At 40.4% G+C, this 144179-nt stretch overlaps 2 protein-coding genes across 3 annotated transcripts; one reads left to right on the forward strand and one right to left on the reverse strand.

Moving 5' to 3' along the window:
• Positions 1–3260: 3260 nt before the first annotated feature.
• On the forward strand, positions 3261–81776 carry PDE8B (phosphodiesterase 8B). Of its 2 annotated transcripts, none has more exons than XM_083883066.1 (22): positions 3261–3277; positions 40999–41055; positions 45821–46011; positions 47372–47431; positions 49327–49384; positions 53272–53360; positions 56034–56112; positions 56589–56729; positions 58071–58159; positions 58571–58631; positions 64905–64956; positions 67813–67890; positions 68754–68830; positions 70175–70339; positions 71098–71143; positions 71576–71711; positions 72881–73079; positions 74013–74230; positions 75172–75307; positions 77469–77636; positions 79120–79249; positions 79755–81776. In XM_083883066.1, the coding sequence occupies exons 2-22, from the start codon at positions 41029–41031 to the stop codon at positions 79868–79870; spliced, it is 2316 nt and encodes a 771-aa protein (XP_083739192.1). In that variant the 5' UTR covers positions 3261–3277; positions 40999–41028; the 3' UTR covers positions 79871–81776. The 2 variants fall into 2 exon arrangements, with proteins under 2 accessions (XP_083739192.1, XP_083739191.1); XM_083883065.1 differs by lacking the exon at positions 3261–3277 and adding an exon at positions 9457–9525.
• A 140-nt stretch (positions 81777–81916) lies between these two features.
• Positions 81917–106774, reverse strand: WDR41 (WD repeat domain 41). Its single transcript, XM_083883067.1, has 13 exons — positions 106681–106774; positions 102609–102724; positions 99336–99384; positions 97386–97517; positions 96954–97016; positions 96434–96545; positions 95731–95793; positions 93884–93994; positions 92430–92614; positions 89617–89738; positions 88531–88619; positions 86781–86914; positions 81917–84951 (listed from the first exon to the last, which is right to left on the reverse strand). Exons 1-13 carry the CDS (start codon positions 106729–106731, stop codon positions 84799–84801), a joined length of 1380 nt encoding a protein of 459 aa, XP_083739193.1. The 5' UTR covers positions 106732–106774; the 3' UTR covers positions 81917–84798.
• Between the last annotated feature and the right edge of the window lie 37405 nt (positions 106775–144179).

Raw genomic sequence — 144179 nt, forward strand, 5'->3', positions numbered from 1 at the left:
CTCAACAGCAAATTCCCAAAGCTATTAGTTACTGTTCATTTCTGGGACACATCAAAAAGTACAGAGAACTTTGCTTGAGCTAGAGAAGACTTTTATTTTACATTACTTTTCATATGAGTTTGCTCTGCAATTCCTTATTTTTTTTGAAAAATGCAGTGGAAGTGAGGAATTACTGAGTTCCTTTAAACTCTTTCCCAATTACAGAATGTCTCCTTCCTCTGATTCTATTAGTGGCGCAGCGTACTACAGAACCAGGAGTGCACCATATGATCCACCAATGATACATAATGATAGAACAAAACATTATCTTCATGCTGACCAAAGGACCTGTCCTTAGGTATCCTAAATATAGTTGAGAATGAGAAAATATCATCTGAAATATGTGGTGAAATGTATGCTCCCTATTCTAGACAAAAATATCTTAGAACACTTAATTCTCCTAGTCTGGCTCCTTGAACTGGGCATTTCTCTATCTGTAGTTCTTCTTCAATGTTGTGCAGCATTCTCTCCTGATTTGTACTAAATCTAAAGAGAAGTAATATCCCACATTAATATTTGCCTTTTGTGATGTTTGTGGCTTTCTAGGTTGGCGTTTACAAATTTTGATGTGCTACTTCTATACTATTTTTATATTTAATTACATTTTTTTTACTTCATAAGAACACAAAATAGTTCCATCCAACCACATGTACAACAATAAATAGATTGTCTATCAACAAATGAACAAGTCCAAGGCAAGACAAGAAGCCAGTTTATATATCAATTGATGCCATTTTCACATCAGCTGATATGTACTTAAAATATTATGGCATTGACTGCATACAAAGATTAGACTGTGAAAGTTTAACTATGGCAAATTAAATAATTGATACATTCTGAAGCCTATAGATAAGAGAATTAGTGAAGTGTCCTTCAGCCTATCACTCATATTACCAGTCCTATCAAAGTCAAATGCTATCAGGACAGTCTGAAGTCTGCTGGAAACTCTTTAAACTGACACCCCTCACTCTCAGGTGGCCAGCAATTCCATTTCATCCCCTCTGCTTCTGAAGTCCAGGCTCAAGAAGAGGGACTGAGAATGCCCAAAAGCAGGCCCCTAAAAAGCAGCATAAAGCCTATAGCTTTGTCACCTTTACCTTTTATATAAAATGGGAGTGAATTGTCCAGGAATGCAAATCTGTAATTATATTACTAGTTATTAATATTAGTATTATTACTATTACTGAATGACATTTGCTCTCTGAAAAAAAATGGTTCTTTCTTAGCCACAAGCAATACTTTTCTGAGTACACATAACAGGATAAATCTCTGTCAGGCAGTGTCCTGTTCATCCAGCTGTGCTCTACTAGACAATATTGTTAGATACTTGTTTATTTCAGCTCCTAACATCAACCCTTAAGGATTTTTTTTTCTTGTTTGTTCCTGTGATGGTCTGAAAATCTCAGGAGAGATTAAATTCAAGTTGGTATATAAGGACTGCATAAAAAAAAAATGAAGGAGAAATGCAGGGAAAGGACTGAGAGGAAAATGCAAAAAGTCTATGTTGCTGTATCCAAAACTTAGTGTTGGGGACACTTTTGAGCCCCCCATGTCCAGATGAGCACCCTGCCCTTATTGTGATTGCATGGTTGGGTAAGAAACTTCTGTTTTTTAATTGCAAAGACAGCATGGCTGCAGAGTAATTAATCAGTCCCTAATTTGTCCACCTGGAGAAGCAGGGTATCAGGGCAGACTGTGATGCTTTCTTCTCTGACAACTATTGGAAGTAACTGGGCAAAGCTGATCCTGAGATTTCCGGTTGGCTGACTGAGACCTGGCACTTGTGCAGAGGTCCTGAAGAATAAGGGTTGTACTTCCTCTGAGACCACATCAGGGCTGCAGTCCCAGATATCCAAGAAAATGGCTGTGTGCAGCTGAGGCTGTAGCTGACCTCCCACCCAGCTCATCCATGCAGGACCAGGGCCTTTGAGAGAGTGTCAAGGTCACTGCGTCACAGGAACTCCCAGGTAACAGCTCTTGCACATGAATGGTGACAAAAATGGGGATGTTCTGACCTGCTTTTGAGGACATTTCAATATGTGCACTGTCCAACATTTTGGGGGAGCTCGAGGATTGTATTTGCTGACTGTGTGTCTTTTCCCCTAGAAATAGGGCAGATCTTAGACTTAATCTGACATAACTTGCTGATTAATGCTTCTCTTGTCTAGGCCTAATTCTCTGTACAAGGTTTAGTGCATTTGGTTTATTTTGTGTAGTAAAATAGTAGTTGGTGGGGGTTTTGGTGGTTTTGTTTATACAGTTGCTGTGACTTGACCACTACTTGTCCCAAAGCTCCCAGTCATCTTTAATGTTGTTCTGCTTTTGTGACATTCACATGATCTCCACTGCCTTGTGTGGAAGCCTTTGATTTTTTTTGGGGGGGTAAGGATTGGTTTTTTATGGTGTTGTCTGAGTATCCTATAGAGTTCCCCCATTGAGGCCTTGTGTACCTTTAAAAGCATTCACAATATTAATGAACTTTGCAGAAATAGCAATGCTCCAAAAAGAAAAATAGACATTAGCTGTTTTTAAGGCATGGAGGGAAGAGTAACAAAGTGAGAGAGTCAAGTCAAGCCCAAAGATGTCATTCCCAAGATGATGCTTTCCACTTACCTCATACTTGCTCTATACTGGAACATCTCAAGATATGAGTCTATAAAGATTAAAATAAGCTGTTTGAAGGAGGTTTCCAGTCCCACCTCTGCCAGTTTAGATTTGATCATGGTTATGCTACTCTTTCTCAACTCCAGGCAATTTGTGTCACTTCTCCTCGACTGTGAGGGTGGGTTTTACTGGAGAATCCTGAAAATCATGGAGCTATCAGCTCTGCATGTGGATTTACATCAACTCTCTCTCGAAGGCTGTGTAACTCTTACCATATGAACCATTCCAGGCTCGGATCACTTGTTTTGTCTTACTTTCCTGGGGCGCTTCACCCCATTATTAAACATTCCAGACCAGGGCAAACAATGATCAGTCAGTACAGCGCAGGGGGCAGAGGGGAAGCCCGCGGGATGGGGTAACTGGGGGAAGCCTTTTTGCGCTCCTTCCCCGCGGGAGGCTCGGAAATTCCTCATTCTGGAGCGCTTCCAGCCGAGCGGGGCCGGGCGCGGGAGGGCGGCGGGAGCTGCGGGGGAGGGCCGGCCCCGGGGAAGGTGGTGCCCGCCCTGCTCACCTGGGCAGCGCTCCGCCGCCGCTCCCTTCCGCTCCTCGGAGGATGAACGGGCCGGGGAGGAAGGTAAGGGGAAGCCGGGAGGGTCAGGGGGTGGCGGGGCCATCCCAGGGGCTGTTCCCTCCTCCAGGGCGCTCGAAGCGGGGACGCGACGGTGTCGGATGCGGACACTTCTTTCCTGGAGTTCTCCCGCTCCGGTGGCGGGGCTGGAGATGTGTCCCCCCGCGTCTGTCCGGCCCCGCAGTGCCAGGAGCCCCAAAGCCAAGGGAGTCAACCTTTCCCGTGGTGCCGTGACCACCCGAGAGGGATTTTCTGTGCAGATATTCCGGGAGAGGAGTAAGACAAGGGAGAAGGGTTCTGTTTGTTGGAGTAATAACGATCAAAGAACAAGCTGCTTGTGAGGAAACGACCACCGAAGTGCTGCTTGCGGAGGGGGGACTGTTCAGTGGTGTCAGGAGAGATGCAGTTGATTTTCTTAAGTTTGATTTGCATTTGGGTTGGCTTCACAGCACTCTAAAGGGTTTGCTCGAGAGCAGCAGCCTAAGCCTTTGAAACGTGGTGTGATCAGTGTTGTTCTAGAGAATTTGCTCGTACCTAGAAATATGTGGCCACTGTCCTGACAGAAGTTAAGCTCCTCGGGTAAATGTTAACACCTTTTGCTACTGCTAGGGGCTGGAGACTGTTGTTGCTAAGTGTTTCTGTATGTCACTCTTCTTCTTCAAAGCGGTGTAGTAAAGGTTCGTTATTTCTCTCAGGATTAAGCTGATAGTAAGGACAGTGCTGTTTTGGCCCGTTCTAGGGAAAATGACTGCAGGTGTCCATCCCCAGGAGGGAATCTGCATCCCTCGGGCAGCTCATCACCTCTCAGCAGTGAGGAGCAAAATGCCAGGGCTGCACCTTCTCCTACAGCCAGGGAGGGACAGACAACTGCGGGCAGAGAGGGGCAGGAGCTGATGCACTTCCTTGCTCAGACAAAAAGTAGCTGAGAAGGGAGAGAGTGAAGGAAGGCCACCTGCCCCTCTGTGCACTCTCAGAGCAGTTTGTGCCAAGGGTTACCAGTGGAAAGGAAACCAGACTGAGTTTCCTCTTCAGCTTTGCTCCCTTGGAACAGTCTTCCTTCCCCATTTGCAATAAAAAGTATTTAATAGTATGCAATAAAATAGTATGCAATAAAAAGTATTAATAAATGTAAAGTATTGTATGAACTTCTGGGCAAAAGGGAACTAAGTGGTGTTGTTCAACCCCGTCAAAATCTGACTGCTAAAGAAAGATCAAAGTAAAGTTCTTGCTGAGATTAACAAGCAATTCCAGGAACCTCATTCTACTGAACAATACCTACCGGAGGGTATCATTTTTGTAGGATTTTGCAACTAGGAGACTGTTATTCACAGCAGTCACGGAGACAGTGTAACAAAACCCAGGTAAATTAAAACACAGTTTTGCTGCAATGAGTGATTTTTCAAAGTTATGAAATTAAAGGCATTTGGGGCAGGATTCTTTTTTTAATTATTATTTTGCTTTTTGGTTGAGTTTGAGAGAGGTCATTGCTGTCAGTGATGCTCCTCTTTTATTTCTTTGTTGAGTGAGTCACTGGATTTGTGGATTGAAAATCACACTTTGGTCTTTCTCAAGCAAAAGTAAGATTCACCTCCTGTATTTAATATCTTTTTGATTTCCAAGAGCCATGATTTCTTGTGTTGTTGATGAATAAAAGCATGAAGTTAGCATTTGATAATATGAGTACCATATTATCATATGGTACCATAAAGATGAGGGGTTTTTTAACAAAACAGAAGTACACAGAGAAAAGTTCTAGTCTAGCTGTCATGATTATTTTTCTTATATCCAGTTCAAGTTAAAAACAGTGCATGTATTCTGGATAATTTAAATAATTTTTAGGTATTGACTGTGCTCTAATCTGGGTGTACAGGATGTTATTTTTTTACTTTAGTTAAGAAATTTGTTGGACCAATATGAAAGGACTGAGAAACTGTTGAGCTTCCTAAGAGCCTAGTATTTTTTTTTTTTTTTTTTTTTTTTTTGTACAGGCTTATTTATACATTCTTAAACTGGTTTTACAGTAAATGAACCATGAATAGAGGTAACTGTCTTCAATAGCGGGTTGTCAAGTACCAGATTTTCAAGTCTCTGTAAAATACAACCTCTGAGGTAGTATATTCTTACTGCAATGAACTGGGATTTACAGATAATTCTTCCAATAATACCAACATAAACTTAGCAATCTACTCATAGCATAAAGCCTTAATATTGAGGTCAGAGGGAAGCCTATGACTAGCTTTGGAGGGGATATAAAGTTTTGAGGAGTGTATTTTCCTCATTCTAGAGGGATTTGCAGGTGTAAACGCCATAGAGAATGTATATCCACTGCTTTCTACTGGAAAAAACCAAAAATACAAAATGCTTCATGGTTCCACTACTGGCTTCCAAAATCACTCATATGCTTAAATTCATCATGCTGAAATTAGTCATGTGTAAAAAATTGGTTTCCTGTGAGCATAAAATTTGTTAGGATTTATAAAGTTGCAGTTAAAGCCAGCAAAGGCTCTTTAGTAGTGGAAAAACTGATACATGTGAATATTTTCCAGTGCCTGGATGCACTGACTTAATTCTGGGCCATACTAAATATGCATTTCTGAAGACAGATTCTACTTCAATGTAGCTGTCCCTTCTGTACATCCTTGGTTGGTGTGTGCTGCTCTCAGTAAACCCTTCTGCTTTCATGCTCATCAGTCAGGGCATAGTGCAACAAGATGACTTCAGGAGCAGGACTGGAGCCTGCTACAAGAGGTGGTGCAAGAGTGCACCCTCTTCAAATATTCCCTCTTTCACCTTGCTCAGTAGATCCATGGTTGTCTTCTCACAGGCAAGATGCAGGAAGAGCACTGATGGTAGGAAGAGGAGTCTTTAACTTTCCTTCAGCTCCTAATTCAGTGACAGACACACTTCCCCTCTGCAGCCACTCACTCAGCTCCACTCCAGCTTCCCCTCACACTGATCATCACTTACTTGTTCTCTTTAAGTTCTTCCTGAGCACTGTGCTTCTGAGGAGAGGCTGAGAGGTGAGACTGTTGAGTCTGGAGAAGAGCAGACTCAGGGCATATCTCATCAATGTAAAACTGAAGGGAGGGTGCAAGGACAGGCTCTTTCAGTCGTGCACAGTGACAGGCCCAGAGGCAATGGACATGAAAGAAACTGTAAAATGGGAGAACCTCTCTGAGTATCAGCAGGGAACTGTAAGGGTGACCGAGCACTGGAATGAATGGGTAGTCCAGAGGTGTCATCTTTATACTTGGAGATACTAAAAACTACATCCAGATATGCCCATCCCAAGCAACCAGCTATAGACAGCCCTTCTTGGCTGTGTGGGGGATTTGAAACTCAACCATCCTTGGATTCTTTGATTTTTTGAATCTTCTGTCAGGCAAGGCATTGTTACTCTTCACACTTTCCTGATGGTTTCAGCAGTCCACATAGCTCCCCATCCTGCAGCCTCACTCCTCCCAAGCACTCTGGCACATTGCACAGAGAGGCTCATCCTCTTTAGTTGTGCTCTTTCACCATTAGCCTAAAGTAAACAGAGTGGGGGTTGTGGCTTGAGGGCTGCATTTAGCAATGCTTCTCCAGAATTGTGACTTCCTATTCCTACAGATTATTCTTTGGCATCAGTTCAAATGTATACCTAAGCAAGGGAAATCCATGTGAGAATGGGCAGATTCCTGCAATGATGTCTTAAATCAATAGCAAAGTTGTCACTGAATTCAGTGGGAACAGGGCAGAAGCTGGAATCCTAGAATGTTAAGGAAACCTGACTAACTGACTAACAAAATAATTAATCTGATAATTTATATCAATTCATAAAAGGGGACTGTGAATAGCAAGCAACACAATTTAGGGTATGACATAATGTTTTCACCAAGCTCAGTCTGCAAGTCAAAATATGGTTTATGTTCACATCCTTTATTAAAATTCTAAATGCCATTGATACCTGGGGTGGGTAAATTCCCATGAAAAAAGTCTCAAACTTTTTTCAAGTCAACAAATCTTAAGGGTCTTTTGGGTAGCATTGTTTACCCAAAAGCAATAGGTTTTGGGTGCACCCCACAAGTGTATGGGTTATGAGTGGCATTACTGAGCTCCTGTCTCTCTTCCAAATCTCAGTTGTGGTGTATGACAGGCAGCTCAAATCCCCAACTTAAATTTCCCAACCGTTAATAGAAAGGAAGAGACTACAGCAATGAATGCATGAAACTGGCTGCTCTTGTTATTAAGTGAGGATTTAGGACACATTCATCTGCAACTAGGTGTGTTATGCTGTGAGAGCCAGGGAGGTTTCATCCAGAACTGCAGCCTAAGCAGCAAGAAAGGCTGCATGGTTGGGTGATGAAACACAGTCTGCTTCATTTTACTTATGCTGAGCCTATCTTCAAGGTTGTCCTCAAAGATAGCCACCAGCAGAGCACTGTGGCAGTGGGCAAACATGCAAATATGTAGTGCATGCAGGATGTAAGCCACAACTTGATTTGTGAACAGTGACAACTAGTGGGGAAAACATTTACCTAGGAAATTGTTATTACCAGGGCCAACACGGGCTCACTGTGGTAACTGGAAAACTGAAAATACTTTGTCAAACAGATTGAGGATCTCAGTCCAGTTTCTTGATGGATTAGTGCCTGTCTATATTGCCATAATTGCAATGACCCATGAACTGCATCAAGAGAAACAGAGGCTAAAGGCTCAAAGTCTCTCCAAACTGAGGCATTTTGGCTGTGAAACCATCACTTATGAATAAACTGAAATCTAATTCACAAAAGTGCTTCAAAAGCACAAAGAACCAAAAAAAAAATCATTCAGACCATTTTGTCATACAACATCACAATCCTTGCACCAACCATGCTTCATATTTCTAGTATTTTTACATCACTCACTAAAACTAGGTGGAGGAACAGTGGTCAAACATCAGGTAATATTCCGAGAGGTAGAAAAGGTATATACACAAGTGTTCCTTGGTGACTGGGTTTCAGATAAATGCTTTATTAGGCAGGAAGCATACTGCTTGGATGACATTACCAATTCTTGAAGGATTTATTATGTGCCATTTAAAACAGAGAGATTTAAACTAAAATCTTGCAAAGACTTTAAACCCCCATATTTAGCTTTACACCTCCTACACAGTTTTACTGAGGTCAATGAAACTATTCACCATGGAAAGCTAAGAAGGTGTGTAAATCTCTGTAGCATTAAACATTTTTCTTGATTATCTCCCCAGGGACTGGAAACAGGGATTGGCAGCTATCAGACACCTAGGGTAAAATGGCAACTTGTGCCATTGAATATTGGCTTAATTGAAAAGCAGCATTAAGAATTGTGAAAGAATTCTGCTCTTTCCCCCCTTAACTTGCAGTGGGTGCTGTGTGGCTCTAAACTGCTCTGCTCAGTACCCCCGAAAAACTGAGAATTGCCCACCCATGACTAGGGCACATTTGGTCAAAATAAGTATTAGTAACTTTTTTTAAAAGAAGTATTTAGCACAACTGGGGTTTCTTTGTGTACGTGTGTGTGTTATGTTGCCCGTACGGGAGGCTGCCTGGGTCGCGAGGAGGCTGAAACACCGATAATGGTCCTTCTCCTCATCCTCCTTCTCATCCTTCTCATCCTCATCCTCCTCTTCCCTCCCACCCCAGGTGGATACATCCCGGTGGTCGCAGGTGCTTCCTAAGACGCTGCCGAGGAGGGGAAGGGTGTTAACCGGTCCGGGGACCCCGGAGGCAGCGCGGGGAGCCGGCGGGGTGACGGGGAGGCGCCGCAGGGGCGGGAGTGGCCGGGGCAGCGCCAGCGGCGGGGGGAGGCGCCGGTGCCGGCGGCGGGCGCGGGGAGCGCAGCGCAGGGGCGGCGGCCCCGCAGCCCGGGCGGGCAGGTGGGAGCGGAGCGGAGCGGGAGCCGAGCGGCGGTGCAGCCGGGAGGGTGGCCGGGAAGGGAAAGGGATGGGCTGCGCACCCAGCATCCATGTCTCGCATAGCGGTGTGATATACTGCCGGGACTCGGAGGAGTCCAACTCCCCCCACCAGACCACCACCATCTCGCAGGGCACCACCACCCTGCACGGCCTCTTCGTTAAGACAGACGCGGCCGACTCCATCCCCTCCGTGCTCGCCTACCAGAACCGGCAGCCGCCGCCCTCCGCCGGCCCCCGCCGCAGGGAGCGCAGGGAGTCCGGCGGCGCCTCCGCCCGGTCCAGGACGCCCCACTGCTGCAGCGTCGAGGCGGAGACCCAGACCAGCAGCTCCAGCGCCAAGGTAAGCGCTGCCGCTCCGGAGGGACCCCCGGCCGTGCCGCTGCGGGTCCCCGGAGGGAGAGGGAGGACGGTGCGCGGAGGCAGCGCCTCCCCCGCCGGAGGATGCTCGGCGGGCGGGATGCAGCTGGCGGGAGCGGTGCCCTGGTGCCCACTGACTCACCGCAGCTGCGGCGGCCGGGCCGGGCCGGGCTGGCACTGCTGCTGCGGGGGGGCCGCCTCGCCTGCAGCTCTCCGGGGGGGAGCAGCAGCCGCCGCCGGGCCCCTCGGGCTCTGTCCGGCTCTGTCCGCCCCGAGCCCCCAGCCCTGGTGCGGCTCCGGAGCGCCCTGCGCCGGGATCGGTCACACACACCCAGCGAGGAAAGGGGGAAAGGGGGGGTTGTTCGAGCTCTGTGACTGATGGCAGAGAGTGGGCGCCTCTGGGAGAGCTGGAATAGAATCTCCCCCCGGAGTAATTCTCAACTGCAACAAGCCCGTACTTAGTGCTGGCTTTACTTCACCCCTTTTTCTTCCCGCCGTATCTGGTTAAAAATGTGCTGTTGCTGCCTAGGCGTGGATGTTGGGCTGAGAACCGAACCACGATGATGTGCAGTCGTATTCTGGTGCACCTTGCTGGAGCAGGGCTGTGAGATGCTCCTGGAGGAGCGGGCGGGGGCTGTGTCTGTAGGTACCTGGAAGGGTTGGGTCCCTCTCTCAGTGGCTGAGACAGGCACTGCTGCAACCTGCTGTCAACGCCTTCACTCAAGTTTAGCGCTTGGAAAGAGATCATTGCGCTGGATTTTTTTTTTCTTCCATGGGCTTTGTTCAGTTTCTTGGGTTTGGGTTGGGAGTTTTTTTGGGTTTTGTTCCTTTTCTTTTCTTTTTTTTTTTTTTTTTTTTTTTTTTTTTTTTTTTTTTTTTTTTTTTTGGGTGGGGGGGGAAGGTTGAGTGGTTTGGTTTGGTTTGGTTTTTTTTGTTTTATATCAGAGCAGGTTTTTCATTAACTTCCCCGAAAGCCTTTTAGAAATTTAATTTTGCTTTGTTGCCCCCTTCTAAAGTTTATTGATGAAAAGAAACAAACCGGTATGATGATCCTAGCTGGACCTTTGGTCACTTTTCTGATTTACTAAGGAAGCAGGATATTGTGTCACAAAGTAATCCTAGTATTTTTTTAGAATATCAGTAAGAAATTCCAAAGTTATAAAACATTCCTTAATGATTTAAAAAATTCAGAAGTCATCTTAAGGAAAATGTAACCTGGAGAAATCACACAAAAAACCCCAAACACCCTCACAGCCCATTGTCAGTTTGTTACTTCAGGTGCTGAGAAACTTGTGGAATTGTCTGCAGTCACTTTGACTGTTTTACTCACTCAATTGAAGAACCTGCATCATCAACAACTGGGACAAAATTCAAGCATTGAATACAATTTTTGTATTTCTTGGATTTTGTAGATTGGTGGTTTTTTACTTGTCAGGGTGCAATACCTTAGACAAAATATGATTTCTTTTTTTAAGGTAGAGGAGAGCAAAATTAAAATACTTTCCCAATTGTTTTAAGTTGAGAATTGAAAAAAAAAATTGAAATAATTGAAAAAAAGGTTTTGTAGAGTCAGAACTTGGTTCTCAATAGTTGTTTATTATATGTTATTATGTTATGTGCTGTTATAAACAAACATATTTCTCAACTTTCTAGTTATTTAAACTGAATGTACTTCAGATACTTTTGAACTTTCTGATTGGTATTATAATGTTGTGAGTTCAACAAGGCCCAGGGCTGGGTCCTGCCCTTGGCAGCTCCACAGGCTGGGGCAGAGTGGCTGGAAAGGCCCTGGGGGTGCTGGTGACAGTGACTGAACATGAGGCAGGGTGTGCCCAGGGGCCAAGAAGGCCAAGGGCATCCTGGCCTGGATCAGCAATGGTGTGGGCAGCAGGAGCAGGGCAGGGATTGTCCCCCTGTGCTGGGCACTGGGGGGGCCACACCTCAAATCCTGTGTCCAGTTTCGGACTCTTCACTACAGGTCATTGAGGTGCTGGAGTGAGTCCAGGGAAGGGAAGAAGAGCTGGTGAAGGGTCTGGAACACAAGTTCTATGAGGAAACACCTGAGGGAGATGAAGGTGTCTAGCCTGTAGAAAAGGAAGCTCGGGGGGATCTGAAAAGTGCCTGAAAGGAGGGTGTAGGCAGGTGGGATTGGGTATCTTCTCCCAGGCAACAAGAGACAGGATGAGAGGAAACCGCCTCAAACTGCTCCAGAGGAGGTTCAGGTGGGACATCAGGAAGAATTTCTTCACATAAAGGATTGTCAAGTGTTGGAAGGGACTGCCCAGGAAAGTGAAAAAATTCATCATCCCTGGAACTGTTCAAGAAATTACTGGATGTGGCACTTAGTGCTATGGTCTAGTTTATACAGTGGTGGACTTCTGATCTCAAAAGTCTTTTCCAACCTAGTTAATTCTGTGATTCTCTGGAAAGACTTCCAAAATCAAATCCAATCTTTGACCAATCACCACTGTATCAACTAGACCATGGCACTAAGTGCCACATCCAGTCTTTTCCAATCTATATTATTCTGTGGTTCAGTGATTATTTTTGATAGCTTCACTTCTTTTTACAAATTACGAGTTTGTTAGGTTTCTGGAATTTTTAACGTTATTTAACAACCATTTCAATTATATAGTAGAAATATTTCTATTCTTATAAGAATTAAGATCTGTAAATTTATTTTTTTTTAATAGAGTTAGGGCTCCCATTCTTATTGCCAGTCCTGGAATGATTTTGTACATCACACTAAAGTATTGACTAAAACAGGGCTGGATTATTACAGAACATTAAGGCAAAATAGTATACTATATGTGACAGATTATAAGTGAAAAAGTGTGGAAACATGTTTCTGTGGTAGTACATGATACCAATATTTATTTCCATAAATCCTCAAAAGTGAAGAAAAATATTCTTTATTTTGGAATGGAAAGCCTGTCTAGCAATACCAAGTGGTTTTAGCTGCTGTAATGCTTGGTTGCATGTATTAGCTATATTGGATATTCCATACCATATGGCATCACACTCTGGAAAAGGAGGAGGAAGGTGGGACATTGGGAGGGATGGTGTTTGTCTTCCCAAGTAGCCACTGCACATGATGGGCCCTGCTCTCCTGGGAAAGGCTTTACACCTTCCTGCCCATGGGAAGTGGTGACTGTTAATTCCTTGTTTTGCTTTGCTCACATGTGCACCTCTTACTTTACCTATTAAAGTGTCAAAATTCATGAGTTATTTCACTTTTATCCTTCAGATTCTCTCCCCGTCCTGTGGGTGGTGGAGTGAGTGAGCAGCTGCCTGGGGCTTAGTTGCCATCTGGGGTTAAACCACTACAAAATCTCATCTAAGTGTATTAGGGGACAAAACCAATATACTGGTCAAATGGCTGTTAGCACTATTGTGCATTAAAATTCTTTACAGTTGTGTCACTGCTTAAACCACTTAAACCATATTGCTTGGTGTGTCCTCATTTTATGTCCTGAACTCTTCTTTAGTTGTTTACACAATCAAGTGTTGCATTATGTACATTTGATCCTGCTTTTATACAATGTTTTAAAACTCATCCACACCATTGTATGAAACTAGCACTAAAATAAATCAACCTGTAATAGTTTCAACCCTATTCAGTTCAAATAAAAAATAAAATGAAAGCCAACCAAACAAAAAATCATCCCAAGTAACTTAAAATATGTTGCTTATCTAAATCTTACTTTCAAAGTCTATTTGATCTGTATTCATTTGGTGTGAGATCAGTGTTACAAAAGACGAATTTTTTTTGTTTTCTTTTCTTCTCCTTTCCTTATTGAAAAGTTCTGAACTGTTCAGAGCATTGAGATGTGTTGGTCCCATCCCACTCACACTGTTCATGAGTAACTGTTCAGCAGTTTTGGTGGGTGGGTGTGTTTGTTTCGACCTTGAAAGCTTGGTAAACAATTACCTACAGGTGGCCTGACAGAAATCTCAAGTAGACTTGTTAAGGGTTGGAAGATGCATCTGTGCCTTGATTTGGGAGAGGACTCACAGTTTCTGGTGCCCAGCCATACACTCTGTTATTGAGGTACTTAGGCAGAAGCGCTCAACTGAAAAAAAAACAGATATTCCTTCCCCTTGTACCCTCCTTAACAAAGCCAAACAATATCATGAAAAGAAAGAGTATAAATATCTCAAACTCTCCTTCAGCTTTGTGTAAAGATACAAGGCATTTACCTTCCATCACAGATGCAGAACAATGAACTGAGAAGATGCTGATTGTATAATGGCTGCTTCACCCATTGCTTAGTTATTGCTGGTTCTGAAGTGCAATAGTACCACCTGGTTAACAAGAAGTAAACAGTTTTTTTGACACTTCCTTGGGGATTTGAAAATATAAAAAATGCTTACCTTATATATATGCTTACTGCATCTTTTAATTATGGCCAGATCTTAAGCAGAAGTTGTGACTACTTCTGCTTTTCTTTAATATCTTGAGACTTCAGCATTAATGAAACTTTACAGCAACAGACAAGTTTCAAAGCTCATGTTGCTAATGTATTAGCTAGATTGGAAAAAAAGTCCAAACAATTTGCAGTCTTCCATTGATTGCTTTATCATATTTTTCTTCTTGAAGTTATAAGAACAGCAGATGTAATGATTTGGTTCTTCTTATGCTGTGTTCTTTGTGGAAGAGAAAAACCTGTTTATGAACCTCTCAATCAGTCACAGTAGGCATAGGTTTTGCCAGTTTTCAGGCTTCTCTGTAGCAAAGTAATTGCTACAAGCAAAGCTCAGAATTAAGCAAAAAATAGGGTGGGACAGTATCTCTTACCAGCATTCATCTGTTCCAAGGTGTTGGGACATATCCTCCTCTTCAAAACGTCAAGGACTTAGCTTTTAGATTTATTTTTTTTTCATGTGGGGGAATAAATCAAGGACTGCAGCTGCCAAATACAAAGTGGAGAACATGGAGAAATCCAGCCAGTGAGAGAGTTGTATCAGGTGCACAGGTCCTATAGAAATGCAAGCATAAGTATTGCTTATATAATTTGATTTCAAATACAGTTGTTTTTCAAGCAGAGCCATGTATAAGAAAACTCAGTGCTCTTGCACTTATGGTTTTGTTTGAAGTGTATTATGGTTTAACTGGCTGCTAGTAAGCTCTGTGGCATCGTGGAACATGCCAGATGTAGTGTAAACTTGGAAAATAAACCTCCCAGCTCTGTAACTTAGTGTGATGAAGGTCCATTTCACAACTCAATAGGACATCTGAGACAAAAGACACCTCTTGAACATAGCTGAGGTCTGCAGAGTTGGCATTAAAAAATTCAACAGGCCAAAAAGTGTTCAAATACGTTACAGTGCAAGACCTTGTTAATTTAGGCTAGCTGTTCTCTGGGAGATTCTGGCCTGAATAGCTCTAACCATAAAGAAAATTGCTGGTATAGAAGTGCTCTTTTGTGACTAAGCCCAGACAACTTAAATGAATACAGTAAAAGAACTTTTGCTGCTCTGTATCTGACCTTTCCATTCCTCCTTCAAATGATGCAGGTAAACTTTGGCAAACACTGTAGTGATGCTCTTTAGCAATGCTAGACATAGGAACTGTTACGGAACAGATAAAACCATTTCTTCAGAGAATATTAAACCACTGGCAAAGAGAAGCCTGAGGAATGACTCCACATTGAGTCACTCAACATTCTGGACTTCCAGAACTGCTCTAGATGATATGCATTTGTATCATTAAATACAAAATGAGCATGTATGCTTGCACACAGACGTGTATAAGAAAAGAGAATTGCTGAAGGCATATAATGCCTCAGTTGATTCATCATTAGCACTCAACGAGTCCAGGACCCCTCTAAGTCCTTCAGTAAAGATTTATTTTGGAACTTTGTCTTTATGTGCCCAAAATACCAAGTGGTTTTAAACTGACCACTAGCAGCATCTGTTTTCCACATTTTACTGTTTGTTATGCACAAAAAGAGTCTGAGGTTTTATCTTCTGAGGAGCTTGGTGTGACTCTTTCAACATTTTCTCTATTGTACATGTAACTTTTCTAAAAGTGCCATTAGGGAACACTGGATGTACCTGTGTGGCTGCCAGAAAATAGCATATGAAGTGTTTTATGATGCAGCAGAGTTTACCTCTTTTTGGTGAGTCTTGTCAAACCTAGGATTATAGCTTAAAGGAAATCAACAATCACATTTACTCCTGTAAAGATAAAAGTACAGAACATTGTGAAAAGCAGCCTGTGTGTTTGAAGTGGTTGGGAGCATGAGCTTATAGGAACAACTGCCACCTGATGATCTCTTGTGTAGTACTGTCTCCCTCTGGCACACATCAGCAGGTGCATTTCTAGCCCAGAAAGTCACCAGCCTTGCAGGGCAGCAACACAACACCTGGCTGTCCCCTTGCTTCTCTGAGGGCATCTTCTCTGGGACAAACTCAGAGGCCATAAAGTAGAATGAGCTCATTCTGCAGGAGCTCCCACAGCTCTCCCAAAACACCAGTGCTTTTGGCTTATGAAGCTTGAGTCACCTTTCCCTCTATGGGAGGAAGAAGTGCTGTCCAAAGGTACATTTTTAATTCTGAGTTAAGGTGACATTCTGTACAGCTGTTTGGTGGCAGTGTCTACTCTAAATTTCTTCACTTCAGAGGACCATTAGTCCATTTGCTGGTGAACTTTATTTTTCCCTTTCAGTTCAGCCGTTTGTGTCAACCACAGCCCCATCCTTCACCGTCCAATTATTTATAAATGTCTTTCTCACCCATGTTGTCAGCTGTAAAAGAACAAAATGCATTAGAGACATGCTGTTCCTTTATATTACCTCTGACTCTTTGAATAGTGAGGTACTCTGGAGAACAGTTTTTAAAAATCCCTGTACATCTCTGACTTGGCTATCCAATGTCCAATATCATATCCTGGATATAGAAAGGGTAGAGTGTAGATTTATGCTGAGAAGCCCTTCAGCTAAATGGTGCTACTTCAGAAAGTGTCTCAGTATTAAGCTCTTAATAATGTGAGTTATTCACTTTGAAAATGCATATCTAATTTTGATGTAGATTTACAATTCGTTGACCTTTTGGCCTGGATTCAGACTACATCTGAAGAGACAGCTTTTGTTCCAAAAGGATGGGAAAACTGGACCAACACGGTTGGTTTCATAGCATGGAAGAATGGAGCAGGAATAGGGTCTGGACCACAGAATTCACAGACAGTGCAGCCAAATGTGAACAGGTGTATAGATATTATTAAACCACATTTAAGTAAGAATTCCAAAAGACCAATGGATGGTTGAGACACTGCAACAGTAGGGTCAGTAACATCCACTGATGAAATGGGCAGAATGGAGTTTTGAAGCAATATAGGTAATAAAAGTCAAGCTATTCTACATCTGTTTGTAAGCCTAGGAGAAACTGCTCACAGCCAGTTTGCATATAGAGCTGCAGCCTGTCAGATTTAATTGCAATTTGTTTGTGTATATTTGGAGGAGTGAGGTCTGATTCCTATCTTGTTATATGCATGTTTTCATCAAATAGTGATATAGTTACAGGTAATATACCTGTCAATGCAGAAAAAATAAACCTGTGTAATTGAATGTGGAATTGGGCATGAGGTCTCTGGTGTTAGCCTGGGAGATTGTTCCAGCAGTCAATTTTCCCTTTGCTCTTAGGTTAGCTGTTTTGCCTCAAGGACAGTGAGAGAGGCTTTCCTCTTCCCCTGTCACAGATTTTCAAGGCTGTATGAGGGCACTGTGGGCTTGGATGTTGTCAATGGTTATTGCTCTCCTGCAGTTACCGTGTCCATTATGAAATTCAGTTTATCAAATCATTGTGCTAGTCAGAAACCAGTAAACCTCTTTTAGAAGAGGAGAGAGAAAATGAGGCTTTAGCTTTTTGTGTGTGTTGTTTTCCAAAGTTAATCAAATTTCTTCTGAGACCCCAGAATAGGTGTTAATGTGATGACTCAGGTGTTTTCTGGAGAGAAACCTAAGTTCAAATCTCGGTTTTGAAAGAGTCTGAAAAGGTTCTCCCATGTGAGTACTCTTCTTCCTGGACTGTTGGCTATTGTAGGTTTCTCTTTCTCTTGCTTTTAAGATTGCTTCCCTGAAATCCATGCATTCCAAGGAGTTCTGCCTGATTAATTACTACTTCCTCCTTGTCACAAAGACAAATCATTCTTGAACAGCTGTTTAATTATATTGTGAAAAAACACAAGTTTTCAGTAAGAGATGGTTGTAATACATTGTAGAATAAATCCATTCACATGTATTAAATGTTTAGGGCTGTATTCATGTTCCAAGCAGTGTTGTGGCTTGTGGAAGAAGTCAGTAGCTGCAGGGTCAAACACCTTGCTTTAGGCTGCTTCAATTTTATCTCAGATTGCACTGTGAAGGAGACTAGGAGAGCAAGACAAAAAAGTTAAGGTTTCTTACATTATCATGGTCATGGTGTTCTGGTCTGCAGCTCCTGGACAGCGCTCCTTCCCCTTGGAGCTCTGGATGGCAGCCACAGTATGCTGCTGGAAACCTGGGAAATCTTTGGCTGCTTTTGTTCTAAAGACATCAGAAAGGTCAGCTGGAGTACTACGGTGGTGTGGTGGATGGTTAGAGAAGAGATGGGTAAAGTGAAGGTCTGAGATGGGCTAAGCTGGTGAGATACCATTGCTCAAGTAGGAGAAAAGTGCTCAATCTCACCAAAGCTGGAGTAGTTGTGGTCCTGTGTTATGGGCAGGAAGAGGTCAAGGCAGAGACATGCCAAAGCAAATAGGGCTTAAGGGACATGTGGGTAGAGAGGTGTTTTGGGGGAAAATAAAAGTCTTTTCGTGGTAGCACAAGATGTTTTTGACAGTTGGGAATTTGAGAAGATGAGATGTCCAAATCTAGAGATTTCTGTCCAAATACTAGAGCTGCACAACAGAAATGTATCTTACCTCTCAGTGCTGCTGCAACAGGAACTGCCTAGATGATGTTCTGTGTACAAAACTGTAGTAATGTATCCACTGCTGCCTGAAGTCACTTGATAGTCTGTGCTTGTCTGTTTTACAAATGAACCCACCACAGTTGCAGAGGATTCCTTCTACATCTTATAATTAAACATTTGAAAGCAAGAGAGAAGTATCTAATATTTGTCTAGACAAACTGAAGATCACTAGCCACCTGTTTTCTGAAGAAAGCTTTGACAAAAGGGAGGCAAAGGTATTCTCCAGAAAACCAAAATTGCAACAACAAAATAACACCAAAGCAAAATGAGTAAACACTAAGAATCAAAATTATTCTAATGTGGTGATACTACTGTTATAACTGGTTGTGGTATAACTTCTGTGATAATTTTGTTAAATGGCAGCATGTACTCCTGTATTGCCATCCCAATTAGGAGAGAATTCACACAGCATGTCAGCTCTATGAGTCTGGTGAATGGGAATCATTTAACCTTAATGGTAATATTTTTCTTTCAAATGTGCGTTTGTGTAAATGTTGTCACTTTGTTTGGTACAACAGTTCCTTTGACACACTCTGGGATTTTTTTCATTTCAATGTGACAGAGCTTTTACTACTCTAGTCCTTCAGATGAGGTTGGACTGAGCAACAGGAATGGATTTTTTTTTTTTCTCACACCATTAATGGGTTAAAAACTACCTGTCTGATAGATGTATTTAAGGCTCACACTCAAGACAAGAGTTGTGCAATTCTTAAAAACAATGTATTTTAAATGTCATAATTTTAATCTAGATTCTGTACATCCTGGTGGTAGAGATGTCAGACTTTTTCTTTTGGGTTTATGAAAGAGAAATATAAAATTATCGAGAACAGAAGAACTAGTGGGACTGATGAGTATTACACTCAACCAAAATGGGTGTCTGTTTGCAGATACACGTTAACAATAAAAACTGATGCACATACAGGTCTCTCTTGGCCCTTTGGCATTTTAGTGGCTTAGAGACTATCCATACAGTTCAAAGAGTTCAGTAATGAACTGTCTTCAAAGAAGGGAATCTTTTTCATGGGTTCCACTGCATTTGTACTAGAGGCTATTTTTAGATAAAGGATTTTTTCGCCCCTTTGGAGCTATAAGACATCTACGACCTCACCTTAGATTTGAAAAATCTGCTGTGCTGGAGTAACTCCTTTAAGGCCATCCTTTCATGTTAGCTTTATTGTTATTTTTTCATTTAGTTGCAAGTATCTGCAGATCTGTATAGATAGTTGAAAACTGAAAAGGGCTCTGTATTTCTGTAGCTCACATGTGAAGTCTTGTCAGAGAATACTATTCTCCTGCATGGTTGATGCACATGATTGCCTGTCAAAGGATGACCCTTAATCATCTCAGTTTTTTCTGTATCATTTCCTGTCACTGAAGAAAGAGAGGCTGTACAAAACAGTGTTCATTGATACAACATAAAAACTTGGTATCATTTCACACTTCCAGTCCTGGTGCAGAATTGTGAAATGCACACATATAGTCCAGTAGTACAAATTCAAAAGTCACCATTCCATATGTTAGAATGCAAATCTTGCATCTGGAAAGACTCCACTGACATCAGTGAGGTGAAGATCTGGCTTTTTTTAGGTAGGCACTGGGAAAAAGGCTATCCAAATTTTCTGGAAGTTTTCCCTCATTTTATTTTTAGTTCAGTAGAAATAAATGACTGTGCCGTGATACATTTTCTTGTGGCTAAGGGGCTAACAGGGATCAAAACAGCTGGCATTATACCTCCTACACAGCCCTTAGCTATTTTAGCTGTAGTTGGGCAGTGCTGCTCCTGCAAATGGCTTGCTCCTAACTCTCCCTGGTAACTGTTCAACATTTCTTGGTGGGTGAAGGAGGTAGTGGCAGGGCATCAAGTGGCATCATACAAGATTTGCATCATTTGGACATGTCAGCAGTGCTTCCTTTGCTTGATCTGACACTCTCCCTGTCACAGGGTTTTTATTTTTCACCTGTTCTTTCAGCATAGGATCACTGAGGAAGTGATCACATAGCAAGAGGATAGTCTGTCTTCTGTGAACAATGGGAGATTCTTTTGTATGTTTGTACATATACTTACTGTTTTCTTATCTGGAGGTTGGGCGAGCCATCTGCTGGCATCTTTCCTACAGTTTTGGTTGATTTTATTTCAAAAATACTTTTTTTTTTTTTTAATTGCCCCTCTCCTTGCCCTTTTGAACAGTTGCAGAGGTATTACCATTACTGAAAATGGGATCAAAGCAGGATACATTTACATGTGTGGATTTCTTTTTGGTCACAGTTCACAGCCTGCTTCTACCAGCTGCCAAGTAACTTCAGTCATTCTTCCTCACTCCGAAGGAGTCTTTGTCTATTCTAAGTTTATCTAAACTGATTAGTATCTGACAATGTAGGTATATCTTCATTTTTACTATCAATATGCATGCCATGGACAGGAAAAAATAATGGCATAAATGTGTGACAGAGAAAAGTACCTTCATGCTGCCGGTCACAGGATTAAGTGTAAAACAGGGAGAAGCCTTCTGTGCATCTTCTCTAACCTCCTTTCAAACTTTTGCTGCTTGCCTGCTTAAAGGTGCATGGGGTAACTGACTTGTATGCTAATGGGAAGTTAGTGAGAATTGGATTTTCTCTTCATTTGAAAATTTCCCTTCAACAAGAGAAATATTTCAAGGGCAAAATTCTGGAAAAATGTTTCATACAAATTAGAACTTACTACAGTAAATATGAGGTTCTGGTTATACTTGGGTAAAAATGTTCACCTGATTTACTGCTTCTTCAAAAGGCTTTATTTCTAATCCATTAATATCTTCCATTAGCTGGGAGGATCCAGCTGAAAAAATTTCTCACTGCCTGGTACTGCTAACTTCACTTCATGCTGCAGTGCGGAGGTCCAAAGGCATGTTACCATAGAGATATCCACAGTAGTTTTAAACCAACTTTAGGTTACTCAAGCTTGAGTGCTAATGATTGCTGCAACATCAGCTGCAGAATGCACACTTGTCAGGCTGGATGTATGCTTCAGCAGCTGGCTGAACTGACTGCACCTAGCCACAGCCCAGTGATGATCCTCTTTGAGGTTGGGAGCACAGGACTGAGATCTTACAGTTCCTGCTGAGACACAGCAACTCTTGTACTAAGGGGCCTGCCCATGTCCATAAGCACCTCAGTTGTGCCACTGTTATAAGGGAGTACTGCACCTAATATAGGTGGCCTTGAACAACTAGATCAGATCTAAAAAGGCCCAGTGTCTGCCTAAATGGAATTGCAGTGATTGCTGCTCTTCCTCCTTGTTTGGTAGCTGACATGGGTTTTTTAACTTTTTGTGATGATGTATGTCATCATCACAAAATTTGTGACGTCTTGGGTAAAGGCTGCACTGTTAGATAAATATTCAGGGTGAAAAATAAAATGAGTGATTATTTGCTCATCCCACCATCAGCCGTAACAGGTCCCGTGTAGTTACAGATTTTGCTCCACTGCATGTTTAATGCTTGCAGATGTGTTCAGTGAGCACGTACGGAAATAGAAGTTCATTCCCTTTTGAAGGAGAAGATACAGTGGAGCACTAAGGTGAAGAATTTAGCAATCAATCTTTAGATAAATATGGTTTCTTATTTGGTTTGCTTCTGATCCCAAATCAGTCAAAAGAAACTAAGCAAGGTGGATGAACAGGCTGTTGCTGGCTCTGTTGTCATTGCGTTTCTTACCATGGAGAACTTAGTCAAATGAGGCAGCACATGAATGAAATGTTTTCCTGATATTGCTGGCAAGAACAGAGGGGTAAAGTGTGTGACAGAAGGTCATGTATATTCTACTGTACATATAAATTCATGAAGCCTACTGTGCTGCTTCATGCTGTAAACATTGCAGTAAGAAGTAATAAACTCAGGCAGAAACACCTGAAAGTCTACTTGTCAGGAGCAACATAGACAATCATCAAACCAAGCCATCTTAATTAAGATGGGCACTCTTACAGCCGTTTCATTTTCTGAGAATCAGTCTTTAAAGTAGTGGTAAATCATGCTTATAAATCCTTTTGAATTACAGTGTATTTATCCTACTTGTACAGTCACAGCCTCTTCACTGGTCTTCCAAGGACAATAGAAAAATTTGTGGTGGGTACCAGTGAAATTACTGTGTTCATAGTACAATCCAGTTGCTTGAGCCTGTATAAAGACTGTGCAAATTTGTGTCTAAACCTCTGTAAATTATGTACTTTTTGGTGTCTTATGCAACCAAGAGAACTCAAAGTAACTGTCATGAATGAGAAATGCAGGAATAGTTTTTATTTGCTGTGAATATAGGTAAGGCTTCTTCATTTTCCTAATGTGGTAACATGAGCAACAACTACAAAATTATTGCATTTCATTACATGCAGAAGTAGGGTAAACTCTTTTTTGATCTGATATAGGAAGAGTTTGAAATTTCAGTGTCCCAAGCTCTGAGACGGCCCAATGCTTTCATGCTGTGGCTTTTGCCTCCCCAGAGAACACTGGCTGCAGAGACAGTTCCTGCTTTGGGGTGAGGACTCCTGCAACACCCCAGAGGTTGTCTCAGTGTGACCAAGTGAGGGCAAACTCCCTTGGCTGGAAGGGTGGTTTCCAGTGCACAGATGTAGATCTTACTCCCAAAAAACCCAAGGGAACTGTGATTAGACTTGCTTTTAGCTTGCCTTTGTAAACTTCCAAGTATATATTTCTTAGCTTACTCATGGTAAGAAGTGTTTTGAGACAATCAGATTTTGAATGTGGTAAAAGTTACTGAATAATTTAAAAACGCTTCTGCATACATCATGGTTGAAATTAAAATATAAGATTGGGGGATGACTTTTCTTTTAATTTTTATTTTTAATGGCAAAGTATATTTTGGGGGGCTGTTTTCATGAAGTGAAATATAAAAAGGCCAGTTAATACAACAGCATTTCATTGAAACTTTTATGGGACAAACTGTATCTGCAAATATGTGTCTCTGCTGGAAGCTCCAAGAGGAATTGAAACACAAGGAACTTCCATAACATGAAGTAGTAAGCATAAGCCAGCACTTCAGACTTCTATGGGGAGATTGCATTTTCTCAGCATTTTGTTTGTATTCAGTACACATTTTTTAAAAAATTGATGCTGAGTGGGGTCAGCAGTGCATGCTTCTATAAACTCCTCATAGTTTTCATCACTAGCAAAATTACTTCTCACCTTCTTTCTCATCTTTCTGCTGACTTTAGTGGGGGCTCTTTTCCTGAGATCTCCACCTGTCTTCTGGAGTACACAAGGCAAATCCCCATCTCAGAGCAGATCTCTCTGCATGGTCAGTACACCATGCTGGCTGTAAAATTGCCTTTAAGTCTGTCAGAGCTGTTGTCTCTGACCTACTGCAGATTCATACCTGCTGCAGTGGAGTGTCAAGGCAACTTGTTTTTTAGAGTACACAAGGCAAATTCCCATTTCAGAACAGATCTCTCTGCATGGTAAGAACACCATGCTGACTGTAAAATTGCCTTCAAGATTATCAGAGCTGTTGTCTCAGACCTACTGTGGATTCAGGGTGTGTTGATTCTCACCCCATTTGAAAATATGACTATATCTACCTAGAGGACTTAAAAAATTTCTTTGCTTCATTTTTAATGAAAGTTTTCTGAATAATTTGTGTCTGTTGCATGGTGGTCTCTATGAAAAACACAATGACTGCAAATTACAGAATGTGTCAGACTGTGCTGTGCTTCTCAGCTGTATATGAAAAAGGAGGTAGTGTTCCATGGTGCATGTAGCATGAGTTCCCAGCAACAGCACAAAAATAAGTAAAAGAGCGGTTTTGGGAGGATTAATAAGTGAAAAAACTACTCCTGTGTATTTTGGAAATGCCCAAGGCCTTCAGTAGGAAATGGATGTGGAAGGTTTCACACATGCTTACACTGGTCTGGTAGAAATTATTCTGTGTTGACCATTCTCAGAGATACAATGTTAGTTGGTGGCTTGATATGACCCTCTGCAGCTATTAAGTCTTTGCAATCTTGATCTTCATTGAAGCCTGACTTAGCAAAATATTTAAGGGCACAAGTAGAACCATCCAGCTTGACTGGAAAAACCAGAGCACCCGTTTGACTTAACATTTTCCAGGGTCATTGCACCCAGAAGAAGTCTGAAACAGCCTTGGGGTGGTCATGACCTGTGTCTGGCAGCAAAATTTGGAGCAATTGGTTAGTTCTATGCCATTGAGGTCTACAAGGGAAAAGTGGGATTCCCCCAAGAACTGTGTATGTGAAAATTCATTGTCTGAGTAATTTTATATGGATCTGACTTGAGGTCCAAATTCTGTAGTAGTGATATATTTGCAATGCCATAACTGAAAGGGTATGGGGTGCTCTTTTGCTAGTTAGTGTGAGGATCCAGCAATCTGCATTAGCACTTCATCACAGGGTTTCTACAGGTGTGACTAGTGAGTATGTCAGACTGTTCTGTGTGCCCAGAAATGAACTTTTTATGTTCCTTGCCTGTAACAATTACAGACATTTTATTACAGAGGAGGAGGCCTCCCAGCCCAATGTCTCTTATTTGTTTTTGGGAAACATTTGATCTTAAACAGTAACTTGCTATGTGAAGTAAAATGTAATTTCTGAACTCCTGGGTCAGAGAGCTGGACCTTGCAGTTGTTGGCATCCACCTCCTATATCTCCTTTGGTTTCATCAAAGCCTTGAAAAAGGCTTATTTTATAAGCCTTATACTAAAAAAAAACCCAATTGTTTTATAAGCCTTATATAAAAAACCCCAGTTTATTTCTGGTCTTCTCTGGTTAACTGATGGGAGTCCTAAGCTGTCATATCTGCTTTTTCTGGTGTATTCAACTAAGAAGTTTCTAACAGGTAGCAACTTAGCTCTTTTTATTGTTTGAATTTCACCTCATTTCTGTGACTCGTGCAGTCAAGGTTCTCTGCTGCCCTACCTATCTTGCAGTTGTTTGTCTTCCTCCAGTTTTTTAATGGCCTTGCTTGTGGCATTCCAACAAACCCTTTTCAGCAGTCTTGAACAGGACAAGTTTATTAAATTTCCTTTCTTTTGAAAGTCACATTTATGATTTTATATGTTCATATATTTTTATATATATATAAATATTAAATATGGTTTTATCTGCACTTATTTTAGAGTGATATGTTTTATAAACCTCATATGTTTTATAAAATGATATTGTATTGCATCTTTTGTTCAAGGTAACTCAGTGTTTTTGTTCTTCCATAGAACTCTGTCACAGAGTAGCACAAGTGGCCTGAATGCCCAGATTACTTTACCTGCTCTCTTGGCAGCTCATTTCCCCCAGTTTATGACAATCAAATATTTCTTTACTTCTCTGAAAACTGAATGGGACCCAGTAAAAAAACTTACAGAAGTTACTGTTTCCTGTGTTGTGACATGCACTTGTAGTAAGTACAATATTAACAGGAAATACAGCATATTTCCCTGTAGAGTGCCTCCAAAGATAGCTGTAAAATAAAGAGATATATGAGAGAGATATATAACAGAAAACTCAGCAATAGATTTTTCTGTTTTAATCTCATGTAGTGTAACAGTGTGAATAATTTATAAATAAGCAGCTATTCATTGGAGTTACATGATACAGGGTCTAATCCACTGAAGTGAAGACATTATGTCTTATAAAATCTGTGTTGGTGAAAATGTTTGTCTGTGAATTGAAACTAAAATATTTTATGGCTTTCAAAGACTGGGTTTCTTAGTAGGGGTGGTTGGAAAGTGTCAGGCTTTTCATGTCCATGTGATCTCTTGGAGAGGAGATTAATATTCTTCCACAGTTTATTATATGTATGTAGTTCCTGTTGCTTAGTAAGGGCTTAATTCAGTGAGGTCCTGAACATTTGGGCTATGCTGCCTTTAACTGTACAAGAAGCCCTTTTTATCTCCAGAAATCTTGCTCATAAAATAGAATTAAACAATTGCTGAGCTGAGCTCAGCTTCTGCAATGTAAGAGTCATTGCAACTAGGAAATTGCAGCTCTTCTTTGGGGAGAGAAAGTTTGGCAGTTAACACTGCACACAGCAGGCAGAACTTACGCTTTTAATTCTTAAGGGTGGAAGTTCATGCAGTGCATGTTCAGAAGCCATGGGAGAAAATTGATTGCCAAGATATTTGCAAGAGAGTTGTGCTTCACTGTGTGTGCAGAGTATTACAGTGCAAATTTTTTATCTTCTCAGTAATGTATTGGTAGTAAGTTGCATAATTACATCTTCCTGATGGACAATCTTAGTGCTGGACAAAAATGGCTATATTGTGTTCAAAGAGGTGCCAGTACCTAAAAACTGGAGTAGCAGTAAGAGGTCTCTATAGAACATTTGCATGAGTCTTTTAAGGCTGGGTCTGAAGCATGGCACTTAATTTAATGGTGCCTCTCCTTGGTGAGGCTGGAACAAAATGTCCAAAGAAAGACTTTTTCCAGAAAGCTTTTAATTTCACATGCACACACTCAGTGTAAATAGTGATGAGCAATACCAAAATTATTATTGCTTATTGCCTAAGTAATAATTTGCACTGGTTCAGCAGACCAGGTGAAGTTCTATTGTATGCCTTCTTTTCAAGCTCTTGCAGAGCTTATTTGGATTGCATCTGCATGCCAAAGTTAAATCTTAAAATCAGATGCTGATCCTGCCTGCATTCATATGAATAGAATGATGGCAGTCAAATTTTCATGACTGCATTCAAGTTTGTGAGACTGGGTAACTAAGTTTCATCAGAGTATTTCTTGCTTCTGCAAGATATGAACTCTTCAGGTCCATCTAAGACTTGCTTCTGTTCCCCTGAGTCAGATCTTCCCCTTTCTCTTCCACTTCATGTGTGTCACTTATACCTACCCCGTATAAATACTCCTTTGACTCCTCCTTACTCTTCCTCTCTGCTTGGGTAGGGCCTGTAGGATCAGTCAGCCCATGTGCCCTATTATGAAAGTGAGAGCTGAGCTTTGTCTTTGAGAATTGTAAAATAAGTGAGACAACCTTTGTAAACACTCAAGTCTTGAATGACAAAACACAAGGGGGGAAATGCTGGGTTTGGGTAATGTTTATGTGGCTTATTTTGGTGACTCACAAGTGGGCAAGGCACTGTGCATATCACAGAATGTGATATCTGGATATCAGTCTTGGAGTTTTTGAGACATGACTTGCTGCTGTCTGCATTAGCTGCAGTGGCTTTGTCAACACTAAAATAGAAACTCGAACTGAATTAAGTGTGATCATGAATTATTCAGTCAGCATGAGAGCCTTGGAGCTGTTTATTTTGATGAGAATTTGGCTTTGATTTTCGTTGTCTGCACAATTTTTAGTGTGAGACGTGGCACAGACTTTCATGTTGATAATTTGTAGTTACACAATAACAGACAGTACTGAGCTGGAGGCTTTGTTACAGGAGACAGCATCACTCTTGATACTTGAGATGATAGGGTCTGCTCAGGGAGTAATTCTATTTGTAGGTTTCTAACTAAAGGATCAATGGCAAAATAGTTAATTTTGACATATATTTGAATGCTATTTTTGGATTTTAAAGTCAATGTTAGACTGTAATGGGAAAACTGTCCATAGGTGTCTGATATCCTGTAAACTTGGGAAGATGTAGTTTTTGTTTTATTGGCGTTTGTACTGTGAATTTGCAATTTGGAGTGTTGCTGGGTTTTGTATTTTTGTGGAGGTTTGGAGATTTTTTTCTGTAGAGCTCCTAGGCATAATTCTAAGATATATCTTGTGGGTGCTAAAGTTTTAATCAAAAGCCAAACTGGTTGTTTTCAGCTGCCTGCTCCCAAACTCAACAGTCAAGACAGAAGTGCTGAAAAACAAATGCTGTCTGACAGTGTGAAGGAGCAGGGAGGAGAAAACATTAAGTTTTCAAAGGACATATATCTGTCTTTTATGTACCATGCCCTGTTCTTTACTGGAGTTTATTTTGGTATTTTTGTAAAATGTAGATCAAAGTTCAATGCTGAGGGTTTTTTCTAACTGCAAGACAATTCGGAAAACTTCAATAAATGACTCACTCATCAAAACATGCTTGTTCTGAGTTTTGTTGGGGTTTTTTTTGCTTTTTTTCTTCTTTGTTCCAGTAAGAGGAATACAGTGTTTTATAGAGGTTTTGGGCTGAAGATAGCATGTAGGTGGCTTTCAAGAGCTGGTAAAAGAAGGTAGGAACAGACCGCTTTGAATCAGGAAAAAATTCCTTCCAGCAATTCCCACCCAAGAGAAGTAAGGAGAGGTAATACAAAGCCAATGCTGTAATGGTGACATCCATCATGTATCTCTGGAAAAGCAGCCTGATAACCACTGCAGCCTGGGGTTGATGTTGAAAACCAGCAATATCTACAGTGAATAGAGTTGGAGAAATGGTAGAACAAAACCCACATATGTTGGTTTTGCACGGCCTGGTTTTTGGTAGCAGGGGGGCCACAGAGGTGGCTCCTGTGAGAAGCTGCCAGAGGCTTCCACCATGTCCAGCAGAGCCAGTCCCTGATGGCTCTGAGGATGGACACGCTGGTGGCCAAGCCTGGGACAGTGAGAGATGTTGGTAACATCCTGTGATAACAGATTTAAGAAGAAATCAAAGCAAAAATGGTGACACAGTTTAAATTCCAGCCAGAGAAGAGGAAAGGTGAGAACGTGTGAGGGAAAGAACACGGAGACACCAAGGTCAGTGGAGAAGGAGGGGCAGGAGCTGCTCCAGGCCCTGGAGCCAAGATTCCTCTGCAGGTCATGGTGAGACCATGGTGGAGCAGCTGTGCCCCTGCAGCCCCTGGGGATCCACAGGGATGCAGAGATCCACCCACAGCCCCTGGGGATCCACAGAGATACAGAGATCCACCCACAGCCCCTGGGGATCCACAGGGATGTGCAGAGATCCACCCACAGCCCCTGGGGATCCACAGGGATGTGCAGAGATCCACCCACAGCCCCTGGGGGAGGTGCCCATGTGGAGCAGGGGGATCCCTGGAGGAGGAGGATCCCTGTGCTCCTGTGGGAGACTCGATGGAGAGAGGGGGCCCTGCTCCCAGGCTGGAGCAGCCTGTCCTTGCAGGGCTGCACCCCGTGGAAGAGTAACCCACCCCACAGCAGTTTTGGGGGCACTGTGTGCCCGTGGGAGGGACTCAGGCTGCAGCAGTTTAGGGAGGGCTGCTGCTGGTGAGATTGGAACCAGGCTGGGGAAGTTCACAGGGAACTGTCTCCCGTGGGAGGGACCCCGTGGTCTCACAGGGGAAGGATCCTGTCCCTGAGCAGGGGAGGAAAACCTCGGGTGATGAACTGACCAAAACCCTCACGCCCTGTCTCCCTGAGCTGTTGATGGGAAGGAAGGAGGGAGGGTTTTGGGGAAAAGGTGTTTTTAAGGGCTTATTTTTACTTCTCATTATTATCCTCTGATTCTGTTAGTATCTTTAATTTTAGACTATATTACCCTTGGAGTGTTTTCTCCTAGTCTCTTAGCTCATGAACCCATCATGAAATTTTCTCTCCTCTGTCCTGCTGTAGCAGGGAGGGTAAGTGAGAGGTTTTTGTGGGTGCCTGGCATTTGGCCAATGTCAAAACATGACACCACAACACATACTATGAGTCAAAATATTTTTTTCCTTTTAACATTGTAGTTGAGACCGTAATTTCCTACATGTGCATTTGCACACCAGTATTTCAGGTGCTGCTTCTGACTGCTCTCAGACTGTTGACGGGCATAATCTTAGTGATTTTGTTTACTTTCAGTAAAACACTACATAGTTTGTGCTAAACAGTGGAAACCAAGACAGCTGCATTTTTAGTAGTAGGTTATCTACTACTGGGAGAGTAACATTAAATTAATTGAGGTAGGTAACTCAGGTGTATGCAGGTAACTTCCAGATGCTTTTTCCTAATCAGTGTTTGGAAGGGAAAGTAAATTTTACATTTTAAATTTATTTTTTGATTGCAGACCAGCAGTATGCTTCACAAGTTATGAATATTTACCCATGCCAAGAGGTGATGGAAGACTATCGTGATTATTTAGCTAATCTGTTCCTGCAATATTATGTTCTAACTGTTTCTGTTCATATTTCTGTGATCACATTACCTGAAATTTCCAGTACTGAAACTCACTTCTTGGGATTTTTGTATCAATTTTAACAGCCACACCCAGGAATTGATCTCCATTATGGTATTAAACCATAAGCCTGTCTGCCTGTTATCTTGTCTTGGCCAAGTGTAAGGAGCCTTAGGCAGCAGAGGGAAAAGAGGGCAGATGGAGAGACCTCAATCCCTGGGCCACTTTTGACTTATAACTGAAAGGCCTTTGGGTTGAGGTTATGTTCAACTGATGTTCCTGCTGATGTGTTCTGCAGCAGCACAGGGGCCTGCCTGCTTTTGGTAAGATTTGTTCAACTGCTCTTTTAACAGTGCCCCTTCCATGGCCTGCTCTAAGTGCAAGCACCAAATTTCTTGTATTGGGAATACTCTTGGTGAGTCATTCTTCATTCTGCTCCACACTACTCCTGATTTCACAGATACCTATTCAGTTCCCTAGGAATCTCTCTTCCTAGAAGAAGCAGCCTGGTCTTTTTAGTTATCCAAAGATATCTTGAAATTTCATAATTATTCTTGTTGCTTTCTCTTTAATTTTTCTAGTTTTTGTTAATTTATCTCAAGGAAAGCAAAAGATTATGTACAACATTGAAAGTGTTGGTTCACCATAAATTTATGTGATAATATAAAGTTGTTTTGTTTGAATCTTTGTTCCTATCCTAACATTGATTGCTTTTTTGACTACCTCAACATACAAAGATGAAAATAAGATTAATTTTTATATCTTTCTGTAGCTATAGTCTTGGACTTTGTTCTCTCCCAGACACCAGTGCATGTATTTTTGAAACAGCTCAGTCTCAGCTGGTGTGTTTTTCCCTAAGGTAAAGAGATTTGATCGGATTCCCCAGTAATGTGTGTGACTCATACTTCTGTGAAGTTGAGAATGCACAGTAATGACAGATGGATTTACAGAAAGAAGTCTCACCATGCCAAGATCCATAAATTTGGACATATTCTGTTCACTTTGACAGATATTTGGAAAAGTTCATTTTCCCTTCACCTTTTCACGCTGTGAGGGCATTAATTAACTTACCTGCCATTCATATTTAATGATGTGAAATTTGTGTGCTAGCAAAATAAATATTTTCAGAGAATATATAAATACTTTCAGAGAAATTTCTGTTGATAAAGTCAAAAATATTCAACACAGACTTGATGCATTCTGTAGTTGGTTTTCTTTCCAAAAATCTAAGAACACAGTAGTTTGGAAATTAAAGCACTTGTCCAGTTAAATGGGTTTTAATTCCTCTCTTGTCAGTACAGGCTGGAATGTGATTGCTGAGGAGCAGCCATGCTGACAAGGGATAGGCAAAACCATGGCTGACCTGATCAAGCATTGCAAAAGCACCACTTGGAGGGACTCGATGGCCTTCAGGGGTCCCTTCAAGCCACAAGTTTTGCAATTCTTTATTCATTGCTTTTTCAGTGAACATCTCAAGCTATTAGCCAAACCCTTCTTCTTACTCATGTTCTGAATATCTGGGGGAAGGGGAGGAAGTTTCCCAGTGCTGTGAGTTTTGAGACACCCTACATGGTCAATGAAGACAGAGATGATCCTAATTTCTGTGCCCTGCTGCTTTGTGAGCAGGAAAGCACAAGCTAAGGTGAGCTATAAATGTCAAGGTTGGGGCTGTAAGGGACAGTGACACTGTGCTTGTCTTGGTCTTCCATTTTCCAGTTTTCCCTCTGCTTTTGGCTACTTCCAAAGGCAGGATGTTGGGATTGGTTTGACCAATTGATTGTTCTTCACAGGTTTTTTAAAAATAGAGTGCGTTTAGAAATCTCCCTAGAGATTTTTTGGGTTTTATCAAGGAGCGTCCTACTCAAATGTGTTCAACCAACTGTGTCTCAAACACCAAATTTATTCTATGGTAACATCAAGAGCCAGAATTTTGGTAGTGGTCCTAATAGTAGATCAGGATTCTTGAATCCATGTAAGAAAAATTTGCATGGTGAAAAATTGTGTATACAAACTGCAGGACTGCTTCCAGATGGTGTTGAAAGCCCTAATCTGCAAATTATAGGAATAAATGGGATGTGGACTACCCTCTGTGGGTTGAGGCTTTGTGAGTCTTTTGAAGCCTTGAAAGGTCTCAAAGTAGCTGCTGCTGTGAGCAGAATTGAGGGCTGCTCAACAATGGTAGTTTGTATGCCAAATGTAGCACCATAATGGCTGAACTAGTGTCTTTTCTGCTTGTTTGTTCTATTGTCCTATTATGATAATGTATTCACAAGGAAGCTGCTACCGCACTGTGAACAGAATGTAAAAAGTCCTAAAATAATATTCTTTCTTCAGTTATCATTTTATGTCAGGTACATGTTTATTGTGTTAGACCTCACAGGATTATTTTAGAAGTCTCAGCTTGCTTATTCAAGAAGTAATCCAAAATTTCTATCAACTTGATACTGATATTTCTTTCTCAATTTTCGTTTTCCTTATGATGATCTACTGCTTGGGACCTGGTGGTGCTAACTGCCTTTTTTCCCCCCTCTCTTCCCCATATCTTTCAGAGGTTTACCTGCATCTCCCTGGTTTACTTTTCTTCCCTTACCACTGATTTTAAATTGAAACAGCAAGATAACTACTGACTCTAGTTGCTTCAAAATGGATGACTTTTGTTCCAGGCAGGAAAAAAAGGAGTGAAAAATAGAGAAGAAACAGATCTGTGGTTTTGACTAATTTTCTAATTTCGTATTTGAAGCACAAGTCAGGAAACTATACAGAGAGGAATGAGAATGAAGGAAGAAAGAAATCTTAACATCTGTTTTTGAAGCTAATTCTGAGACAGAACTTTTCAGCTTTTCACAAAAGGAGTTGTAGAAGTCGACTCTGAGAGCAAAACAAAAAACCATTCAATGTGTTATCAAATGCATAATTCACAGAAATTCAGTTTTAGGTATTTGATCCTTACTTTGAAGTTTTTACGTGGACTTCGGCTTATCTTCAGAACTGGGGAGGGGCTGCCCACCAGGGAGGGGCTGTGCTAGACCTGTTGTTTGCAAACAGAGCTGGGCTGATGAGAGATGTGGTGGTTGGAGGCCACTTGGGGCACAGTGATCATGAAATTATAGAGTTCTCAATATTTGGTGAAATCAGGAGGAACATCAATAAGACTTTTACATTGGACTTCTGAAGGGCAGACTTTGGCCTGTTTAGGAGACTCATTCAGAGAGTTCCTTGGCGAGCAGCCCTTAGAAACAAAGGAGTCCAGGAAAGGTGAGTGTGCTTCAAAACAGATCTTGAGGTGACACAGACTGTCCCTGTGTGCTGAAAGATGAGCTGACGAGGCAAACCTGTCCAGCCTGGATGGGCAATGAGGTTTCAAAGGAACATAGGAATAGAAAGAGGATATACTGTCTTTGGAAGGAGGGTCAGGTCTCTCAGGAAGTATTTAAGGGGATTGCTGGGGCATGTAGGGAAAAAATTAAGGAGGGCAAAGCTCAGTTTGAGCTTAATTCAGCAACTTTTGTGAAGAATAATAAAAAATGTTTTTACAAGTATATTAATGGCAAAAGGAAGGGTAATACCAACATTTGCTCTCTATTGGACACAGGAGGGAACTTAGTAACTGCAGATGAGGAGAAGGTGGAGGTGCTTAACCCCTTCTTTGCCTCAGTCTTTAGTGGGAACCTGGCTTGTTCTCAGGACAACTGCCCTCCTGGGCTGGTAGATGGTGTCAGGGAGCAGAATGGCCTCCCTGTTATTCAGGAGGAGGCAGGCAGAGAACTGCTGAGCTGCTTGTGTGTTCATAAATGTCTGGCCCCAGATGGGATCCATCCCAGGGTGAGGAGGGAGCTGGCAGATGAGCTTGTGAAGTCACTCATTCTCCATCATTTACCAACAGTCCTGGCTCTCTGCTGAGGTTCCAGAGGACTGGAATCTGGCCAATGTGACCCCCATTCACAAAAAGGGTGGGAAGGAAGATCCTGGTAATTAATGCCCAGTTAGCCTGACCCCAGTACCCAGTGGGTAATGGAGCAGTTTATATTGAGTGTCATCACATAGCACCTACAGGATGGGCAGGGGATCAGACCCAGCCAGCAGGGGTTTAGGAGGGGTAGGTCATCATTGACCAACTTGGTCTCCTTTTATGACCAAGTGACCCACCTGGGAAGGACATTGAACATTGAGGAGGCAACAAGACTGGTGAGGGGCTTGGAACACAATCCCTTGTGAGGAACAACTGAGGGAGCTGGGGTTGTTTATCCTGGAGAAAAGGAGACTCAGAGGTGACCTTATCCCTCTCTGTAATTCCCTGAAAGGTGAGTGTAGTCACGTGGGGGTTGATCTCTTTCTCCAGGCATCAACTGACAGAACAAGAGGACAGTCTTAAGCTGGCTAAGGGAAATATAGGTTGGATATTAGGAAGAAGTTTTTTACAGAAAGGGTGATAAAGTACTGGAATGGTCTGCCTGGGGAGATGGTGGAGTCACCATCCCCGGATGTGTTTAAAGAAAGACTGAGTGTGGCACTCAGTGCCTTGGTTTAGTTGAGGTGTTAGGGCTGGGTTGGACTCTATGGTCTTGAAGGTCTCTTCCAACTTGGTGATTCTGTGATTCTGTGGTAACCATCTTAAGTCTACCAAGATACGAAGTCCTGGCACATGGCTCACACTGAAGAACATGTGGAGTTTGCAGCCAGAGCCATCTCTGTGGCAGGTCCCTAGAGGAACCCAGCCAGGCTGGAATTCAGAGCACAGAAGAAATGCAGGGACTGCTGTGGGCTGGTGGATCTGATATGTGATATTCCATGCCTAGCCATGCTTGGTTTCAAATGCTTCGCTGACAGATGAGTGCTCTCCCACCACGTGAAGGCAAGACTGGTGGGGAAGAAGGAGATAGGAAAGAAAGTTAGGGCTTAATGCTGTTTTTTCAGACAGAGGTCACTGCAGAAAAGGAGCTCAAAGGTCATGGGTGAGAGTACACAACAGGGGCTGGATTTCATTGCCCACAGGTGAAAGTAGTCATGGAAGGAAGGGCTCTTCTTCCTCTTGACTTTGTTCTGCTCCCTTGCGAACTTCTAATTATCTCGTGTGCAGTGACATAGCTTTAATTGAGGGTATTGATATGGCCTCAGCCTAATTCTGCTTGCTTTTGAGAGGCAAAAGAACCAGATACAGGTTTGTGAATGCTACCCTTAAGCTACACAAAGAGCCTGCCAAACCTACATGTCTTGTGGATTTCCTGTGTGTTGCCTGTGGATGTGGTATTTTCATGCTCATGCCTCAGTGTGTGTTGTCACACGTGTTGTTGACAGGCTACCACTTCCTAATGCATGTGTGTATTTTTTACCTGTGTATCTCACAAGTCAGGCTTCTGTCAGGAGTGCTGGCAGAGACTGCAGTGGCTGCACCAGCAGCAAAAAAGCTTTATTTTTTCCAAGCAGTATGTGTGTTTGATCATTTTTTTCAGAAAATAAAATAGCATAGTCTTGCATTAATTTCAGAGTTGAGCTATCCAACTATCCAGTGCTCCTCTGGATTATGTGGAAAAGTGGCAGGAGCAGCTCGTGGAGCAGAGTGAGTTGTCAGCCCTCTAGTGGGGGTGAGGAAAATGAAGGGCACCAGCAGCTCAGGAAGCAGGTGTAAAAGTCAATTTAAAACCACAGCAATAAGAATTTGACAGAAAAAAAAAAAAAAAAAAAAAAAAAAAAAAAAAAAAAAAAAAAAAAAAAAAAAAAAAACAAAAAAAAAAAAAAAAAACACCTACAAAACCCAACAGAATTTGCCAACAAGGTGGCAGAGAGCAGTTCTTCCTGAAAGAGAGTTGCTGGAGCTGCTGAGACAGTAGCTATACTGGTGGGTGGAGAGGATAAAGAGGCAGTCAGTCAAATGAATGAGGTAGGGAAAGATGGTGTCTAAAAAGCTGAGGAGGTCAAACTAAAAACCATCCAGCTCAGGATCAGGTCTCCAGCAGTATTAGTATGTACTGTAGGAGTGATTCATCCTACTTAGTCTCCCAGCCTTTGCCAAATTATAATTTAGTGGCTTTTTGACTCAGAGGTGAAAAGAGCTCTTCGGTTTTCCCCCATAAATCTGCCCCGTCTTTATAAACACAAATTGCTACAGAGGTCAAGTGATACTCTCTGTAACAGCCAAAGCTGACAAAGAATGAGGGGGAGACTCCAGAGAAGGAGTGGCCGAGTGTTAAACTACACAAAACTGCACATGGATTGGATTTGAATGAACCAGAAGTGATAGAAAACTAAAAGAGGAGAAAGATTGTGATACAGTTCTACTAAGAAAGACAAGACAAGGGAAAAATGGGGAAGAACAGAGGAGTGTAGCTTTGCTGAACAGTGGAAGGGGAGCTGGGCACCATTGTCTGGTGTGCTGTAGCTGGCAGAAGTGCAGGACACCAGCTCCAGGCCAAAGTTGTTGGACAGCAGCTCCTGGACCTGTGTCTCATAAGGGAATTCATGCAAGACTAAGGCCAGGGTTGAAGTCATGCATGGTTGTGGACTGCAGTTTGGCTAGGAAAAAAAAAAAAAGGCAAAGGGGCTTGAGGTTGAAAATAGTGGTACAATCAAACATAGAAATGGTAATAGCCAAGGAACAGGCTGAGGTGTTAATCTTCACCAGAAGTGCAGATAGAGGAAACTGAGCTGGAGGGAAGTGCAGAAGAGCCCTGGCAAGGATGTGGAGATGTGGCCAGGGGAATGCAAGGCTGAGGTGTGGCTGGGTGAAAAAGAGATTCCTGTTACCTGCTTGCAAAACCAAAGGGACAGAGCTCTGAAAATGCTACAAAACTGAACAAAGGGATGCACAAGGGAAAGGGAAGAGGGCAAGGAACCTCAGGGCAAAAGGGTGTCCAAAGGGACCTTGGCATCAGTTGCTTCTCAACAAGCACACCCATTCTGAGTCTTTTCAGGAGACTGAATTCACCAACACCTTTGCTTCAATCTCTGCTTGGTTGGCTCTAGCTGCTGTTGTTGCTCTGAAGCGCCTCACAATTATGCAAGAAGATTTTGCTGTACTAATTAGTCAACACTAATTACAGTGGCGTGTTGGTAATTATTGATGATTCATAAACTGCAAGGGCTGTAAGTCTGCAGCCATAATGGGGTAAAGAGTTTTGTACTGGTGCTTTAGAAAGGTGAAAATTCAATGAAGTAGTAAGTGCATTTTGCTTAATGGCACTGCTATGATAGTAAGGTAATTGGTAATCACTGGTTTACACAAAAGCATGAGAACTAAGAAAAAGCTATTGACTTTGTCTAATTATTTGTTTCATAGCTGATTCCTGTGGAGATTGCTTAGGAGATTACAATGATACTGAAAATAATATTGGGGAGTTAAAAATGTTAAACCAAACATTTTTTCACTGTTTTAAGCTTTTATTATTTCTTGATGGTTATTTCTTTGCTTTCAACACAGTGTCTGTTCCTCTGCTCACTGAAATTGGGCATTTTCTCACTGGCTTCTTTGGAATCAGGCTTGTCTCTGCATGTTTTACCAGAAAAGTCTATTATGGCTACTACACTAATTGATTTAGGTTGCAGATCTATTAGCAGTCCTTCCTGGCAGTCAGTCAAATAATGAGAGCTTTATTTAAATTGGAAATCATCAGCAATGTGATATTCACTTAAGTGAGGAAATGAGCAGAGGTATGGTCGTGGTATCACTAATACACAATGTCCACATGGTGATATTCTTCTGGGAGCTCAGAAGGTTTGGAATTAGTTCCTTCAGGCAAGTGAGAGATCTGCAGAACATTTGTGAAGGCCAGGCACACATGTCATTATTTTTGCTGTCTCCTTCAGCTGAGTTTTGACAGAGAAAAGTGAGTCAGTCACTTATACCCACAGCAGTTTGGGCACATAAATCCAACGGTCTGATTCAGGTTGTAAAACAAGACTCAGAACTTAATGACCAGAAAGGAGGATGTCAGACATAGTTTTTGTTGTATCTAATGAGAAGGTTTATTTATCCTTCCCATACTCAGGTTCATTACCAGTCTTAATTTGACAGTCCCATCTGTTTCTGTGCATTGTATAAATAATGAAGTTGAGCATTTTAGGCAGTTAAAGACTATACATAGCAATCTTTCAGGGGTAACAACAGCACATATTCTGCATCTCTCTGTGGTTCTGACCCCATCACGTCTGCACTGAGCAGGATAGGGACACATTCACCTAAATCAGGGCCCTCAGATTTTCTATTTTCACCTAGCTTTCCTGCTGTTAGCAAAGGCAGGAGCACCCTGAATCTGGAAGGCAGGGAAGAAGGGAGAGAAAGACCCTGAATTTTTTTGTCCTTCCATTCAAGTGTTTTCTATTCATGAGGCTGACACAGAAACAGCCAGGAGAAAAACTCTGAGTCAGAGTCTGAGTGAGTGGATTATTTTGTTGCTGTTGTTTTAAAATAAACAGGATAAACAGAAAAGTGGCTAATCTATAAAGTAATCTCTGTAAAGGACTTGATAGACTTGCCTGCATTGATCTGTGTCTTGGACACAGTTATTCCATTTTTGACAATACAGGGTGACTAATGCTGGATGTCTTCTGAAGTGGTAGAAAGTGGAAGGCATTAATTTGCAGTATGAGTTCCCTGATATTTCCCTGGCATTAATAAATGGATAATAAGATAAATATCTGTGTCCAAACATACATGGATGTGTCTTCTTTTGTTGAAGAGTCTCATGCTCTTGATCCACACATTCTGAGACAATTTTTTGAGCTATATATTGTCAAAAAATATGCTTTTGCTTTGAGACTGACTGAAGTCTGTTGTGTAGTCTTACAGATTTGTCCAATGAGATTACTTCAAAATAAGGGTGGTGTTCTTTTTAATCAAAATATATAGTTATTAAAAATTTATTTAAGAGTACCACTGGAGTGTGAATGTGCTGGTTTTGTCTTTTGGTTGGGGGGAAGAGGAGTTGTGAGCTTTCAGAGAACTGTTTCTTTAACTTAACTCATGTTTGATGACGGGTGCTAACTTCCATTTCTATTCAGACACACTTACTGGCACTAAACTGCATTCTGCTACAGCAGGAGCTCAAGTGGGAAGTGAAGCTTTTCTGTGAGAAAAGAAGAGGTTAACTACACTTATATTGGGGGCAGTTTTTGCTTTGGGAAACAGTGGCAGGCTTTGTAGTTTAATCTTTTGGAGTGCTGCCCGTTACCACCTTCTGACGTACCTTGTTGGGCTGAGAAGAATCGATGTGCAGTGGTGCATGAAAGTCCAACGTGTCAGCTGTAGCTATACATAATGCCACTGTCTCACATGCAGTTAATGCTTAACACAGCATTGTATTCTCTAAAGAAAAGGGCAGAATATTGGGAACTTCATCTCTTTTAAGCGTTTATACGCATTCCTTTGAAAAATACATTTTTTTCGAGGGTTAGGTGTTGCCTGTAAAAAAGGGGCTCAAACTAATGGGCACCACAGAGGAAAAAAATGCCACAGAAATAAGGCTCCAGCATTCCTATGTGCTAGGGAACGGCCTTGGGAATCTGCCTACAATTAGGGTTTTGGTCAGATTATGTTTCTTGCATGGTGATAGCTTTAACTCACCTACACCTGGGGCACCTGGGGTAACTGGTAACCAGGAGAACAAAGAATCTGCCCTTTTGGGGATGGGTGACTACAACTAATTCTCCATTTGCATCAACATTTTAAGGGTTTAAAGACTCTTCTCTCAAGTATGTGCACCTGTGTGAGGACATATGTATTGTTCAGTTGCTTGACAACCTTCTGTGGCTAATGATCTGAGGTGAAACAAATCAGCAGTGTACAGGAGAAGTGTACTGAAATGTATCAAGACACAGAAAGTATTAACATAGTCCAGCTCTTAAGAAGTATGACAAACAAAGCAGCCACAGCCCACATGTACTGGCTTTCTTGAAGCAGGTTTAAATTACGATGTGCTCTCGTGTCTTCTGAAAATGTCATGGCTCACATGGTAGTGATACTTTTACCTGAAAACTGAAGGCTGTGCTCCTGGAAAATAACTTTAAATCTACAACCCAAACCAGTTCCCTTTTTCTAAAAAGTCACTTCTTTCCTTATCAGTCCCATTGAAACATTATTTAGGATACATCACAAGACCTTTAATAGAAGTTCTGTATTACATTCAAATGAATAACTTTTGGCCAGAGATAAATAGCTTTCTGTACTCTCCAGCAAAAACAAGTCCTCCTATGTAACCTAGGTACCCTGTTGGGAAAAGAGGGGAAAGGAAGTGTGTGTTTCTTGCTTCCTCATTTAAAACCCTTCCATATTTAACTTACAGGTAAATAAAACAAAAATAGGAATTTGGTGAAGATGATAATGTAAGATACACTTCAAAGCAACTAAATTAAGGCTGCTACTCATTTGCCAGTGTGCCTTTTAACATCTTTCATGGTTCTGTTTGATCTTTAATTCTTGTATGTAAAATGCTGGCTTTTTAAGAACCAGACTGAAAAAACCCCTTGTATTTCTCTTCTTTATCAGGCTTCAACTGCAGAAGTACAAGTTGGGCCCATGAGACTGACACAATACCCAATTCAGGTAAGATGCTCCTTCAGTTTCTGGGAGAGCCAATTCAGTGTTAATAGGAGAAGAAATTAAGGTTCAACCTCTATAGTGAAGTGTAATACTTTAATTTAACTTGTACAAGGACTGTGAGATGGATAATGTATGTTTTGTGTGTCTGATTGCTTGAGGAGAGATCTACAAGTAAATTAACTTGGTAAATAAGACCTTTAGATTTCCATTAGCACCCCCTCATTCCTTGTACCTGTCATGCCAGTAGGAGTGTGTGTATAAGCATCAGCCAGAGAAAGAGCTGCCTCTGTGGATATCAAAAACTCTTCAGTTTTGATATACCAAAGCTGAGAGCTTTATGAAATTTAGGTATGTTCAGTTTTGCTGGGTTTTCCACAACCCAAGAAATCACATGACCTCCAACCAGACAGAATCAGCTTCAGCTAAGGAGCAACACCTCTTATCCATATGTGCTTCTTTTTCTGTACATTTTATCCTGGGACAGTTTCAGATCCAAGCGGAGTTTTTTTCAGCTTATAGTGGATGTTGGAACTCTCAGATTATAAGAAATTAAATAATTTTAGCCTTTTACGTTGTTTTGGTGATACGTAATTAATCTGAATTAATTTATGGGTCAGTTAATTCTCTAAAATACAGAGACATTTAGTCATCAGTCACCCTTTCTGTGAAAAGCCCATGTGTGGAAGAAAAGCATCATAAAGCTTTACACTTTTACATCTTTACATTCAGTCTTACTGATGACTCAGTCTGATGAAATTACTGGTTTATATTGTAATAAGACTGTGGAGCAGTGGCATCAGCAGTAGAACAGTCTTCATTTTTGCACAGAATTTCAACATAGAAGTGTGGAATTTTCACACTTCTAAAAACAGAAAAACGTCACTAAAAACAGAAAAATGTTTTTAGATCATGTTCATCCTCAGAAAGATTATCAAGCAGATATTTTAAAACAACAACAAATAGTCTCAGTGATTTTGTCAGGATATTACTTAGTAGAAATTGGATTTGCCCAAAGGAAAGTTGGATTTTTGTTTTTCTTAGAAACTGGCATTCTTCTTGGTATCTTTTCAGATAAGGGTGTTACTTTGTCCTTACATTTCCCAGCTGAGAATCTGTGTAAGAAAAGAATCTGTTTTAAGCAGAAATTAAGTAAAATCATTAATTGAAGAATTTTCTTTAAAGATGTTGCCATACATTAACTTATTTACAGTTAAGTAAAACACTTTATGTAAACCCACCTTGTTTGTTTGTGGAACAAGCCACATTACCTCAGATAATTTGATAAGTAATGCACACATCCACACATTTAAAAAATGTGTGCTAATCTTTTATTCCATCTTGACAATACAATTATGTGTTTCTCTGTGCAGTGCAAACAGCTACCGAATATCACATTTTAAATGTCTATTTGTGGATGATTAATTGTGTTTACAATTGTCTGAGAAGTTAAGTTCCGTTTGTTAAAACAATTGCCCTTGGGGCCTTTCTTACTGAAGTTCATTTTATTCTGGTGTGTTTCATGCTGTTGTGGGACACCTGTGCCAACCTCAAAATGGCACATAATTTTTGTCTGAGAAATTATCTCACTTATTCCTGTGACTTGCCATAAACCATTAAAAAATTCCCTACTGGGCTTCATGACCAGATGTGTCAGAGTAAAAATCTGGTTTAGTTTGTACAGAATTGTGGTCTGGTGCTCCTGGCCTTAAGATGCAAAGGGAAGAGTCCAAAGCAAACCAGCCATCTCCAGCCCTCCAAACATCCCATCTACAGCTTGCCCAATTGCCTCAACTTTGTACCAAGGCTTGCAAATAGGAATGATTTGATTTCAGAAATGGCCATGCTGAAAGTACAGGGAAATGTGCTTTCTCCAGGGGACATGGGAGATCAGTGGTTTTTATAAACAATTAGTGCACATAAAAAAAGGTGTTGGATCCTCTTGCAGAAATGTTTGCTCATAAATGTTTGAACATGTTCCTATTCAAATGCTGCATTTTCTCACCTTTTGGGACATTTATTTGCCATCATCTCTTTCACAGCGCTGACACTGTGATCTCCCCTAATGAGCTGCAAATGAAGCATGATGATGCACAGCATTTCTCTGTTCCCTCACTCCAATATAACAGGAGCCCCTCTGTAACTTTACTCAGAAATATTATGTCTTTTCCGCCTTGGAAGTCTCTTGCTGGGATATGATTATTTGAAAATAATTAAGTAACTTCTTAACTTGCTGTAATTTTCTTTTTCCTTTTAGTAGACTGTTTATCCACAGCTGATGCTACTTATATATCAAACTATTTAAAACGAATTTCTGTCCTTTCACTGCCTTTGTATAATGAACTGGGAACAAGATGTGCAATAGTTGTGTGAAGCAAGTACTTAGGAAGAGAGTAAAAATTTCAGTACATCACCAAAATTGGAAAGGCCTCTACAGAGAAAGTCCATGGTATTCCTAAACTAGGACAACACTGAGTAAAATGATCTTTTTTATAGTAACAGTGGCAAATCATGCAGCAAAAAAAAAACTACATAAAGTTTTGGGGGTTTTTTGCCAAGGAACACAGATTGAATTTAAGCATTTCCTTGATCATGTTGTTTATATGGATTGTTATATTTTTGCCTTCACTTTGACAGCGTTGTTCAAATATACTTCTAGTTACATTACACACATACAAATATACTACTAGCTACATTATATATAGTACAATATACTTCTAGTTACAAACTACATTATGTTTTGATTACTAACAGTAAGCCCCATACTAATGTCAATGAGAAAGCATAGTAGTAATACTTTAAGACAACTTTTAAAGTTAATATTCTCAGAAGGATTTGTGCAGTGGTAATTAGTTATCAGTGAGAGATTGGATGGTTTAATTAAGCTCCATTATTTTACAGCTGGTAAGTTATTGCATTTTGCCGTCCTTTATTTCCAAGCTGGGAGAGCTGAGAGAAGGAAGATATCAAAAAATGTGCCACTCCTACCCCCCTCAAATTTTCTTTCCCCATAACATTCCAAACTAGGAACAAAGTAAAACTAATGGCAGTTGGAACTAAACAGATGATTTTATCACAGTAGGGACTTGACAATCAGACAACCAGGAATCAGAAAATCTGCAGCTTGGTCATGTCACTGCTTTCCAACACTTTGATGGCTGGGGAAAAAAAAAAAAAAAAAACAAAAACAAAAAAAAAAAAAAAAAAAACAAAAAAAAACCACCTGGGATTAGGAAGAATGACAACAGTTGGATGTTAAGTGTCAGTAAACCAAATCTGCTTATTGATAACTGCAGTCAAAAACTTTCCAATACACTGAAACTTTTACCTTCTTAATAATTAAAGAAATTCTGAGCATATAATTTTCTTCCATTGTTTAATGAAACTCTGGCTGGTTGTTCTGTCGCAGTAACAATGATTGATTTTTTTATTGTTTAGAATTGAACAATCCAGACAGGTAAAGATAAGAGGAAAGGTATTGTCACCTTTTCTAGCTTCTAGACTGATGGTGTTGAAATTCACGTGCTGACACCACATCTGCAGAAATCAAGGTGGATAAAGGTTATTGACCTTTCCTATAGGCATTTGGAGCAAAATTTTGCATATTTTTCTTGAACAGGTTGTTTCAGTAAAGTCAGGGGGTGACTTTTATTTGTGGAGTGAACAGGATTTTGTTTTATACACGACTAGTCTCTGGCTGCTGACTTTTTGTGCAATTTTAATAGCTGTGAATAAACTTTTGACCTTTTGAGGCCTTCTTTTTCACAGCATATTTGCACTAAATTAGCCCTTTTCTTCATCTGACACATGGGGTAGCATGGTTAGTTATCAGTCGCTATGGTAAATATGTGCAGCTGTAATGGGGAGTGTCTGCATGACTTGGATGAATAAATTGGATACTGACAGATTGTGCATTATGGGGCAAGGATAAAAAATTTTTTCCTCTCTGAAAAACACTTTCTTTTATGTGAGAGGAACAGAAATACAGCTGTTTTCAGCTTCCATTCTCTGTGTTAGTTTGCAAACAGGCTTCCTGTAGTATTTCCTTGATCTTTAGAGATTCTCTGCTGAAGATATCTAAAGATCTCTTTACAGGCACCTCAGTTCACTTCCTACCTGATCTTGTCTGAGTAGTTCCTTAAGTATTCAGTTGAAATTATCTAAACTACTTTATATGCTTGGGGGCAGTTTGGTACAATTTATTGAGTAAAAACTTCACATATTTTGATACCTTTTTCTCTTGTACATTGCTTGCCTGTTGCTCTTCTTAGCTTTGAAATAATATTGATTAATGCCCCTTTTAGTGATTAAAGAAGAAAGAACAAATTAAACTGTGTTAATTTTTTGCCCATGTCTTCAGGGATGATAAGTGATAATTAAGGCAGTTGCATTTCAGACAGTTCATTGCAATCAAAAGTGTGTGTAGCTGGGATGGCCTGATGAGAGTGGCAATGATGTTTGAACACTCTGGCTGGTTACTGACTGAATTGGAGCAGAAGCTAGGAAAAAAATCATCATGTGGCAAGCTGCTTTTGTCCTAAATATTGGTTCTTGTTTAAAACAGTTAACTATTGATTATCTATTGATGACCACTGTATCCATTAAGAAAAGTGCACTGCTGCATTGGCTGTTTTACAACCTGTGGTTCAAGCTTCCCACTTTTAAAGCAGACTCAATCTTCCAAAGGGCAGGAGTGTTTATTAAGACTTGCTCCATGCAGAGGACTACTTTATGTGCCTGATGTGGTGCTGCTGTTCTCCACCTCCTGCAGGTTTTGCTGATCTTTGCAAAAGAAGACAACCAAAGCAATGGTTTCTGGTGGGCCTGTGACAGGGCAGGATACAGGTGCAATGTGGCCTGGACTCTGGAGTCAGCACTTGAATGTTTCCTGGATAAGCACCAAGAAATAATTGTTATAGATCACAGAAACTCCAAATATTTTGATGCAGAAGATATCTGCAGGTAACCTAAAGCACCTCATGCTTCTCTTAAGCTTCAGAACATGTTGTATGAAACCGAACTGCCTAATTTTAAACAAAAAAAAAAAAAAAAAAAAAAAAAAAAAAAAAAAAAAAAAAAAGGCGGGGGAAGAAGATAAAAACAACACACCAAAAATGAACACCTAAAATTGTAGTAAAATGGAAGTCTGGGGACTGAGGCCAGGAGGTTTGCATACATCTGTAAGATGATAATAATATGAAAACTACACTATGTCAAAGGTGCATTGTAGAATTATCTCTAGGTCATGGGGCTTCTATCAGAGCATAAGCCAAAGCTGTTCTGAAACTATTCCCTGCTGTAGGTGCTGCTTCTTTCCTGACTTTGTGCTGCAGCAAAATCTGAAGCTGCAGACTTCAAAGGAATGTGTTTGTTTGTCCACAAGGTCAGGCAGTGCCAGTTCTTTGCACAAGTTTGCATCATTCTTCTAGTCCCCATGTTGTGTTTAAGCTGCTTTAAGACTGCAAGTGCTTAGTATTGGGATCCTTTGCTAAAATACACTGTTTCAGCTGAACCATACATTTTGCACCATACTGTGCTTCTAGTCTGCCATGAGCTGAAATTTGCCATGATTATGACAAGGGACATCTTAATGATCAAATGCTTGTGCTGGTCTAAGGTCTTCTAAAAGACCAACAGATAAACATAAAGATTGTTTATTCAGAACAGTGTGATATGAGTGAAAAAAACTTATCATTAGCCACTAAAACACAAACAGAATGTTCTTCTGATAGCTGGTCATATCTTTTTTGGTTTCTCAATGATATGCAACAATGGTAAAATTTTGTTTATTCAGTTATTTAATAAACTATTGTCTTCCATAATTTGGTATGCCCACTTTTCTTCTTTTCATGCCTTGAGAGCGCTTCCCACCCTCTAAACAAAATTTTGCAATGTCTAGAAGGACAGTGGTAAATATGAGAGGGGCTAGAGATTCTTGTTTAAATTAATCAAGGGCATTGAAGATGCTTTGCATGGACTGACCTTTCTTGACTCATGCAGTCAGGGCAGTCTGCCCCAGATAAGCTGAGCACACAGGGGAAACCTTTGCTGGGTCATAAGAGTGGGTCTGAAAAGCTGGTGTTTGTCCTCTGTGGTTTTGAAGCTTTTGCCTTCTTACCTGCATAGAGCGAAATGAAAAATCTGGTGGCAAAATGAAAATGGTTTGTCTGAGTGGGGATAGTTAGGTTTGGCAGTGCAGTATTGTATTGTCTAGACTCAGTGGTGTCTTTCAGTCCTGGCTTTCATTTATATTTTCAGTGAAGGCACTCAGAGCAATATTTAGAAAGCATTCAGTATAACTGGGAAATTTTTGTTTCCTCAGGTCTATTCGTGCCACAGAGCTATCAGAGCATACTGTAATACTTGCTGTGGTTCCACGCACGTAAGTATTACTGGTTAGTGAAAAATCTTTATTTTACTTTATAAGAACAGTTATTTAATCTATAACAGTTATTTAATAACAAAAAATATCTTGCTAGCAAATCTTACAGAGTAAATGTAGTCCTTTTCACCTGAAATGGGCTAGTGATATTTTGAGTGTTTGATAATTTTCCTTTAGTGCCAACTAGTATTGTCTCTGTCACCTTCATGATGGATTGTATAGTAAGAAAGTCAGACAGATATGACATTTTTCTAAGAGAAAAAGAAAATACAAATCCAAACCAGAAAGCTGCGTATTACTTTCTAAAGGAAATAACTAGATAAATAACAACTTGTTGTTAAGTGAAGTGGGTGATGTTTCTTCAATCCTGTTGATGCTAAATTCACCAGAATGTTGTCCTTAAAACTTTATTCGGTAACTTATAACCCATGCATTTAGGAAGAATTCTTACTGACTAAAATATATATTTTTCAAATACCTTCAAATACCTTTGTTAGAATTCCTACATATTACTGAATCAATTGCCATTTTTAATCATTTCCTAGATCAATTAAAATATCAGGAAATAGAATGGCAGGAGAACTATTACTACCAAGATTTGAAAATTAACTAAATTTAATACTAAACAAGATTTTACAACTTAGCTTCACCTTTATTGTAATAACATTTTTTAGATTATTTCTCATAGGATATCACAGGATGTCTTTTATCTTCTTCATAATTTTTTTTTGCCTCTTCTATGTATATAAAGAGCTGCAGGGCTTTTCTTGGAGGATCTGTCAGGTTTGCTGTAGGAGTAACTATCAAGCTGTATAAAAGCTGCAAATAACTATAATAGAAGACTTTAGCATCAATTTCTGATTTTAAGTGTGTATTTAGGGAAAAAACTCTTCTCACTGAGTTTATTATGTTTAGAGAACTATGTCAGATTCATGCTATCTAATCCTCAAGTGTTGTGTCCCCTTACAGTAAATAATATACCAGCCCTGCTTAATTTCTGTATCAATGACCTGGACAAGGAATTGAGGGCACCCTCAGGCAGTTTTCAGGTGACACCAGTCTGGGTGGCAGTGCTGATCTGCTGGAGGGCAGGAAGACTCTGCAGAGGGATCTGGACAGGCTGGATCATGGGCTGAGGCCAATGGTGGGAGGTTCAACAAGGCCCAGGGCTGGGTCTTGCCCTTGGCTCACAACAGCCCCAGGCAGCTCCACAGGCTGGGGCAGAGTGACTGGAAAGGACCTGGGGGTGCTGGTGACAGTGACTGAACATGGGCCAGGGTGTGCCCAGGGGGCCAAGAAGGCCAGTGGCATCCTGGCCTGGATCAGCAATGGTGTGGGCAGCAGGAGCAGGGCAGGGATTGTCCCCCTGTGCTGGGCACTGATGAGGCCACACCTCAAATCCTGTGTCCAGCTCTGGGCTTCTCACAACAAGAACAACACTGAGGTACTGGAGTGTGTCCAGAGCTGGTGAAAGGTCTGGAGCACGAGTCCTGTGCTCCAGGGAGCTGGGGGTGTTTAGCCTTGAGAAAAGGAGCCTCAGGGAGACTTTGTCTCTCCAATTACCTGAAAGGAGGGTATACCCAAGTGGGGGTCAGCCTTTTCTCCCAAGTAGCAAGGGATCTGACAAGAGGAAATGGCCTCAGGTTGTGCTAAGAGAGGTTTAGATTGGGCATAACGAAAAATTTCTTCCCTGAAAGGGGTTGCAAGCATCAGAACAGGTTGCCCAGGACAGTGGAATTGCCATCCCTGGAGGAATTTAAAAGATGAGTGGATGTGGTACTTGGGAAGTGGTTCACTGATGGGCTTAACTCTGCTGGGTTGAAAGTTGGACTTGCTGATCTTAACAGTCTTTTCCAACCTGAATAATTCTGTGGTTCTGTGATTTTGTTTTATAGATCTGCTGATCAAGAAGAGTCTTCTGTTCGCCCCCTTCTTGATGCAGGCTTTGATAGGGTATGTATAAATTACCTGTGTAATATACAAAACATAGTAACTTCACAAATTACAGACACTTCTGCTTCCTCAAATTGAAAATTACACAATCCTCTTCTGTCAGAAATGAATTGTCAGAAACCAGTGGCAGTTGATTTAGTTTTCTTTTCAAGAGTGTATTCCAGAAGCATATGAAATGAAAAGCTGTGTGATCTAGCTGGTCCTTTCAGAATAGCAGCTGTTCTGAGAGTACCTTGGTGTGGTCTGGCTGGGTAGGGGGTGGGTGTTGTTTATGACTGCACTAAGAACAAGGCTGGGAGACTCTGATTAACATATCACAGTGTGCTGACTTGTCACCCAGACCTCTCTGTGTGTCTGAGCTTGCTGGAATTTCTCTTCTAAAGGGACTACAAACCTGGTCCAGCATGTGATGTGAAGAAGAATATTTTTTTTCCCCATTATGTCAATTATGTTGGTTTGCACCAGTCCTTCTCAGGACAGAGTTAGAGACACTCCTGTAAAAGCAGTAGAAGGGAAGATTAACTGTTCATACTTTTTCTTAAAGGGCTTTGTAGGAGAGAGCAGAAAGGCAGGAGTTCTCATCTCTGAAAATCTAGGTTGCTTACCCTCTCCCAATCTTTGTCTAAGTGACTTTGGATGTTATGTTACTCTAAAATAAACCAGCTGCATTTTTTAAGGTAGCCATTCATAAGAAAAGATGTGTACTTAAGCAATAGAACCACATCTGGAGTTAGAATTAACTGTGTATATTTTCTTAAATATACATATATTTAGGAAAATTACCTGTAGCAAGGAAAATCAGGGAAGAGGTGGAATTAACCCAGGTAAAATCTCATTCTTTTGTGCTCATACTGAGTCCAGTGTCTGAGCTAACTCACATTCAGCCCAAGTTTGTTTATACAGCAGAACATGAACCAGAATTACCATTTTCAGATCATCTCCCAAAAAAAGAGGTATAAGGTCTTGCCTCTACTGCAGGGGTATTGTGGGGCCAAAGCATCTCTAAGGCACTTAGATGCTCTGAAAATTAGAAATGTGAGTCTAAGAGAAAGGTCAGCCCAAGAATGCTGGTGCTTTATTAGTTGTTTCTCTCTTTCTCTGTCTTTAATACTTTTCAAAGAAAAGTTTATTACTTCCCAGGGCTAGTGTTTCATTTGGACACGATGCAGGGCAATGTGTTTTGTGAGCTAGATTAAAACTGTAGGTGTGGTACTGAGTAAAGTCAGAGGAGACTCTGTGGCTGTGAGACATGGTTCAGTGGTACTCTCTGCCTTGGAAAGGAAAATCTTTTTGCACCTGACAGCTGTGCTAACTACTCTCTCTTACTGTCCCAAATTTATCAGAGAGCTCCCATAATGTAATAATTCCCCATTGGAATTATTTTCAAGACTTTAAAACACATTTGATGTCAAAGTTTCTATATTTTGTGGTGGGGTGGACATAGGAATTATTTTTGCTTGGATGGGGATCAGTAGGGACTAAACCCATTACTACACAAAGATTTAAAAATACCCCTCTTCAAACAGAGAGGTAGTATTTGTGGGGAGTCTCTTCTTCAGCAGCAAAAATGAAATTTATTTTTGGAAAATGGTACCTTTTTAAATCATAAGTTTTTCTTTATGCTGACTTATTTTTGGGTTTTCCTCCTTCTTCTTAAAAAAGTCTATTTTATTACATCTGATTTTCCCTCTATATCATTAACAGTTTTTGTGTTTGTGTATTAATGCTGTTGCTAATCCAGTACATTAATTATGCTGATTTTTTTTTCCTCTCAGCCTCATAAATCTAATAGTGGTGGCCTACTTAGGATGGGCTAATTTGAATATGTGATTTAGCTTCCTGACTGATTTTTAGCTATGATTTAAATCAGTAAACAGGAGATCTTAATGTTTCCAGTTACTGAATTACAACCTTGTCTTGTATTTTGAACTTTTTTTCCTAAAAAAATGTTGATTTTCATTGACCAGATACTATTAAAACTTTCTGTTTTGGAATAAAAGAAGCCTTTAATATTAAAATCAATTTTTACTGCTAAGCAAAAAGAAGGATGCATTCCTGCTAGTTTATAGCTGTTGTGGCTTGTACTAAGTTCTGCATAGAACAGTGGAATCCCATTATAATGAAGTAAAAATAATTTAAGAGTATGTGTTACTTAAATCAAAATGTACTGCATAAATACAAAACTTTTTTAAAAGAAAGTGTTTTGTCTGCCTTCTAATATCTGAGAGTTCAGAGATGTTCTTATTCTTGTGTCACATTAGAAGCACAGATTAGACAAAGAAATGTTTCTTGCTGTTTTCACGTCCCAGTTGATTTCTCAGTTTTGAGTCAGCCAATGAATGACCAGATCAGCACTATGAACTTAGGTAAATGATTCTGTACATCTGCAGAAGACTGTACAGCAGTTAAGAACATGGTTAGCACTTTGATAAGCTGCAATTCTTGATTCTTAGCAAAAGATCTGAGGCAAGAGTTTTGTCAGTGAACAGCAGGGCTTAAATTTTTTCAGTAAATTTTAATTTTTTTTTTTTCAGTAAAACACACTACTATAAAATTCAGTTTATAAAGAGCCTTAGTATATTCTAGTAAGTCTATTTCATAAAATAGGTTGCCATCACAGATAGAATTTTATTTTATCATAAATTTATCATGGATAAATTTTATATTATTGATAGATTTGTTCTTATTGTTTTAAATTTAGAACAAATGTATTTTAATATTTAAAAGAGCACCCTAAAACTTAAAATCTAAGTCTACTCTGCTGTAGATGTTTGTTTGCAGGCAGTTTGATTTGCAAGAACACAACATTATTTGCATCTTTGTTTCTGCCAACTTGATACTGTACCTTTTGTTTTCCCATGCATTCTGTATGAAGTGTATGAAGTGAAAGTGAAAGTGACAGAAATATTTTAAAATCTCAACATTAAGGAGTGGAACAGACCCATGCCAACAGTTGCTTTTAATTTTACCTTTTTACATTTTGCTCACAACTTGGCTCTGGACTGTGACAACACAGGGAATTTCCTGTGATAATGAAGTCAGAGAATCTACTTCTTTTGTAGCAACATAAAATTTCTGATTTCAGCAGGAGCAAGCACAAGACCTTTCAGACCTAACAGAGAGAGAACATTCTCTCCTGTCTGGAGCAAAAGTTTTTTTCACTGTAGTCAAGCTTCTTACGGGGAATTTTTAGAGTATTGTTGGGCTGCTAAAACCACATGGGAAAAGCCAGTAAAGGATTTAGCATATTTTCATACTTGCTTTGTATTTAGATATTTGTGTTGTCTTAAAAGCTAGAAACTCATTCCTGAGGAAAAGATCATTATTCACAACACAAAAGGTACAACAAAGGCTTATTTTTACCGGAAAAGAAAGTATGGTTGAGGTTGGAAGGGACCTCTAGAGGTCATCTTTCCCAACCTTCCTGCCCAGGTGGAGGCCCCTAAAGCAAGTTGTTCATGGCCATGCCACACAGCTTTTGAACATCTCCAAGGAGGGGAGATTCTGCAGCCTCTGTGGACAGCCTGTGCCCAGGTCACCCTCACAGTAAATAAAAGTGTTTCCTGATGTTCAGGCTCCCTGAAACTCCGTTGCTTCTGTTTGTGCCCGTTGCCTCTGGTCCTGTCACAGGGCACCACTGGAAAGAAACTGGCTCTGTCTTCTTACAGTCTCCCTTCAGATATTGATAAACCTTGATATGTTCTCCACTTCAGATTCTCCTTTTCCGGCTGGAAAGTTGCAGCTCTCTTGGCCTGTCTCACACTATTGGTGTTTAATCACCCCTGTGGGCCATGTCAGCTCTCTTAAAAAAGTTAAAATTTTAGCTCTCCTTAAAAAGTTTCAAACTCTTCCAGCCTATTTTCATGCACTTTTGATTTGTCTTGCAGCAATTCATGGAGAACAGCAGCGTAACTGCCTGTTACAATGAGCTGGTTCAAATAGAACACGGGGAAGTGAGATCTCAGTTCAAATTACGGTACGTGCAAGTGTGAGGAGCTGCAAACATCAACCTCCTGGTCTAAATAATTGTGTCATGTTGCTTTCTGCCTCTTCCCAGCTACACATATGTGTGCCTTGCATCTGTATGTTAACTTACACACTACACTTTTGTATTTTCTCCTTCTGTTATTTGGTAAAGGATGAACTCAGTGCTTTAGTAACTGGTACCCTGAGAAATTTTGGTCATTGTAGGTGTGGGCTGTGAATTTACGTGATGGTAAAACTTCACAAAGTCATTCTTGATCTCATGTGTCTGAGCTTACATATTCAAAGGCTTGAACTGAATGCAATCTTGATTCAGCTCTGAGTTTTTATTTTCTTGCTTGCTCAAGAGTTGGCAGGCCAGGAGCACAGTTTTGTATGTTAGTGAGAAGTTAAATGATGTTCATTCCCACATTCACTTTTTCTTTAATGTGATTAATTCTATATTTCACATAGGTGAAATATAGGTGCTTTTGCATGCATGTAGATGTTTTTGCAATGCAGCCATATGAAATTGTAGGAAGGAAATTAAGAGAAAGGGCTATTCTCTCTGTGGCAAAATTAATTCCAGTTCCATCTACAGAAAATACTATCACTTTTCTACAGGTTTCAATATATCTGTTTAAGAAGTTGATTTTTTCTAAGATTTTCTTTGCAAACTGACAGCAAAGTGACTTCACATTTTGACTGATCACATATTCATGCATGCAAATTACAATTACAATAAAATTTCAGGGAAAAATTTTGAATTTTCATTTATACAACTTTAATAGTTGTTTTCCAAAACTCAGCAGGAATCTCTTTCCCTTACCTCTGTCTTTTTAGGCAAATGCCATTAAAAACTAATCAGAACTGATACTGGTTACAACATTCAGGTTTTCATTTTTTTCATTTGTGTGGTTTAATTAAGTGGGGGAAAGAGTGCTGCACTGCATGTCTGTGTTACTTGTTGCTGATCTGCAGGTTTTCTACACAGCTTTGTAAAAGTGAAGGGGAAGAGAATGCAGAAAGTTTGTTGATAGAATTAAACTCAGGATATGTCACATGCTCAGACACAAAAGAAATGTGATGAAAAAGTATCACCAACCCCAGGGAGCAGGAGATGAAGTCATGTCAGTGGTCAGAAGTGGCATTCCATTCCTAGCATGGACTCCATTTTTCCACATAGGTGGTTCTGGTTTGAAACTTGGTTGGACATCTGTGTGCTAATTCATCTACGTGCTAATTAAAGGGGATATGGGCCATTTAAACTTGTAATTTTCCTGGCTTGCTTGCCAGATCAAATGAAAATAAGGCTTGAATAGTGCAAACATATCTGTGTGTTTTCTTACAGAAAGTTTGTGTAATTACGTTTGTTATCACCAGACAGGCATCTATCACTGGGACAAATTAGTTCCTTCACACAGCACAAAATCACACTTGGGAACCAGCTTGAATTGCTAGAAAATCACATATAAAATGACACTCTGAGCTCCTTTATTATATGAGCAAAAGAACTGTCATATTCTGTATAAAATACTTTTTTCCTACAGATCTTCATCCACAGGGCTGCATGTCTGTGTTTCTGTGTATGTCTCTTTCTGCATCCTATTTTGTTTTGAGTTACTTTCTCAATAAGCAGAAATAGCAATGTCCTGTATTTCTTAATTCTCTAGTCAGTGGTACTAATTCAAACTCTACTATGCAGCCTGGAAACAAGATGTTCCTTTTAGGTAATAACTGCGTCCAAGAATGTTTATGCATGGTGCTTTTTTGCTCCCTGCATTGAGAGTTATATAGAAGATCATTAGTTTGTCTTTAGACCAAATCAAAGATGAGGTACTGACATCAAAGCAAGCATGCCTGAGTTGTTTTTTCTATTATTCACTCTTCCAAGCCATGGTAGGTTCTTGGAACTACATGATCTTCATGTCCCATCCAACCCAAATCATCCTATGACTCTATGAGAAATACATTTTTATCTAACATCAGAAGCCTATATTAATGGTAATGCCATCCTGTGTAAATCATAATTTAAGCAATTCAAATTCTGTAGCAAGAAGGTAAGGATTTTGGTTTCCTCCATTAATTCAAGGATAGCCCTAAAAAAAAAAAGGATAATGAGGATTGTATGGGTCCTGAAAGATCATGATGTATGGAAATCAAGTTACTGCATTATTACTTGGAAGAAAGAAAATCGATGTTTTTTGGACTAGTACTTCAAGATGGCTCAAATTATTTCCTTTAACTGTGTTGTATTATGATTTCTTTGATACTGCCAATCTCTTTGCTGTATTGAAAACTTTTATATATATCTGCTGTCATGATTTTTGTGTTCCCGATCTTTAATGATCACAAAACTTTCTGATGTAATAGCAGTGTGTTATTTTTACTGCTCATTGTTAGTTCCTGCTGTTCAGAGCATGTGTGTAGATATAAGCATACTATTAAGATGCTGCAGTACCTATGAGCACTTTTACAATGTAATCTGCAGTTAAAGCATGTTAACAGCAGGGACGTCTGAGGCTGGATGTTCTGAAAAAGTCATAATAAAGATAGTGACATGGTCTAGTCAAAACAACTGCTACTTTGTGGTTCATCTGTCAATAAGTACAATTTAATCACGTATTTATAGTGAACAAAATGTTCTAACATTGAAACTAATGTGCTAATCATTTGCTACTTTCAGGGCTTGTAATGCAGTGTTTACGGCATTAGACCACTGTCAGGAAGCTGTAGAAATAACCAGTGAAGACCATGTCATTCAGGTAGGGGGGGAAATGTTAACTATTTTATAGAAATTGGAAAGAGGAACCCCAAAGAGATCTTGGCTCAGTAGTGCTTATTCTATATCAGTATTGTAGTTTTGTTGCCCATTAGAAAGCCTTGTACAACGAACTGCTTAATTTCTGGTTGCTGCACACTGATGCCTGCTGGATTTTTAAGACTTTTCCTTCTGTAACTTCATTTAGATGATAGTTTTCATTAATGTTGGTTCTCATAAAGCTTTAGTTCTGTTTCTGTGCCTTCTAATAGATTATATATTGTCTTCTCTGTTCAGCCTCTTACTTAAATAAAATGTTTCACCATGACATAGTATTTTTATATAAGAAACAGTGAACTGTAGGGGTGTGTGGTTGTGGCTTTAGCATATAACTTGTCACACTTTGATACTTACATATAATTTACTAGTCTTTAAATAAGTTCTTTTTGATATTGTCCTAACGTACCTTTGTTTTGGCAGTATGTTAATCCAGCCTTTGAACGGATGATGGGGTACTGCAAGGGAGAACTTATTGGCAAGGAGCTCACTGAACTACCTAAAAGTGATAAAAACTCTGCAGATCTTTTGGACAACATAAATACATTTATTAAAAAAGGAAAGGTAAGCAAATAAACCAAACTCATGTGAAATTGCTATAGAGTTCTATTCTGATTTGTAAGTTTAAGAACACAAGATATGTTCTTCATGAGTACACATGTAAGATCAGAATTCTGTTTCTCAGATATCTAAGCACAACAGCCCATGCCACAGACAAGTGACTACAGGTTTCACTAGCTTTGCTTTTAGGATCTGACTGAACTCCTGCTGATTTGCTGGGTTAAGATCAGTGTAAGAATGTTTCTGTTCTGCTTAGAGCCCATGGAGCTTTTTTAGCTGGAATGTAACAGATTGTCCCTCAGTCAGTCTCTCACATGCCTGAATCACCCAACCAAAACGTGTAACTTCTGTCAAGCAGCAGAGCCTTCACTGACTGCATACTTAAAGCACCAAAATGTATTTGTACCCAGAGGGGTGCCAATTGCTTTCCTAATAACTATAGTTAGAGTATCTGCAGTGCACTGTGAGCTCCTCCTGTCCTTCTGGTGATGGGCCTGGTAATACCTTTCCCTAATACATGCAACAGTCTCTAATCCCACCTCCCCTGGGCTGCAGAACTGTCTGTCACCTGTCCTTGTCTCACCTTCTGCTTCAAGACCTTCGGGGAGTTCCTGAACCTTTGAGTCACATCCAGCAGTGATCTGAGCTTTGTGAGTCACTGTCTGGAGTTGCTTGCAGGCTCACCTTGGTTCATTAGCAATACCTGCAGGCCACTCCTGCTGTGCTCCTCCTCATTTATATGGGCTCCCCAGCAGCCAGCACTGTCTGCTCAAACATCTTCTGTCCATTTTCCAACTTAATCCTACCCTGCTGCCAGGTAGTTCCCTCCCTAAGATCTTTCCTCTTTGAGGTTAGTTGAAGGACATCTTTAGATCAAAGACTTCTGAAATTTAGCACATATATTGCATGACAACTTCAAAGCTGAATGGTGCTTGGCACAGGGCTCATTCCTGCTGGTGCCAAGGGATATCCTCTGGATGTGTTTCAGCCACTGCTCCTTATGGTGGCACCTAGGAAGAATGTTTGTCACCTCTTTAAACAGAAGATACTGAAAGTTCCTTGTAAAAATTGTAAAGTTCCTTGTAAAAAATACCTCCTCCTACGAGGAACATAATTATACTGTCTTTATGTTAGTTAAAGGTGCTGCTCTCCATTGGGTGAAGAGTTGCTGCTCTCTCTCTCTCTGTTATACTTAAGAGTACGTTAATTTTATACAATTTTTAAAAAGACAACCACGAAATAAAAATAATAATTTAGTACACAAAGACTATGCAGTAGTAAACAAGTATTTGACTGCAAGCTGTGTATGCTCAGATGCTGTGTCTGTTTTGTGTGCTTCTTTAGGAATGGCAAGGAGTTTACTACGCAAGAAGAAAATCAGGAGACAATATCCAGCAGCATGTGAAGATAACACCTGTGGTCGGTCAAGGAGGGTAACTAACTTGTCCAGAACATAATTGCTGTCTGGGTTTTAGGGCCTTCTCTCTGCTCTCTGCATCTGTAAGTTTGACATCAACCTCCACACATTCAGCAACTATACAACCCCCGTGTTTGTGTGTGTGCTTGTACATGTTCCCACCTCCACAGTTTTGAACAGACACATTGCCAAATTCAGCTCCCAGATATGCAGGAGAATTCCTGGACCAATAGAAGTATCAGGTGTCTTGGAACAAAAACCTCAATGTTATGCTGAAGGAGTAGTTGTCATCCAGTTGTCTTGCTGGTGTTGGGCTTGGTATCTGTTTTCCTGAGGGCTTGCAGATCTCTGCTTTAGAAAATAATATTTTTTCACTTCACTTCTCTCTTTACACTTTGATATGGTAACAAATTATTTCTGTTGCTAGGAAAATAAGACACTTTGTGTCCCTTAAAAGGCTGCATTGTACCAATGAAAACAACAAACAGGTATCGTATTTCTTTCATGTGATTTTCATAGCTCTTAATGAACTGATGTTTTTTGGCTTATAAATTTTTCCAAGAAGCTGTGATCTGTATTGAAAATGAGGTTCTCACTGATTGTTGTAGCAAGCAAGAAAACTTCAACATTTGCATGCACTAGTCTCCATTTGTAGGACTCCTGAGTAGAGGAAGACCATCTTTCATTTTCTGGAGCACGGATATGACAGTTGAGTCCATGATACTGTGGAACAACACAGACCAGTTCAGAGGGAGTTCAGTTTTTTTGTAGAGCTGTTCTTACCTGTCTGAACTGGTGTATTTATGCCAACTAATGACCTGTGTTCAGGTTCCAAGGTTTGACAATGTGTGGTGCTTGGATGAAGTGCAGTCCTCATTCTGGCCCTGAGATTTCACACACCTGCAGCTCCAGCCATGGCCCAAGGAAACCAGCAGGAATGGCAGGGCTGGGTCTCTGCAGAGCAGACACAAACCCACACCAGCTGCTCCTGCAACAAACCTGGCGGTGTGGGGAGCTGTTTGCTGTCATCTTCTCCTGGTTTCCTCCCTCTGAGGCAAATGATCATATCACATACTTTACCTCAAAAATACTCTAGTAAGTGCCCTGTAAAGAAGTTTGGACTTGTGTGAGCAAAGGAGTGAACTTCAACTGTTTTTGGCATGTGGTCTCTAAGGGTGAGATAGAAAGAGGGAAGCACAGGAAGTGACTGGAAACATTTTAGACCAAGCACATGCTCTGGAAATAGGATATGTTTCCACGTTGTTTAGGGGAGAGGTTATGTATCTTGTTTTATTCAGAATTTTATGTGCTGTTATCAGTGATGCAGGTAAAGACACTAAGGCAAGAAAAATATTTAGAAAGTCCCTAGATGCCCCTTCTTGAGTAGAACAATACTGAACATTAGCACATTATTGGAAAACCACTACTGCTTAAAGAATTTAATAAATGGTAATATTTGACTGTTGAAACCATCCTCCTTGCACAAGTTTTTGTGGAGGTAGGTAGTAACAAATCAAAAGAACTCTGCATAATTCTTGGAAGAGCTTTGCATGTCTATCACTGAAAAATAAGACTCATAGTATTTTAAACTGGCTTGATCTTTTAACTAAAACATGCATTTTAGTATTAGCAGCAAAGTATCATTTACAGTTGCAGGATGTTTTAAAATGCTCAGGCTAGAGGGCAACAGAGCTTTATAATAAAAAGCAGCAATAACATTACATGTATTTCTTATTAATTTATTGTTTAAACCTCATAACTGCTGTTTCATTTTTAGCTGCTTTTATATTGACTTGAAAGTAAGACATAATCTGATGGCTTTTTCTATATTATACACACAGCTGAAAGACTGGTACAAGGAGGTGCTTATATGATATTCTTAATGCAAGACAATAAGTATTACAAACTTGTACCCACAAGTGAAAAAACAGCAATAGGAATATAAGAAAAAAGTCCTTTTCTATTGTTCTTCTTTGCCCTGTAGATTGGACTGCTTAAACCAGAAAACATCATAGAATCACAGATTGATTTGGCTGGAAAGGACCTTAGAGATCACCTAGTTCCAACCCCTTGTCACAGGCAGGATCACCTTCTACTAGACCAGGTGGAATGTTCAAATCCCATCCAAACTGGCCTTAAATTTCCAGGGACAGGGAATCCACAACTCCTCTGGGGAACCTGTTCCAGTGTCTCACACCCTCACAATAAAGAATTTCTTCCTGATAGCCAGATTAAACCTACCCTCTTCCAGTTTAAAACCATTCCCCTTTGTTTTATCACTACACACCCTTGTAAAATTTTCTCTCATTTTCTTGTAGGCCCCTTTAGTAATTGGAAGGTTACTAAAATACCTCCCAGAATCTTCCCTTCTGCAAATTGAACAACCAAACTCTCTCATCCTTTTCACATAAGAGAGATGCTCCAGCTCTCTGATCAGGTCTGTGGCCCTTCTCTGGATCTGCTCCAGCAGGTTCATGTCTTACGCTGGAGGCCCCTCCAGCATGTTGTGGCCCCTCAAGCAGTTGTGACACACAAAGCTTGGTGTCATCAGCCAACAAACCTGCTGATGGTGCAGCTGATCCCCCTGTCTGTGTCCCTGGCAGAGAGGTTACATGATACTGCCCTCAGTGCAGACCCTGAGGAGCACCAATCCTCACTGCTCTGCACCCAGACTCCCAACCATTGGCCACAACTCTTGGAGCAGGAGCAATTCCTTATCCACTGAGTGTCCACTTGTCAAAGCCAGGTCTCTCCACTGTAGAGGGTGTGCTTGGAAGCATCAAATGCTTTGCACAGCTCCAGTTAGATGACATTCCCTTATCCACTTAGGAGGCCACCAAACATGTCAGGCATGATTTGCCCTTAGTGGAAGCTGTGCTTGTTGTCACCAATTATCTCATTACTTTCCATGTGCCTTAGCATTGTTTCCAGGAGAGTCTGCTCCATGAATTGCAGGGCACAGAGATGAGACTGGCCTGTTGTTCCCTGGGTTTTCCTTTTTCTTTTTTAATCTTTAGAAATGACAGTTAAGTAAGTTTCCCCACTTCCAGTCACTGGAAACTTCACTGGACTGCCATGACTTCTCAAATCTGATGGATAGTGGCTTAGCCACTTCCTCCACCAATTCCTTCAGGGCTCACAAATGCCAATCAGGTCCTGTGACCTTTTGCACCTTCAAGTTCCTTGGATGTTCCCAAACCTGATCTTCTCCTACATTGTGTGGTCTTCATTTTCCCAGTCCCTGCATTTGCCTCCTGTGTCTCGGGCAGTGTTTGTGGCTGGAGCACTTGCCAGTGAAGACTAAGGCAAAAAAGTCAGAGAGTAACTCAGCCTTCTGTGTGTCCCAGGTAACTACATCTCCTGTTTCCTTCCAGAGAAGGACCACATTTTCCATAATCTTTCTTTAATCACCAAGGTACCTATAGAAGCTTTTCTTGTTGTCCTTTATGTCCCTGATATATTTAATTCTATCAGGCTTTAGCTTTGCTAACACGATCACTGGCTCTTCAGACATTCTCTGTATTACTCCCAATCTATCAGTCCTTGCTAACTCTGTAGGCTTCCTTCTTTTGTTAGAGTTTCTCAACAAGCTCTTTATTCATCCACACAGGCCTCCTGGCATTTCTTCCTGAGTTCTCTTTGTTGTGAAGCATCACTCCTGAACTTGGAAGAGGTGATCCTTGAATATTAACCAGGTTTTCTTGGGGCCCTCTTCCCTCCAGGGTTTTATTCCTTGGTACATTACTAAGCAGGTTCCTGAAGAGGCCCAAGTCTGCTCTCCTGAGGTCCACGGTAGTGAGTTCACTGTGTGCCCTCATCAATGCCCTGAGGATCTTGTACTCTTCCATTTCATGTTTGCTACAGCCCAGGCTGCCCTTGAAGTTCATGTGCCCCATAAACCTCTCCTCATTAGTGAGAAAAAGGAAAAAAACAAATCTTATTTAAGGACTTGTGTCCAAGGCGACATTCCTACCCTCCTGTACTGCTGAAAAGTACCACCCATCCTGTCTTTTTAGTGCTGGTTCATGAGAAGCTACTGGGGAGATTTATACATTTGGTGATCCCAGGGAATATGGCCTTCAAAAGGTTCGCCACAGATACAGAGGTCTGCCACAAAGGTTGAAGACTGTAGCCTAACAGAAAATGTGGTCTGTGGAGATTTAAGGTCCCTTGGGGAAAAAAACAAGGTATATTTGACAGAACTATGTAATTTTTATGTTTCACTTCTGTCACAGAAATACCTCATGCCTGTAGGAGATCCTGGACAATGCAGTTTTCCTAATATCCATGCCTTAATACTTGGAGCAGTAGAACATTTCCTTACAGTAAAAAAAAAAAAAAAAAATAGGTTACTTTTCAAGCCACAGATCAATCTTTATGGAAGGATAAAAGGAAATCAAATGAAATATTTACTTAAGTTACAGAGCAGTAAAAGCTGTCATAATTCAAATTTTGATGAAAATATCTAATGTTTCACTGTATTAACATAATTTTAAACAGCTTGATCTCATCACTCAGACAGTATATGTTGACTTCAAAACATCCTTACATCATTATACACTGTTTCACCTTAAAAAATGTCTATGTGTTTTTTGCCAGTACCAACAGCCTCTGTAAAGGAAATCAGAGACCACTGGAACCTTCATGTATTTCCATGCCAGATTTATCATATAGAAAAACCTAGCATGTAAAATTTATGCATGGAAAAAAAAATCTAGACGAGCATTAAGCATTCTTACAGTGAAGATTTATGAATGGGGATTGACTTTCATGTGACTATTCCCATGTGCTGAGCCTAGGTAATTATTAATACTGCCATTGTCAATTTGAGACCTGGCAAGATAGAGTCCAGTGTTTTCACATTCATAAATTTACAAGAGAGGTGTTGTTTCTTTCAAGAACATATTGACCCAAGATTAACTGTGTAACTACCCTCATAACTTACCTTACATGGCTCTTTCAGGACATGCCTGCAGAGGGGGAAGAGAGGCATTCAGAACAAAAAAGTGGTTTATTTTTTCAGTACAGCACTGGGAGGACTGTGCCTATGTTTCTGCCAGTTGTGCAGTAGACAGGAATATATCCACTGGCTTTGAGAGAAGCTCCCTGATGAGGCCAGAACAAGGAGTTCTGATGCCTTGTATCACTGTACCATATTTGATGAGATTTCATTAACCTTGCTCTGTTGGGATGAGATTACTTCTCTGAGAGTTTCTATGTGGCTACAAGAGAGGTGGTCAAAGTTTTAGGTTTTTTTTTTTTTTTGGATGAAGTCAGTTCTTACTCTCCTCTGAACAAGATTTATATGGAGCGTAAGGAAAGGGTTTCCCTTTCTTGTTTTTTTAATTCATTACAAAAAAGCCATGCCTGAATTTTATGGGTTTTTATTCCTTTCCATTTTCTTCTCTTTTTCTTTCACCCTCTTTACCTGCCTCCCTCCACAGAAGAAAGGAAAAAATGAAAGGTGTGCAAGAATGACAGAAAAGAGAATTTGTATCATTCTTTTCCTTTCTTTCCTGTATAACCCCATGAGGACCCTGCAGAATGCACTGTCACAAACTGATACAGACACTAAGAGCACACAAGTACAAACTTGTCATACTGTCCTCTTAACTGACAGGTTTCACCATGGATTTCATGCTTCCGTGCAGTCTAGTGCTTTGCTACAGGCAGGTAATGGATTTGGTCAGAGCAACCAGTCACCATATGACAGTAATGGACTCCTAAATATTATGTGTACTGAATATTGTGTAATTACAATGTCAAGCACTGACAATTATTCATCTGAAGTAAGAGGGTATGGGTATCTTCTCCAGAGACTGCAGGAAAAAAAAAAAAGTAATGCATTATTTCTAGTCTTTCTCTGTGACTCTGTTAGCTATATCTAAATATACATCACACACCAATTTTCACGGGATAACTTGAGGGACTGCCATTTCTGGTAAGTTTTCCTATTAACAGCAAAATACTTTCTTTTAATCATATAACAAAGGAAAGGGGTGAGGTGATTAGCAGGTAATAAACTGTCATGAACTAGACAGTACTTTTGTTTTCGAGAAGAATGAAAAAGCAGACAAACATTTAATCTGTGTTACTGCAGACCAAACAATAGCTGTAGATTTCAATTTATGGAAATATCCCATCTAAATTCTAAGAAAGCTTGAAATACCAGCTGTTGGAGCTACCTAAGATGTTTCAGAAGCACAAAAAATTAAGATTTCATGTTTAATTTTTCATTCACAAGAATGATTTAAAACTACTTGGAAATTAAGGTGATGAATGACACCTACGTCTATCCCTTCTTTCCTGGAAAGTAGGTTTTATAACTGAGTTTTTTGAAGTCCAGTTTATCTGTGACCCATGAAAGGATGCATTCAAAATTAGCTTTAACAGTTCTAAGAAAAATATTTTTAAAGCACAAAAAATGCTGTAGGATTTTTTTTATTTTATTTCAGGTTCATACGCAATTTGCACTTAAAACACTACCCAAATGAGTATCAGTTCTTTGTAAAAACAGGGATTAAACAGGAATTCAGTACATACAAGCACTTACACCTATGATTTTCTGCATGGCATATCTGTTTGCTTTCATATTATTTCTCTACATCTAATTACACCAAAGAAGAGTCTTTGCCAAACAATTCTTTTAAATAGCTGAATGGAAAATGCTGGATGTGGACAGTGTTGAATGCAGCCTGCTTAAAGTTTTTTTGTTTTGTTTTGTTTTTTTTCTTACATATATATTTTACTCTAATCTCCAGCTCTACAAGAGTCATCGTGAGGATAAGTACACAGGAGACAACTCCCAGTCAGGTTAGAATATTATAATTTACCTCTACATTCTGCTGTGCTGGAGGTGGTGTCGGGGTTCTGTGCTGGTATGAATTGTTGTCTCTTCTCCCTGTCCAGTCAGTGGTCAGAGCTGGTGGCCAAGGACAGATGCCACCTGCCTCTGATACCACACCATGAATTGGACTTGTAATCATCAATAATTGAGTCTCTCTTGCTGTGCATTTGACGTTCAGATGCATTTCTCCTTGTATTAAACACTGTGTTATCCTGTGGCTGGTATACCTTGGCCCCTCTTTGTGTCTGAAGTGTGGGATTTGCCAGTCCTGCCAGAACACCTGCCAGAAGGTTTCCAAGTTCAGGATCCATCAGCAGGCCATTGGTTTGGCCCCAGCATGGGCTAGGACAGTTGTATGAGGTGTCCAGGCCTGAGCAACTCAGTTCCAGCCAGTACTGAGTTGCTGCAGCATGTCTGCAGCCCTTGTCTCGTGTCTCAGGTAGGTTTGGTTACTTGCAGACAGCACACTCCAGCCCTCCTTGAGTTTTGCAGAGCTTTTGACTAGAAGTGTGGAGCATATGGGAATAATCCCTTCCTACAATGCTATGTGGTGTTTGGAATACCACTTTTTCCTCAAGAAGGAGGTACTTAAGGCCAGTTTTAAGCTTGTGACTCTAGTGGTCTCAGCCAGACTGATGTCTTTAATTATGAGTGAAAAGGTTCTCGTGCCTTGTTACCTTCTGGCACCTGAGGCCTTTCCCACTATGAAAGGTGAGACAACATTGCTGTGCAACTCCAGGCAGCTTCTGGTTTTCACATGGAAGAAGGATATAACATACTAAAAGCATGGGACATGACTGCTTGACATCCCCTGCTCTTTCAAGGAGCCTAAAAATATATAAAAACATCTGAGAGCTTTGCGATGCCAAATAACAATGGGCAGGGGGAAGAAGAGACAATATGAAATTGGCTGCTCTCATTCCCACTGCTGCCACCAGAACTGATCCACAGTATGTTAAACCATTTGCTCGTGTATCCCTGTAATAAAAGCAGATTTTCTTCTCACTGTTTCTTTCCTGCAAACAGGAAGGTGAGGAAGCCCATAAATTAAGCAGGACACTTGCTATGAATTAACACATTTATATTAGCTTACTAATGTTTTGGGTTTGCTCATTATTGTGACAGATTTCAGCAAGACTGGGAAGCCCCATGCTAGGACACCTCATTGATGGCTACAGTGCAGTGAAAGTGGGCAGTCTCAGAGTATGTGATGTAGCTTAACCTTCCCTGCAGCCCACGGCTGTGCTCCAACAATAAATTTTCAGAACCATGGGCATATACCAATTTGTGACGAGCACAGAAAAGCAATCCATGTGTACTGTGCTGTTTGTGGTGGTGTGATTAATAACAATCTGGATGATAAGATTTTCTGCTCACCAGGTGAAGGAAAAATTTTTACGTAGGCATTTAAATATTTACAGATGAAACCATAGTATGACACAGAGTAGCTTTCATGCACCTGTGACTCTTTGGGTGACACTAGCAAAGTTTCTGACTTGCTAGTTGGTATTTAACACAAGGAGAGTTGTTTTGTCAGCTGTAGCCGCTCACAGCTATATTTATGTGTAAATGCTTGCTCCCACTCAAGTGCCTTATGATAAACTCATCCAAATGTTAGTGCAAAAATGATGTTTGTAAGAGTACTATCATATAAATAAATAAAATGATTTAACATGCATTAGTTATGCCCTGCTCTTAGGTGTCAACAGAGGAAATGCTCTCAATTTCTCCAGTTCAGACTACAACAAAGAAGACCCAAGCTGTCTTACAAGTCTGTGGTAGAAAAAGAAAATTAGGACAGAAACCATTCAGTAATTTTTAGGATGGATCAACCTTTAATTCTAGAAAATTGCATGTTAGCATTTTATTTTGCTAAAGAGAGGCTGCATACATCCTGTCTTGTGACATTATCATGAAAGTTGGTCTTCATGTTAAGAATATCAAAGTCATGATACTTTTAATTCTTCAAATGGTTTTATCTGCTTTTCAAGACCTGCCAGGATCTCTGATTCTTGAGTGGCATTTTAGGTACCTGGGAATAGGTACTATAGACACTCTTGGAAAGTGGTGAATAGATGCATGGTTGTTGTTTTTAAACATAAGGGAGAGTGCAGACATAAATGTTTTGGAGAAAAATTATTTCTTTCCTGGAATTTCACCTAGCTTTTGAATTTGACTGGATGTGGTAATTTCTCTTGCTTTAGCAAACAGCAGTTTCAAAAATAACAGTTTGCAGCATGGCTGATATTCAGTAGAACAAAATTGATTGTTTAATCCTTCTCAGCATGTTGAATTTTCCTTAAACACACAAACACAGAGTACAAATAATTACTGCAAATAAAAGCAAAAGCTGTCTGCATCTGAACTATGCTTTGGTTCTAGATTGTAGACTGAGATGAGACTTGTCAATTGGCTAAAGTTTTAGGCAGTTAGACTTGTTCAGTGGTCAGAGGAGAGCAAAAAGAACTTGCACAAGGGGTTCAGCCCACCTGCCTGGGATGTCTCTCCTGAATCAAGATCTCTGATAACCTTAGATGATGATAGCCTGCAAGACTGCTACTTTTAGGGACCTGTAAGTTAGATGAAGTCTCCTGTTCCATAAGGCATCTTGACTTCCTTGCAAAACACCCTTCCAGGTGACTTCAGACAAGTTTCTTTAAACCGATAGACACTGTTCCTTGTTCTGATGTGCAGAAATTGCAGTATTTCCCCCACTTATGTGATATTGTTAAGTTCACTTAATTATATTTTGAAAATTCTGGATGGATATTTTGTAGATGATTTACTTGATGCATTTCTAAAGCTTTGTTTTGTACTTACAGAGTCCAGTTCTTACAAGTGCAAGAACAGAAGGAAAGACTCAGTTGATGTTAAGTCAATAACATCTCAAAGTAGTGATGGTAAGAAAGCAAACTGTTTGTACAATACTACAAATATACATGAATATATATTCATAGATAAATAAAGAAGAGACTTGGCTTGGGCAATAAAACTGCAGAACAAAAGAATAAGCAGATAGATTCACAGCTGATTAAACAGAGATTACTCAATTTTTTTTAATAACTGCTGTAAAATTTCTTTCTGATTTGCAAAGCAGTGCCCCAGCATAAGTACCAGCATTGCTATACAATGCATGGCAGTGCTGAATACCTTCACAGGGAGGAGGAGTGACTGTGCCAAGGGATAGGAGCAGCCTGCTAAGAGTGTGTGGTGAAGCATTAGTGCCACCTCTGCAGAAAGCTGCAGCTTGTGCTCCTGAACACGTATTTTTGGTTTATTAATGTTTAACGTGAAGGAACCTATTGCTGCTGGTTACTTGAGAGCAGTAGTTCTACTGATCCCATTCCTGACTGCCTACTAGGGTGGGACAATGGTGGCAGAGATTTCTTTCTGCCCCTGTGTGTAGTGAGAGAAGCACTGCTTAAGGGGAGCAGGAATGGTTTTCATTAGAGCAGCTGTACCACCAAGATGAGGGGGACACAGCAGGAGCCATGTATGATAGAGATCCATTGCAATCAGAGGGCATGAAATGTAAGTATAGCTGCATTCTGAAGTGAAGGATGGATGGGAAATATGACAGCAAAAATGAGTGGTGGCTGCCAAGGAGGCAGACAACAGTACAAGAAATGAAACAATGAAGAACTTGCAGGGGCAGAGATACAGAAGAAATGGGACACGAGGCTGTATTTTGCTGTGCCCCAGCCTTCTGCACTCTTCAGATGCTGCCACCTGACTCACCCTCTGTGGCTCTCTTTAATGGCAGCTCCAAGTTTGCAGACCAGACGGTACTCCTCAATGGCACGGATTCACTCCATGACAATAGAAGCCCCTATCACAAAGGTGAGTCCTCAGCACTGACTTTTACACAAACTCCAGAATTTTGAGTTGCACTCACAGTATGTAGTTTCTGGACTGACAAGCAGAGGCTTCCTGCACTTTGTATTTAACAGAGTAATATAAGGTGGGGGGTTTTTTGTGGGTTTTTTTTGTTTGTTTGTTTGTTTTTTTTTTTTTTTTTTGTTTGTTTGTTTGTTTGTTTGTGTTTGTTTTTGTTTTTTGTTTTTGTTTTTGTGGTTTTTTGTTTTTGGTTTTGGTTTTTTTGGTGGTTTTTTTGTTTTGTTTTTTGTTTTTTGGTTTTTTTTTTTTTAATTTTTTTTTATTTTATTACCACTTTCTACATCTCATCATGGCATTCCAAGTGCTAGTCATAAGGAAGAATATTAAGGAGGGGAGAATGGTGCCCTTCCTAGATGCATGGCTTCTGGCACGGAGGGGACACTGCTCTGTTGGGTCATGTGTGAGTAGGAGGATGTTCTTCCAGTCTCACCTTTGTTCTCACTATTGATATTTATAAGACACCATGCAGAAAAGGGAGCACCTGCACCATCTTCTGTCTTCCCCACTTTCTGCAGCACAGTCACTTGTAACACACCAGGGTATCTTCAGGTATCTTCCACTTTCAAACCATTTTTTCCTCTCACCCTATCTTTTCTTGCTGTCAAACTCTTGCTTCCCAGCACCACTGTGACTGTAAGAGCAGCTAGTTCCTTTCCTTTTCCTTATCCTCCACTATACCTACAGGGAGGCCTGTAGTGGCTGTGCAGCAGCCTCTGGCTCCTGGAGAAGACAGCACTGGTATTTTCTTGTTGTCATTCTTGGCAGAGCCAGGAGCAGTCACTGCTGCATTTCTGGATTATGGCTGAGGCACAGTGTGGGTCAAAGAGACATCCACTTCTCCCACAGCCCAGCTCTTTCTGCTCTCTACCCTTTGCTTCTACATGGAAAAAAACTAAGGCTTTACATCTAATATCAGGGTATCTGGGTCACATCCCAGAGTTAGTTTGTTTGGGTTTTCCTCCAAGGATTGAATCATTTGTTTCAGCACAGACCTGGATATGCTGAAGGACTAGAACATTGCTGGTTTCTGGTCCACCCATTGGCAACTATTTCAGATACTTCACACCATTCTACTTCCACTTCACAGGACTTTGCCAGTCAAAAATAGAAGATGAATTCCAGAAAATCTGAGCACAAATTTACATTTTCAGAGTTGTACTTCAAGGTTTATGGGGAATTACATTGCATTTGATGAGAATTACCATAATCAAGACAAGAATAAAAATTTTATAATAAGAAAAAAGTGCCATTTACTTTTCTTTGCCTGCCTCCTTTATCTGCTTTCAGGTTATTAACATAATTAATGCTGCCCAGGAAAACAGCCCCATCACAGTAGCAGAAGCCTTGGACAGAGTTCTGGAAATCCTGCGGACAACAGAACTTTATTCCCCTCAGCTAGGTACCAAAGATGAAGATCCTCACACAAGCGATCTTGTTGGAGGTCTGATGAATGTGAGTAAAATTAGTAAAGATGAAATTGCTGCTATCAGTGTCCTGCATCACAGTTCAGTGCTCTGCTGTGTTAAAATTTCCCAAGCAATGGGAAGGGGACTTGTAATTAATTCATCACTGTTTCAGTTAAGTGTTTTGGCCTCTTCACTAGCAGTAATGCAGGATATAGTAAGCTATGGCCACATCTCAGTCCACTGGGTGCATTCATCCTTACATACAAGTGAACAGACTTGCCACCAGAAACTATATCCAATCTCTCAGAAGATACTGAAGGGGATACTTTACAGAAACTCTAGAAGTTTATATGGGATTAGTAGGATTGCTCTATAGCTGGTCCATTGTATCAGTGAGGTTGCTTAAATCATGTTCTAATTTTGGTCCTGTGACAGCAGCAAGAGACAGACTACCTACATTTTGTCATGGATTTACTAATTTTTTAATAGACACTGAGCTAATCCCCATGAAAATAATATAAATAAAATGAAAAATAAACTATAACAGCTGAAATCCTGCAGGTGCCAATGAATGGGTCAAGGAGGGCAATACACTGTATATTTAATATCTTTCCTGGAGATCTCATACCAGCATTCCAGGGATCCTTTCATGTTTGTTTTGAAAGACCCTAAAACAAGGATTATGCTATAATGCTGCAATAAGAGGCAGTGCTTTTATTACCCAGGAATAGTACCTAAAGTGCATGTAGTGCTTTTGCAACTAGTGATGAAAAAAAACTAAGATAAACTTGCTTTCTTTTTCAGGATGGTTTAAGAAGACTGTCAGGAAATGAGTATGTGTTTTCTAAGAGTAAGCCACCATTTTAAACTTCCCTTTGCACATGTGACTTCTTTTATCAATGCTGCTAACATACAGCTTCAGGCTGATTTGCAGTGGGCTTTTTGTCTCTGGAAATGATTGTCTAAATGACAGCAGCACAAGCCTTAGGCAGCTTCTATTTTGATGTTGAAACAGGCTCAAATAATTAAATAATGCATTTCAAAATGTTAACAAAAAAACAGATTGTCACTCAAAGAAATGTTCACTGATCTTTCTGGTTTAGGTTCAAGTGCTCTGTAATAAACCTTTCCATTATAGGCATCTACAGACTTTTTCCTGTCAGGAAAAAAGTTGGTTTTCTTGAAAAAGAGTTATTTTCTAAATGGAATTCTGAAGAGAGGCTGTGGTAGTGTAGAGGGAATAACCCAGAAATGTGTTAATTCCCAAATTCCATTTCAACAGATATCAACCTGAGCCATACGCACCTCCCAGTGCCAAACACCATCAGTGATGTTCCACCCTGTATTGCACAGCTCCTTGATAACGAGGAAAGTTGGGACTTCAATATTTTTGAGTTGGAGGCTGTTACAAATAAAAGGTACTGGACTCCTTTCCCTGAGTGCCCAGAGAAAGTTTGTTGAGGAGCTGCAGCTCTGGAAAAACTGAGGCAAGACACAACAAATCTGTGAGAGCTATCTTGCTTGGTTCACATCCCCTCTGTCCAAATGACACTGCTCAATGTAGTCTGATGTTGTCACATGCTGGATGCCCTCCAGATGGGCCCTTTTTCTTGCTCATATGCAAATGGTGATGCAGGGAAAAGCAAACCTCTCCCCTTTGTCACCTAAATCATCCCACAATTTGGGAAGATCTAAGGCAACTGTGGCTTTTGATTATAGGGATAAAAAAATGGGATGGAGGATAAACCAGTGATAGGATCAACAGATGGGGATTTCAAAGCCTATAATGAAAACAGACGTCAGCAGTTTTGAGGTCATGTAGACTGCAAAAATAAGCACATCATCCAGAAAGAAAAGTTGTTTTCATTCCAAGATGCAAAGAACCAAACAGACTACCCGTTCTTTTGTACTCTCTTTGCATAAAATGACCATTTTTGAAATCTGCATTTGCCTGGTTTTAATCTGCAGATGTTGGGGTTTGGTTATGCCTCCCTCAGTTCAGAGGCTCTGCAGGTCATCTTGCAGGAGTGAAAAATGATGGATAGGACTCTCTCACAGGCAACACAGGATTTAAGAATAAAAAATATTAAGAGGTTTTACTTACACATGGGCTTCCCAGCATTGTTCAAACACACACACACACACACACACACACACACACGTCCAGAGCACTTTATAATTGACATTTGACCTCTTTCTTGGCTTAGGACTTTTTAGCCTTTAGCATGTGCCCATGTCATGTTCAAAGTCTGCTTTTTCTCCTCATGAAAAAAATATATGGAATTTTGTTTGATTGGCAGATAGTAAACACAAAAATATGGGCTTTTAAGATGTTTTTTCTGAAATTGCTGAAACTCTGCTGGAACTGTACCATTTCTACAAAACACATTAAAATAATGTCTGAAAGGATGATAGATGCCATTTGTAATCTTGGCCAGGCTTTTTAGAAGTTATAGACATGAAATTTAAAAAGTTTAACTTGACCCACCCCTTTTGAAAGTCTTGGTTTCTTTGTTGAATGTATCACTTTTAGGACATCACGGGTTCCTATTTTACAGCTGTGCTTTTCTCTTCTGTTGTGTTTCAGGCCACTAGTGTATTTGGGCTTAAAAGTTTTTGCCCGGTTTGGGGTCTCGGAGTTTTTAAACTGTTCAGAAGCAACACTGCGGGCCTGGCTGCAGGTCATTGAAGGCAACTACCACTCCTCCAACTCATACCACAACTCCACACACGCTGCAGATGTCCTGCATGCCACTGCCTTCTTCCTTGGCAAGGAGAGAGTTAAGGTAGAACCATCAGGAGTTCTCTGGGATAGGATTTCAGTGTGTTAGGCATTTTATGTGTGTCACTCAGAAGTCAGATTTTTAAATAATGGTCCTGGCTTCATAAACTCTCTCTGTCCCTGAAGCCTTCCTGTGATGCAGGCCCACACAGTTTCTCTAGAGTCTGTTTATAGACATTTACATTTTTAAGTAGCAATGATGGAGTTGGGGAGGGAACCTGGCTCTTTTCTGTCTCTTGTTAACTGCCTGTAGGTAACAGTTGTTAATAAAGCTTTGCAAAACCTTTGGAGAGGCAGGTATGAGCTATTCTCCCTGGTACCCAGCAACAGGACATATGAGAAAGGTTCAAATCTGTGCCAGGGGAGGGTCAGACTGGACACCAGGAAACATTTCTTTACTGAATGGTTAAATACTGGAACAGGCTTCCCAGAGAAGTGGTTGATGCCATCAGCCTGTAAGTGTTTCAGGGGCGTTTGGATAATGCCTGTAATAATGTGCTTTAACTTTTGTTCAGCCCTGAAGTGGTCAGGCAGTTTGATCATGATCATTGTAGGTCCTGTCCAAGTGAAATAGTCTATCCTATCCTGTGCTAAAACATAAGGTGTGTAGGAGCAGAATCAATACAGATGCATTCAGGCAAGTATACAAAGTGGAAGGAAACCACTAGGTGATCTATCCATTGAAGAATTCTACACAAAGATACTGCTTAGGTGACAGCAGTGTAAAAAGCTTAATTAAAGAAAGCATATTTGGATAAGGGTAGGAGTGGAAGTTTTGTGGTAGGTAATCTGTGGGCATCCAGTGAATGGAAAATGACTGCAAGGAGGTAGGATCCCTGCTTAATTTACATTTGTGTAATTGTGGGTACCTGGAAGTTATCGGAAAATATTTACTGTAATTTTTGTGCCACATAATAATTTTTCTCTCTTCCTGCAGGGAAGTCTGGACCATTTAGATGAGGTAGCTGCATTAATAGCTGCCACCATTCATGATGTAGACCATCCTGGACGGACCAACTCCTTCCTGTGCAATGCAGGCAGTGAATTAGCTGTCCTTTACAATGACACAGCTGTATTAGAGAGTCATCACACGGCACTGGCATTTCAGCTTACAACGAAAGACAGCAAATACAACATTTTCAAGAATATTGATAGGTGTGTCTGTTGGACAAGGGGAGTGTGTCCATGTGTGGACTGCTTATTTGGCAGTTTTACTTGGGGCAGATTGAGATCCTACCTTCTAAATAAGAATACATATTTTAAATACAGATAATAAAATTTAACCTCTTCTAGAATCCTATGTAAACATGATTTATAAAAAGGTTTTCATTTTTCCCTCACCAGACCCGTCTTCCAACTTGTATTTACTGGAAGCTTAGAGAGATGTTTAATAATCTTCTATGAATTACATTAACTTGGTCCAGTTAACAGGCTCAAGGCTGCAACTTGGCCTACTGCCTTTTCATTGAAGGAGCCTGGGCATTACTTTTTTGGGGTACATTTCACAAACCAGCAGCTGGATGCTGCATGTTATGTCTGCACAAGGTCCTTGCATCCCAGGACTACTATGTTCACATGGAATGGAAAGGGTGGTAGCAGAGGACATGGATCCCTGTGGTTGGCTGGGCATACAAGTAGCCCAGGAGTGAGTTCCCACTGTATAACTCTAGCTTTTGTAGGGACAAAGTGGGAGAGAAAGAGCTCTGAGAGGGAGAGAGCCTGACCCCAAAGAGGTAACTGATTTGTCTACCTCCCATAACACCGTTGTTTTTGAAAAACCTGAGATTTGCATTTTAAGCTAACATACAGCAGGACGGACCCCATTGGTGCCATTCCTGGAGAAGTTATCTTAGTCTTACAGTATTATGAAACTGAGCTGTAAATTTTTGTTGACTTGACAAGATTGATTTTCATTAGGTAAAAATAACAGAGTGGAGGGAACTTGGAGAGGCATGATCTTCTCCATTCCTCCACTTTGAAGGTGCCAGCTTATAGCTGAGCCCATGAGCAGTGTTTTGTAGTGCTATGTGGGCAGGGAGGAAAGGGCAGAGCTCTGTCTGGCCAGCTCGTGAGCAAGAACTCTTTTTCTTCCCTAGAAATCGCTACCGGACATTGCGCCAGGCCATTATTGACATGGTTTTGGCAACAGAGATGACGAAGCACTTTGAGCATGTGAACAAATTTGTGAACAGTATCAACAAGCCTATGGCATCTGACGAGACCAGCCCACATGTAAGTGCTTGCAGGACTTGATGCCTTCAGGCATTTCAGTGAGGTTCTTCCCAGATAACCTTAAATATAATTTTCTTTCACCTTGCATTAATTTGCATTGTGGTAATGCCCAAATGACACAAATGGATTTGTGGCTTCACATATCAAAGTGTGAAAAAATACGCTTCTTCTCTTTTCTGCTCTTAGTTCATTTAAACAGTTCATTTTATAAGCCTTGTGTTCAAAGCCACCTTTTATTCAGGAAATATATGGGTGGATGTTGTTTTACATGGAAAACTCTGTGCACAGAGCCAGGCTGGCACCTGTCCCTATGGTCTTGTCTCCAAACACTGGGATTTGTCTAAGCCTAGGTCTGTAAGTGAGGAACTTCCTCAACAGTTTTGTCTCTGTGTAATCTGGAGCCTTCAAGCCTTGAGCAATAACTTCCTGAAACCTTTCCACTCCTGACTGTACCAATAGATGTCCAGGCCTTTTTGTGTAACAGTTACACACCCTAATGCTCCACGAGGGTTTATTTATTAAGCTGCCTCTGAGTTTCCCTTACCTTCTCTTGCTGCCTCTTGAGGCTGAGCACCCAGGGCCTGACCAGGTTCTCCAGGGCAGTGTTACCTGAGGAAAGACTATCTTAATGCACCTTAGTGAATATGATGCTTTGTGGGAAACATGCAAAAAAATAAAACAGACAAAACTGAAGGTCAGCAATGCTAAAACCAAATAGAAGTATCTTCTGTTAGCTATCCATAATTGATCTTTGTACTGTAGACTGTTGTGGGTAACATTTACAACTTTAACAACAGCATTCTGCCAGCTGAAATTACTTGCTTCTAGGGACTGCTGAGCTCCACTCTCCCAGCAAAAAGTGCTGAGCTGGAAACCACAAATGCTGCTGAAGTTATCGCAAAATAAATGTGGAGGACAGAACCACTTCACTACAGACTTCTTGTTTTTCCACAGTATTGGGTTGTTCTGTTTTTTACTGTTAATAGTGGCTCTTTCTGGTTTTGGTCTTGAACAGCAGTTAAGCTACAAGGTTAACTTGATGGCTCTTTGCTGGGCTACCCGTCTGAAAAAGGATCAACTGCTAAAGTTAGAAGATTAATGCCTGAATTGGCAAAAGTCACTGCAAAGTACTCCCCCGTAAGCCACAAAAATATTAATTTAGTTGTGGTGGCAAAATGTACTTACATTCACTTTTTGCCTAAAGAGTTGAATTTAGCAGTGAAGGGAGACCAAAATCCTGCAAATACATTATTATGAGAATAGCAATAATGCCATGTGAGTGGAGGTGGAGGCTTTTCATTACTCCATAATATACCTGTGCCCTTCTAAACTGTTCAAGACCCAGAATATAATGCCACAGCAGACTGGGAAAAACTACCTTGTCACCTCCTCCTGGCCTCCAAAGCAGTCAGTAAGAAGTTTGGTATTTTACTGTCTAGCAAGCAGAGAAGTTCTGCAGTCAGTCTGCCACTCCTGTGATTTCCTACTCTTAGTCTCATAGATTATGTAAGATTTCACCCTTACTGGGAACTGAGATCAAATATTATTCCAGGTTGAAGGTTCAAAATCTGGCACAAAGCAAGCAGTTCTACTTGGAAACATGCTAGAACTGAATACCAGAGACCTGTTTTCTGTGTGTAAAAGGAGTTGTACCACTCAATTCAGTCCCCCATGCCTGCTTCAGTTTCCTCATTTAGGAATAAAAATCTAAAAATCTCCAGAAACTCCCATAAGAGATGCTGTCCCTTACTATCACCACCCCTACATTTAAACATTCAGAAGTGAGGATTGTTTATGAGCTCGCAGTTGGTAGATGCATCCTCTATTATGGTCCTCCTCCAAGAGGGCCAGGCTGGGATGCAGAGAAGGTAAAGTCCTACCTGATGAAAAGCCTGTGGTATTTTGTTTCACAAACTTTGATACTAATTTTGAGAATTTCCACAACTGTAATATGTATTTGGGTTATCATTAGTTACTTGGCAAGGCTCCAGTTCTCAGACATCACCTTCTTCTCCAAGTTCCCAGTGCTCAGCATGGAATTGTAAGGCCACAGACTGGGTGCCTGCTCAGTGCTTGAGTCCAGTAGAGCTGATAATGATGCCCCTGCTCCTGCTAGCAGGGGATGGTGCCACTGGCCCCTGTAACCAACTCTCCTTTACAGAGTGAAGGCAGTGACACTGAATGTACAGCCAACATAAAGAACTTTCCAGACAACCAGACACTGATCAAGCGCATGATGATCAAGTGTGCAGATGTAGCAAATCCATGTCGGCCCCTAGAGCTGTGTATCGAATGGGCAGGCAGGATTTCAGAGGAGTACTTTGCACAGGTACGTGTATTTTTATGATTTAACTATTATATTATGTAAGAAAGTGCACATTGGTGGGTCTGCCTGGTCTCACCACAGAGTCCAGATGTCTGGTTTTTGTTCACAATCAGAACTGGCCCCTCGGTTTCATGCAGAATTCACCCCAAGCCATTAGCTCATCTGCTTATCATTGTATAGAATGGTGGAAAGGAGGTTTTACACTTGTGTCATTTGACCAAAACAATCTGATTAGTCCTATTCAATTTAACTGTAAATTCAGTATGGTCAGCACTCTAGCTTCTTGTCCCAACACCTTCCCTGAAGATCCAAGCCTCAGCTGAACTACTGGGATTGCCCCTTCTCTTCTAAGATGGAACCTGAACTACTATCATTGTAGGCAGAAAAGTAGTGCAGGCATGTGGGCAGTGTAAATACTTATCACATGGGATGTCTCCAGATAATACTGGAAGCTTACCTTGCTTTCTTGACATTCAGTTTTTCTTACAGAAATGCAACCAGCTTCCTGAGACATTCTTTTAGCTCTTTATTAGCAACTGATAAAATCTTAGCTTTTATTTGCCAGTAATGGTGTGGAAATAGCAGCTATGAGTAGAGAGAAAGAAAAGTGGGCATGCCTGCTCTTCAGATTAAAGTCACACATGTGATAGTTACTACTGAAAGAAAATTGTGACTACCTGAGATATCTCTGAATTTCATTTTAATCATAGTGAATAAATTCTGTCATGTCCTAAGAAAGATCAAAGATCACTTATGTTGTATCTCCCTAGCAGTCAAGGTATCATAAATTAGCTTTAAATTGCCCAATTAAGCACCAGCCTACTTGCAGCAATGTGAGATGCAGAGAGCTGCTCTCCTGTTATTCACCTCCACTAATTTTGGAGACTGCTCTGCTGCCAATTCCTGTATTAAATGCTGCCTGTACTACTTAAAATTATTTGGAATTATATTCTAAGAAACTGCTGAGGTGATCTGATCCTCCACCACAGTGAGTGCAACAAAACCATGTCTCTTCCAGCTGGGGACACAGTTAAAGGGCTTTACTTCCATTCATCTTATAACCTGATATAAGTAGAGAAGTAGCACCAGCAACAATCTCTTCTTACTTAAAAGGTAAATGATTTGTAACACCCACTACAGATGTGGAAAAATGAGAAATCAAACGTTTTCTCTGCTGAAGGAGTCTGCAACCCTGTTTTCTGCATTTTTAGCTGGTGTACCCTAATCACCAGATTACAGCATTCTGTCTTGTTAGAGCCAAGTGCAATCACAGGACTGCAGTAATAAAGAGTACTTGTGAAAGGGAAGAGATGTTGCTTTCAGTCCCTGTTCCAGACAAAATAACACATATGAAACTAAGGCAGTTCACCTCAGGGGCTCTAAGACTTGTCTCAAATCTCCTATTACAATTTAATGCCTTTACCTCAGCTACTCCAGCATGAAAGTCAGCAAAGCTCTAGTTGCTAACTGAGTTTTGTCTTCTTAGACTGATGAAGAGAAGAGACAGGGTCTGCCTGTTGTAATGCCAGTATTTGACAGAAACACCTGCAGCATTCCCAAGTCTCAGATTTCCTTCATTGATTATTTTATAACAGATATGTTCGATGCATGGGATGGTAAGTACTGAGTTTTCTTCCTTGCTCTGACAGAGATTCCAATAGTCCAAAATGACTAATCTTGAGGTGGCTTTGTCTCCACTTTTTCAGAGGCAGTACCCATATATAAGCATAGAGCACAGGATATTGTGCAATCATGATACTGAAGCCTGTATCACTGCACATTATGAAGGTGCATACTTGCCAGGCAATCTATGTAGAGAGGGAGTAATGGCTTAAAACTAACCTTTTTCATCTATGTATTTTTTTTCCTTTAGCACTGTATTTCTTCTGAGCAGCAGAAACTAAGACCACCACGGCTGCATGTTAGCATAATTTAATGAAGGCACCATGCATTTAGAAAGGGATTTTCTTGAAAGAGAAACACACTAAAAAAAAAATAAATCTTTCCCCTTTTAGGGAACTGGAAAAACAGAGTAGGAGAATGCCAATTTTCAGATCAGGCTAGGCTGTTCTTCTGCCCATGCTATAAATATGATGAAACTCTTTTTTCCTGTTCTTTCAGCATTTGCACATCTGCCTGTTTTGATGCAACACTTGGCTAATAACTACAAACACTGGAAAACACTGGATGATTTGAAATGCAAGAGTCTCAGGCTCCCATCAGAAAACAACAACTGACACTAAGTCAAGAAAACCAGACCTTTTGCTCTACCAGTTTCACTGTGAATCACTTACAGAAACTCTTGGCTATAAAGGGGATAAATGTTGCTTTTCCAGTGAAATTAAAACTGCGTGACAAGAAGAAAATATTTTACCCATTTTTAAGCTCCTATGAATTCTACAGAAAAATGTTTTTAGAGGCTATATAAACCACAGATGACTAAGTGCTCTTTGGAAATAATATTTTGTGGCAGAAAATGTACTTCTGAAACTAGTTTCTAATACTGAATATGCACTTGTTGAATCTTGTAATTGATACAACTCTATTCACTAACACTTCACACAACTGTTTTTCAGAGAGAGGGGTAATGTCACCAGGAGAGTAAGAATAGCCTGACAAATAAGGGTAGAAACTTCCCACTTACCTAGCATAAATTTGTTCCAATTCTATCAAAGTTCTTCAGCTCTCTGAACCATACTTCTACAGAGAACATGCACAGCAAAACAAGTAAATCTTAATAAACTGGATACATAAAAAACCAAACATGACACCTTTTAAAACAACCTTCTTATTACACAGACTTTCTCAGAGCACCACCTGTTCTTCCTTTTCCATATGAAATCTTGATAGGAGTCGAAGTTCTCCAAAACTGATGATAAAATACAGGAAAATAAGCATGTTCTGTCTAGGTACTGCCATCCACATGATTCTCTGTCATCTTGCAGATGTTTTCACACAAGTTTTGACCAAATTTTACACAAAAAAAACTACTGTGGCACTAGATCACTATCCTTTTTTATAAAAATGGTGTTTGTAAACATGGTCATCACTTTTATTAAACTGATCTGAATTTTATGGCAAGTTCATTTGTTGTGCTACTTCTAGGATGAACCTATGACTTTTTAAAAAAAGTTTCCAGGCTATAATTTATAAAAGCATTATAATTTGTACTGCTTTATCCTCCTAATAAAATTGGTTTTGTGATGTGAGAAGTACTTCAAAATATGTATGTCAGTTGGAAATCAAACATAGTTCTTCATTCATTCTAAGATATGAAATTTATTCTAAGGCTTTCAAAGCACAAATGTGTATTTTTGTACATCTCATTTTAATCACATGCAGAACATGAGTTTAAATTTTAGACTATTCTCAGACTATTCAGTAAATAAATACTAGAACTGATTTTTTAATACTGTGCACTCCAGGCTGCAAGCAAGACTGTCGAAGCTGTGGCTGCAGGTAAAGAAGCAGTCCACCTACCCTGTGCTGTATCAAAAATCAAACTGGGTAAAGGAAAAGGGGGGAAAAAAAGCAAACAGCATAGATTGCTATGGAAGAATAGTGACAATGCTGTTTACTGCAGGTAGCTTACATATGTGCCAACCTTTTTTGTATGTTTTGTACCAAGTTCTGAAACAAAAGGCAACATTCATAAAATGTATGTGCAGAAAAATGTATAGAGGCTATATTTTTGTTAGAATTGTAACAGATCCTTACTTTTGTCATAGCCAAGGCAGGTTGCTGTGTATTAAAATGCCACATTGTGTATATTTGAAGAATGATGTTTCTGGTGAAGCATGGTTATTCATTCTTTCCTGTTATCTATGGCAACATTCTTCAGTGGATTTTTATTCAGAGAAGTTGCACCTCTGTTTTTTATACTATATACCGTTTGCTTTACCATTTCTTTATTTAGAACTAGTGCTCTTAGTGGCTGTACCTTAACTATTCTGATAACTGAACATTCACTGCAACTTGCATTAGAGAAAAGAACTTCCCAAGATTTAAGCTTTGTTAATTTAATTTGTTAAATGTAGCAACACTGTAAAACCATATCCATGTAAAACATTTAATTCATAATTCTTGTCAGACTTCTGTCACACAGAACAAAATGTCAACAGTGAAAGGCATCAAAAAAATAAAGTTCAACTTGAGAACCAGAACTGAGGCCAAGGTATTAATACAGCATCAATATATTTATTGCAGGATCTTGTGTTTCTTCCCACAGTCAGACTATGCCAAAAAAAAAAAAAAAAAAAAAAAAAAAAAAAAAAAAAAAAAAAAAAAAAAAGACAAATTGTGTGGAGATAAGTCCTTTTTAATAGCAAAATAAACCAGCACAGATTAATCATCATCTGCCAGTTGTGTCAGATCTCCTAGACTAGTGCAGTTTACTAACAACTGCTTGTTTCATGCTGTTGTCAGTGCACAGATGTAGAACAGAGTTGTAAAAGTATTAAGAGCAGGTCTGATAAAGGTATTTACTTCCATGATGTGAACATATGAAATTCAATGTTACTGTAAGGTGGAAAAAAATATTAGGACATCAGTTAAATGTAAAAAGTCTCATTTGTCACCATAACTCTGCTCACTGTATCTCCCAACAGCAAGTGACAAACTCATTTAACAAAGAAGTGGGATATATACCTATGTTCTCTGTTAGACTCTAAGTTCATTTGTAAAACAACTCAGTACTTTTAAGTCAACCATCTTTAAAAGAAGAGACCCTTGGGAGATCTACTGCCAATGGAGCATATCTCAGAACAGTGGCACTTTTGATAAATACAAATATTTATACATGCATACAGGACTATTTAAAGCTAAAGTAATCCCTGTAAAATGCACAGAAAGTTGTGTGACTAGAACTGTTCCGTTAAATAGGTCTGTTTCTCTACCAGGTATTCACTTAAAAGCAGTCACATAAAAAGGAAATAGTTGTTTTCATGCTATAAGAAAAGATAATAAAAATATGATCTTCCTTCTCTCTAGTTATAATTGATGATAACAGGAGGCTCTCCAGAAAACCAAAGTTTTATAAGCTTTCACTGTAAAGGTGTCGTAACAATGTGTACACACAAGCATTATATACAACCAAATAATTATTTAGCAATTAAAACAAGGAAAAAAGATCCAAAGAGAGGTTTTATGTCCTCAGCTTCTCCTGGGTAAGCCAAAAATGCAACATCTGCTGTTGAAGATGAAGAGAAGCTGAAGCAATGTAGACTTAACATGCTTCCTCTCCCAAGTTTAATACCCTATACCCAAAGGCATGTAATCCAAATGCCTTTCCTACACGGGTCAACAGAATAGGCAGCTTTAGCAAAGAAAATGCAAATCAAGCTTTAACACTGATTTAACCTCCCTGAATTGAAAGGAGAGGGTAATTTAACAATTCCTCCATCTGTTTTGTGGTTTTGAAATATGTTATTTTGAGCTCTATACTCAAGTAACATTAGCTGCACAACTTGACTAAGGGAAGGAAAAACTACAACTCAAAATCTTATTGCCTGCCTGCCCTGCTTTCCTTCCAGAGAAGATTATGGTCTCATAATTAGACTCAAAAGGCAAAGGTGGGTGGTAGGAGAAAGGCAAGTGCCCACTGCTGCTGGGGGAACTAAGTCTAAAAGGCTCTTTGGTTTCTCCTAGGAAGCTAGGAGCTTTCTCCTTTTGCTTCTGCTCTCACAAGCATCTGCTTAGCCCTTTGCTTTAATCACACTTACTGCAGCCACTGTATGTGAAGTCTGGAATTGCAGCCATATAGTTTCCTGTACTGAAAACAATTCTCATTGATTCAAAGGGAAGAGATGGCACTGAAAAGTTGCACAAGACTTATTCCTACACCATTTAAGTGCTGTATCTTTTGAGTAGACCTGAGGATAGTAGCATCCTCTTCTACATAGTTTTATGACCACTAAGCTCCAAAACTTTACCTTTTCCCTAGCTCTTCTCTGTTCAAATGGTAATGTGCCACTCATTATTTTGTTCTCCCTCGTGCTTTCTTTGTATTAGTTCTGGGTTTAACTTTGCCTCATTTTCTGGTTTGTTGTTGTTGTTGTTGGGGGGAAAGGGAGGGAATTATTTGCTTGTTTGTCTTGTTGGTTAGTTTCTTGCTTTTGTGTTTTTTGTTGCTGTGGTTTGAACTTTATTGTTTTAGTTTGCGTTTCTCTCTCTACTCCTGTTTAGCTGCTGCCATCTCAAGACTTTTAGTACCTGTGTACTTAGATACTTATTTTTTAACTCTGAAATACTGTCTACCCTTACACACTTGGTACAGATGTCTCTGAAGTCAGACTTCAGCTGAGAATTTAGTATTCATACGGCAAAACACAGTTTCACTACTATTGAGCAGATTAATTCCTACTGCTTAAGAAAATATTTTACATTCTGAAAATTCATGGTAAGGCAAATGTTTTTTATTCAATACAAATTAATTTGATGAATGCACTATGGAAAGACCAAGCTAAACGAATCACACTGCATGCTAGACTTGGTAACAGTGCTGTATATACTCCAGTAATGTAGGCTAATCCAAGTAAAACTGCAGCTACTACTAGTAAACAGTTTCTATGTACCTCAGTTTGCCAAAAATAAGAACGTGACAAAGTGGCATTACCTGCCTTTTTTTCTTTTTCTTACCATTGGTGCAGAATATTAACTTGAAATGCAAAATTTCTATTTGAGAATGCTTTTTTTTTCAGGGCTTTCTGTATACACACAAATCTGAGCCATCAGTGAGAAAAGTTCAGCTTCTAGAAATAAATTAGATAAAGCAGGAAGCTGCAGATTTCTTCCCATGCCTTCTTCCTGCACATAGCACTGTGGATGCCCTCAACTACTTTAATTAAGATTCATCTAAACTATTTCAAAATTCTTAATTTTGACATTCACCCGTGATAATTTTAAACATTTGGAATAATATTAGAAACTTTTTAGTGAGCCATCAGTACCTTCAGTCTTTCAAGAGAACACCATTTCTGCTGACAGAGAATACCAAAATACAAAATTTTGCTTTGAGAAGAGTAGCAACTAAAAGAAGTTCCAATATAACACGTGACATTAAGTGTAATCCTCACCAGTAGTCACATTCCCAGTAGCTCAGACGTACCTTTACACTCATGTTTAACACATATCCAGCTTACATATGTGCAGCCTATATTCAAACTATTTAAAGTCTGAGCTGCAAATCACCATTTTGTGCCAATTTTCTAAATAGTGTTAAACTGCGGAGGCTAGATTCTCGTTCACCATCCTTCCACAAAATAATGAGGTGGTCAGCAGAGCATGTAGCCAATCCCAGTTCACCAAAGTACAGGAACATCTGCAATGAAACAACTATTGTTACCATGATGCTTGCATGAGATGGTCAACTTGCTTAATTATTTAGGGTATTGCTGTAATAAATACATGTATCTGAAATGACTCTACTTATAGATTGGAATACAAAATTGCATATTGTCCTTATGTTTGAGATGCCATAAAATTGCTACACAAAACCAACTCTTTAACATTGCTACACAAAAACAAACTCTTCAGGCACTTCATACTGAAAGATCTCCATCTAAAACAAACAGTAAAGCCTTGCAGATAGGGAAGCTAAAGGACAGAACCCTGAGGAAACTTGTTTCAAGTCAGCAGTAGAAGAGTGAATGATTTGCATGAGCTCTGATCTGGTTCTTGGGAACAGAAGCCACGGTGTTCCGTTCACTGGGTACACTGTCCCCACTCCCCCCAAAACACAGTAGGGTACCAGGGGCAGACCTGGAAAGATCAAACAACTGTGACAGATATCAGCACATGCCTAGTCACACAGAGGAAGTCAAACAAGCAAGAAACACAACACTGGAGGGAAGTACAGCACAAGTGGAAGGATTCTGGCAAGACCAATGGAGCTGACAAATCATGAGTTAACTCCTGACTTCTGAGATCTTCACAAGACTGCCTAAAATTAAGCACTAACTGCACTTCAACACCACAGCCAATGGAACCAGTGATGGCACTATGGCATGCTCGCAACTCCCTGACCCTTCAGTTTGTTAAAGGGATGTGTCTGGGATATTCAGGCCAAAGCCTACCTGCCTTAGGAATGGTCACTTAAAAGCTACAGGGTCCAGCAGACACAGTCTGCCAAGCCCTCACCTTGGCCATCACATTCCATCACTACTCAACACCTTCTTCCTCAACAACTCCTATCTGTCCAGAGTTTAAAAAAACCCAGAATTTTCCATATGAGGAAAAATTTTCCACTGCAGGAAACCACATCTACCATCATGTCCAGTACTCCTTTGCTCTGCATCTCAGCCAAGACCCAACATATGCCTCTCACCTTCTTTGTGTCTCTTGCTGAATTACACACTATGTCCTCTTTCTTAGATAGCAACCTTCCAAGTGGATAGTAAGACCCCTTCCAACAGTTTTTCCAAAGAAAGATGGCAGAAAGAGAGCTTTGCAGAAATCCCTTTAGCAGAAAGGGTCACCTTAGCTATTAAAGAAAAGCTTTCAGGTTCTAGCAGCAGCAGTTCTGAAATCCAGACTGTCTCATGAATGCTTGTGAGCAAAGCCACTCCAGAAACACACCATCCCCTTCTAGCTGCCCTTCCCCCTGAATGTATGTACAAGTCCACTGTAACAAAGTGTTTTGTTACTCCAGTAGGTTGTTCACAGGAAAGTGTGGACAGAAAATGCCATTTAAAACAAACACACACTATTTTAGGCAGACAGAAGCATGGAATAATACTGGTAATACTGCTGACCTCCTTAATGTTCACAGTACAGAGGACTAAGAAATTACTCAATGTGTTATGGTTTTGGGGTATTTTTTATAAGAGCTCTTGTTTGGATTGTGATTTAAGATGAAATCTGGGTCATGAACATGGTTCCCAGTTTTTTTTACTGCAGCCTATAAATGAAGCCAAATACTCTGCCAGATTATCTCTATCATATATGTGCAAACACAGTCCTCAGGCATCGGTGAGCGAGTTGTCATTAAGTCAGGATGCATTGCTATTTTCACACTGCACCAAAGATACCACACACACAATGTGCTCCCAGCCTCCAGAGACAGACAGTCAGAAGTTACAGTTCAAGAAATGCAAATTTATATTAGTTACTAACATTCACATTTTTTCATTCTTACTAAAGCTGACCTACCTGCACAGCTGATGAATGACCAATCAAATCACCAACCAGCTCCAAGAAATACACAGGTGTATTCTCATGCATCTTCTTAGCAGCTTGGTTTGCCTGCTTGTTTGCCCTTCCAAATCCCCACATGTTGAAAAACCCTGAGAAGGAAAAAAAAAAAAAAAAAAAAAAAACAAACACCTTATTTTGGCAAAAATCACAAATACAATTTATTTCTTCTAGCTAAAGAGAGAATTGCAAAAGCCACACAAAATCTAAAAGCAGGAAACTCTGTATGGTAAAAATACAGAAGCATTGTACTGTGCAGCCCTTTGGCAATGCAGTTATTATGCAGTTTATTCCCAATCCTTCCCTCAGTCCTATCAGATAAAACTAGAACTGTGCTAAACCATGGTCCTGGTGCAAGGGAGATAACTGGTGAGATGAACAACTTCTCAGGGGACCCCTAAAATAAAAACAGTGCAAATCAACAGCATTATCTCCCTAAGGTTTTTTCCAAACATATTTATTCATAGAAGTTATAAATTTCTAATGTGAAACCAAATACCACTTGTCACTGTGTAGATCAGCCTGTCACCAGCAATGCTGAAGATAGAACATTCCTGAAACAGTGTTTCTAAATCAACCCAAGCAGCAAAAATATTTTTTCCAAAGTTACCAACAAGAGATGAACAGCCAGGAAGACACATCAAGAAAATTATTCACACCTTGAAAAAAAAAATCCTACAGAAGAGCAACAGTCTTGATACTAATTAGATTGTCCAGAGCACCTGCTGAAGGCCACAACTGCCAGTGTGCAGGGGAGCTTGGTCAAAGAGTAGCAACTACTACAAAGGAACTGCCATTGCTCAAGGATAAGGAGAAAATACACAGGAGGTGGAAGGAGGGTCAGGCCACTAGAATATAGAGAGCCTATCAGAGTAAGTAAAAATGGGACAAGGCAAGATTCATCTGGAATTAAAACTGGCCAAACTGGACAAGAGGCAATGGGCAGACACTGTTGCACAAGTTCCACCTGAATAAGAGCAAAAACTTTACTGTGTGGGTGACTGAGCACTGGAACAGGTTGCCCAGAGGTTGTGCAGTCTCCCTCACTGGGAATACTCTAGAACCATCTGAATACAATCCTGTGCCATGTGATCCAGGATCACCCTGTTTGAACAGGGAGGCTGGACCACACAACCCACTGTAGTACCTTCCAACCTTACCTATTCTGTGAATATCTGTACTTGGGGAAAATGCTTCCTGAAACACTGTCAATGAGCTCTGAGGACTGCAGTGCCCAGAAGCAGTATGTGAGTTTGGATACAGCTTCAAACTAAGTCCCAATATCATTCCAAGTTGAAAGAGAAGACGTGGAAAACACTTTTTTTTGGTGCCAGCTGCTTATCTGCAAGCTTTGTCACAAGGTCCCGCAACTACTTACTCTGGTATGGTATAGAATTCAGTACTGTTTGGTACAAGGAGGAAAGGATCAAGGTTTGTCAGGTCATTTTTTTTAAACAGTTTATATAACTGTAAATTCTAAGTGTAAGCTTTATGGCACAGAGTTGCTTCAGCTTGACCTTCTACCATCCCATATAAAATCTTGGAGGACTTGTACACCCACACTGTCTTCAGTTTCCCTCCCACACCTGTAATCAACTGGTTAAACACAAGACACTATCTCTCCTTACAAAGCCTGAATGCCTGTCTATTCCTGTATGGTGAATACTGGGTTTTTAAATGTTCCTTTCACTCCCCAGTAGGAGCCAACCTGTGGGAACGGGTTCAGCTGGCAGCTGCTGCTTCTCTCTGAGCTCCCAAATGCGCACACTGCCATCTTCTGAGCAGGAGATCAGCTGCCTGTAAAAACAGTGGGTAAGCAACACTAGCATGGATTAGCACCTGTGCAAATCACCTTGTGATGCTTCTATGGAAGAGACAGTAACTGCCTCAGGTTCCACACAAGTTTGCTAGAACTCTTAAATGTAGTAGGGTGTGCAGAGGTTCCACAGAAAACAAAATTCATTAGTAGCAAAACAAACTATAATAGACTTGTAGAATAAGTGGAAAAAAACAAACCTTTTCAACCCCATATTAAAACCATACTGCTATGTAAACCAAAACATAATCAGTCTAGACTCTGCAAACACAGTTCCACTAATTGGTTTCTGTAAGTTTACGTTCATTAAGTAAACCCCTATTTTTTCTTACAGAAAAATAATGAAAGGAAAGGTACTGTGTTTCATGACACATTTAGAACAGCTTAGAGCACATGCATTTACAAGACCAAGGCCTCAGTTTTTCTCTTCTGGCAGACTTTTCCCCACTGAACAAGAACATAATGGGATCTAACACCACTATCAGCATATACATGTGTATGCAGCAGCTTGTCCAAGCTGGCTGTCAAAACAAGTTCCAGCTAAAAATTCTGCATTAACAAAAAAAATGCTTTAAAACTTTTTAAAAAGTTCTTAGTTTTTGTTAAAATGTTTCAAGTGTTACAAAATATTTAGCGAAAAATATATTCTGAATATGCTCTATGCCTTTGTTTTCTAGAAGTAAAATGCCATTAAGCTATATTTTCACAATACAGACAAAAGTGCTTCATCAAATCTGGTTTTGAAAAGAGCTATTTTCAGCCTGTATACCACTCATACTGCAATATAGGTTTTCCCACTGAATTACAATGACAAATTTTCCAAAATCAGATCAACAAGCTCTACCTAATAAAAGCAGCTCAAAGTGAAGATCAAGTCCCTGTCCTAGAAATCCAATGTAGTTTTGCAGTCTGTTTCTAGTCACCTTTCCAAGTTTTGTTTTTCTTTATTGCATTAACAAAATGTACTATGTTCTGTACCTGTTTGGAAGCTTCTCAATGTGCAGCACAGAGGAGTCATGAGCAGTTCTCTGGCAGGCAATCACACGCTTCATTTGAAGATTATACACGTATATGCCTTTCCCAACTGCAGCAAACACACACTGGAAAGAAAATTCAATAGAACAACTTACAGCAACAGATACTGAAGGATCACCTTGCATATAATGGATTTCCAGTGATACTATGACCTAGCTTGTTTCTGTCCTCGTGTTACTGCTTTATCTCAAACATGTGGAATTAGCAAGTTATAAAAAGAGATGGATTTTTTTCAAGTGAATGTGGGATATAATCCTATACTCTAGCAGTAATTTAATGCCTGTATTTTTATCCTGTATTTTTATCCAGAAACTAAGGATACCAACAAATCAACACACTTCTGTAATTAAATGCTTATGTTCTTACAGTAAAATAATGTCCCATGTTTTGAAAAACTCTACTTTTATCAAGAAAGACTGAGAGTACAGGAAATTGTTTGGCATTTTTTACTTTTTTTGAGATTTAACTGAAGATAGAGATGGATAAAGAAGCCTTGCTCAAGCATTTGGGCTCTACTGAATACAAAAAAGGAACTATCTCATAGTAAAGCATTACACAATACTGCATTTTGCATTCAATGTTCTTCTTTAGGAGAGTGCAGGCATTCCATCTCATAACCATCATGACCCTAAGACACCAGAAATGGTTTACTGATCTTTGGACCTGGACCACTTCACGACTTGTGAAGAACTTGAAGAGGACAAGTGCACATTCCTGTGTATGTACACAGGATTAACATTCAGCACCAGAGCAGTGCAAGATGCTTCCATTCAGTACATATTTGCAGTTTGGAACATGCCTTGTTTAGATGATGGTGTGCTGGAACATTTCCCTGAGCAGCCTGTTTACATTTACAACCCAAACATTAACACCTCATATACAATTCACAATACACGGCTGTCAACATTTTGTACAACTTGTAACCATTGACTAAAATGTCCTATATATACTCAACAATGTTTTGACATTGTTCAAAACTCCTTGTCCAGGTTTTTATTCCTCTTTTTTTTTCCTTACCTGTATCTGTTGTGGGAGCTCTGAAACTGAACAGATTTCTGATAGCACCTTTACCGAATCAAGACAAAAAACCAAACCACTGAGCCCATTATCCTAGTTTTGAATAAGGTTTAAATTCAATGGCCTTCCACATAACTCTTACACCTTGAGCCATACAGTCTTACAGCTTTGCAAAAGATGCTCTACATGGGGCACTCACCCTTTTTCACAAGCCCTGGCAAAATCCTGGTCATCTCACTGTTTCCTAGTTTTGAAAAACTTTATCATCCTGTTTGTTTCTGAATCATGTTTTGCCTACAAGCTCAGTGTCAAACTAGACAACTGTATCTTCTCCAACTACTTAACTACCAAGTCTAGAAAACAGAGAAGACATATATTTTACACAATTTTTTTTTTTAAACATGAAGAATAGTGTTCTGCTTTGACACAGCAGGTAACAACACAGTACATTATATAAATACCTTTCTGCACCACCTTTTAAGTAGGAACTTTACAATACAGACACCACTATCTTAAAAGCACCTTCTATTTTGCTATGTAACACTAGAACCACCTTTTCTTCCCATCATTCAAAACTCTCACAATATTAAAAAAAAAATCACAGCAATTTATTTAGTTCAGTTCCATGAATGGGAGAAAGCCTTCAGCACTCCCAGATTCCACACTGAATGTTTTGACAACTTCTGACTTTTCTACTCCCTTAAAAGCCATCATATGCAGCTTTTAAGCATAGAACAAAAGTGTTTTGAAGCCAAATTACAGAACTTATCCTAAATAAAATTCACTTCTGGCTCTTTGTAGAAATAAGCACTAACAACAAAACCACTGGAAATCCCACCTTTAAAGATTTAGCCCCCCACATTCCACAATATTTTTCCCTCCAGGGTTTTAGGAAAGTTCTGTTCAGAAAGAGACAAATGCATCAGGGAACTATTTGGTCCTTACCCTGTATTCAGGCTTTTCCACAGCTTTTTATTTTGCTACAGCTTATATATCTAAATCCAGTTCCAAGAGTCTCTTCCTTAATCATTCCCAATAACTTATGTACCTGCCCCAAACTAAATCTCACTGTACCCTAACAACGAAATATCTTTTATTTTGCCACTAACATTTGGTAGCATTTCACAAATTTAAATATCAACCCGAGTATTTTTAGTGTTTGCTGTACAATAACTGAGTTCTAACTGTGTATTCTGACCAAGAAATTTATCTCCAAATCATGACTATAGTAGACAGGAAACATATTTGAGTGTACAATTCTGTATAGTCCACCTGAACAGAAAGAGCAATACTGATATATTATTAAGCATAAGCCTGCTCTTTAATAGTACCCCATAGTATTCTCATAGTAACCTCAGCTATAACTGCTCAAACAGGTGCATTATTGGGAAAACTGTATTTCCAGAAGCTGGAATACAAAAGGTGAATGCCATCAAAACACACACCCGTGTTTATTTTTCTTTAGTGGTACTGTAAACAAGTAATAAATCTTTGTTGGTGAAAAAGAAATGCTGTTGTGACAATCGATTATGCTGGTTTCCATACCATCAACATATTAAACCCTTCATACAGGTCAACAGCCAATATTTTATATAAGAACTGTTGACCATATAAAATAGCTGTGCACATTTAAAAGAAGCCTCTCATATTAACACAAGGAAACTGAAAACAGAAACCACTTGGTCTCTTTGACGAAGATCAAGATCATCCCCACTTTAATTTACTCTGAAGTTTTTTACCTCCTCGTCAGATGTTAAGTGTTGAACTGAAGTTTCATGTGGGCTTTGGGATAACTTTATTTCTGGCTGCACATCTGGATGGACAGAGGAGTCCCAGAAGTTGCACTCAGATGCCTGCTTTGTCCAGTCAAGTGCATCCCAAACTATTAACTCACCAATGTGAGAACCTGTCACAAAAGTCAAATCTGAAGGGGGAAAAAAAAACACACATAGAAATCACATGATATTAAAAAATAAATTCCACAGAAAGTTACAACCCTAGAAAGAGAAGACAGCCCATTTATGTGTAAAGCTATGTAGAATGTGTGCTACATAACTGACTGGACAAAAACCTCTCTCTTTGAGTAAATATTCATCTAATTACCTAGAATAGCTCAGGGGAGCTCTCCTGAAAATTAGAACTAGGAAGAACATTAACTGGCCACAATACAGATTTGCAAAGCCAAGGAACACCACCAGAAGTGTGTACAAATATCTGAACTCCATTTCTACACAGAAAGCCCTTCTATTCCTTGGAGAAGCAGGTACACAGACATCCCCCAGACACAACAAAGTATATCTTTGCCATAAACAGAAATAATAATCACAAATTAAATGAATGAGTTAATGGCAATATTGAAGTAGCTGCTCATTAATTTGTTTATCACACATGGAAAGGAACTCCTACAGCAGTATTTAATGCAGGTAGCATCTTGTCTTTTTAAGCCTAACACTGGTTGCCTTTCATTATCAAAAAGGAGAAAATAATGGCAACAGTTAAGCTCAGAAACATGTACCATAGAGTCCAAGTTTACTTTTTTCCAGCTTCTGTAACAGAGCCCCTTTGTGCCAACCAGGTAGACAGAGATACACCCAAGGATAAATACTCTCTATTCCACCAGTAATACCTTCTCCTGGTCTATGGAGCTGCTCCATAGAAAAAACAAGACAGGGAAGAAAAGAGTAGAAGGGGCTAATACTTGCAGCAGAGTAGACAGAATTTTGGGTATTAGTTCATCCTTACCCTAACGAGCAGCATAGATCAAATCAGCTCCCAGACCCTCTCTAAAATGGATCTACATGCAGGCTCACATCTGCACACTCAGAGCCTTCAGTTACCTTAGGACTACAACTGCAAGGGACAGGGCATTGCATATCCCATTTTAAGAGTAAGAAGGAACAAGACAAAAAAAAGTAGCATTTTTAACTTTACCAACAGAAATACCAAGAGTTCCATTTCCACCAATGGCATTGACTCTTCTACATTACAACCTGCCTGGTTTCATTTCATTGTTAATCCATAAACAAAGGAATTATATTTTGTCATATCACTACCTTTGCAGCTACACAAAAAGGTACCTGCACTAGTTAATAAGTTTCACTCCAGGTAAAACTTTGGTTCAAACAAAAACTCCACAGGTGAAATATCCCACTGGTACCTAACAAAACCAGAAACATCGTAAGATGACTCTTACCATTGACACTGACTAATGATGAAATGTTATCCTGATGATCAACAAGACGCTTTACTTCAAGGATATTCCAACCTTCAGACCCATTGCTAGAAGCAATCAACCTAAAAATTACTTCAAAGATAGAAAAAAAGTCTAAATAAGCTTTTTCATTTGGAATGAGATGGAGCTATGCTTAAATACAACATTTTCAGAGTCACAAATTAAATACTGTAAGTGAGACCATATAAGAGCCACTTATGATTGCTCATAACATCAAAAAACAGGAAGCAGTTATTTCAGTGTTACCACTAAGGCCTCTTAACCACAGCAAATACAGGATAAAACACTTCAGCCTAGTGACTCTGAGAACTGGTCAACACCAGAAGTATCAGACACCATAATGGATAAGTTTCTAAAAGTGAAACGTGTTTCTTGAGGACTCATCTATCTGAAATGTTAAAATTCAAAAACAATGCAATATCCTCTAGTAAGGCAATCAATAGTGTCAGAAATTAAGGCTTTATTTCAATCAGTCTTGGAATTTCTTTGCTATCTCAAGGGTACTACAAAATCTACCCATTATGGCTTTGGATAGTAAGAGATCATCAATTCTTCATACTTCAGGTCCTGGGACAAGGAGGCTCTAGAGAACTGGAGTACCTGACAGCTCAGGTAAGCAGTTCCACACCTTCTCCAGAGGAGAAGATGAAAATAGCCACAATCAGATCTGGGCAGGTGGCACTAACACTGAGGGAGCTGACAGAGGAGCTCACCAAGCCAATATCTGTCATTTGTCATCAGTCCTCACAAGCCAGGGAGGTCCCAGTCAAACAGAGGTTGGCCAATGTGATGCCAACCTACACAACTGGTTGTAGGAAGGACTGAGGGAACCACAGGCCTGTCAGCCTAATCCCAGAGCCAGGGAAAGTGATGGAACAAATTATCTTGAGTATGATCACACAGCACAACCAGAGAATCAGACCCAGATAGGGTGGGTTTAAGAAAGACAGGTCCTGCTTAACCAACATGAGCCAAGGTGTGCCCAGGGGGCCAAGAAGGCCAATGGCATCCTGGCCTGGATCAGCAATGGTGTGGGCAGCAGGAGCAGGGCAGGGATTGTCCCCGTGTGCTGGGCACTGGGGAGGCCACACCTTTTGTGTTCAGTTCTGGATCCCTCATGACAAGAAAGATATTGAGGTGCTGGAGTGTGTCCAGAGAGCACCAACAGAGCTGGTGAAGGGTCTGGAGCACAAGTCTTAGGAGAAGAGAGCTTGGGTTGTTTAGCATGGAATAAAGGGAGACTTTATCTCTTCCCACAACTGCCTGAGAGGAGGTTGTGGCAAAGTGGGCACTGGGCTCTTCTCACAGGCCACAAGTCACAGGAGAAAAGGAAGTGGCCTCGAGCTGTCCAAGGGGATTTTTGGTTGGACATCAGGAAGAATTTCTTCACTGAAAGGCAGCCAGGCATTGGAATGGGCTGCCCAGGGATGTGGAGAACACCTTCAGCATTCCTGAAGGTGTTCAAGAAATGACTGGACATGTCACTTAGTTCTATGGTCTAGTTGGCACAGGGGTGATTGGTCAAAACTCAGACTCAATGATCTCAGAGGTCTTTTCCAATCTTAGTGATTCTACGATTCTAAATACAGAAAAGTTCTGTTTTCCATGTCATCCATATCTCAAAAAAAAATCTTGAGTAAGATTAGTATTGTCTCCTCTTTGTTAATGGTAGAAGAAAAAATGTTGCTGACCACATCCTAATACCATTTACTTTTCCAGTACAATTCCAGCAGGATGCTCTTCACACGTATCTCTGATAAGCAGCTGTTATGGAGGAGCATAAACACTGGAAAATATAAGATACTCACTCAGCTCTTTGCCAACTGCTGCTGCAACACAATTTTTGGGCAATTCAACCAAAGCACTGATGCCTTTGAAAAAAAAAAAAAAAGTGGAGGGGATAAGGGAGAAAAGGATATTAATTGATCACAAGAAAACAAAACACACAATTCCTTATTAATAATGTTCTTAACAATTTTCTTTCTACTTATCAAAACAGAAATATATTGCCTGAAGAGAAAGTTATAGAAGTTTATTAATAGAAAAGCACAATTGACATTAATTTCTGATTAAGTTTGTTATATTCCTATCAAAACATGCATTTCCACATCAGAAGTACTGATTCTTAACAATAAAATGTAATCTTACTGTTCCACTATTGCAAAGCTTCACTTAGAAATACAATAAAACTCCCACTCAGTCACACAAAAAGCCAGTCAAAGGATCTGGTACATGTTACAGCAAACACATAAATCAGCATCTGAGCTCTAGCCCTCTAGTCTAAGATAATGTACACTTACTGAGATATTCTAAAATCCACACAGCACAGAACATTAAAAGTGGTCTTAGTTCGGAAACTATTAAATCTGACATTTAAAAAAATAAAGAGTGGCTCTAATACATAATGTTATCATTAGAATTAAAATGAATTTGCCAAGTTGGTTTTGCATCATTATACAGATCCATTTTACTTGCACTTTAACAGCTGTAATGAGTCATTTCCATTTTTACCTGCATCAGTAAGATGACTGGTCTTACACAAGAGATCTAATTTTCGGTTCCAAATACATAGATCACTCCCTCCAGACAACCATACATTCAGTCTTTGAAGAACTGTCAAACACTGCAGAACAAAAATCAAATATATGTCTCCTGAAAAAGTTCTTCAGGGAATTTCTCAGTGAAATGATCATGAGCTTTAGTTAGATGAATCTATAAGTACCATAAAATACAGTATCAAGGTCTATGAGAAACACCTATTTAATTACACACTAATATGCTGAATTTTTCATCAACAGTACAAAAACTTTAAATGTTGTAGGGTCGCCTTTTCCAACATAGTAATAACACCAAGTCACAGCACTACCTTTGCTCTACATCCTTTCAAAAAGAAAACTGAGATATTAAGGTACCCCCTTAAATAAAGCAATGCTGTTCATTCTAATACACCTGCACATGTGACCCATGAGCCAGACATAACAACTTAATGTATAAAACAAAAAAACAGACATTCATAGGGTTTCCTCAGTACCTTTACAGTGGAATGGAAACATGACACCTTCTGAACTTGTCTGCCACTAGCGCAGTCCCAAACCTGTCTTTATTCATTAAGGAAACTGAAAGGTTTCTATGTATCAGAAATGTATATGCTGCATTGATACCTAAATGACAGATTAAGAAAGAGGCGCAGAGACTCAGTCTCCTAAACCCTGACAGTCTTTTTTAATATTTGGCCTAAATTATACCTTCATAAAGGTCTGTTATGGATTCATTATTTTGACAAGGATTGTATCTACATGTGAATAATAACTAATTAAGCCCCTGTGTAATCTAATCACACCTAGTAGGTACTGGTAGCCAATAAATTTTGAGATAGGCTGCAGCCTCTGTCAGTGTTATCTTTAAAAGTAAAAAAACACAAAAAGCCCATAGAATTTTAAATTCTCTCCAGATCAAAGGATACAATAACTGTTCTATCAGCTGATGCAGTAATAATCAAATCAGTATTTTCTTCAGTAACATCAGATGAAGAGAATGGTGCTATAGCTGTAATTTTGTGGGTGTGTCCATGAAGTTCATACAGTTTTTCTCCAGTCTGAAAAACAAAAACACGGAAAAGTAAATTTAAAATAGGAAAATGCCTACTGTAGCACAAAATGTAGGTATTAAATGACTTTTTAAAGCAAGAATCTCTATATGTCTAAAATCTCCCTCCCTGAAGTAATTTAAGGATTTGCTACTTACTACCTTCAGTGCTGTTCAAGACCTCAAATTAAGTAATATACTATGAGTTAAGTTTGAAGAAGTAGTACATAATGCAAATTCCTCTCTGAGTAAAAAAAACTCTAAAAGCCCTTAAGAACAAAATTTTGCATTAAACTTATTTAATTTTAAGGCCAATATTGGCTATTCACCTTTTTATAAATATTATAGCAATTCAGATTTGTTGACAAACCCTTGCTTGAAAATGTATTTTTTAAAAATTTTTAACTGTTGGAAAAGCCTGACCTATATTTATGGCCAACCTCCTGCCAAATTTATTTAGTATGCACATTATCTATAGATTCAAGCTGGTGCTTTAGATAACTACAGCTACTTCCATTTACATTTTAGTTAAATGGTAAAACCCCACAAACAAACATGCAGAAGCAAACTGGCATTTTAAAAATGCAGCTAAAATACAGGGTAATTTTAACTGCAAACTTGTTGACAGATAAGGAATAATGTTTTAATTTAAAAGTACAAAGATTTGCTTTAAAAAAAAAACAACGGAAGTCCTACAGAAGTAGAAAATGAAACTCAGTACATAAAGCTGGATATCCAAATGAGTTTTATGTTCACAAACTTCTCAGAATACTGAGTATATATATTCACACACATGGGTTTTAATATTCAAATCCCTTTACTTTACTTTACAATTATAAAATTATGAAAGACCTTCAAAACCAGCAAAGCACTAATGGAAATTGCTCAAAAGAAAAGTTTCGAGCTCCTCCTTCTGTATTTTAAAATCACATCATCATAAATGTCACATAAGTTTTTCAGAAGATTTTAAAGAAAATTTAAAGTCTGTGATTTTTATTTCCTCCACTGAATGTTTGATACACTGTAGACCATACAGTAAGTGTCCCTTCCAACTTCTAATAAAACAATGTAACTCAATGTAACTGGACTTCCTTAACCCAAGACTAATGCTGGTGGGTTCTCTACAGCTCTGTCAATGATAGGGAGAAACAGAGCAGAAGAACAAAACAGCAGGCGTCACACTTACAGAGCACTATTGCATGATAAAACTGATGTCTTAGGAAGGTTTTCAAAAGTTGTAAAATTTTTATCACAGCAAGCAATTAAGGGCCTGGTCCTGCATGGCATGAATGTTTAATTTCTATTGACTCTGGTATCCTTCTAATACAATTTTGTCATAGCTCTCCATGAATCAGTCATGCTAAAGAGATATTACTAACAGAGCAATTCAAATGTATTTAAATCTTAAGTGTATATAAAAAATCCTGGCAAGTCTGGGATCTTGCTATATATTTGTTGAGTTACTAATGAGCATTTCAGCATTTACAGTAAATACAGAATATACTTTCAAAGAGCAATTAAAGCCACAACCTCATACACACTTCTGCTTTTAATACCATGATTTCTCTAACATCACTGTGTCATCTCAAAACATTCTAACTTTCAAAACTTACCCTCCCCTTCTCTTGGGTTCACTCAACCTCTGCTTTCCCAACTCTCCTTTGTAAACTAAGATTTAAGAGACTCCCTCCACTTTTACATTTTCAAGCAGTAGCTCTGCAGCAACTCTTATTTATTCTGCTTTTTTGCTCCTAGACACTTCTAGTTCTTCTCTACAACTTCTACCCTCTCCAGAGCACACAAGCAACCCTTAAAAAAGACAGCTCACCTGAGCATTCCAGATAAATATGATTCCATCATCTCCTGCAGATGCAAACCTGGAGGAAAAAACCAAGTAACACAGAAAACTGTAACAAACTGAAAACTTCATTATAGCATAATGTAATGGAAAAGCAGTAAATCCTTATGGAAGAGAAAATGCTTACAAGATAAATCAAATTCTGTCTTTAAAGAATGAGCATGTATTTGTAAATCCTAACTACAGTTTCTAAACTGAAAGTGTCAGATTGTACCTTTTTCTGACCCAAAGATGGGGCAACTGAGAGATGTTTTAAAAATTTTTATTCCATTTTCAGTCTCATGTGACGGGTGAGACAGTGCAGATGTTACAATTCACACCATCACAATCAGAAGCCAAACTGTTTCCTAATTACAATACATTATAAGCATTTCTTGGCCTAGGAACAAGTTTCTAGCTCCATTTCTCTCTCAACAATGTCTGTCCTGTTCCATGGCATTTCTAAGTTAGCATTTTTTATCTCAAAGTTTGCACACAGATAGATACTATACGAGCCTTCTGTCAGGCTTTGAAACTTCTCTACAAAATCATTTTCCACAAATAGTATATTTAAATAGGTAATTATCAGCATATAAGAACAAGATTTAAGAATTCCAATAGTGTTATAGAAAGAAGATCCTCATGGGTCACTTCAGTCTTCTCCAGTCACGACCATCATCATCTATAACCTTGTTTGTTTCCTGAAGGAGCAAGGAATGGTCAAATGATCAACAAAAAAATCTATTCTTAAAATGTGTTATGAACTCTGTTTAATTTAATGTGTCAAATGCTAGAGTATTACATGCAATTTTATCTCAGTCCAGTTTTTGGAAAACTCTTGCTGAGGCTTAGCCTTCTTTAGTGATGTTCCAACCAATATGAACTTTACTTCATGTTCAAAAAGTACAAGAGCAAAGAAGAAAAAAAAAAAAAAAGAAAAAAAAAAAAAAAAGAAACCAACCAGCTTTCTGTTACATTCATAGAGGATTTATTTAGTATCTTCAAAAACCAATCTGAGAAAATTTTCCACTCACTGGTTTTAGCTGAGCCACTGAGAAAACAAGAAAATCCTTCTGTAAAATTCTCACTAAGATGATATTATCTAAAGACCTGAAGCGTGAAACTTGGCTTACAACAGCTGACAAAAAGCACACAATGGAATAGCTGCAGAAACTAAATAAAAACATTTCAGAAGCTCAGTAACAATGCTCATCTTGCTGAAAAGAATCAAGTGAAAAATATTACCATGTGTTTAACAATATAGAAAATACCATACTCTTGATAAATAAAAAATTAGGATTACCATCCAGTAACAACTGAAACAACTCTATTAAACTCCTCAGACTCTGGGAATACTAACCAGCCATACAATTTACTTGTTATCCATATGCTATTTCATAACCTATCTTAAATGTTGCCACCAAGGCTTTAGGTTTGCAGTGATTACCATTATTTTAGCTTTATTAATTTTTCTGCTACAAAATAACAAAGCCCAAAATGGTTAAAGACTTCTTTGTACAAGACAGGATGCGCGAGCTAAGAATACTGTGGTTTTTCTACAAAGATAGATTGCACATATTCAGTACATACTTGAGAAAAACATGCTTTGATAGAGGGTTATCAAAGTTATTTTAATAACTTGTCTGGGGGAAAAAAGGACTGAAGAAACCACACAAGATTCTTCTATTTTTTATATTAATCTTCTGGTGGACTACTACACAGAAAAATAAGTGTTATAATAATGCATGTAACTTTCCTGACATACACATATTTATGACATTAAAAATAAAAACTGGCAAGCTAAAAATCCTCCACGGATTCTTCTGTGAAATTTTATCTGTGTTTATATAGATAAATATAATATTAGAAAATTAGATTCTGTGGATATTTGTGAACTGGAAGAGACCACTAGCATGGTCTCTTCCAATCAATGTGCCAGGGGAGGCAGAGAACCTTCCTTCACAAAACACCTGCTGTGCACTGCAAGAACACAGAACAAACTCTTACCCACGTTAATTTCATGCAGTGTATTGATGAATATATTAGAATTTCCCTTCCATTTCTAATCCATAAAAGATATAAATTACTACAGGTCCTTAACAGAGCTACTCTTGCCTATTCCTTATGTTCTTAGTCACTAAATCTTTTCTATTTAATCCTCCACATCAGTCAAGAGTCACTACATTTTATGACTGAATAAAGACTTCACAACCTTACTTTTAAGGTTATTTCTTTAAATTATTTCTTCTCTTGTAGAATTATGTTACATTAAAGAATGTGCAAGGCTAATTTAGAGAAAACTGGAATAGAAACTAGGTTGTAATGCACAATTATTGTAATTCATTCTCTCAGTCACACTTCCTAAGTGACAAAGGTAAATAAAATTACTTCATCCCCTTAACCAATTTTCCAGTTTTTGGGATAACCTTGTCCTCAGAACACAGACAATTCAGTCTTGAGAAGTTACAGATAGAGTTTGTCAGGAAAAATACAGAAAGGTGCATAGAGCTGAAACCTGAAGGAGAGAAACAAAGGAACTCCCAGGTTTCAAAGAAGTAAAGCAAGTTGAACCAGAACAAACTGGAAGAGACACATAATGCAGAGGTTAGGCAAAGGTGACTTGTGCTAAGTAGTCACTCTGAACAAAGTACCTAAACATTTTAAAACTTGCAAAGTTAAAAAAATTGCATTAACCAAAGCACAAGTGAATTTAGCACTACAGCATCAGAAGAAAGTGCAACAAAAGATCAGAAAGAAAGGAAAAGCAACACTCATTATTATTGCAGATGGCATGTCCAATTGCTACAGCACATATGAAGGTGTCTATGACATTCTTTGTAGAACCAGAAGGTAAAACAACAGCTCTCCTCAATTCAGAAACACAGAGCACATGCATCCTGTCAGAACTGCAGACAGCACTGCACACTGTGACAATCTATGCATGTACAGACAGCAACACTCAAACCAGGAACAGACTGAAAAAGAACAGCTGAATTAGCTAAAGGCAATTCTTAGAAACAAACTAATCTGTGCTGATAAAAACACAGCATTATCACCTTTATTTTCTCATTAAAGTATGACTTACAAGAGAAGCCAAAAGATACAGTAACATAACAAGAAAAGGGAGTATTCATCCCTTGCCTTAACACCAGATTTTTCTGCCCTCACCCCTCAAAAGTAAAAAGAGAGGATCAAAATGTTACTACATTTTTACAAACATATCACCAAGGACATTATGAAACAATTTGAAATGGCATTTCATACCTGTAGTCATCTATCTGCACTAGAAATCGTACAATATCTTGATGGCCTTTCAACACAAGGAGCTCCGTGTAAGGATTCTGGATTTGTTCTTCACCAATTGTCTGCACAGAGGATTTCTAGAATTCATAAAAAAGGAAGCGAATTTATTTTGTACTAACATAATTATTTTCATCAGGTCTTTGTGATGTCTAACAATCTACATACAGACTCATGTGACAAGTTTCTGAAGTACCATTTTGCCTTAATAAAGACCATTATAAAATACAAATTCCTGTTATTTCACGTAAATAATACCTTTCTATAGCATGTATTTTAAATTATGATACAGCATTTTCTGTTCAACAAAAACATTCTGTACCGATTTAATCGCTGATACAGCGAGATGAAAACCCAGCTCAGTTACAAGCTGTCATGTGAAGCCAGCTCATGACTCAATCCACCATACATTCAGTTTTTCATTAAATTACACCTCTTATGAGATGGCTGTGAACCTCTCATATCTTTCATCTACTGCTCAATTTTAAAATCCTATATAAAGACAACATATTTAAAACAAATAAGAACAAATGCCGTTCTGTTCCGTAAGGTATAAATCACCCATTGGTGCTCTATCCACAAAATACCAAAGCAAACCACTTAAAAAAAAAAAAAAAATAGAGAATGATTAATCATTTTACAGAACAGCATCTGCAATTACCCCCAACTAGACTATTAATTAAAAGAACAATCAATCACTTGGAGCAAGCTGATCACTAGGCAGGGTCAATAAAATACTGCATAGAACTGCATTTGCCAGGCAAAACAGCTCTGCCAATCTCAATCATCACTTTATTTCAAGACAACTTTTTTGTAATTAAGTTCTTAAACATTCTGGAACAACTGGTTGTCAAGACATTAAAAAAAGAAAAATCTAAAGAGCTTGGTAGTTACTCAGTGACAGCATTCCCTCCCCTCCAGATTTATTTTACAAAACAGTCACATAAGATTATTTCCAAGACTGTCCTTCCTTTGAGAACTTCAACAGAAAGTACATTGTAAAAACAACCACAGAACACTGCACAGCACCCAGCACACAGGACAGGTAAAACCACATGGAAGGATAAATGTGTTATCCTCAGAAACTTGAGCTTTTTCTTGCAGGATTAATAAATTATTTTCTATTACTTTGACATTGGTACTATGATAATATTCTTCAGAAATTAAGAATGACATAGTTACTAAATATGGATGGAACGAAACCTGTGGTTATTTTAAAAATGAAGAGTTCTTAATTTTTAAACTAAGCTCTTGTGATTTTATCTTGGCTTTGTGCCACCTGATGCATTTCATGAAGCAACTGTTCCTCATTTTATGCAATCACATGAGAACAGCAGTTCCCCTTTAAAATAATCCAAGCAGCTACATGGCTACAACAAATTAAAAAACTTGGAGTTCACCCAGCAAAAGCCAATCAAAACATTCCTTAAAAAAATGAGAGGTCTAAAACTCCTAAGGAAATCTCAGTATATTAGCAATGCTGCAGTCAGAAATCATACATTCAGAAAACAATTTAAACACCATTCTGAAAAACTCAGGATTTGTGTCATTCACACCACAATTCTACAGTCTGAAGTCACTTCCTATTCAATACAAGATGGTGTCATTATTTCTTTTGAACATGTGTAATCTTAATTCTAACAATGCCTGAGAACACTGAAAGTACAGTGCTGATAAGGTACTTAGAGATGAGAACAAAATAACATCTTTTTCCCCAGAAATGTCATACAAGTTATGCTCTCTTCAGAGTGTTGAGTTATTCTTTTCCAGAGCATTTTTTTCTCTGAAGAAACCTGATTTTTTATACAAACTACTAACTGGACTCTCCTGTAGCAACACCAAGTTTTGGAGGTAAAAGCTGTATGTTAATGGAACCTATTCCCAAGATGCACATTTGAATGCATGACCTGTAAGCAACACTACACTAATCAGGAAAAAAAAAAAAAAAAACAAAAACCCAAAATGTTCATCTCAACCTCAAAACTTCCTATAACCCCCACGATGTGAAGCATTCAAAAAGTAGGAATTTCAAAAGCAATTCCAGGAAAACATGGATACGAGAGTAGACAGGAATGCTGATCTATGGATCAGGACAGATTAGCTCCTGTGGATCACAATGCTTCTGCACTAAAGTGCTCCCACTGCCAGAGACACCCGAGGTGAGCACCAGGGCTGGGCATCGTCTGAAGAGACCCAAGAGATTAAGTCTAAATGACTTCCAATTCCACCACCAAAAAAAAAAAAAAAAAAAAAAAAAAAAAAAAAAAAAAAAAAAAAAAAAAATAGGGAAGGAGAAATTTTCATTTCCCAAACTCAGGACAGCTTTGCCAGAGGTTTCCTCTGTTCACCCAGGGCAAGGCCACTCCAACACATCTCTCTGAAGTCACAAAACAAACACTATAAATCCACAGCCCACACACTGCTGTGGGCTTTCCTTACCTATTAAGAACTAATGGTGATGAGGATTATTAGATGAAACAATATTACATCGTGCAGGGGGGAAAAGTCTGGGGACCAACCCTCAGCAATACTTGTTATCCAGATTTTCCACTGAGAAGCAAAATTACTGCTATTATTTCACAACTCTCAGAGGAAAACAATGACAATAAAAGTCCTGTGGAGTGGATTTAACCAAGGCATGAAAGGCCGAGTGGAAGAAGCCACATCCTGACTCATGCTCAAGCTTTACTAAATCAAAGTGTGTAAACCAAAGCCAGAGTCTCAACTTTGGAGAAGGACACACAACAATGCAGTTTTCTAGAGCATCTTGGAAAACTATATCATATTTCCTATCCTCCTTCTACAAAACAAACCTGCAAACATGACTGCAATCCAGCTGGCATTCTGACTGATGACAAAAGTCAAAGGCATTCCCACACATCATCATCATCATCATCATCATTCCAACCTGGTGCAGACCCAAATTAAGGACTGACCTCTGAAGTCACCCATGATATTGGCATAACCTGCTCACGAACAGCAGCTGAAAAATAATAATTTCCTCATTCCTCCCTAGACTACAAAAGCACTAAGTGCGTGGAGTGCAGCAATACGTTAAATTAACTCTTGTCAAATCCATGCTGAGAACTCTAGAATTAAAAAAAAAAAATCTCTTCCTCCAGTTCAGTAACATTGAATCTGTAACTACTCTGAATCTGAGCAGCAGCAAGGATGTCAGTGTATAGTGCACAAAGCAGATTTCATGGACGAGGAACTAAGAGGAAGGGCTGGAAAGCCACTACAAACTACTGTGACACATAAATAACAACTTACTGCCTATAATTTACACTATTAATCTCAGGGTGCTGAAGGCAGGACCTGCAAGAACGGCATTTAAGCTACACACGGTAACTCCCACCGAACAGGAGCTGAACCCGGCCCTTTTGCTGTTCCCAGAATCATTTAGGTTGGGAGAGACGCCCGAGATGGAGCGCGACCCATGGCAAAAACCACCTCGCCAACGAGACCACGGCACTGACTGCCAGTTCCAGGCCTTATGAACCACGAGGGATGATGATTCCATCACCTCCGTGCGCACTCCACTGCAATATCTAATCTCTCTGCCTGTGAAGAAATTATTTCTGATGCTCAGCCTGAACCACCCCTGGCGCAGCTTGAGATTGTGTCCTCGTCCTGTCCCTCGTTGTCTGGGAGAAGAGATAAACCCCCAGGGATACACCCTCCTTTCAGTCAGAGACAGTGACAATGTCTCTCTCCTGAGCCTCCTTTTCCCCAGGATAAAACCACCCGACTTCCCTCAGCTCCTTCACTTGTGATCCAAACCCTGCACGGCCTCCGCTGCCCTTCTCCCGACATCTCCAACACCTCAGTGTCCTCCTCGAGCAGAAGTGCTCCGACCTGTTTCTCCCCTGTGCTCTCCTCCCTGCCCTGTTTCTCCTCGAGCAGACCCGTACCCCGCTCTATCAGCCCGGCCCCGCAGGCCGACACCGGGCCCGGAGCCCGGCCCATCGCGGGGCCCGGACCCACCCAGCGGGGAAAGCCACGGCCCAGCGCATCCCGCAGGGAGCCGCCTCACCTCGGCCAAGCCCTGCGGCTCCCGGCCGCCGCCGATCAGCCAGCGCAGCATCGGGACCGGGACCAGGAGCGGGATTGGGACCAGGACCGGGACCGGGACCAGGACCGGGACCGGGACCAGGACCAGGACCAGGACCAGGACCGGGACCGGGACCGGGATCGGGAACAGGATCGGGAGCGCGCCCGGCCCGTCCTGCGGCACCGGCGGCGCTGACCGACAGGCTGCTCAATCGAGCTCCGAGCGGAGACCCCGCCCACCGGTGGGCGGGGCCGGGTGCGGCCGGAGCAGTCGATGGCCGAGCGGGTGCGCCGTGAGGGGAGGTCTGGGTATTATTGCGGGGCTTCGTTAATAAATATTTACTGGCTTTTTATCTCGCTGTCTGGCGGCGTCAGAGAAGGTTGATGCTGTTACCTTTTACCATATTACCATTTTGCACATTACTACAATTACAGTTGTGTTATTGCCATTTTATTGCGATGGTCTTCAGCTGTTTCTTGAAATGGAATGAGCACCAAAATATTTGGCAAGTGACAGATTTCCCTTGGAGGGACCAAAAAAACCAAACAAAAAAAAAAAAAAAAAAAAAAAAAAAAAAAAAAAAAAAAAAAAAAAAACACCACCAAACAGATTTCCCTTGGCTGTGGCTGTTTCCATCCTCCCTCGCTCTGGTCTTGGATGCTGCTGTCACGATGAAGCAATAAATGCGGATAAACTCACCCGATCCACAGTCCTGCCCCTCATGGAAGTGCAGAGCCCTTGGATGGGGCTGAGAGGGGTCACAGTTGGTCACCTGGGCCAAACTCTCTGTTCGAGGGGATCCTCCTAGCCCACACGGCTCAGGATTGTGTCCTGGCAGTCCTTAAGTGTCCCCACTAAGGGAGACTCCACACCCTCTCTCTGGTCAGTCAGTTCCAGGGCTTGGTCACCTGCACAATAAAGAAGTTTTTCCTCATGTTCAGGTGGAATTTCCTGTGTCTGCCCATTGCCTCTTGTTCTGTTGCTCAGCACGCCAGAGAGGAGGCTGGATCCATCTCCTTCACGTTCTTTAGACATTGATGAGGTGATGCATTAATCTTGGAAGCCTTTTGAGTTTTAGGCGAATGTGGGGCAAGATCACAAAACCCATCCCAAAAGGCTACACAAACCCCATTCCTGAGCAGACACAAGAAACCCTGGAGGTGTGCAGACACGTCCAACAGGCACTGACTGCCCTGAGCATCTGAATATACACAGGGCACTCACCTTGGGGGTTTTTTTGCCCACATTTTTTTCAGATAACTCCACACGATGCCTGAGATTTCCCATAGGGCAGGAGATTATGGTGCTTTTCTAAGTCACAGAATCATTGAGTGTTTTGGGTTGGAAGAGACCTTAGGGTTCATCTAGTTCCAACCCCTCTGCCATGGGCAGGACCATGTTCCTCTATACCAGGTTGCTCAGATCTCCATCCAGCCTGGAGCACTCCCAGGGATGGGGCATCCACAGCTCCTCTGGACAACCTGTGCCAGCACCTCACCACCCTCACAGTAAAGAATTCCTTCCTAATACCCAATCTAACTCTATCCTCTTTCATTTCAAATGCATTCTCTCTAGTCCTATCACTTCATGCCTTTATAAAAAAACCCTCTCCATGTTTGTTGTAGGAGCTAGAAGGCCTGTTGCTAGAAGGCAACAGAAGAGAGTTGACTCAGAGCTTTTGCTTCTCCAGGCTCAACAATCTCGATATTCCCAGCCTTTCTTCACAGGAGAGATGTTTCTGGACACCCTCCTGACCATATGCTATTAAACCTAAGTTCAACAAATACTTGTGGTGTGTAACCTGAGTTTTGCCATTTGTTAACTGCTGTGAATTCCTTGCAGCTTTGTAACCAACTGAAGCTGATAAAAGTCATAAACCAGTCTTAAAGCAGTTGTTTACCTACTTTAGCAAACTTCTGCCTTTTCATTTCAGTTCAATCATGCTGATTTCCATCTTAGAGGTGCTGTTCCTGCAGTCTGAGGGCACAGCCAGTGGAATTGCTTGGTGCATGCAGATACACCTGCCAGGGTTTCCATGGCAATCAGCAGTTTTGTCATCAGCAATCTGGTCTCTGGCAGTGTCCCTAAATAATTTGGTACACTCTCCAAACTGGCGAGTGTTGAGTCATTTTGTTACATTTTATTTATTGGAAGGAAGGACTGCACAGCATAACATTCCTTACATTGTATGACCTGTATTACCACATAGGATAAACTGACCACAAGCTCCTTCCACCACCCCCTTGAACATCTGCAGGAGGGAGAGAATCTGTGAGTAAAGTTGAGCCCAGAAAGAAGGAGGCAAAGTGTTGTAAAATGTTTTTTCCCTTATTTCTCATTATCTTATTCACTCTGATTTGATTGACAATAAATTAAATTTTTTTCCTAAGTCAAATCTGTCTCCTCTTGATGGTAATTGGTGGCTGATGTCTCCCCATCCTTACCCTGACCCGTGAGACTTTTGTCATACTTCCTTTCCCCTGTCCAGCTGAGAAGGGGAGTGATAAAGCAGCTTGATGGGCACCTGGCCTCCAGCCAGGGCCAACCCACTGCAGATGGACTTCAGGAGAGTGCTTTTTTTTTTTTTTTCTCTTTGATTAAAACTGACTTCAGAATTCTGCTTCTGAGCCTCTTTTCATTCCTTCTTTAAACTAACAATTCTGTCTGCTTCCAAAATTTTTCTCCATTTTCCATTTCTCTGCTTTTGTAGGTTGTATGAATTTCTGTACGCTTCTTTTTTTGAATCCTTCTCGCAATCTTAAAGAAGCACTTCTGTTGTTACTATTTCAAACATCTAATGTTTGAAATTAGATGTTTTCTAATTAACACCCACTTTCAGGAAGCAGAAGCAACTTCTCTGTTTCCTGGTGTGGTTGATCCAGGTGCTGTGTTTGTTGTGGTGCCTGGGTAAAGAGTGCAGTTGATCACAGCAATGCATTTTCTAAGCCAAGATGCAGTGTTTCCTGCAATTTATGGCTTGTTGCTGTCAGCCATTGGCAAAGGATTGTGCTCAGGCTCTTAAACTATGCAAAAAATGATGGAGTGTTGGAGGGCAACACTCACTGCAGGAAGTTTGCAGCACGTGTTTTGATTACACAATCACACTTTTCCACCAGTGTGTCATTTCTTGTCCCCAGGCCTTAGTATCTGAATGGAGGAATACTTTTTCTTCCCACCTTCTAGCACGATGGCTTCCCTTTCAACTTGCCCCAGTGAGATCCTGGCCTCTGCAGCAGTGATTAGGCATAGAAACTGTCACTAGGTTGCTCTATTAACTCTTGCTCTATTAACTAACATTTCCAGTGTGTCACATTAATTGTATACCTCTTAAAAATTGCTGAACCCTATTACAGTTTCCTCAAGTTTAAATTTTTCTATAGATTTTATTAATTGAATAGAGTTTATAGGAACAGGTGAACAATTTACAATCACTCTTACTCTAAGAATTACTTGGAAAGATTTTTACAAAGGAAGTACTAGAAAACATTATTTTAAAGGTGGCTTCTCTAGATCAGACCTTATACCTTTGAGACACAGTTGTGATTCAGTTTCAAAATTCGTGCCTAATCCACACAGTATTTCCCTTTATGTCTAATAAACAGAGCAGTTGAAAGGTGTCTGCAAAGATTTCACACCCTACCAAGACCAAATACAGTCCAAAACACTTTACATATTAAAGAAACATATTAAGAAACACATTAAAGAGTTAGAACAGATGCTATTTCAGTGGACAGCATATGCTACAGTCCTCCACAACCAGCAAATATGTCTTTAAAATCCATGCTGCTGCTCCTTGTATGCAATGGTGGTTAAATCCACCCCCTCAGGAAACAGCTAACTTTGCGTTCCCAGGTCAGGTGTATACTGCAGGAGTTCAGACACCAGAGAAATTATCCATTTCAATTCTGTACACTCTCTTAGAAGTGCAAGGTGGCCCTGGATGATGGGGGATAGCACAGCTGAGTGTCACTTGCATCTTTCTGGTGTTTGAGGCCATGCTGTTTAAACAGTTCACTTTGGACTGAAGGTGATAAAAACTGCTGAGAAAAAAATGGACCCTGTGGCTCCTGCCAGTTAAGAGGTGCCTTTATAGATACACAGTGTGCCACCAGAGCACCCTCGTGGCATTCCTTACAGGATTCAGTTCATTTTGTCACATGGCCACCTATCTCCCAACTAACCACCAGTGTTTAGAGGTTCAGGAGAAGGGTGGGAGATCATCCAGCAATACCAGCTGAGCACATTGAGTTACTCCCCTTGGCCCAAATCCTGGTTGCTCTAGACCTGGCCTAGGGATATTAGCTTGATTTAGGTGAGCTTGAATCTAAACTCCAGGAACTTGTGAGGGAATTAAAGTTCAACAACAGGTGGTAATTAACTTGACCCCATTTATCCTGAGGGGATCTCTGCAGCTCCAGCCACGGTGTTGTAGCTGAGAGAAATGTTTTCCCATCTTGCTGAAAGGTTCAGCTGCTTCCATCATGAAATTCTGAAGTTGCTCACAGGCCAAATAAATGTAGGGGTTCAGATTCATAGATGAAAATAAACAGTTTTGTATTTTTATAGATTTTTGTGGCTGCAAGAAAAGGCTTTGTCACCCCCTCTAGTCAGTGGCTTCAGCTACCCTTGAAGCCACAGCAGAGATTCACATTGTCCAATTATATGGGGTCACCTTTGTATGCTGTCTTTTTTCTCTACTGATCAAATGACCCATGATGTGAGCAAACACAAAATAACTCTGCCCCTAAAGAAGACATCCCTCATGGTCCACAAGGATGCCCAAGTTCCCAGATCCTTGACCCCAGAGCAGCTCACTAGGTGGAAGGACCAATCAGCAGGTACCTGAATGCTTCAGGGTCTTAAGACCTCATCATACAAGCTGAGATGGAGCCAAATAGTGCAGTGCTCCTCTCCACCCCTTCATGAAGAATTTCAGCAGACTGGAGAGAAGTGGAGAAGGGTATCACACTGCTCCTGGCCAAGGGAAAACTAAATGGTGACTTGATTAAATTCTCAAGAAAATCTCATCTCTCCCCTTGGCCTTAGATTTGACATCTGAATGTCAACATTAACACACTAACATTGCACAGCTAAGTGTGCAAAGTGGATATTGATTTCTCCTGTCTGGCCAGATTCAGAAAAGTTCGCCAAAAGTGCAGATGAATACCAGTAGTGTGGGAACGCTCCCCCACCCACATACTAATGGTCTTCACTTGTATTAAGGTGTAATTTCTGGCTAAGGTTCTTATCAGTTCTCACTTTTGTCGTACTGGTGCAATCCCTGAAATTAAAGTCAAAGAAAAACTTATTTTTAACATTAGTTTAATGGATTAGAGTTATTGTCTGTAGATTTACATTTTTAATGCTTTGATGTTGCAGTTTGTCTGTGCTTGAACAGTCCCTTTTCTGCCTTCACAAACTCTGCCCTTCTCCATCTGATGTAATCTAGTATTTTCTATGTGTTGCCAATAAATAAGTTTATTTTTGTGTTTCTTGTGTTTGGTTTACACTTATCTGTGAAAAACAGAGTACCTCATACAGAGTGTAATGCTGTGTTTCTCTTTGCAAAGCAAATTGGTTTGCTTCTTCAGTGCCTGTTTCTTGTATTATGTTCTTGCTGAAGGTCTAAGGAAGCAAGTGCCATAAAATAGAATGACACCTGCATGAATCCCTCAAAGTCTGACTGTACTTTGTGAAGAAAATGGAGTGAAGAATTTTTTTTTTTATCTGACAGTACAAATTGCATGCTGCTCTTATCTAAAGTGGACTGTGATGGCAATATAAACCCCCAGGTGGCATTCTAACCTTGTTTTTCTAAATCGTTTGTTTTCATAAAGAGTGGATCTGATTCTTTTGTTTAAAAAGAAATTTTCTTCACCCTCATGGTAGATTTGAACAAAGAAATTAAAGCCATAAGCTGATTTTATTTTTTGAGGTTTCCAATTTGTACATTTTGTCGATTCAAATACAATAGCCTCAAACCCAGCTTGAAATCTGATAGACATTTGATGGAATGATGTAATTTATACTATATCCCAGATACTAAAGTCCATAATGTGATGATGTCCTGCGACAGTTATTCAATAAAAGATGCCATTTGAATTCTGAAAATCGCAATTGCGGTAAAACGCTTTGCAACAAATTTATGAGAAAAGTGTAAATCCAATTGTGACTAATACCTTACAACACACGGGTATTAACTGATGCTGGGTTACAATGAAATACAGGCAGAATTCAATATTATGACTACACAAAACCAGTGTGATTCTGGTTGGATATCTATTACCTTCCAGGAGTACCAAGTAAGCCTTTGCAAAGAGCAAGCACAGCTTGTACCTCCCAACTCAGACCCCTTTTTGTGTACCCAGGGTGCTGATGGTTCACCTCCAGGCCCCTCATTCGCCAGAGGAGGGATGGCTCCCACAGACATCTACTCAGACTACCTCACAGGGCTCCTCAGCTGAGTTTCTGGAGCGTTTCTTTCCCCACCTGTTGGGAGAGATGGGACAGGAAGGAATTACGGATATAATTGTCTGGTAAGAAATACTGCAGATGTAAAACCCGTGAGTGAAATAGAAATAAAGGCCAGCTTTGAGATGTAGGCACGGCAGGCAGGAAAATGGTGATTAGCTGGAGATGGGTTGAAGGACAGGGAAACAAAAGGACTCAGGAATGTCGCCTTTCCACTCTGCCAAAGGCATCAGGGAGAAAACAGATAAGAAAGTAGTCTTTAGAGTTTAGAATATAAAATGACATGGTAATATAGTAGTTCTCATAGGCTGCGTGCAAAGTTTGTAGGGTTTGTATCTTGCACTGGTTGATCACTGTAAATTAGAATATTCAACACAAAAAGAGATATAATGTATTGTAACAAGGTGCTCTCTCTCTTGCTCTTCCCCTCCCTCTCTTGCTCTTTCCCCCCTGCTCTTTCCACCCTCTTTTCCCTGCTCTCTTACTCTCTTACCCCGTTTCTAGCCCTTAGATCTACCCTATGTCTCCCTCCCCTTTCTCTTTTGGGGCTTCCCTTCAGCCCAGGCTGGTGGCTGAAGGCAAAGCCCTCTTTACCCATGACCCTTGTAATAAAACCATGTGTTTCTAGAATATCTCAAGTCTGCAAAATTCCTTGTCCCTGCTGTCCACGGATGCTACTACACCCACCAGCTTCACAGTTCAAATCTGGGGTCTAGTGTCACTTTTGCAGTGTTTATTCCCTTTCAGCTCTCTCATACCCAGATGTTACTTTGCTAGAGAATACTCAGGTGCTTTCTTCCACACTATCTGGTACGTGTGGGCAACAAAAAAAAAACTTCACAGTCACCCCTCAAATCCTTTCTTCCAACTTTTCTCTGCAACAAAACCCACAACTTCCTTAGAAACCACTGGGCTGATGTGCTGCAAGCTGTCCTTACAGCTCTGACCAAAACTGTCACTTAGTCATGTGCACCACAGGCTGCTCCACCTGCAAGTCTTTGCAGCCTCTACTTTTATTTGGATTACAACCTCTTTGAAAGGCAGACTGGTTTAGCTTGTATTTGTGCAACACTTGGACAAATGGAATCTTTGTCCCTATTTAGGATTCTGGTGGGATATGGAGCACAAATACACAGTAATCATATTTAATAAAGCAAATGGAGCTAATTTAAATTACTGCTTAAAACATATCAGTATGTAATAGGCCATAAATAAAAATTGACCTACACACTGCCCTGGATATCTTTCAGAGTGTACTTTAGGAGGAGTCACTAAGTCAGAGTATCATCAATCACATTTCCTAAAGCAACAAAACCCAAATTGCTGCTGCAGTGTAAGACTCTAAGTAGCCAGAAGGCACAGAGGGGATGTTTGAAATTCAGACTTCATCTGTCTTTGTTGTGTTTCAACCCTAAAGCTCTCAACAGTCCTTCTGAAAAGTCATTCCAGTATATTTTTCAGTATAAGGACCAAGTCTTAATTTATAGCAGACTCCTGCAGGTGATATCTCTGGGCTTTGGACTGTAAAACTTCTTGAGTTTAAATGGATTTTGAAACAAAGCCATGTATGTTTGTTCACAAAGGCTTATGAGTTACCCTTTGGGCTGTCTTGCACTGTGAACATTACACATTTCTGTTATTTTCACATCTGTAAAACACATTTTTTCATCCTAATTTTTCTGGTGACATTTAGGTATGGATATGTTTAAGTGCTATAGATAAACTTAAAATTTTAACATCCTGTCCCCTTCATAGTAAGTCCAAAATTTAACACAGGGTATTCTCTTCTTCCCTAATTCAGAAATGCTTGAAAGAATCCTTTGCCCTGACAAAAAAAAAAAAGTTTCTCTTAAGAAATAAAGTATAGCCTGATGGCTGATCTCAGTAAAGTTTTGTGCATGTAGCAGAGAGGCCCAAAATGGAAGAAGCCTCACTGTCTTAGCTCTAGTGAATACTCTGGCAGCTACAGCAAAATACCTTCAACACCTACAGCACATTAAGTAATCACAATGAGAGGATAGGTCACGTCTTACCTTACCAAAGTTGTTGAATGTCCTCTACTGTTAATTTTTTTAAACTCCCTTGGTGTGACACTCAGTTCCTGACCATATGAGTGCCCTGGTGGTGTGATGCAAATGTACAGCTAATCTCTGGAGCTACAATATTGAGATACTGCTAATACACATTTATAAAGACCAACACAGAGGATGGTAGGCAAGACCTGATGCACCCACTGTGTCAGCTGCAAGTCTGGTTCTCCACTCAGAGAACACTAATTCACACCCACCCATGAGCTCAGAGAAGTCACCTGAACCCCAAGGCTCATCATATCACATGGTGTCACACCAGAAATTCAGCTCAACCAAATATAAGTGAAAAGGGGACAACAGCACTCCCTTGTGTATCATGGAGACATTAGAAGGAGGCTGGGAGTTGGAAAGGGTTTTTAATCAAAAGCAAGGTTTTGGACAGAGCAGCTCTTAGGGGGCTGCGCACAGGCAGCCTCAGAAAGGGGCTCTATGGACAGAAATGGTGGTTATCCTGGAAAATCCCTTCCTGTGCTTCTGTCATCATGCACCAGGCTGGCAGAAGGCCTTTAAGTACCTAGCAGGGACATATAAATATATGGGTACCAAAGATGCATATACCTTACGCTGATCTCTGAACAGGGCATGGTGGTGATAGGGAAATTTCAGCATTTATTTGACAAGATTCAATCTAGCAAAATATTTCCATTATGATTGCTATGTGCTGTATCTGAATTGTCACCAAAAATCGTCACCAAAATATTAAAAGGCAAGTCTGTGTCTAAGAGTGTTGCCTGAACACTATGTGGATTATGTGCTGATAACTGGATTTCATGCCTTTTCTGTCAATCAAGAGAAATCTTCCTGTTCAGATTAACAGAATAAAGCCAAATCCTTTAGCACTTTATTTTTTAATTTATTCCAAGTAACTTACTGGGAATTAGGCAACTAAATATCTGAAGGAGTAAGGACTTGGTCATAAAAGACAAAATATTGTCTGACTGCAAAGTCCAGCCTCCAGTTATGAAAACACTGAAGTACAAGTTACATGAGCACCAGATATTGAGGGCTTTTCTTTCACATTTCAATCTGCAGAGTTTGCAATGAAATGTCATTCAAGTTTACATCTTAAGTTCAAACAAAAATTATAATTGATGAGCCATAATGATTTAGAAGATTAGCTAGGGAAAAGCTCCTTTCTGTGCATACCATGCTTAAAAATATTACTATGTTAATTCATATTGTGCCAATAAGTATAGTGATTTTCCAATTCTGGCTCCCTTCTCTGTATGAAACTACTGAAATCCCACAAGAAGACAGTGGTATTAGGCCATGTTCTTTGCTGCCGTTTCATACAAATTCCCCCTTGAAGTATAATGTGTAAGGTTAAGTCAGGAGAGGTCCCCATTTTCTTTGGCCTTGATCTCTTAAATCTTTGCACAATGTTGGAAGCTTAGAAATGCTGTTCTTAAGGCTAGTTTTGTGGCAGAAGAGTCTGGATGATGGAGCATTGAGTGTCTGACTGTCAACTAACCATCTGTGTCATTTGTCCTGTTGCTGTGTGGCTTTCCTTGCCTTCTTCCAGATGAAACTTTCTGTGATTGTTTTCCACAGCAAGTCCAAGGAAGTGCTGCATCTGGACTACAAGAAGATGTGGATGAGACCTGCAATTTGAGGTGGGATGTTTTGGGTTGGGATCTTCCTTTAAGTGTGTAAATGGTTCACAAGAGCCTGTTCTCTTGTACCTTTTGAAAATGATAAAAAAGTTAACAAAATATGTTAAAATAAATGATCAATAATAGTGGGAATCTTGGTCAACAGAACAAGCTGGTGTAAAAGCAACATGGATTTCAAGAGAATTGGATTCTCTGACTAAACAGGGACATTTAAAATTACACTACAGCTCCTGTCTCCTCTTCCTTTTAGAATAGGGCAGGCTGTGTTTATACCACCATTGGGAAAGGTCATCTCTTCTTCTTCATACTGCTTTCTTGAGTACTGCATTGTCTCCACTGCATCCTGGCTTGAGGGGCATTTTGATAAGCTTTCAGAGCTTTCTAAACATTTTCTCTTCTTTTCTCCCAGGCATTCTTCCAAACAAGTCTGTCACTTCAGAAATAAATAAGCTAGAAAGAGCTGCTTACTGGGTTTGGTAAGACATATCTTCCATGTAACACAAACCAGAACACTTCACCCAACCATTTCTATAGCAAGCTTCCACACAAGCTGCAGCATATCCTCATAAAGGCAGATATTCTCCATATAGGGATTTCACATGACCAAATCTGACGACACATGTTGTCCAGCTACTTCAGGGCTTGATTCACCTCACTGTTTAAAAATGTTTTAAAATACCTTGAATTTTTTTCTGACTGTGGCATCCAATGACAAGGATCACGGTATGTGTTTTTCTGCCAGATTTCAATAGCTAATCTGTTCATTTCCAGACAAGTCAGCAAAGTGAGAAATAAAATGTTCCTATATACTTTTATGTACTCCTGAACCATTTTTTCCCTTCTTTCCCAGATATAATCTTGCTCTCCACCTCAGCATCTGCACTCTCCTTCCTGATCTCCTTATTATACTAATGTGAGGTTGCAAACCTGTTCTGACATTCATGGAAACCCATTCAAACCTCATCTTTGGTCCATAGACTTGTGAGACTGCAAACTCTGCAGCATAGTCTCACCTTCTCTCACTACTCACCTTCAATTAAATAAAGAATCTGAGGATTCTACCAGAGACCATGTGTAATTTTGTGAGAGGATTGTGCTTGAGGAAACCTACATAAGTAAAAACTGAAATTCCTCATATGTCTGAAATGTGGGTTTTGAGGACAGATGGTTTTAGCATTTTGTCATTCAGCATGCAATTGAAGAGACAAAAAAGCCCAGTTATTGATTTTCACAGGCAAGAGCTGCTTTTTACAAGGGGCCACAAGACAGGCAGCCTCAGACTGTCTGAAAAAGTTAGAGGACAAAAAATATATGTTCCTGCCTGGGGGCTAACCACAGCTCCTGCCTTAAATAAGGGAATGGGGAAACATCAGGCCCATTGCTCCTCTCCTGCCTCTGAGTACCTTCAAAAATGATGGAGAAGGAGTTGGTGCTCTTGAATAGATAAAAATGTTGTGGCTCTGTGAGCCAGCAGCTTTGACCATGTTCTGCACCCTTGCAGGCTCAAGGATAACCTCCTGAGTATGAGCTGGGGAAGGGTGGAGGTGAGACACAATTGGCAAGAACTCAGTCAAGAGTTGGAAAAGGGAAATCTTTGGTCTCTTGGTCTCCTCGTCTAGAGAGTCTAAACACATTTCCCATCATTTAGACCTAGGGTCTAAATGCCAGAGGACATCTGAAGAATAAATCTCAGTAGCTTCCATCTTGAATGACCACATTTTGGGGTGTTTTGGTGTGGAGTGCCAGGATTAAGGTCAGTTTTCAGAAGTGCTGAGTGCTGCCTACCAGAGGAAGGCTGCCCACCCCTGTTGGGGCTCACTGCCTCCAGGAAACAAAACTCAGGAGGTTCTGAACAGCCAGAAATCAGGAACAGCTTTTGAAATGTGTAAACTTCCAAAGCTTCCAGCTGAAGCAGCTGTGCCGCTAATCAGGCAGCTTGCTACACTGCCATTCAGGTCTTCTCCAGCTGCAGCTTTTAAAAACAGACTTGATTGTTGAATAAACACCACGGCCATTTCTGCAAGTGCTTCTTTGTGAATGTGGGCTTGGAACCACCACCTCCTTTTTTCTTGTAGCTGTGGTTATATCCAAATGGTACCTTTGCTGAATCAATTCTGGACCTCAAGTGAGAATTCAAGAGAAGCAAAGGAAAAGGATGAGGTTGCTAAAGGAGAAGACACAACCCAAGAATTCTCTCACCATTCAAGGAAAGTCACACACACCACCCAGGCTTTCCTTGCTAGGAATGGAGTCTCCTCTCAGTGGGGCTGATGGGCTCCCTTTCAAATCCTTGCACACTTGCCTGTTCTCAGATACACTCCCTTCTTCAGGCTCTGTCCTGGGTTTTCTGCAGCTGAGTCTCAGGTGTCAGATTTACAAAAATATATCATTTAATAGAGTGATACAACAACAGATCAGCTTAAACTGACCCAGAAGAAAAAAAACTCTGGGCAATTAGACTCTCATGATTTATGCACCTGCCCTCATGCACTCTTCATGTGATTTCAAATCCAATGGTGATTTTTGGGCTGAGATCTTCTAACACTTTATTGGATTCTTTTCTCCCCATAGCCAGACTGTAAACTTCTCCTATTTTGTTGAACTGTAGCTTCTGCTGATGGCTGCAGCCTCTTTGTCTTCTAGTCTGTGTTTCTTGTGCACTAGGTCAGTCAGGACATGGTAATGAAAGAAGGCCTAAACTTGAGATAAAAAACACTTAGCAACAACTAAACATCAGTGTGGTGTTAATATTCTTCCCAAACAGAGGACAAAACACAAGACTGAACCAGCTACCAAACAAACCAACTCTGTTCCAACGTATCTGGGTTCACAGTTTGCAGCCCAGGGCTCCAGCAAATCCAGCTGTTCATGCTGAGCAAGCAAAGTCAAGCAAACAGCAGATTAAATCACACAGTATTATAATTCTGAATGACCCATTCTGTTTAAAACTCACTTATTTAAGCTAAACAAAAAGTATCACTCAACAGAGAAGGTGTGATTTTCTTCATAGCCAAAGAAAAGTCACGGTCCCCTGCCTGCATTTCCTAGATATCCATTTGGATTTCCATGCATATCCACCTATGTATGCATCTGGATATCCATCTTAGCATTATCTGAAGGCAATGACATGGCTTCTTTTTCTTTCTTTTCTTTCTTTCTTTCTTTCTTTCTTTCTTTCTTTCTTTCTTTCTTTCTTTCTTTCTTTCTTTCTTTCTTTCTTTCTTTCTTTCTTTCTTTCTTTCTTTCTTTCTTTCTTTCTTTTTTTCATTTTAGTGGACTTGGAAATTCCCATAGACTCTTCATAGAGTCAAGGAAAATTGTGTATACATCCTTAGAGACAGTGTTCTAGTATTCCTAAGGGTCAGTGTGTATAGAAAAGTCTGGTTCCTAGGCGTGGTCCTTGTCACACCAACTCTGCCTTCAGATCACATCAAAGAGTTGCTGCAGCTGATACTGCACTGCCACCACCCACACTCCAGTCTCCATGTCAGCCCATGACTGAGATATGGACTCAGGGTAGAGTGGATACCTTTTTGATTTCTCAGGTCTGGATTAGAGGCAGTTTTGTGATTAAACCTGGTGTGAAACAAAACAAAGTTACTGGGTCTGTGATTTAAGCCCCACCTTGTGTCATACTCAAGTGATAGTGACTGAAGCTCCTGCTGCTCCCTCCCCTTAGGTGCAGGCAAGGAAAACTTTGTTTTCCCTGGACTCAGCAGCCAAGAGATACCAACAACTGAGTGAAGACAAAATGAAAAATACATAAAGCTTGTAGGCAGACATTCCCATCTTTTCCAGACACCTCAGCTCCTCTTGTCATCTCCCATGTTAGACAAAGAGCCTGTCAAAGCCAAACAGATTGGTAGATTACAAAAGCCCCTCTGACCTACTCTCTTCTCCCAAGAGGATTCACTTCCTTTCAGCTTTCACATTATTAGCACTCTCATGGCAGACAGGGGGTCATTTCTAATTTGTGAATGCCCTTGGACCACAAGCTGGGATTTTTAATTTGTTTACCTTGCATATTAAACAGTACTTTCAAAGGGACTGTCAATAAATCCTCTATGAATCAGAATCTTCACTCCAGACCTTGTTGTTACTTTCACTTTTTTGATTTGACTGGACGAGATTAAAAAACATTCCGTAAGGGCAATCTCAGTCACCAAACACAGTGCCATCACCAAAATTCCCAGAGTGCTGAGGGCAAACCTCTAGGGCTTTGTGACACCAGGGAAGAGCATGACTTTGCAAAGGAGAAGTCAAACCAAGCTGCTACATCAGATCCACAAGTGGGGACTCAATTCCTAGGGCTGTGGCTGTGAAAAATGCCTCCTGGGATGAGCTCAGGCAGAGCCTCCAACCATCAAGAAGGATGAAGGGTGTGGTCCCCTCACTCAGAGGGGTCACAAATTGTGACATGGGTGCAGACCCACACAGAGGACAGCAGGCAGCAGCAAGTCAGAAAGCTCCTTTATTTTTCCGACTTTATCAACTTATATACACTTTTTATAGAAGGCCAGGATTGATCCAAGAAGGTTACAACCTCATGATCCATTGGTCACTCTGACCATCAGTCAAGTTCTTCTCTCAGAGAAGAACTATGCAAAATACAAGATAATTTCTAAAACTGTATATAGTTTACATGAAACAGTGTGAGAATCAGGCTGCAAAGATTCAAACACTTGAAAGCAAGAAAATGCAGGACAACAGAAGGGTGCTGTATCACCTTGCCCAGGATACCCCTGGGAGTACCTAGACCTGTGTTATCCATCCCCCAAGCACTACACACAAGGAACCAACAGGGAAACCTCAATTAATTCATCAGCATTGCTTCCCTCAGAGATCCATGCCATGAAGACAAGTATAGTACCCAACAACAGCTGTTACAGCCTTCATGAAACCTTGCTTGTAACCTTGTCTCTCCTGACTCTTCTCCAGGAGGGAGTTTTATTTATTTTTCATGTTTTGAATTCATGAAATGGTTCTACTAGGTTTATAGGGCAAAAAAGGATATGCCTGCCTATGTTTGAATGTAAATGCATGAGGCTACATCAGTAGTGCTCACACTTTCTCCCCCTCTTTGGCTGGTAGGTGGTGTTGCAGGGCTATTGAACTCTGGCACTGACCACATATAGGGACATGTAGAACTCAGGAGGAGTTTCTGCTAACCTTGCTTCTACTTTTAGCTTCTGGGAGGTTTGCTCACACATATAGACCAGGTCTGAGTTTCAGGATATCTAAAATGTTGGACTAAAACTTAGTTCAACTTCTCATGGAAACTGTGGCAAAGCCATCACATTTAATAATATGTAATCAAATGATCATTTGAAAAAGGCACAGTAAAAACTGTTCCATATTTGATGCTTTTTATTCTGAAATTAATTTGAAATTTTGGCCCATTTCCCAAATGTGTGTAAAATAGAGCAAATATATAAGGACCCAAGAGATCCCTATTGAGCCCAGATAAGTTTAATGATAGATTGGTTTCCTGGTCCTTCTACTCTGGTACATTTCAGTAAATTTCACTGGATGCTTCATAGGAAGCTGCAACAGGGAAAATAAATAAAAGAATAATATAAAAGAAAAGCAAACCACAAACTGCCTCTCAAGCCGTTATGACTTGACCTTCTTCAGGGTAAGGGGTAAACTGCCTTTCAAATAATTCTGTTTAGAGCTTACCTTACTTATCCTGAAACATCAAAGATATTCTACAACACAGCATGGGAGAAGAAAGGAGCCTTGTCAAACCAAACACACACTTGAGAAAACACAGCCACGGGACACTTACTATCTCAAAAGATTTTCATCACCTCCTGGGCTTCGCCTCTGCTTTATCATGAGCAACTGCTGCAGTGGTCACAGCTTCCTCTTCTACCCCCCTTGCCTGTGGCACCTGGGTCCTCCAGGCAGGGCTGCTCCATCCTGGAGAAGAGTTAGTTACATCATGCAATCCATCCAGAGGAGTGTGAACAGAAAAACAAAGTGAAAAAGAGGCAAGAGAGGCAGGGGGTAACCTTGGGCTGAGACCTCTTTTGCAGAATGTTTCAGCATTTATCTTCCTAGCTGGATCTTCCCTCCAACACTTCTCCCCAGTATTTTCTTTCCTGTGTTCAGTGCCATGATTCTGGGCTCAGGGGTCATGTCCTGCCTAGAGTGTTTTTGCACACAGTTTTCCATTGCCCCACGGAAAGACAACAAGTGCAAACGACCCTCCATGTCTAACACAGGACAATTTAAACAAGAAATGTCACAGGGCTTCTGTGAGCTGGGCTGTGGAGCCACACTGGTGAAGGGCCCTGCACAGGACCCTCCTGCAGAGTGGTGCTCTGGAGAGGAGGGACTGTGGCAACCCCAACAGGGACAGCCACCTTCACAGGCTGAGCCCCCTGGAAAGGAGAATGAGAGGCCAGAAGAGCCCCTTAGACAATGAATTATCCAAATCAGGCAGTGAGATGTAACACTGATTGAAAAGCTTGTTCAAATTGCTTTCACTGTGATTCATAAACTCTTCATGTAAATTCATATGTTAGGATGAGCACAAAAATTAGAAAGCTGGAATAAGATTGCTTTAATTTAAATAAGAGACATGGTTGTGAATATTAGGCCTTTACACTGTTAGCAGTAACCCATCAGATGTTAACAAAATCTGATATGCAACAGTTTTACATATCCCCTTGTGGGAGAAAGATCAACTTGCAAACCGCTTTATAAATCAGCCACACTGTTAGATTTAGGCTACTGTATCTAAATGGCTTTTAGATATGCTTCCTGTTTTCAGCTACCATATTTACAAATGAAAGCTTTTTCAAACCACGTCTTTTAATATAATTTGCATATTTAGTAATACATTGATTAACATTAAACACGGATTATTGCAATTTATTTCAGAAACAGATGGGATGCATTAAGTGAAAAGCCAGAGCATTTAAACAGAGCACACTCCCAGGCCGACTCCCGATGATTGATGAATACAAAAACTTTATTAACTATTGAGAAAAGGGAAAAGGAAAGGGAAAAAGAAAAAGGAAAATGAAGGAGAAGGAGGAGGAGGAGAAGGAGGATGAGAAGGAGAAGAGAAGGAGAAGGAGAAGGAGAAGGAGAAGGAGAAGGAGAAGGAGAAGGAGAAGGAGAAGGAGAAGGAGAAGGAGAAGGAGAAGGGGAAGGGGAAGGGGAAGGGGAAGGGGAAGGGGAAGGAGAAGGAGAAGGAGAAGGAGAAGGAGAAGGAGAAGGAGAAGGAGAAGGAGAAGGAGAAGGAGAAGGAGAAGGAGAAGGAGAAGGAAGGGAAAGGGAAAGGGAAAGGGAAAGGGAAAGGGAAAGGGAAAGGGAAAGGGAAAGGGAAAGGGAAAGGGAAAGGGAAAGGGAAAGGGAAAGGGAAAGGGAAAGGGAAAGGACATTTCATGCTGAGTCCTTTTCAAGCATTTCCCTCGCTTAAGAGTATAAAAAACTGCCATTAAGGGGAATTTAAACAAAACAATTCCATTCAGATAGATATGTGGATGGTTTTACAGAAAACTCTGACACAAGGAAGACAAAATTCTGACCCTGGGTGTCAGCTGAAAGTAGGAAAAACCTGTCCCAGGAGCCGAGGGCTGGTTCTCCCACCGCGGGCTCGTCCCCGGTGCCAGTAGGTGGCAGCCGCCCACAACGCACATTTCCAAGGCATATTCTGGGCTGGTTTTGTGGATTTTTTTCTCTTTCAGCGTTCTCGGGAAACTTCTCGGGTGGGAGAAAGCTGCCGGGTTTCCTTCTCCTTGCAATGGCCTCTCAGCACCTGGTTTTCAGACACGCTGCCTTCAGCTGGCGCCTGATGGCAGGAACACCCTGCAAAGTGTTGTGGGGCTCTTGTGTTTGTGTGTGTGCAAGTATACAGGTGTGATCTTGACACAAACCCAAGATGCACATAAACTTTATAAAATTACCTATGAATCAGTCACATGTACAAGGTTATGCATGGTTTTTTTAATCGCAAAATGAGCATTTAGGGCAGCAATACAATGTAAACCTGCTATTCGTGTTTACAAATATTCTCAAAGAGAGACCTTCGTGTCCCAAAAAAAGTTGGCAAGTCTGTAATCTTTATTTAGGAATATACATTACAGTAGACAAGAAAGGAATAGGCAGTGTCATTGAAAGGTGGGTCCATTGGTGGTATTAAAACATGACAGTTCTTGAGCCATGAAGTGTGGTGTGGGGAGGGATTACTTCTGTATGTGCCCTGCTTCTTGCACTCTTACAGGAAACTATCCACTGCTGGGCACTGATTAACCTATAGCCTGACCCAGTGCATTGGTTTGTATCTTATTTAAATTAGCTTTCTGTATAATTAATGATGCAGCCAATTAGTCTGACAGAGCCTGGACACCATAGCTAAAATAAGCTTTGACACTTCAATAGATCTCTTCAAGTAGATTACATAAATGTTATTTCTGTACTACCCATTCAGAGCCTTTCCTTTTGTCTTACATTCCTAACAGGAATGGTCCTTCCCAAAGCAGGAGATGGAGATCTCCAAAGGGAAGCAGTTTTACCTTCCCCCTTCAGGTCATTTTATTTCCAGGTGGGCCTTGTTTTCCTCTCATGCAGTTGCACATGAGCTTTGCAATTTAGTACAGTAAAGGAAGAGAAAACATTCTGTCCTCCATACAAGTACAAACTCACAGAAAATGAAATTATATTATTTTCTTTCTGGATGGAGAACATAAGTTACTCTAGAGCTGGGAAAATAAGACCATCAGAGCACATCATGATCTCGGGGGAGTGGGAATCGCTCCCCTTGACCAAAATCTAAGGGAAGAGACCTGAGAAAGGGAAGACAATTGTATCTAGGGTTCACTTGGGGTGTCTACTCCAAAATTTGTCCAAAGAGAAAGGTCCAAAATCACCTGGGACTGATTGTACTGATGCTGGGATTTAACTCCCAAATTTTCCCAGGTTGTCTCTCCCCGAGCCCGGGGGAAACCAGCAGAAGGAACCTGTGTGCTCAGTCCTCTGTGAGTCCACCCACCATCTCTGCAGTCAGGTGTCTGTAAGATAAGAGGAGACTCCAAACCCCAGGCCCAGGGCTGAGCAGGGAGGTTGGCCACTGGTGGACACAGGGGAAGAAACTATTTTTATCCTCCTGTTCCTCCTTCTCTGTCCTCTTGATCCTGAGGACTCTTGTCGTGGGAAATTTTTTTCAACACCTGCACTTTCTGTGCAGGTAGAAAGGAGAGCTCTGTATGACACAGGCACAGCAGGAAGATCAGCTTGTACAGACCTGTACCAGTTTGGGTGCCCATGAGAGATGCCACATGGCTTGGCCAGTTCATACCCTACTGTTTGAGCTCCCCTCATCTCCTTCCAATTTTGGGAGTAGACCATGTCTTGACTGCCTTATTTAAACCCCTGAATCTACAATCCCTCTGTTTTTTCTGTGCATTTAACTTTGTGCTGCTGTTAGAGTATGCAACTCTGGACATTCCTTTAGGTCACAATTTCAGGAAAGATGCTGTGCACAGCTCTATCTTCACTTAAATCTCTTTCAGATTAATCCACTGTTTAAGGTTACTTGAGTGAGTTTCTTTGCATTCACTAGAATAGGGAGAATTTATTTAGGGGGTAAAATAATAAGAGATAGTATTAATTCATGAGCTTGTTAATACGTACGAGCTCTCTCAGCTCTGGAAAAGAAATTCTTTGTTAATATTTTAGGTTGCTGTGGCACAGAGCCAATGTTTCAGTTACACTACAAAAAGCACCCAAAAATTACCAATACCTCTTTTCCCCATCTTCAAACTTTTATTAAATACTCAAAAGTATTTAAAAGGTCAGTTACCCATTTTGCTGCTATCAGGAGATTACTCTAACATGATGTGTTTGTCTCCTATTGTGAGTAGTGAAAATCCCCCTGTATCCAGTGTGTTTTGTTTGGATTGAGATGGCATGCAGCTGATGGCTGTGACCTTCATGGTGGCTTAGATCCCTGGCTGGCACTGATTTTTGATTTAGTGCCGATCTGCTGCGCTTGTCACAGGCTGCAAGGTGCTTTCCATGCACTAATGGAACAGCTCAAGGGCAGAGGGGCCCTGTAAATGTCTATCTTTCACCAACACTGTGCTAAATAGAGAGCTGAGTTTTCTACATGTGAATGACAGAACCTGAGATTATATACAGGAGTGAACTGGGAGTTCTTTCACCTGGGCTGGTGTTCAGCAGTAAATAAATGTCACTGCAAAATGAGAAGTTTTTATTATTCTGAGTGGTAATGAATATAAGTGTACAGTATTAAACAGCATACTTAATATTGCCTATATATCCACATCTGAAGACAGGAACTAGCTCTATACAGCCCATATCCTCATAAGCAGTTATTTCCTTTGAATACCAGAGGATTTGTACCAGAGTTCAGTTTGACTCTGTCTGCATTAATAAGTCATTAATAAATCCTGTTCCTTAATGACATATTCAGCTGAAAATGAATTCACCCTGAACTCTCCCTCGCAGGAAACCAGCACACTGGATAGCAAATGGCAAAGGATTGCAGGTTAACTCTTTGCTTATTCACTAAAGTTAGGAATGGATGAAGGGCCAAGACAATGCTATCCATATAGGAAAAATCTCCTACTGATGGAGGTTTCTTTGACTGTGAGTGTGGGGAAAGGTTATCAGGTTTGCCTCAACCTCCCCCTTGTAAAGAGTGATGCAAGTCTTATATTTTACTGATTTTATTTTATTTCTTTATTTAGTCTCATACTGATCTTATAGTTTATTTTTAACAAAACAGGTCTTAACAGGATAAACATATTTCTTACACTCAGGACTTCCTGGGGAGCTCCACTGTAATCTCCATCTATTAGATACAAGCTGGAATATTCAGATAACATAAACAAATGAGAGATTAGATGCATGCCCTCTTAAATATAATGAACCAGATCATACCATCAGTTTCTGCAAAGGAATCCTGAGTGAAATCAAAATTAAGAACTTCGTATGGCCTTGAGGTGGAATGAAGAATTCTGCTTATAAGACAGAACTGTTTCTCTCTCTCAGCTGATCACCTCTCCTTATAATTGGAAAATTATCTAGGTTTTAACAACTTAACTGCTTTTTAAAGTTGTTGGTTTAATCAGTAAGGTTGCCATCACTAATTTCTAAGGTGGAAGATGAAAAGGAAAAGGCCACTGCTTCCTTGCTCTGCCTCTTGACAGCTAAGTGCATTCTGAAGACTGCTCAAAGCAGCATTCTGCTGCCCATTGCCACATGGAGAAGCAAGGAGTAATTGGAACCTGGGAGCACTTTGGCTGTGGAGCGATGCTCAGGTCCAGTTTTGCTGACTTTAGTCTATGTCCTGTGTGAAACCATCAAACCACTTTCCTGACCAAAGGGGTACAAAAAAACCCACAGCAAAAGAAAATTGTTCAAGTCATTTTTCAAACCAGTTTCCTTGCTTATGGAAAACAAACAGAAAATACTAAATCAACCAAGGAATTTTTATGAGGAAGGTAGAGGAGTAACATCCACTACAGAATTTTGTGATACAGGGATTTATTGTCATTTTCTCCAAGCTTTTTTTTTTTTTTTTTTTTTTTTTTTTTTTTTTTTTTTTTTTTTTTTTTTTCTGTGTGTGTGTGTGTGTTTTTGTTGTTGGTTTGTTGTTGTTGTTGTTGTGGGGTTTTTTGTGGTTGTTTTTTTTTTCTTTTTTTGGGGTTTGGTTTTTTTTCAGCAGTAATGAGTACTCTGTGAGTTTTGTCTGTAGGGAAAGACCTATAGAGAGAAGACCCATAGCCCTCTCATTTGGCCCATAAATGAACTTTCACTGGTTTTGACAGTCAGAGGCCAAGCAGGATCAGGCTTTGAGCTACAGAGCCTCAGTTTCCTCGGCTGTGACAGAGGTCTGTTCCCAAGGGTCTTGTTGGGCTAATTAATTGCCATTATCAGGCTATAACAAGCCTTATCTGGACAAGAGTGAGAAGCTGTCAGTCCCACCTGGGGCTGAACTCTTTCTTGGGCTTCAGCCTGAGCTTTGGCTTAGAAGAAGATGATTTGGAGGGATGAGGGTAACACAGTACAGTTCTAGGCTGTGGGGGACCAGGCTGCTGCCTGGGGTTCATTTGAGCACTGTAGTGGTTTGGAAGACCTTGAGAGGGACACCTGAAGCTGTCAAATCATACACTGCCCAGAGCTGGCCCCCTGCCTACATCCAGATTGCAGATGGGCACACAGCTCCCTCCACCACCCATAAGGGAGCCAGTATCTGGCAATCCCATACCCCTGCATTCCTCCCCTCTGCATAAACTCAGACACCACGGGAAGTTCAATGCCTCATGGTCTTGTCTGCCATGAGTTTAGGGCTTAGGAGGCAGTTCCAGTACATTGAAGTGCACTGTGCTGTGCCAAAGCCTGGATCTCACTTGTGGAGACACAAGTGCCACCTCCCCTGCACTTTGCACCTTGCCCTGGGGCTGTCCCCATGGTGCCAAGACCCCAACACCTGAATTTCTGGACATGTCTGTTTAAACAGTGCTGGGACAAGGCTTGTCCTCATGGTGAAATTGGGATCTTGGAAATACTGCTGCAAGAAAATCTTGGACATCAGTAGTCAAGATCTGGTGTGGAATACCAGTGCTGCTAACAAGCTGATGGGAGACTGCAGGCGGGCATGTGTGTTGGTGGTCATATTTAAAAGGCAGTATTTGCTTTGCTGTGCACATTTTACACAAATCAGTGTCCCTGGATACTCATCTATTCCCTAGCATGGAACTAAGTTGGGGGAAACAATAAAATAATTAGTTCACCTCTTCATTGTTCTTATGATATGAGAAGATAACAAATCCAGGATGTAAATGTTTTTTGCCCCAGCCACAATTAAACCATCATTGGAAATTCAAGACTATATGCATAGCACATGAGTGCATGGATTTACCTTACATTACGTTGTAATGATAGGTAAATAATGTAAATGAAATTATGTGAGAATGCTTCACCTTTACATTAATTTTTCCTGTAAAGCTGTGAAGGTCAGCAAGACCTTGGTTCATCTGCTGTTTAACTGCCAGTTGTTTAAGGCAGAGCTGCTGTGGAACAAGACTCTTGAAATATTCCTACCCCCCAAATTTGTGAATCAGTGGAGAATCTCACATGTGTGTGTCAGAGCCTTCACCAGCCCTCTTTCTCCCCTGCTGCTATTTAGGCTGTCTAATGCAGCAGATTTCCAAGTGTTCCTCTGAACACACCTGCCCTCTGGTACTTTGAGAAAATAAGGTGTTATCTAAAAAGCTGCCTTGCAAAACTTACAGAAAGAGTTCAACATGCTCAACATGTCCACCCAAACAGTGACAAGTACAGTACATAATGCATGTGGACCATTCACTCCTGTCGATGACCCACTGTGCAGAGCTGTCAATAAATGGAAAATGCAGTCATCACATCCTGTGAAACACCTTTTTCTTCTTCTTAATATATTTTTGCCATTGACTTTTTGAGATTTTTAAACTGGGGCTTACATGTGTAAGACCAAATTCTGAGGGAGCTCCTGGGCCCACAGCCTGATCTGTCTTTTTGCATGCATAAGGCTGAGCACTCAGTCGCTCAAATGGCTGGAGAGTCCCAAAGTGAAGGATATTAAAACCTAATTTTCAGACTTAATTTTAGAAAAAGCTGCTTCAGTGTTATGTGGTACAGAGATATCTCATTAGCTCTTACCAGATCCCTGCCTTTGGAGGGCTCTTTCACTGTGCTAATGGCACTTTGACATTTTGTGGATTACTCTTTCAGGTTCCATAATCAATTTAACATTAACATTCATGTAAACTATTAATGAAATAATATTAAAAAAGAAAAATGTTCCTACAATACTGCAACGTTTTAATGCCTCATTAAAATCATTAGTAATGCTAATATTAAAGAACTTACTTCATCTTTCAGAGAACCCCAAAATAAATCATAATCAAATGTTTGCTAACGTACAGCCAGAGAAATAATTTATACATTGCTGGCATATAGACATCACGTAGGCTAAAGATGACACTGTAAGGTCACATTATTAAGCACTCACAACTAGTTCTGGCTTTGGAAACTCATTGTACGCGGTATTATTTTATAATTTTCATTAAACATACTGAATATTGTTTGTGGATTTTATTTATGAGGAAAGAAAAAAAGGATATAGTGTGCCCCTCAGCCAGCCAGTGCTTTCATGGAATTCAAGTTGCAAACAATGACATGCTTCACTGACCTCAATGACTTACAAAGGCCATTTATATTCAGTACTCTCATTTACTCTATCTTTAAAAATGAGTAAAAGACATATATTAATAGCAAGAAACTGGGAGAATGATTGCATCACTACCCATCTCCAGACTTACTGCAACACTTCATTCTCCAGGAGCAGAACTGGCATAGGAATGTAAATGTCATAGATAATATTTATATAATTTTTTCCTATGTGTGTTAGGGTAGGCCTGTGGTCCTCCCTTTGCTGGCCAACTTTTGCATGTCACCCTGAAGAGCTGTAGCCACAGGATTAGCCTTCAATCAGTGAATTGTAAGGGTTGATACCAGAGCAGAGCTCTGATTTGGGGCACATCAGAGCTTTAGACATGTAACAGGGACATTCTTAGCAGTGGACTGGGAGGAAAAGTGGCTCCAGGTGAAGTCAGCACTGTGTCATGCCAGCACCTTCCAGGGAGTGGTCTAGAGGAGCAACAAGCTAATGCTGAGCTGGAAGGAGTTTTCAAATGGGAATATCATTTGGTTAAACCACTGTGGACATCCATTCACACCAACGAGCCACCCATTCCCCCACCAGCAGCCCTGTGATGTAAAATGGGAAACAGGCAGGGAACTGAGCATCCAAACCCACAGGGAACCAGAGAAAGAATCCCTCCATCCTTTCCCAAAGAGCTCCACACTGTCAAAGCAGTTCAGCAGCTCAGGTACCAGGAGCAGCCTCCTAGCCCCTCTCAGGGTGAGCCCCATGGACACGAGCTGCTTCTTGGGTGAGAGCTGTGCCCCTCCAGCACAGGCTGGGCTAGGCAGGGCTGCTCCAAGGGCAGCTGCAGCTTTCCCTGCCCTGAGCAAAGGTCTTTATGTTAGGCTGGAGACCTGCTGTGCCACTGTACTCAAAGAAGGAGTTAGCTTGGCTTGGAAGTTCTCCCCATTAATCCACAGTATTCAGTTCATCCCTCATTCTGGGACAAAAAATACACAATTTTAAAAAACATCACCTCCTCAGCACTGGGTTTTGCTGGTTGCTGTGCCAGATATTTGAGACCAGATCCACTGGATTAAAGAGGAGCTTTGGTCTTAAGTTGCAAAAATTAAATACCCGACCTTTCCCAATCCACCCACTGAACACCACTCTCCTTTATAGCAAAAACAGCATTGCATGTCGTCCCTTTATTGCCAGCATGAGCTGACCCAAGCCCTCATTGCTGAACGGATTTTGCTTTGCAAAACCTCCTTGAGGAAGCTCAGCAAATAAATCCATTGGCATAGCCTTCTGAATTCAAAATCAGAGGGCTGATTCTGGCATGGTTTACGTTTTCTGTTTTAATTTGTCATTTGGTTTAGATGAAAGGTTAATTGCGTTTTCTCTTAATATATTTAATATATTGTAGTAACAAGCAAGCTCTAGAAATGATAAAGTAATTTGTTAAAAAACTCAGCTACATCATCTTTAGCCATTCATGTTCCCTTCAGAGAGAAAATTAATTGTTCCAATCTAGTAAGCTACAAAAGAAATACAGCCGACAAAGGGTGAAATATGAACATCACTGGTAACTTTCAAATTTACCCTATTTATTTTGAATGTAAGATCTCGTGACCCACTAAAATTCAGTTCACAGTGTTTTATGAAAAATAATGGCTGAAATTGAATGTCTTAATTTACATTTAATGCAATTAAGAATGGTTTAAATTATGACTGATGAACAGCACACACAGATGTCAGTCAGTTTCATCAGAATAAATTGAAGTCAGTGTCAATGAATGCTCCACTGATAAATCCCACTTTACATAAAATTAATAAAAATAAGGAAATATAATCCTTAGCTAATTGCAAAATGTTCTGGAATTCCCCTGAATTTTGGAGGGGGTGGGGGAGTGTAAGTAGAGAAAGCCACAAAGTAGAGTATGAAAAGCGATTTATTTTCAAAGGTGTCCGGTGTTAAATTGTATAATGGTCTGAAAGTTTACTACAAAGGGTGTTTTTGTGCAGAAGTGCCTTGCTTTACTGAAATGAGCTGTGGAAGAGTGAGGAAGACACCTGTAATGTGCAGCTGTGCATGACCACAAAAGAGCTGTCCTCCTTGCAGTTTCCTGAGAAGTGCTGTGCCTCCACACAGGGTGCAGCACCTGAACTGGCATTTCCCCTCCTTTTGCAGCTTGTTGGGGACCTGACATACCTTTCCCAAACCTGGTGCCAGCAAGAATTAGCCTGGAGTTTTCAGTCTGGGCAGTAAATGCAATGGAAATAGCATTTAGAGCTCTCTCATGTAAAGAGTGTCAGCTCCTCCATACAAGATGATCTTCCAGCTCTCCACTGGGAGGGGGTCTGGCACAGCAGCATCACAGCTCATTGTGGGTCCCCTAAACACTCCCACAGTTCAGAGGGTAATTTTCATAAAACTAATATAAATTCAGACTGATTTATATAATTTTTTTGAGGTAAAGCAAGTGTGCACTGGAATTTTACCAAACATTTAATAAATGTTTTTTGTGTTAACATATGAGGGCAGCTTCCATTCTGCATTCTGTGTTGAAGAGATGCTGTTGCTGTTGTATTTGTTTAGATATCTAAACAAATACAGAATATTTTTCAATCTGCCTTCCTGCAGCAAACGTCAGATATACAGAGTGCTGTGAGCTCAATATTTGGCTTACAAAGTAGTTATAGAGCAGTCCTGCAGCCCTAGTGTAGGAAAGAGAGATCCAATGCTGAAGTCAGGAGGCTTTTGATCATTTCTGTTTCTCTAAGGACTGCAGAGGCTGATTTAAACAAATTTAAATTCTCAGGGTAAACAAGAATTCTTTCTGTGGAGGCCCAGGGCAATGCTGGAAAACACTGAGCTTCCTCATCACAAATGCCTACACGTGCTTGTGGTGGTCACTGTCACCAGAAAAGCTCTGGAGAACAGGGTTGTCTGACACATGTGAGCTGTTTCCTGTGGTTTCACAGGTAATCATAAACACTTTTATTTGTAGAGGTTGCAGGTTACCAAACACTTTTTTTTGTGTATACATAAAGACAAACACCTCTGAGACAATCCCTTTTCACAATGAAGTATTTTCAGACAAGCTGGAGGAGTTCATGTGAAGGAAAAAACATAATCTTCTGAGACAAGCAACACACCTAAAATGTAGGAAAAGGCAAATTATGATGCTACTGTAACTAAACCTCCCAACAGTATTTTGCAGTTAGAAGCTTACATTTTCATGCAGCAGTTGTAGAACAGATGGCAATAGTGCAAGCTGAAGCTGACACCTAAATGTACATGGTGTATATTTTACATAGGTAGGAAATTACTCCTTACCTCTTTCAGGATAATGCCTGCTCCCTGTTGTATGTCTGTTCTGTGATATCAGATTAATCAGGATGCCTTAATTGTGTATTCTCTCTGGGTGCTGGTGTTCATTGTCTGTATGTTAAAGAGTTGAGTGTCCTACCTGTCCTTATGCAATATGGCCACTGGGCCTGTGTGTGCCCTGGATAGGTCAGTTCAAAAACATATTAAACCAAGGGAACTGGAATGATTTATGCAGCTCCTTTCTGGTGCCCAAAAGCTAAAGGACACAAGTTTAGATCACTGTAGTGTCCTGCACTCCTTCTTACTGCACTCCCTTTTTTTCCTGTGAAATGTTTTCCTGCCATGCCTTGCTCAGGTTGTTGGCTTGCACTTCCATAGCTCTGTGCAAAACCAGACCCAAAAGCCATGGGAAGCATCTGCCACCACCAGGACCTGAGCACCACCTCTCCCTGTTCAAACCCATGGGAGCTGTGGGTGCTCCACATCTGGTGTTATCCAAGTCACTCAGTTCACCTGTGGACAGTACAGTGCCAAACACAGCTCATTTAATCCTTGCCAGACACTGCAAAGGCACCCATTTAAGAACCAACCTAGGGCCAAGTTCTCAAAATGGAGGTGCCCAAGGCTGCAAACCAAAAAATGAGGTATGTTCACAAGTGCCCTCAGAACTGCATGCAGTATTAGTACAACGTGTCTTTGCTATGCCCTTATTATCTTGTAGATATATAGTGTAATTTATGCTAATAGACTGACTCCCAAATTTACCCTTGCTGTGTTAGTTACTTTTCTAGAAAGTACAAATGGCACATTGTTAGCAAAGAACCAAAAAAACCTGGAAACAGAGGGCAGGGGAGCAGCCCCTGGTGATCCACCCCAGACTCCAGTGTGCAGAAAAGTGCCTTAGATTTTATTCTCCTTATATTTTCTCATGTTTTTTCAATTTAGTTTTAAATGCATAGGGATTCATGTGCTGGAGCTTCTCTGCTTCCCATATGAAATTGCTCCAGAACCATATTACATATTTTGCTCTCAGGAAGCTTTTCCTGATTCTTCAACCTAAATTTTTCGTTTGTTAACTTCACTGTATTATTCCTACTTATATCTCTTTTGTCAGCCTAAATAACTTTCCCCCTCTCATTTGATAGCTGCATCCTTTAAACATTGTAGCATGCCATCCCTTGCTTAGTCAAGCTATATATATTTTGGGGGCTTAACCCTTTTTTTTCAGCCATTCTTTCCATTCCCTTTCTCACATTTGTTGCTCTTCTCTACACAGTTTGCTCTTTTGTTCAGACAAGAAAGCAAAGGATATTCTAAATGCACGTTGCTCTTGAAAATAAATGCTGTGCTTTTGTTTGCTTGCCTTCTCCAGCCACACATTTCCCCCCTTGTAGGTTAAGCATACAGAGGGGAGCACAAATGAAGGAGGCAGGATTTGCATAGGCATGTAGACTGCCTTGGAGTGACACAGAATGCTAATAAAACTGGTTTAAGGGTTTTTTCTATGTACATTTTTTTCCCATTTGACTTTAAGAGATCATCACTCAATGCTATTTCTTGAACTGAAGAATCTAAGGCGAATGCTTTGACTTGATTTTAAAGACATTGAATTTTTTCTGCTGGTATAAATAGTATGGACACAGTAAAAGTACTTGAGAGAGCCTAATGAACCATTTCTTACACCCCATTACCTTTAGTCTGATATGACTGAGAGTACGGGCACTAATTATCCTCTCTTTCACAGGCACCGACATAGATCTACAGTAGGTCTTAAAACACAATATTCCATACACTCTTAGCAGTATCTCATGTAATACATTTCTGTATTTTTTTCTAATCGAAATTTAAATTAGAGGCATGCCACTTTCCATCTACCTGCCACTTATGTATGTTTTATGAACAATTCTTTTAGATTATTTCCTGAAAAAAAGAAAAAAAGAAAGAAAGAAAAAAAAAAGTGCAGGTAGGACACGACTAGTCACGGAGTGAGTCCTAAAAATTAAAGGATTTTTCTTTGAAAGGAGTGAGGCAACCATACTGCTCTAATGACAGAGAAGCTCTGCACAGTAGAGACTAGCACAGGAAAGCTGCCAGTTGAGGGAATCAAGGGAGTGTGAGACGAGCACAAGATCAGAGCTCATTTCCCCTGGGTCTCTCGGAGAATGGAAAATTGCTTTTACTAGTTTAGCTCTGCTCCTCTGTACAAGAAAAGAGCGGGGAGCAAGACTGATCCAGGGGGATGGGAAATCATGCATTGCTCTGCACAGGTTTGCATTTCACAGATAGCCTTGCTGAGGTGATGCAGGTGCATCAGGCAAGCTGTATGCCTGTCATTGTCAGTGGCTGTGCTTTTGCAAATTATTTGTCAGACTTCCCAGACCCGGGTCATGTGAGGAAGCTTGCCTGCATCCTCCAAATCCTAGCCTTGTTGATCCACCTGGAATGCAAAGTGCAAGGCTCCAACACCTCACTGCCCTGGGGTAAATGCTGCTCCCAATTGTGGTGCTGATTTGCTCGACTGTTACTGAGCTTGAACCCTTATCTCACGTCAGATGGAAGATGAAGTTTTCTGCTGGTTAACGAGGAAACACTTGGAAACATATGAGCTGCATATTGGGATGCAGATGGTTCTATAAGACACTACATACATTTATAAAGGAGACATGTAAGGTCATTGGGAACCATCTGCTTTAAATATTTAAATGTCCTTACACTAAACGTATGAGTAGTTTTGCCCTGGACTTGTAATATTAGCCTTCTACCAATTTTTTATAATAATGGTGAAACAAAAGAAAAATGGGAAGGTGGGAGACAAGGCATGGCAAACAATTTACAACATCTGGGCCCTACACAGCCAGCTCAGCAGCAACACAACCTGCCCAGGAGCAGTTTGCTCTTTTTGCAGTGGTTCACCCCCAGGCAAGGGTGCACCCTCTGGGGCTGTCATAAAGTCCTGTGGTGCTCTTACGTGGCAGAAGGGAATTCACTAAGCAATCTAACTACTAGGAAACCTCCATGATCCTGATCCTCCTTGGACAAGGTGTTTCCATAAGGGGGTAGTTTTGGCATGATTTGCCTTGTCCAAACAGCAATCAAAGATCTTTTCCTTGCACTGGTCTATATTCTAATTGAGCACCAGAGGGCTATGGCCCCAGAAACAACTCTTGCCCTGCTGACTCTGCACTGATTTTCCTAAGAAGACAAGTTCCCATTTTCCTTTCTTATCCCCAGTAACAAACCAAAATAAACCTACTGTGTCCCCCTCTCTGCACTGTACTCCTTGGATGGTTTGAGAGCCCTATCCTTGCAGGCAGTCATGCTGGCATTCAGAGAAACCACCACCCATAAGTCCCATCTACACAGACCCATGCTTTTTCTGAAGACAAATGTAGCGTTAAATCACTTTGCTCCTCCTTTACTGAAGTATTTTTCACCAAACAGAACCACCCAGGTAGAGAGAGAGAGAGGAGCTGGAGAGCTTCCAGGAATGTAGCAATGCTCCAGCCCTGACTCCCAGCTGCACCTCTGGAGCCCACAGCACTGCAGTGCTCCCCAGAAGGAGCACTCCAAGAGGATCCACATACTCTGGGTTTAGTTCCTCACTGCAGCTCCTGCAATCAGCACAGGGAGGCAGAGAGCACCAGCTTCTTCCCATCTCTGGGTTTCTCATCTGGGTTTGATGCCTTGGGAAGGCTGACCTGAAACAGAGGCTGGACAGAACTAGAGAATAAAGTAGGTATTTATTCAAAGGCCTTTAGGGTGCACCTTGGGCAGGACAGGGCCTGACCAGGGCTACACCCAGAGTGGACTAGGAATGGTCACAGAATGGCTGACTGGTCACAAGGTCATACATTTTTGTAAGTTTTGGTCCATTTGCATATTGGGGTTTAATTGTCCAATTCCAGCTTCAGGTTGTGAGGTCTCATCCTTCTTGTTTTCTCCTTTCAGTCCACCATTGTTTGTGCTGTTGGGCTGAAAGTTGTACTCCCTGTCTTTTGTCTTCAGCAGAAAAAGGATTTGTTTTGTCTCACTACTCTGTGAAGAGAGTTTACCAGCACTGAATGTGAGGCTCAGAACTGCACCCCTGGGCAGCACAGAATCTGAAAATACAAAAGCTAAAGCTCAAGGCATCATGTTTATCAAAGACAGGTGCCTTGGGCACAGCATTGAGGAGCCCTGCTGGGGCAAGCTGGACACAGTACCCACAGCAGGCAGAGCTCCTGCTCGTGCCTGTGCCACCATCAGGGTAGTTTCTTCAGGTATTTTGTGTCTCTGCCTCCTCCCTAGTCTGAGGAACAAAATCCACACAGTGAAATTTTTAAATGGTGATCCAGTTCCACACTCTTTGCTGGGAGTACACATACACCATATTCATCACACTTACCTACAGATACATATATATATATATATGTACATGTTATTCCTGGGATCATATTTTCCCTGAGGTCTGTCCTTGCACTACAGTTCTCCTGTTCATCTCTCTATCAAACATATCCAGGCATGGGGGTTAACAAATTTACCAGGACAGATGGATTACTTTTGATAGTAAAAGTCTGTTAAGTCTGTTACCAATAGAAGGAAAGCCATTCTTTTGCTCTCCTCTGGAAATAAACGAGGAAAAAAACCACAGCCAAAACCATTCATGAATATTTTTTAGTCTGAATCATTCTCTCTCAGACTTCCTTGAACTGTAAGAACAGTTCTGTCTGCAATTACCAAAGCCTAGGAACATACCAGGGTAACCTCCTTCCCCAACATGAAGCCTTCAGTCCTGCTATTGAAAATGACAGTTGGTTGTTGTTGCTATTGCATTCCACTGATGTTATGATTTAGAGCCTTTTCTTACACCTACTGAGGAGAAAAGACAAACTCCACCACCTTCTGGGAGCCCCTACGCTCTTCCAAGTTCTCTTTGAGATTGTTTGGTTTAGGTTTGTTGGTTTCTTTCATTTTCCCCAGGAGTCTGTGTTATTACGGATTCACTACATCTATCTTATCTTCATTTCAGTATATTTTTATATACCCAGTATATTTTTAAAGATCCCTTTACAAATATTACTTGCCTCATCTTGATAGCAGCTTTCAATTCACAGCAACGATGTGACTTCTTAATGAAATTTGTGCATCTGTGTATCCTAGGATAATGTTCACAATAAGCCCCAAATGGCTACCCAGAGAAAGAGCAAAGAACCTGGATAAAAGAGGAGAGAAACAACAAAAAAAAAAAAAAAAAGGATAGATGAAAAGCAGAAGTGTGAGAAATAATTGCACTGTTTTGCTCACAAAATTAAAAAGCATATTGAAGGAAAACAGTTAAATTAGCTCACTGAGTGCATACAGAAGTTTTGAAGCTCTACTGCCAGCTCAATTAAAAACAGACCCTAACAACAGCACACTGATTTATAAAGCAGATGACATTCTCCAGCAGCCTGAGATGGTCTCTGTGACACCACCAGCAGCCACCTCCTCCTGCTTTCCTTGTTCTTTGGAGCATTGTAGACTACTCAGGATGATTTCAGACTGTCAGGGCTCAAAAACAGCTGTTCCTTTTCTGGAAACCAAACAGCCCAACCTTCCACTTTCTATGGCAACAACAGTGAGCCCTTCGCAATCTGACCTGCCGAGGAAAACCTGCTGATAATTAAATGTTAATTGCCTTAATGCAGTATGCATTATGTGGAAAAATGCAAGTTATTTTAATCTGTATTTTAAAGAACACATCTGAGGCTTAAAATGCCAGGCAGAGGTACCTTATAAATTGACAGATATATATTGCTTTTGCCCCTTTGGTGTTAGAAGAGACTCCTATGAGTTTAATAGAGGTGTTGTTCTGTTATTTTTCAGCCTTTCAAGTCTCGTTCAGACAATTTAATTTTATTCCTACGCAAACCCAAATGCAGCATTAATAGCCAAGTTTGACTTACATTGAGATGCATTTTTTTTAATTACATCAATTTTTTTTTCTTTTAAAAATATATCAGGAGCTGAACCTTTCTAATTCCAGCAGACAGAGCGTGTGATTTGATTGAAGGATCTTTATTCCTGGATAGATACAAACACCTTTGTGCTGCCCCCTCTGTGGTTAGGCAGACACTCATACAGCCATTCTCAGAGGGGCCACGCCACTTCCAGCCCCCTGAGGGAAATAGGATTGTCAGCTCCTCAGTTTGAAGGGCTTCTCTAGAGCAACCTGTCTCCCTCCTGCAACCTTCTGCTCAAACACCTTGCCTTCCCTTAAACTACTTAGCAGCTGGGCAAAGAGATCTCATTACTGCAGCAGTTTTCCTGCCAGCCTGGCCCAGGTCCTGAAGAGACCTTCCACCTCCAAGACTGAGGTGATGGGGATGAGAGGAACTAGAAAGCACAAACTTTTTTTTATGTTTTTGAAGAGGAACAACTTCTTCATAGGTGGTTGCTCTGACCAAAATTCTTTGTGATGAGTGTCACGGGCACAGGAGTGTCCAAAGGTTCCTGTCCAGGGGTGGCTGGGTATGTTACCCTGCTTTTTCTCCTGACCAAGTTTATTTTGCATTTTACCAGAGACTGCCACAAATGCCGCGATGGTCTGTGCAGGGCATTGCAGGTGATGCAAGAGAAATGCCAACACAAAAAATAAAATCAAAAACAAAAACAAAAAAAAACCCAAACAAACAAAAAAATTCCCATTAACTTTTGGCTGACTCAAGAAGCAGTGGGGATGAAACAAGGTATCTCACAAACCTTGCGTAAAATCACTGATCATGTACCTATGTTGCCCAAATTGTCTTCTGGGAAGAATAAATTGTGCAGGGACATAAAAGACAGACCTGATAGCAGCAACCATAAATACATCATTCTCTCTTCTTCCCTTCTTTAACTTATCTGCAAATCACAAAGGCAAAACACCAAAGTTAACAGCAGGGAAGGATCTGCTGTTCAGCCTCTTTGCTGTGCAAATAGATAAACTGAAGCTGATGAAGTTCTGCTAGTTTCACTAGCAGCAAATGCCACTTTAAAGTAAGTTTCATACCTGGTGCAGTGGTCTCATGGGGGTGTGGGAACCTGCTTCTGTGATTTGATGCAAAAGTATTTATAGGGTCAGAATTTAACCCCCTAGACAAGAAGCTGCCAGGAGAAAGGTGTCAGCAGAGGCAAGTGCTGCTGGGGAAGTGAGGACACTGCCAGCACAGCCCAGGGGCCTGCCTAAACACAGAGTCAGCTTCCATTCCAGAGACCAGAGCCTCTCTCAGCCACATCTGGATTTGAACTCCAATGTTTACAAATCTGGGGAGTGTCTCAGTGTTTTTGGGCTGCTACATGCATTATCTTTCTCATCTTAAAGCTGCCCATGTAGAGAAAAAACACAAGACTTCAGTAACAGTTACCAGCATGATTTGCTTTTATTACCTTTCTGTTCAAGACCCTTGTTTCCCCTTGTAGCATGTCAAATTGCCCCCAAAACCATATTATACAGCAGAGAAATGTCGTTCACACTTCGCTGGCTATTGATTTACTTTACTTATTGGCACAAAATCAGCCTGAGATAAACATTTTGTCCCCCATTTCCACTATTGTAAGCGATATAGTTCACTGCAAGATAGGCAAACCCCAATGTGCTGGGTCACAATTCGACATGGCTTTCTAATCAATGTGTGAAAAATTACCTAATGAATAATGGGTTGCACATTTCCACAAACAAATTAACCAGGGTGAGACTGAAACTAATGATTATATTTATCTAATGTAATTTCACATCTGTTACTAGAGCTAGTAATTTTTTTTTTCTTTCCATGGCATCCTTACAATTGCAGCCTAGCTTTTGAAAGACAGACATTTTACATCCATTCAAACACATAACGTTCAAGTTTCTTATATGCATAATTTTAAAACCACAACATGTTTGGGAAGTTTGTTATTATATTACAGCATTTTCTGGGGGTTGAACTGCCTTTTGAAATGTGATGTGGTTCTCACACCGGAGCTCCAACTGACAACACCTCCCACACAGGGAACAACAAAAGTAATCTTTTCCCCAATATACTGCCAGATAATTTTCACTGGAATTAGGCTGATGTTATTTGCAAATGAAAAAAAATGACAGTGGGAAGAAACCTCACAGTCATGTTTTTCTTCTTCGTCGTCCTAAAATAGATTCGTGTTTTCCTGATTAAATTATCAGTTTTATAAAGCAGGTATTCCTGGAATCTGACTGCCAACCTCACACATGTTCAGAAAGCAGCCTGATGCAGGAGGATCTTCTCAGAATGGGAAAAGCAATTCGCTCTGTGGGGTTTTCTTTCTAGCTGGGGTTTTTTTATTTTCCAGGCACATTAAAATATTTTGCTTGGGATGAAAAAACTTGTTTAAGGACCCTTCCTTACCTTCTAAACAGGAGGCATTAACTTGTCTGTCCCTCTCCCAAGAGAAATGTTTCAAAGAAGGGCTTGTAAGACCACTAGGGAAGGACAAAGAGGACAATGCTGGGGTTTCCCCCCACTAAAGCTGGCTCACCTCAGTCCCCATGAAGGATACAGGTGGATATATATTAAAAATCCCCTTGCAGCACCCACTTTCCTTCCTACTGCAGGGGCTGTGTCTGCTCTGTAACATCCACCAGCTTCCAGTTGTCTTTAAAGATGCTGCAAGAAAAGCAAGAGTCTCCAAATGATGTCACTGCTTGAGTCAACATTATTAAACAATTTCACAACCTGTCTCAGTCGTGGTGGCAGCTTTCATAAGGATTTATTATCCAGAAAGAGAAGAAGAGAGGGGGCTGAGAGTGCACAGAGGTTTGAAAGTCATTGTACCGAGAGTTTAATTATTGTATTTTTCACTGAAGTTGAAAGTATTGAGGAAAATCTAGCCAATTTCATAATACCTCATTTGATTAAAGAAGTTGTATGATTGTTCAGAATGTGTAATTGCCATTCAGTACAGCTGAGATGAAGAAAAGCTTTTTTGACTTTACATTCTTAATACTTGGTGATATTTTTTAGCCTCACTGGCCTAGCCAAACAAAACTGGCAAAATAGAACCAGCTTTATTCCAAAAACATTCTGATAATTGTTTTGACTGAAAATTATGGCAACTCAATGTGTATTTCAGTTTGGATTTGTGTGTATGTGCTGCTTTTAATACATGTTAATATATGTTTATGTTATCACCATTGAGAAGAGTACTCTATACAACCACCTTGTGTATAGGGCAATATACAACTTCACAGGTGGATTTTCAAACCAAGTCATGTTTATTACATGGAGTAAGACATGCAGACATCCTGCAGTTCTGTGCCTTATAAGTCTACAGTGATGTTTTGTTGTTTAAGTACTGTTTTGTGTTTGGCTTCTTTATTGAGAAGAGAGACTCTAAATGTGTAATACTACAAACTCTTCTTAAAAAAAAAAAAAAAAAAAAAAGCAGATAAACAGATAGCCCTCATTCCTTTTGATGTTCATTCCAGCAATAAATGACCTTGTTTCACCCAGAAGCTTGTAGGACAGCTGAGGAACATTCTGTCTGGGTCACTCTTAAACTGCTTGCTTACAAACCACTCTGGGTTTGGAGATTCCTTGTTCCACAAGCTACAGAAGAGGTGTCCATGTACTAGAAGCACATTACCTAAGGAAAAATGGATTGCACATTTCTACAAACAAGCTAACCAGAGAAACAGATACTACCAAATGTCAGCCAGCCTGACAACGGCTGAGCTGCATCCTTCTGTGGGAGTATCTTCTGCAGCAGCTTGTTAATCCTCTCCTAGGCAGTGGGGGACTCTGGTGTAACACCTTGTGTTGGTTTAGCACGGATGGTAAAAACCAATTAGT

This window comes from Zosterops lateralis (assembly GCF_965231275.1).
Source record: "Zosterops lateralis genome assembly, chromosome: Z".
Classification (NCBI taxonomy): domain Eukaryota; kingdom Metazoa; phylum Chordata; class Aves; order Passeriformes; family Zosteropidae; genus Zosterops; species Zosterops lateralis.

What these genes read in the sequence shown, in the direction of transcription:
- PDE8B (XM_083883066.1), top strand. Translation starts at nt 41,029, where the DNA reads ATGAGACTGACACAATACCCAATTCAG. An exon ending in GATGCAGAAGATATCTGCAG is followed by an intron (nt 46,012 to 47,371) that starts GTAACCTAAAGC and finishes TTGTTTCCTCAG; the next exon opens with GTCTATTCGTGCCACAGAGC. An exon ending in AACATCTCAAAGTAGTGATG is followed by an intron (nt 67,891 to 68,753) that starts GTAAGAAAGCAA and finishes CTTTAATGGCAG; the next exon opens with CTCCAAGTTTGCAGACCAGA.
- WDR41 (XM_083883067.1), bottom strand. Translation starts at nt 106,731, where the DNA reads ATGCTGCGCTGGCTGATCGGCGGCGGCCGGGAGCCGCAGGGCTTGGCC. An exon ending in TATTTATCTGGAATGCTCAG is followed by an intron (nt 97,518 to 99,335) that starts GTGAGCTGTCTT and finishes TTTGTTTTTCAG; the next exon opens with ACTGGAGAAAAACTGTATGA. An exon ending in CAGCTGATAGAACAGTTATT is followed by an intron (nt 97,017 to 97,385) that starts GTATCCTTTGAT and finishes GAATAAAGACAG; the next exon opens with GTTTGGGACTGCGCTAGTGG.